At 42.8% G+C, this 144,179-nt stretch overlaps 2 protein-coding genes across 2 annotated transcripts; one reads left to right on the forward strand and one right to left on the reverse strand.

Annotated features, from left to right (window-relative positions):
* The first annotated feature begins 30,256 nt into the window (after nt 1–30,256).
* On the forward strand, nt 30,257–106,198 carry FBXO11 (F-box protein 11). The gene is made up of 23 exons (XM_084261877.1): nt 30,257–30,305; nt 68,312–68,439; nt 68,549–68,630; nt 74,971–75,115; nt 76,405–76,534; nt 77,457–77,540; nt 77,619–77,751; nt 82,455–82,561; nt 82,661–82,772; nt 87,689–87,795; nt 87,872–88,009; nt 97,632–97,849; nt 98,078–98,163; nt 98,255–98,349; nt 99,384–99,506; nt 99,604–99,689; nt 100,025–100,101; nt 100,219–100,362; nt 101,566–101,676; nt 102,826–102,933; nt 104,265–104,373; nt 104,635–104,733; nt 104,827–106,198. Exons 2-23 carry the CDS (start codon nt 68,332–68,334, stop codon nt 104,954–104,956), a joined length of 2,532 nt encoding a protein of 843 aa, XP_084118003.1. The 5' UTR covers nt 30,257–30,305; nt 68,312–68,331; the 3' UTR covers nt 104,957–106,198.
* MSH6 (mutS homolog 6) lies at nt 106,168–121,353 on the reverse strand (the record flags this gene model as incomplete). The annotated part of the gene is made up of 10 exons (XM_084261878.1): nt 106,168–106,332; nt 106,676–106,875; nt 107,042–107,196; nt 107,651–107,740; nt 110,855–110,972; nt 111,596–111,861; nt 113,202–115,743; nt 116,205–116,377; nt 119,091–119,293; nt 121,097–121,353. 10 exons carry the CDS (start codon nt 121,351–121,353, stop codon nt 106,251–106,253), a joined length of 4,086 nt encoding a protein of 1,361 aa, XP_084118004.1. The 3' UTR covers nt 106,168–106,250.
* Nucleotides 121,354–144,179: the final 22,826 nt, after the last annotated feature.

The raw sequence follows: 144,179 nt of genomic DNA on the forward strand, positions 1-144,179 counted from the left end.
TAGTGAAAAATCTCTCAAGAACTTTTATAAATCACTCAAACTCCTGGTTGAAAATGTTTCCTTTCACACACTTCTTAGTGCCAAATACAAGGCCCATCTGGAACCATTATTAATTCTGTTGAACTGTTTAATTCCAAGTGGGGCTTTTTGTGGTTTTTTTTGGTTGGGTTTTGGGGGTTTTTTTAAAGAAAGACTTGATTCAGTATTTTATAACCATAATTGGAATAGTGCATTAAGATTCAACAGCTCTTTTTTTTTATTATTCCAGGAAATAGCAAGCAACACATCTTGTACTCTATCAGTTCCATTAGTAGAGCAATGCTGGAAAATCTTGTACCATGTAGCTACCCCCAGGATTAATTATTTTTATACATTTATTTTCCATACACGATGAAATTAGAGGCTTAAAGAAAGCATCTTCAACACTTTGGAGGACTTTTCTATGCACGCTGCATAGAGTGCATCAGTCGCAGAATGAGAAGAACAGATGCACCACCACTGAAATCACAGAATTGTAGGGGTTGGAAGGGACCTCCAGAGATCATCGGGTCCAATCCCCCTGCCAAAGCAGGTTCCCTAGGACAGGTCACACAGGGAGGTGTCCAGACGGGTCTTGAATATCTCCAGAGAAGGAGACTCCATCACCTCCCTGGGCAGCCTGTCCCAGGGCTCTGTCACCCTCACTGGGAAAAAGTTCTTCCTCATATTGGTGTGGAACTTCCTGTACTCCAACTTGAGGCCGTTGGCCCTTGACCTGTCCCCACAGACCACTGAAAAGGGGCTGGTCATTTCCCCCTGTGTCCCACACTTAAGGTATTTATAAACATTGATCAGATCCCCCCTTAGTCTTCTTTTCTCTAGGCTGAACTGTCCCAGCTCACTCAGCCTTTTCTCACAGGGGAGATGCTCCAGGCCCTTAATCTGGACTCTCTCCAGGAGATCCCTGCCTTTTTTATAGCAGGGAGCCTAGAACTGGGCACAATACTCCAGATGGGGCCTGACCCAGGCAGAGTAGAGGGGGAGGATCACCTCCTTTGACCTGCTGGCCATGCTCCTTTTGATGCACCCCAGGATGCCACTGGCCTTCTCGGCCGCCAGGGCACGCTGCTGGCTCATGGCCAACCTGTCATCAACCAGGCCCCCCAGGTCTTTCTCCACAGAGCTCCTCTCCAGCAGGTCGTCCCCCAGCCTGTACTGATACAAGCGGTTGTTCCTTCCCAGGTGCAAGACTCTACACTTGCTTTTGTTGAACCTCATTTAGGTTTCTTACTGCCCAGCTCTCCAGCCTGTCCAGGTCTTGCTGAGTGCCCAAGCAAAGCACAAAGCTTACTTTCCCCCATGCAAGCTCACCTCAAAACAGCTATTTCTGGTTCACCATCATTTCTGGTTCACCATCAGGAATGAACTATTCGATTTGGTTTGCAAACAACAGCCCATTCTCATGTAAAAAATAATAAACCCCACAAAAACCAAGCAGTGGTTTTGTGGAAAACTGCTTACCTGGCTTATTTTTGCATTAAAAGCTGCCTCCAGGATTTGTATGGACATGTTTAAGGGAGGGGAGCTGTGAAATCATTGCTACCAATGGCACCATTCCCACTGACCCCAAGTCAGGTCAGCTAGGAACTTCTCTGTGTTCTTTTCCATATGCAGGTGATGCAGGAGACGCTCCGGTTGTATGTTTGGCTGTTTGACATCTTGGTTGAAGAACAGTCATGTGGGGTTGTGCAGCCTACTCTGTGTAGGCAGGCAGGCTGGAAACAGAGCCAGCACGTGTGGCTGGACAGCAAAGGGCAGAGGTTGCATCCACCACCATTTGTAGATTAAAGCACCAGAAGGTTTTCATCCCTAGAAGCAGGTGATTAATGCTTGGCTACAGAGATCTGTAGGTATGGAACCAGTTTTTAGAGTGATGCAATTATAAATTCATAGCCAGACTGTCATGACACAAATTAGTCTCAGCACTCATTTCTTTGGCAAAACTCCCATTCTTTGGATGCCTTTCTGGTGGAATTTACTGTGACATGAAAGATATCCAAAATACAGATAAAAGGAGTACTTTTCCAAGTGCAAAATTCACTACAAGTGTTCGCCATAAACTCATTGTAAAATAAGCTGGACGTGAGCTTTCATGTCGCTAGTCCATACCCCTGCTCAAAACAGGGTCAGCTTTGAAGCGAGGTGAGGTCACCCAGGGCCTTATCCAGGTAGGTTTTGGAATACATTCAAGAATAGAGTCTACAGCCTCTCTGTGCACTTATTCTAGTCGTTGATCATCTTCATTGTGAAGCTCTTCTTATATCTAATTGGGATTTATCTTGCTGCAGCTGGTATTCACTGCCCCTTGCCCTTTTGCTGTGCACAGCCAAGAAGAATCCAGCTCCATCTTCTCTTTAGCCACTTACTAGGTAGTTACAGAGAACAGTAAAATACCGTCTTAGCCATCTCTTCCCTAGGATGAACTTGAGCTTTCTCAACCTGTCCTTGTATATCACGTGCTCCAGCTCCCTGAGCATTCTGGTAGCTGTTGCTGAACTTGCTCCAGTATAGAGTCATGGAGTGGCTTGGGTTGGAAGGCACTCCAAAGCCCATCTAGTTCCAACCCCCTGCCATGGACAGGGACACCCTCCACTAGCCCAGGTTACCCAAAGTCCCATCCAGCTTGGTCTTGAATACTTCCAGGGAGGGGGCAGCCATGGCTTCTCTGGGAAACCTGTGAAAGTGCCTCATCACCCTCACAGTAAAAATGTCCCTGTCTCCCTTGTAGTAGAGAGCCCAAAGCTGGCCACAACCCTGCAGACACGGTCTTACCATGTTTGTGCTGAGTAGTGGGGAGTAATCTCTTCCCCTGAGCTGCTGGCTGCACTGTTGCTAACAAAGCCAGTATGCTGCCAGCCTTCTTGGCCACGAGGCCACAATGGTGACTCCTGTTCAACTTGTCTACCAGCACCAATGGGCTTCCCCTTCAAATCTGCCTTCTGACCAGCTGGAGCCCAGCCTGTGTTGTTGCAGGGCATTATTCCTTCGTAGGTGCAGGATTTTGCTGCTCCTTGTATGATTTGCCCTCCAGCTCCTTCACCAGCCTCACTGCCCTTCTCTGGACATGGAAGAGGACTTAGTGGAGGTCCACCTTATTCCACTGACCAAGTTTAGCAAATACATTAAGTACTATCAGACCCAGTAGTGACCCCTGGGGAACACCACTAGTAACCACTCACTCCTTCAGCTAGTTCAACTGCTGCTTGCTATTCCTTGAGCCCTATGGTTCTGCCAATTTTCCATTCATCTTGTCATTCTCCTACTTAGTCCTTGTGTCCCCAGCTCAGCACCCAAGAGACTGCTGGAAAGTACTAATAGCCTTGTTAAAATTCAGGCAAACAACTTCCACAGCTCCCCACTGCCTGCTGAGAGAGCCGTTGCCCACTGGCACTGCCCATTTCACAGAGATCACGTGAAAGGGTCCTAATGAAATTGGTTTCCTGATACAGCTCATACAGCTATGAGGACTTGACTGAACACCAGTGCCAAGAGATGATGTCAAAATAAATTCTGTCTGAAAATACTGCTGCAAAGTCATCATATCCATGGAAAAGGTTTTGATGTATTAGTAATCAACTTCCCTGGAATGCTCCTATAATTGTTATGGTTCTTTAGGCTTAAGGAAATAATTTTTTGGATTTGGATCACTATGTTAGTTAGTCTGACAAGCCCAAAATAAAGTAAATTTTCACACATCAATCATTAGCATATTTGCCTAAGAAACAGCGTGCAGAATTCATGCAAAATCAACAGCTTATTCAACTAAATACATATTCATAATTATTCTATGTGAAATATTGCTTTCTGGGTTTATTCAGTGAATACTAACTACATTCCTAACAAATATACCAAAATAACAGCTCCCCTGTTACTATGGAGAGGGAGAGGAGAAAGTACTGTGCTTGAGGACTAATTGCAAAATCTTTGGAGTAAGAACAAGACAGTGTGATTCCCTCATATACAGTAAAAATAATTTAGCAGCCCCAGGTTTTACAGTCAAGGGTTTGGAAAGAGAAATGGAAAGTTGCTGATGAGTTGGTTTAGAGACATACCAAAGGGTTCTTTTAGGGGAGGGACGTTTTCCATCATTCTGAGATAGAAAAGGAGTAATTCTTAGCTGAAGTGAAACATACTTGGCATTAGCAAACACACTACATCTCAGATTGATTCTAGCTCGCTGGACACAGCCATCAGTATCACAGTCAACTCCTTTCATGTCTCCTGCAGCCCACCTAGCAAATATATATATCCTTGAAGGAATCAGTGTGCACAGGCACACCTGCAGACACAGACACACTCCACTCCTCACCTCCACGATACAACCTTCTCCTAGCAAGCAGGATGCAGTCACTCCACTTCACTCCTCTGACGCAAGGAACTCGTGTTGCACGTTCTATTGCCACGGGTGTAGGAAAACCAGACTGCAAGTCACACTGATCAGAGCGCCAGTAAGGCGAAGAAGGCTCCCTGCAACATGGAGCCTGCAGAAGCACTGCCAAGCAGGGATCTCAGGGCTGCCAAGTGTCACTGCAGCAAGGCACAGAGAGGCTCAGTACTGTGTTAAATAAAGGACAGGGCATGCTGCATTTCATAATGGAGCTAAAATAATATTTTACACTTTTATCACCTTTTTGCCAGGAACTGCTAAGCACTTTGCACAAATTAATGATGTTCGGGTTCCAAGCACCCGTATGTGGTAGTTTTCCATATGGCAGAGAGGCTTTTTCATCCCTAACATACATTGCTCTCATTATTATGCAGTATTTTTGTTTCCATGCACCAGGCCTGGGTTCTTACAAGGAAGTGATTATACTTGCCTAAATGGAGATCCTGGTGACAAGATAATTTACAATGCTCTGTTGCATAATCATGGAGCCAAGGTCAGGGAAACCATTGATGTGGCATTGTCAGGGCAGTCGTAAATAAAACACACGTCACCAGCGAGTTCACTCTCAGTCAGAACAGCCAGACAAGAAAGAGCAGAGAAGAAAGACTCTCCAGCACTCCCGCCATGGTAAAATAGAATCATAGAATGGGCTGGGTTGGAAGGGACCCCAAGGATCAGAGAGTTCCAACCCCCCCCTGCAACAGGCAGGGCCACCAACAAAATCTTATTCCCCTCCCTTGTCTCCACAGATTCCGTGGCTGGCTAATTAGAGGAGGAGGTGTAACTATCAATCTGATCTCTCTTGTTCTCAAATTTACCATAATTTCGACCCTTGAGAGGCTGGTGAAATGAAACAGCTCGACTACAGTTTTCCATTCATCAGCAGGAAGCAGAACAACTCAGGGAATTGGGCTAAAAATAATTAAGAAGCAGGATCAGGTGCTGTGCACATCCATCTGTGCCTGTACATGGGCAGTCAGGCACACAAGCATTTACTGGAGGTGGCAGCAGTAGCACTGGGGCACCACCAGTAATTCTATCTCCATGTCTGAATGCTTGCAGATGGACTCACAGCACGCTTCTTAGACAGGCAAAACCACCCATGAAAATGGCAATCTGATTATGTTACCAACAAAAATCAGCATTTTTAACCAAATACAGCCACCAGAATGATACCACCAGCAGTGCTGCAGGAGATGCTTGGGAGCAACCGCAGCACACGGTGCTCAGCACGTGGTCCTTACCTCAGAGCACTGCAGGTGCAGAGCAGATATCATAGAATCACAGAATGGTCTGGGTTGGAAGGGACCCCAGGGATCAGTGAGTTCCAACCCCCCTGCCACAGGCAGGGACACCAACCTCCAGGCCTGGATCTACACAAGGTTGCCCAGGGCCCCATCCAACCTGGACATGAACACCTCCAGGGATGGGGCATCCACCACCTCTTTGGGCAGCCTGTTCCAGCGTCTCACCACTCTCTCTGTAAAGAACTTCCCCCTAATATCTCATCTAAACCTTCCCTCCTTGAGCTTCAATCCATTCCCTAATGTCACCTTTGAGCAGGAAGCTTGAAGTTTTCTGGAGGCACTGGCATTATTTCATGTGCAGTGCCACTGCTTTGCACTTGTGCAGTAATAACAGAGCTTTTCAGAGAATACCTGAGTGACAGAGCCCTGGGACAGGCTGCCCAGGGGGATGTGGAGTCTCCATCTCTGGAGATATTCAAGACCTCTCTGGATACCTATCTGTGCAATATGAGCTAGGGAACCTGCTTTGGCAGGGGGGTTGGACCCGATGATCTCTGGAGGTCCCTTCCAACCCCTACAATTCTGTGATTCTGTGACTTTCGTGCCTTTTCCACACAGGCACCAGATGGGACCAGGGTGCAGGGCTGCTGCTGGGAGCTCTGCTCACTGTATCATGGATGCAGCTGGTCCTGAACCTCCTTTAAAAGACAGGCTGGCCAGACACACAGATATGCTGGACCATTAGAGCTGTTCTTCAAAATCCACTCAGACAGGATAGCTGAGAACGAAGGGGGCAGACCTAGGATGGAAGGTTGAACAAAATAAGTAGCTCTTACCTGGGGAATCAGCAGAACAACTTCAGAGAAAGATTCCCCAGCATTACTGCTAGTCAGCCTAAACACAGGATTACTTGCCACGTTCCAGAAAAAGCCTTTATCTAGTTTGCAGCTCCTCCAAAACACATATAAAGAAGTGAAAATGGGCCAAATCCTCAAGCCAGTATAAATCAATGTTATTTGCTTGCCTCTGCTGGAACATCTACTCTTTATTTCAGTTAAAGAACTAACACACAGTACCTTAATATCCATTTTTGTTAACATTTGCATTTGACAGGTCCAGGGAGATTTTGTGCTGCCACATGTCAGGCTAAATGTCACTTCCAAAAGCTAAGAGACCTAACTGGGAACTGCCATTCACAGTGACTAGCTGACATGTGGAAGCTCTCTGGAAAAGCCTTGCCACCTTACACACTTCCTAGTGATTAATCTTTCAGATTAGACAATACCCGTTACTATTTTAAAATGCTGATTTTTTAAGGGCAGAATACATTAACAACCAGAGGAAAATGTGAATGAATGAGCCTCTTCAAGCACTGCAAGGAAAGAATCTGTAGATACAAGTAGCCAGGTCCCTTCAGAGACCACAGCTGTAGCCCCTCTCCACAACATTGCCTGCTGGCAGCAAGACTGGATCCAACCCCAGAATCTGGACTCTGTGCCAATCACTCCAGAGTGTTATTCAGACACACAGCACCACAGCAGAATTCAATGCAACATTTCTTTCCAACAGGTTGGAGTGGGGTAGGTAGCAAAGGTTGATGTGAAAAGCGAGCGAGCTGCCCCATAATGGTGAGGTTTTGTATCACAGGAGCTGAGAACACAGCGTGGAATAAAGAACCTGTGTGTTACTGCCTTTCACGTTGTGTCTGATCCTGCACTCCTCTACAACTTAAACTACAAGCACCTGGCAGAATTTGAGAGAATTGTGTGAAGGCTTGTCATCCTCCTGCACCAGATTGCTTTCTGTAAGACACAATGGAGGGGGTGTTGAAATACATTGTATTAGAATGAATATAAATGGCAATGATTATGCTCTTCCATAACACTTCCTCTCTAAGTAATCAGTTAATTAACCCTGAATTTGGCAGGCTCGCCAGTCAGGAATACAGCAGTTGAATTGATAACCGCTTCCTGACCCTACTTCTCAAGGACAAGATTTGGTAACCCTGATTTATGTTAAATATTAGCTTAGCCTGTGAGGAACCTCCAGAAATCAATAGAGATTGCACTCCAAGAGTAAGACTGGCAGAATCTGATACCAATTATAAACTGAGATTGGCCCTCAGCTGGGGATGTCTGTCTGCTTTTTTTCCTTTTTATTCTGCCTTTCCATATTCCTCCTCCCCCACGTCTGCACCCAAGATAATACAGAACCTTCTCTCTTACAGAAGGCATTTCTCAACGGTTGCTTTTCCTCTTTAACCCAAAAAATATGAATATTTCTTGTTAGAGGAAGGTAACATTTGACAAAACTTGGCAGATTTGAGTGTATTTCTAAACCTGGAAGGAGCCCAGCCTTTTTGACAAAATGGAAGCAACAATTTGTGGCTTTTAAATGTGGTTTATTTCTTCTTGAACAAAAAAGAAGCATGGCTGAAATCACTAGAGAAAGCCGTAAAAGCAGCAGTCTGGGCTTAAAAGAAAAAGAGACATAAGATCTGCATATTTCTTTCAACCAAATTGCACCAGGGAAGAGGTGGATAGAAACAAGGGGACATTTTCCATTTGCAGTTCCTTTCCCCAAATTTGACCAGAAGCAGGACAGTAGTTGGGTAGAGGAACTGAAAGCCTAGAGATACTGGTAAAGAGAAGACCCCTGTGATGTAAAAGGGAGGTGGGAAAAGAAATATACCTCAGCCTTTTATTTTGAGACAGCTCAAAATTAAATTCCATCTCCATGTGCTTGGAAACCCTGAGCAAGCTGCAGCTTGGGCTTCTGTGCTTCCTCTCCAGTCTGGCCTCCCCTGTCAGACACCTTCTCCTAAAATGCTGCTGCCATGTAGAGCAGGCTCCTCACCTCAGCCCAGCCAGGGGGGCACATTTTGCTGCTGGAACATTAGTTGGGATAGGGATGCTGGAGGGACATGGGGACAGCTCCCCACTGGCTTTACAGGGAAGTAACTGAGCTTTCAACCTCCCGGGTTAGCTCAGTGTGCTGAAGGACAGTAAACTTAGGGTAGGCAGCTCTAAAAGCAAGCCTTTCACCTCCCCCTCTCCCCCCAAAGAGTTTCCCATTGAAGGAGTTGTTAGCATGTTGGAGTTGTGCACATGGAAGCTAATTTTTAATCAAAACCATTGCTTTAATGGGAAGTTTAGAAGCAGGCCTGTTCCTACTGGAAAGGAATGGTCAAAAACCTCCCTGCATTAGGATCTCAGGAATGCAATCACACCAAAATCATCCACCCAATAGTGATGTGCCAGCACAATAGATACCAATGTTCTCTGCTACTGAGCAACTATTGTTTACTCTGCCTTTGTCAAAGCCAAGTGACATATTGTGCTGGCATTAGATGTGAGGGATTGCTACTTTGAAGCCATGCAACTGCAACTTTGCAACAGGGAGTAGTTTTAAGTCTCTATTTGTCCCCAGTTTAGTAGCTAATTTTCTGCATGAGTTGGATGCTTTGAGATTTTTTTGAACTTGTTTTTTTTTCCTCCCATCAGACACCGACTTCCTGAAAGTACTGGATAACCAGCAAGCTAAAAAAAGAAGAGAGCTGTGTCTGGTGCTGGTGGTGTTTTCTGCTTATGTCCTACAGCCATGTCAGGTTGAGATAAGCTACACAGCATCTCTCCCATCCTCCTTTTTGACAGTGTCCTGGTTTCCATGGAAAAGAAAACCTGGAGCTTACACTGAAAGGGAATTGCAGCATGGTTAAACAGGTCCCTGATAGAGATGAAGGGGGAAGCAGGTCTGCAGGCACCTGCCTGGCTGTAGAGACAGAGCTATAGCGAGTCAGGAGTGTCTATTCTTTCTGTAGATACAGACAGGAAGATTTATTGCTTGGTGCAGTATTGCCTCTGGGGCTGGAATTAGATTTCTCCCCAAACTGTTACTTTCTTTCATGCTCCTGTTCTGTGCAGAAAATTTGAGAAGGAAATGCCACTGGATTATCCATCTGCTGTCTGCCTGGGCTTTAAACATGCCACTTTGCATCAGTCTGTAGGCAGTGCTGAGAACAGGCTGGAGGTGACTGCAGCCTTCTGATGTTACGAGTGGCATCTTACTTGCAAATCTGAAACAACTGAAGGGAGGAGGTGCAGAGAACTGGAGACAGACAGATCTGAGCTCCTAAAAAATGAAAAGATTTAAAAAAAATTCCTTTTCTTCTGACAAAAGCATGTGTGAAACAGTACTCTTGAGGGATACCCTACAAGACGTCAGCATGAAGCTACAGTAATTGACAGAAGAAAAATGAAATTCCTGAAGTAAAAAGTGTCCCCATTTGTGTAACTGATCAGGCTGGGAATGAAAGTTATTGAGAACAAGTCTGTCATTACACACACTGAAAGCCTTTTAAAGATAAATGGAAATACTATCAGCGTGCTATGAGAAAGATGATTCCTATCCTTGTTTTGCAGGCACACTTTGGATAAGAACCCAACTGCAGAAACGCTGGTCAAAAGCAAAGCTCTAAAGCTCTGCAGTTACCTTTTGTGCTCATAGATAAGCAGGTGTATCATTATAAGAAGCATCACCACGTAGCATCACCACCAAATCTTCTAACGTTACCTTTACAGCACGCAAGCAGGTTTTCATCTTGGAGAGACCTGCTGTCCCGCTGTTCAGCCATCGGGTTATACAAGGACTTTGTACCTTGGCAGGCTCAGGAGAAGAGGAGGCAATGTGAACAGCCTGGAAATTGGCTGTCTGCCTTGACTCTCGTTAAATGGATTCTGGTGTGAAGAGCTGTCTCTGGGGAAGCAGACAGGGATGTGGGGCTGGGATTCCGACACGAAAGAACTGCCGCGTGTGTTGGCTGCGCATCCTCGTTTGGAGAGGGGTGTGTGTGTGTGTGTGTGTGTGTGAATAAAGCAAAGAAGGTATTCTAAATCTGAATTAACGCCCAAAGGGAAGGCATAAGCATCTGCTAGTGATGGGTAGTGCACACAGATGTTAGAAGCCAAGGCAACAGAACAGTCTACCATCTTTTGCCCTTTTTTGTATGAAGGGCTTTTAAAGAGTAGAGTACAGGAAAAACACCATATGCAGTTAGTGCTTCTTTAAAAGGTGGGCAGTAATAAATCCCTAAGATACATACCTTGCTGAACCAAGTTAGTAAAGCTTAAGAACTTTAGTTAACCACCATTCTGGAGGTGCCAACCCTTCCTAAATAGTAACTAACAGTATATCAAGACATTTCTGAGTGTTTGTATGAACCATTTCATGACCATGATACTCAGGAGTTAGTTCTTCACATCAAAATTATTAAATAACCCGACAGACTCAAGAGTTAGCACATAAAAACTTAAAGATAGATTTATAGAAACTAACTTGGACAGCTGCTGCTACAATTATCTTGTGGGATTCTTTAATGCCCTGTATGACATTCAAATAAGTTCTTGTTTCTTGTGTCAAGAAAGAGTGTACTTTAAAAAGATTACAGGATTTATAAATGAAGATGAAAGACTTAGAACTATCTTGTAGGGACTTTCTGCTCCCTCTGCCTCTTAAAGTAATATTATGACAATAATATAAATAATAAAAATATAATAAAAATAAGTATTATGACGAGGTATGGTGGCCTCTGATGTACTACACAGAAAGTAATGATAAAGTTCACAAGGAAAGCACCAAATTAAGGTATCTGAAAGAGAAGGATTAAGAGACAAATAAGAACATTGTATTGCTTGTGAGCATGACAGCATAGAACCCAACCTAATCTTTTCTTTCAGGTTTCACTAAGCAAACAAGTAGCTAGGGTTGCTTCTTTCAGAGACACATGCAGCCTATTACAAAGGCAGGACAAATTTACTACAGTATTCACATGCCAGTAGCATGCAAGGCCTAAGAATTAGTCCATGAACAACAGCAGTTCCTATGGATTTGTATTTTACATCTCTCCCCCTCATCCTGAGCACAACTTTTCCATTCTGTGAGTGGGAAACTGAACAGAGTCCCACCCCTGCTGCTGAGCAACCTCACAGCTGTTACCTGGGCACTGCTGCAGCCAAGGCACAGATGCTCTTTGTGCTGACTTTATTAAACACAAGGGTTTGTACCACATAACCTGCCTCTTCTTCCTCCCTGACTCTTCCCCCAGTCCTCCCATGATACCATGTAAGATCAGTTAGAAGTTTCCACTCTAGCTTTGAGGGAACTGAAAACACATGTGTGCTTTGCTCCTTGTTTATCATTCAGCAGCACTCAAACTTAAGGTGTACACATTACTGAGGCAAGATCAGAATCTAACTTGTGTTAAAGACATCATTAGTGATTTGGGTTAAACCTCTCAGACTCCAATTTGTTTCTGAGATTCTACCAGCCATACACAAGAGCATTTCTTTCCATACATGCTCAATGCTCAAATATGATGATGAATTTAGAATATATAAAATCTGAGTAGACTGAAATAAACACAGGCAAGAATATGTTGGAAGATGATCTTTTACTCGAAACTTTCACCTTAGTGCAGTAAGGATTGAGAGGTTTTTTTGCTCTTTTGGTACATTAGAAATCCTGTATATTTCCCTAGGCAAAAAAGATGTACTGAGAACAACACAAGTGGGTGAAGAATATAAGAACTGGCAGATTGAAGGGTCATGGAAGATGTTCTGCTTTTTATCAGCTTATTATGTGAATTTTCTATTTGGGTTTGTGCTGGTTATATGCCTGGGAAAGATACATTTCATAAATATAAAGATCAGAAAAAACCCAGCATATTGCAATATATCTTCACCCATTATATGCAGGCAAAGATCTTTTTGGAAAGGGGCTGTCACCTTCTGAGTGGCTTTTAAAAAGTTGATTTTGACCTTTAAAACCAATTTTAGTTGTATAGAAGTTTTGAAGCTACACACATTAAAGAATGAGAATGCAGTAAGTGGACTGACTGGTACACTACACAGCTATCAGAAACCAGCTGGATTTGTATTACCTGGAATCTTGCTTTAAAATTTAGCTGGAAATAAAGTTCAATCAAAAATGACTCTGATAAGGGTGAGCTCCAAATGGTTTGGAAGGTGGCTTTGTATCCAGATGCCTCCATTCCCTCAATCACTCCTTTCTGGAAGGAAGAGATTGTTTTAAGTTAATTAAAAACATTAGACAAGGTTCCTACTGACCTGATTTTCTTTCACAAGACTTGATCTGCACCTTACAACTTTTAACACATGCCCCTAAACAAGCAATATATCACATTCCTATTACCATGTTACATCTGTGGGGCTAAGTAGAACCTTTCAGCTATACACTTATGCTCAGCCCTTGCCACTTATTTCTAGTTGATTTACCAAAGGCTGGTTCTGTAAATACCTGCTCAACCTCTGTCTGATTTGGCTGACTGGGAAGAGAGTTTTCTGTCATACACGTTGGGGAAAAAAAATGAAAGGAAAGAGGAGAGGGGAAGGAAAATTGTCAGAGAAAAGGCAAAATAACTGTTATGTACTAGTTAATCTAAGAGAGCTTTCTTTATCTTGCATTTTGTAACTCTGTGTCTCAAATGCTGAGCTACTCCAAAATTATTTCTGCCTTGGTTATTTTTACAGGGGCTGTGCAGATTGATCTGGAGGACCTCTATTTTGGATGCCATTAAGTATTATCTGCTCATTCTGGCAACTGAGCTATGACAAGACACCAAGTATTATCATTCCTCCGTCCTTCTCTTAGATTCAAAGAGGAAGCATTTCACCTGGAATATTCCCATTGCAAATTCCAGGATTTTTCTTTACACCTGACATTACCTAGAGAATTCTGACCCTCTGAAGAAAACCCCAGAGTTGTTCTGAACATCTTTCATTCAGCCTACTCTTCAATAAAGGTGAAATGTTTATGTCTGGAACACATCTGTACACAGGAGAGTGCAGTTACAGAGGTGCTAGTGCAGAGAGGTTAAATGCCCACAGACATGCCTCATGTCATGAAGATAGATTTCATCTGGCTAAGGCCCTTGACACTTCCTTTCTTTGGGAACATCCTGATTTGCTATGTGATCTGAACTAATCCTCTCATAACATATCCTCTAATTTGGTTTTCCATACTTCCTATTTCCCCTGCTCAAAGAGTTTTCTTGACAATCACAGTAAGTCTTGTTTCTTTTCTGCTTATCAAGGCCACTGTTTCTCTTTTGGAATCAAAATACCATAGTGAAAGTCTCCAACTCATTCACTTTTAGATCCACATAGGCATTAATTTCTAAAGATAAAAACCCCTTTCCCTATTAAAGCATGCTTCCTAATCCCCTACAATGACACCACCAGCACAACCTCCCAGCTTCTCTCCAGCTCGCAGCTACATTTTGCATTTATAGGGGCTCTAGAGCAGCCACACTCCCACCTCCAGCTCTGTGCAACAAGTCCACCCCCATTCACTTCAGGGTCACATCCCTCCCAGGACATTTTGATACCTCAAGCTTGGTCTTTGTCTATTGGGGAAGACTTCAAAGCAGTGATGGGGTCAGAGTTCAGATCCTCCTCTGGAAAAACAAAAGAAGATTCTAACTGTAGCTTATGACAATTGATGCAAAAAAGAAAAGCAAGCAACTGCATTTTGTAAAGGAGAATTAACTACACAGGGGCAATCCATCAACAAATGATTTAAAGCAACTTGCAAGCCGAGGTGTTTTCATGCTCTTTTAGGAGGTACCCTGGAGGATTTAGGGGAGACCTTTACAGAGGAGTCGTACCTACCAGGAAACAAAGCTCTGACTGGCACACTAAAAGGCTGCCAAAGAAATCCAAGTAGTTCAATCTCAGAGAGTTTTCTTCCTTTTCTTGAAATGCAGAAATCTCAACACACACAGGCATTTCTAAAGGCAAAGATAGCAGGATAGCCTAAACCACTATTTCAGGACTTCCAGACCTATTCTACTCATGCAAAATAAAACAGCTGGAAAGAAAAATGTTACAGGCAAGTAAGAGGAAGGCATAAAACTAAACGCTAGCCACAGGCATTAGTCCATTTATGAGTTATGATAATTAACCCACAGCAACACTAGAGAGGGTTATTAATCTATAACCAGTCTTGAGAACGTGAGGAAGGCTGACCAAGTTCCCAGATAACAACTAGACCACACAACTGTCCCTTGTGTCCAGATGAAGTAGAGAAACAGGAATGTAAAATATCCTGAAGGGTGTTAAGATGTTTGAAAGATGTTTGCTAGTAGAATAGAAAGCACCATAGACAGGTCTGGTGATATAAGTAGTAACTGAGATGGCTGGGAAGAAAGGCTCTAATGGGTAAGTTTCTCTGATCTTTCTGATGTCATGAGCTTGCAAAAATAAGACAACTTGAATTCCTTGGACAGCATCCCTTGACTTCATGCCAATTTGCCCTGGTGACATTAAATCATGTTTTGAAATGAATTAACTTACACAGGGTATAGGCAGAAACTGGATCCCTATTCAGGGAGATGCTTACAGTTCTCCAGAGGATGACAGGTAATAACAGAAATGGAACTTTCACTCTTTAAACTCGACATTAATAATGCCAAGCTATTCCCTTTTCCACACTCAACTGCAACCAGTTGTTTTTGTTATTAATAGCAACAATTACTAGTAGCACAGTTGTGCCTAGAGATTTTGCAGTACTCTGCAAACACGTAGTAAGAGAGAGCTTGGAGCCTCTCCCTGCCCCGGAGCTCAACCCTAAAAAGACAAAGCAATCAAATGGTAGGAGGAGACCAGAGGGAAGAGAGATGGGAGGGGAATCAGCCAAAGGTCACATCCCAATGTCAAAAGAAAAAGGAAAAAATGAGGCGCAGGGCTGGATGGTTGGCAGCCCCAGCCTGTCCTAGCAGCAGCCTCTCAAACCCCAGCTGATTTGCACTGGTTCCTTGGTGGTACTTGTCCAGAGGCCTGACTCTGACCAGGCTGGCTCTTTCAAAACAAAACTAGCACAAAATCTTCAGGTTTCTTGTCCAGGCTTTCATTTTGTGATGCAGATGTTCAGTGGCCTCTAACAGAGACTGCAGGTTACCTAAATCCCATTGATCAATTTTTTTTATGCTGGTACCTGGTAAAACATTACTGAGTGATGAGGTCCTGGTATGGGTAAGCAGAACAGCCCTGGGGGTTTTTTGATACCTAGTTATTTGGTACAGGCAAGCAACTGTGGGTCTTCCCAGCTCCATCTAAAGTCAGCAAATGTCCAGTGAGAAACTCAAAAGTGTGTTTGATAAGAGGAACTGGAGTCTGAACATGAGCCTTTCATCTGAAAGGATCACAAAGCACTTCCCAAGACCAGTGATAAACTCCACCCAGCTGCAGGAGGCCAGGAGATGGCAGCCAGGCTGACAACCAGCACATCCTCACTGCACAAGCGTGGGGAGGATCAAGGATACGAGCGTAAATCCTTGTTGCCACCAAGAGTCAAAAATCTGTGACAGCAAATCAGGGGAGGGCAAACAGGCTTTGTGCTGGTTTTAATCCCTTGAAAGGGTTTCAGATGTTTCTTTCTTATCAAATGCACAGAAATAAACTTGAACATTCTGGAATGAGTCAGAAGAGCTATATTTCAGAGAATGTAGATGCTACAATATCATTAATCCCCCCCAAAAGTGCAAAGAGTCATGAAATTTTAAGAGTAGGACTTTTTTCTTTGGATTTTTTTTTTAAGCACACTACACTCATGTTTTCCAACTGTTCGACCACAGAGACCAGAACTTACTTTTTTTTTTTGCTTTTCCTAGAAAGCCATATTAAATTCAAGTGGGAAACTTAGTAAAAACACCAACACAACATTTAATAAAAACACTGAGACACCAAGGCAAATGCCAGTGCTGGTGATGCAAAAAGCAGCCCACTAAGTCAGATGAAATGACTAAACAGCCTAAGAAACAAAGGTCTTTCAAATCACTAACAAGTTCATTCACAACCTGTAGATCTCGCTACATTTTTGCTATATTTTTGTAATATACCACAAGAAACTTATCAGAAATGATTAGAGCTGGTGTTAATTTGTGCCTGGCTTGCACCACATAAAGCCCAAGTGCACTCCTGAGAGGGGAAATCCTTGTGCCTGTGGAAAATAACCACGAACTTTGCCCCGTGGTGAGTTTGCAAGAGGCTGCGACAGGAAAAAAAGGAGTGAGTGGAAGGGATCTGACTGGAAACACAATAGCAGACTTAAAAGGCTCTGATAAATGAAAAGTCATTCCGAGATTAGGGTCTCATTCAAAAAAAATAACAAAGACATTTTCTGGTATGTGGCTGAAAATAGATTCCATATGAAAATGCTTAGGAGAGCTTACCAATGTTTTTAATTCTCAGCATCTCTAAAAGCTCAAACTTTCTGAAGTTTAAACACAGAAGCTACACAATTAATGTTTTCATTTTTCAAACCAATATCACTGTTTTAAAAAAATTTTGATGCTGCAGTTCTTTCACACTTCTCTCCTTCCATCTGCCTGATCCTGTCCTCACTTCTCATAGAAATACTACAAGCAAGGAAAAAAGAAAACAACTTTCCTTCCCTGAAAACTGAGCAGGCTTTGAGGCAGTTAATTCAAATGTTCCAGAAGCTTTGTGGAAAATTTTAAGAAAGCACTGAGAAATGTTTACTATTTTCAGAATATCTAGTATTCAATCAATCTTTAAATTTCTACCATCAGGACAGATCTAAGATTCTGAGCTCCATAAAGGACAGTTGCAGACAGAATTGGTTTCCTTTTCTATATAAAAAAAAAGGATCCAACAAGTCACTAACAAATTGATAGACTGAATCTGGAATGCAATTTTTAAAAGATAAAGCAAATGAACTGAAGTTTTCTCAGGTTGCCTAATGTCTGCTCGTGGTACAAAGAACCGTAATAAATTCCATTGTTTAACAAAAAAGCACATGGGGTGGGGAAGCTATTATTGCCTTGATACAGTAGATATTAAAGCCTTGCAGTACAGAGTTAAGCTGTTTGTAAGTACAGGCTCAGCACTACCACGTTTCTTACAAAGCACATAAACCTGGGTGCAGACACAGTCAATAAACAGCACACAGGCAATCTCCCCATTTCAGGAATTTCAGACCAAAAAAAGTAATACCCAGACTCCCTCGAGCAATTTTACTCTAAAAAAATTCCCTCCAGTCCAAAGGGGCGAGAGATGCTGCTGTCTAGGTTTGTAACTCCCATAACTTCCCTTCCAAAATAAACACCAGCTGTAAACTTGGAGCCCAGGCCATGCACACCCTGGGACAGGAACGCAAAAGACCATGTGGGAGAGCACCACCTAGTGACTAATGCCACAGCAGTGTCACTGGTGAGACACAGGAGGAAGAAAACACACTCACAAAACTGCTAAGAACAGCATACCATGCCAGTTTAGTTTTATATTCTGCCCCCCCCCTCCCCTTTGTCCTTAGAGAGGTCTCATTTTGACCAAACACTGTCCCAAGTCAAGAGGAAATTTCCTTTAAATTCCAAACACAAAGCATACCTTCTATGTTTCAGAAGGGGCAGGTCTGCTATTAGAATCTGCACTTTAAACACCGTAAATAGTGCAGGAATCTGGGAACCCAAACCACCAAAAACTCAATTCTGCAACCATGACTCAAGTGAATAATCATGAGACATCTGTGGGACTACTTCCAGGAGTAAGAAAAGCAGCATATGTCTCCAAAAGTGCTTAGAGCATTACAATTCTGCCAATTTTATCATGAATCTCCTATCTGCTGGTTGAAGCTTGCAGCTTCTGGAGTCAAGTGCTTCCACATGAATCTGAATTTTAACCTAAGTACAAATTTCTAACTCTGAAGTTGAGAGAGAAGCTTGGGCAAGTGAGACACATGAACCCCCAAACCTAGAAATCACCATGAGTAATGAAGTAGCACGTTTTAAATTTGGACTCTGGAGATGACAATACTGAGCAAACTCTGAACCTCACTCTTGGGTGCAGCAGCTCCTGCATTCAGGAAAAAAAAAGGAAAACAGTGGACCCAGAACTCCCAAGGTTTGCTCTTCTGCTGTTTCTGAACACCCCTGCACAAGAGGTTGGAAAACAGGCCAGCGTTGCTTTGAGGAGGTGAGGGGATACTGACAAATCCTATTTGTTTTCACAGATAAATGCAGCAACTTACTGCTGTATTAACCCATACAACTTGAAACTACAATGCATCTTCTGCAGCAGGGCAGGAGCCTAAACACACATAGAGCTGACAGATCACTGTGTACTATATGCTCCTCTTTGTGCATCTATTAGAAATATAAACTACCAACAAATCTAATTGCACAGCTTGTTTCTCCCCATTTCCACAATGATCCCAGGCTTCCTGGGACAGGAGAACGAAGCAACCTGAAAAACTGTTTCCTCTCCATTGTCTGAAGTCCAGCACATTATATGACTGCAATATGCCATTGGAAGGTTGTTTTACTGCATTTCTGATTGTGTGTTCCAAGTTACATGATTTTATTTTGTTGCTGTTTGTGCCAGTTTGCACCCTTTAGCTGAAAGTCAGCATTGTATCTGGACTACACCTTCAAGCAAAGGACTTCTGCAAGCTGATGCTCACCATGGCTGCTCTTCCTGGTTGCTTCCGAAAGCATCTTTCTTCACTGCACTTTCCATCTGTGCTCTTTTGTTTACCACGAAGGCCAAGCCTGTGTGTTTTTCCCACTTTGCCTGTTACATTAGTGGCACTCCAGAAAGTGAGACTCTCCCTGGATAGGAAATGTTTTGTGAATTTTAAAATACCATTATTGATTCCACATTAATTTTCTTTATGAACCAGGAAAAGCTCTTATGCAAGGCTGCAAGAGCCAAGAAATATTTGACAAGTTGTTTAAAATCTACTGCCTGGAAGCAGCCTGATAGACTAATTTCCCTTATTTTTAAGGATTTTTATTAAGCATACCATATCTTCACTGATTAGTACTATCCATCCTGAAGTACACAGCACAAAAGTGAACGCATTAACCACAGCAGAGGTGACTAACTCTTGGACTTCTGTTACAACAGGTACAGATATTTTGCCCAAAGCTGTTTTCTTCCTTTCCTTCAATGGCACATGATTAGAACATAATTATTTTGCCTCTGCACCACCACACACCATTTTTGGTTGCCTTTTTTTTAGGGCAGACTGTAAAAGGACATATCCTTCCATATAAGCACACTTCTTGCATGCTACATCAGTTTATTTCACATCCTGCAAATCCCCTTCTGGATACAGATTGATTGCTCTTTAGCAAGTGACTATTTTGTCATTCTTTGGCCTCAGCAAATTACCTTTGCTATGTTTTTGCACTAGTATTTGTTATGAACAATTAAAGTTCTGAAAAGATCAGCACCTCAAAAACACACTATATAAAAGAAATGAGTAAATTTATGTTCACACAAACTTCCTGCTCTTTTAATTCTTCTAAAATGTCTTAAGTGGTAGTATAATAACTCATATGAATCTGATGACCTGAACAGAGTACTATCAAAACTGCCTTACTAAAACTAATTGAAAACAATCAATTTCAAGTTTCCTTTTCTCTAGCACTGTTTTTAGGTAAGGCATCTGGCAGCTTTAGAGTAATCAGAAGTACTTACCCTGAAACATCTCTTTGTGTTTAGAAGCTAAAAAATTTGTTTCAGAGGGAGCTACAGTCTACAGAGACACTCACGTGAAGTGAGAAGTTTTGTACCAGTTGTACCTACTTACTACATTCAAATGTTAAAACGCAGAACAATCTGAACTTAAGCATCTGATCACTTTTCCCCTTGACAGGTGGACTGATCTCAGATTGTGCCACTCCACTGAGTAAGGTTTAAGCTTTAAAAATGATACATATTTTGCATCACAGTCCAAAAGCACTTCCATCTGCAATGGAAATCTATGTCCCAGCACTACACTTAGATTATGAGCAGAGAAGTTCAATGGTTGGTTCTACCTCAGCAAGAACAAAGCCCCCCCCCCAAAAAAACCCCACCAGAAGAACCTTCAATTCTGAGCTCTCAAAGTCAGTCAGTTTCCTTCTCTGGTTTACAAGTTGCTCTTCCAGGCCACAATACAAGGGCCATCTCCTCACCTTTTTAAGGTGAGAGGCACAAGGCAGCCTGCATTCCTAAGAGAAAGGTTTATTGACTGGGCTTTATTAATTCTTTTGGCCAATGGAAGTTTAATACTGAGTTAATAGCAGTTTGAATTTCAGACAAAAGTCATTAGACTGCAGACCAATCAGGGTTAAATAAAGTGCCAGCTGCATATCTCACCCTACAATAATGGAAACATTATTGGAATAAGGTTTGTATTTCAATACAATTACATTTGGCAGGTCAATTAGAATTGCTAACTATAATACAAATATCTGCTCTCTGAGTGTGCTTTACTAATGAGTATTTTCCCTCTTTCACCTCATGATATGAGTGATGAACAGGATGATTCCAATTAAAACCAACACCAAACATTCCATTCCCCAATCTTCATCTTTTTATGTTCCTTCCCTAACTACTCTTCCACACCTCCAAAAAACTTGACTCATGACACTCCTACCTTCTTTGTACCACACCTCACAGGTTAAGTTGGGAAATATGAAGTAAACGTCCAACAGTGTCTTGCAACAGAACATAGCTGTCAAGACACTCAGGCTGTGGAAACTATGACTGTGATAGCTGGACCTCCCCCATCCACCCAAACACATTCACAGCAATGCCAAATCCCAGCACTGGGCTGCTACAGCTCAGCACTGCCCAATATTGAATACTACAATATCATGGAACAGAGTTTATATAAATAAAATTTAACATGATGCTATGCCTTGTTGCTTTCTGCATCACATATCACTAAAAAATGTACTAAAATGCTCAACTCCTTTTCAGTTGTGAGCAAATATTAGCCCATACTGAAAGTGGCTCACAGAAGCACCACTATCTACAGAGATGTAAAGCTAAAAAACATCCAATTTGGATCAAAATGTGCCTGGTTTTGCCAAGCAATGTTACAAGACAAAGCCATCCATTTAATCACACACAGCAATAAGATCAGCAGTTCAACAAAAAAAGACAAAAATCAGCTGTTAATAAATGATGTATACAAAAATAAACAATAAAGGTCAAATATTTATAAGCTTCCAGAGCACCAGCTAGTCTACTTGTCTCAAACACACACTTGTAGTGACTGTCAATAACCAGTATACACAAAACTTAAAAATACCATTTGCCTTTATCCCATTCCTAATAGGAAAATTCTAAAATACTAGTCTTGTCTTACACAAGTTTTCCTTCTTATTTTAGCTGAGACTTGAAAATACATGATCATCTTTATTTTCCATTTTCCTCTTCTGCCTAGCTGTGCAGAAAAACCATAAAAACAAGTGGAGGAACAAGAGCATGTAAGACTTTCAGTCCCTCAGTAAATCTGAGATTGTAGTACTAGACACATACAAGTGGAAGAGACCTGAACATATTTAAACCAGCTGTTTTAGAAGCTGTTCTTAGAGTGACTGTGCATTTACCCAGCCTACATAAATTTCTTCAAGGCACAGATCACCCTGATGTTCATCATCCATAGTCAGTGGAAAGGAGTTTAGTGCTATTGATCTCCTTTCCACACGCATTCTTCTGAATAGAGGATCTCTTCTCCACCTCTGCTTGTCAGCACAAAGACAACGAGATCCTGAAACAGTTGGAGGCAACAGAGAGGAGGGCATTTTGATGTACAGCAGAACTATTCTTTCAGTTAAATTTGGGTGAAGTCCTTGGTTTGCCCCCTTTGTATAATAAAATGGCCATATGTCTTTTGCTATTTGTGTCCACATACCAGGTGACCTATAGCCAACACTAGAAACACACACCTATAGGGCATATACCACACACTCTGCTAAGGACATCATGCAAGCACTTGGTTCCCTGCAAGTGCAAAATCCTTGAGTCTTCCAGGGATGCTCCCTCCACCACTCACTTTGGTGACCATCAACACCCATCATCTCCAGATTAGCTAGTAGTGGCAAAAACACTGTCACCCTTGAAAGGGAAACAAATCGATAGTCCACACATGACAACCTTTAACCCAAGCCCTGGAGTCTTCAGAAAGACGGAGACTGAAGGACCATACTTTGACCAGCAACATGATAGTGAAAGAAACTGAGATCATTAGGTTTGGAGAAGGTGAGAATTGACCTTCTAAGAACGAGGGGACAGAGTTCAGATCTCACTAGAGAAATGGGGTCACTGGGGAGACAAAGATCACAACCAAGCTCTTGATTCATGTGAGAAAGATGAGACGGGAAAACCTTCTAGATCTAAGATAATCGAGCATGACAGCTGAGCAAGAATTCAAAAGCAAATACCTGCAAATCTGAGAACCTGTTCTGTTTTGTCCAAGTTATCCTTAGCAAAACATTTTGTTATTGATTAGCTGACTCTGCTGAGGTGTCAGGGATGTTTACATGTAAAATGGAGAACAAATAGGAGCACAAATGCTCCCACCACATAGATAACTGGAAAAGCCATGCAGCACTGGAGAAAGTAATCATAGATACTGACCTGGAAGACATTCCTTGCCAACTTACCTGCCACTTACCCCTCATCAGTGGAAGTCCAAAGCTCCTTGAAAACAACAATCAACATCACCACCACGTGGCAACGAAGAGAAATGGTTTGCTTGAAGTCATTACACAGCTTAATGCCCTGCTTAAATGGATAGCTCCATCAAGAAACAAGTGGTGCTTCATCGGCAGCCCAAACAGATCCTACAGCAGAGCACCTGTGCCTGAAAGCATTCCAGTAAAGTACCTAATTACAGGCGACTTTTACCACCGGCCCAGGGAAGTGCTCAAGGCATCCTTCCAGGGCCAGAGTTAAGCCAATCTGTGTGCAAGCTTCCTTCCCCACACAGGGGCTGTCCTTCCCCAAGGCCTCTCTGTGCAAACACTTGCTCATATACCTGAAAAATAGCTGTGCTTTCAGCAGGATTAGTTTCCAGCCAAGATTACCTCCTTGATCTGCCTGGCTGTGCTGCTGCAAGAGGGCTAGTTGGCAGAACAGGGTAGATGCAGTAAAATGATGCCTGTGAAGAGCAGGAATGCTTCTTCATGGCAACCCCAGTTTAGACTCTAACTGCTAAATACTCTTCAGAACACTAAAAAAGTCCTTCCTGGGACTTTGTGAAATTATCTTTCACAAATCAGTCACAAGGCTAACTAGACTTTTCCCCTCCACTGACCAAATAAGCCATGACCAATTGATCCAACTGGGGTTGAGAGATTGAGAACACAGATTTAAGCTTCTCTTGTAGCTGCCCAATCCAGACAACAAGCAAAAGAGATCATGCTACATTTCCTGGTTGGTTCTTGAAATTCATGTGAATTAATTTCAGCCTGAATTCAGTTGGTGCATTAGAAGCACTTTCTGTAAGCCTCTCTTGTGCTCTGACTCAACTCAGTGCATAGAAAAAGTTGTTCAGGCTATAATCTATCCAAAGCCATTTAGACAGACATACCTGCTGTATTTGGGGGTGGGAATCCCTAGGCCTGAAGACAGAACATGCCACACAGACATGATGCTGATGCAGTAAGCAAAATAAAAGTAGACCAAGAAATAAAATTTGAGTCCAAGCCAAATCTGAAACTAGAAGCTAAAAGCAAGAGCTAAGGGAATTCCTTTCAATCTAAGGCACAACTTGGGAGAAACTGTGAGTATAAATATAGCACACGCTTTATCTCTTTACACACATTTGAGAAGTGGTTAAAAGCAAACCTTGAATGAAAGACCACCTCTGAGTCAAAGTATCTCAGCATTATGTTGTCTAGGCAAATCATGTGGGGGAAGCCATGATACTCTGACAGGTTACACAAAAAAAATTGTGATTTATACCCAATGTTTTAATTAAATTTTAGCAGAGGAGTTTCACATCTGTTCAGACTGAAGCATCTAAAATCAGTACATCCAGAATACCAAGTCTGGTGACTTCAGTCAGTGGAGGACAGTGGGGAGGGGTCATTCAGAAAACAAAGTTGAAGTTGTAGGTTGGATGTTCGAGAAAGTTCCACCTTCATATGCAACAGAAGTCACCCCCTCTACCTCAACATAAATTCCTGGCATTGTCGGCTGGTCTGCAGAGTCACATCTCTGCCCCAACACTACCTTCAACTTGTCATTCAGGCTTCATCTCTAATAAAAGTTGTTGCTCCTTTCACTCTGAGCTCCAGACCTCTTACACTCCTGATTTATAGCTGGGATCAAACGTTTTCTTCAAAGTTTCATTGACAAAGGTAGCTATTGAGCCCATTCCCCACATGCTCCCATATAAAGCACACCAAACTGCACCAGCAAGCACAGCAGCAAGCTCCACTGCAAGATTGCTTCTGTCAAGGGCCAACCGGTTAGTCCTTGGGCAAGAGCCCCACTGGGACCAGTGCCCTGAACTCTGTGGTAGCAGCCCACAGGACCAGCCCCCATGGTCCATGCCTCCCTCTTGGCTTGTGAGCCAACGACATAGAACTGGGTGCTTTCCCCATCAGCAGATTTCCCTCAGATGGAAAGAGCTTCATACCCCCTCTCCCTCCCCTGAGAAAAATCAGGTGATGTGTGCCTATCCATGTGGTTATAAAACTTCTGGTAGAACAGCTGATAATGCTTTAAAATTCAGACATCATCCCTCCAGGACTCTTTTCAGCATTTACCTTTATTAAAAAACAAAGCAATGAGAACTGAAGTACCATTCAAGCTTCCAGATAGCTTTTGTTAAGGCACAAAAAAAAAATCAAAATTAACATGTTAGATAAACATGTTGCAACAGTCATGTGAGCTTATAGGAAACAACACACATTTCCCTACCCCAAGAGTCTTGATCCTTAATACAGAAACCAGGTTGGTATGGCAACAGAAAACATCCCAGCCATAGGCATTCACCCAGAAGGCAACCTACTAAAGTCAGCTAACATCAAGTTACATTTCAGAAGAGATGAATTCCAGGTATATAGAAGGGAGATTTAAGAGTCTTCCTGTAATAGGGGGAAGATGTAGTATGTTAGAAGCTATGTAAAACCCAACCAGGAGGGACTGAGGACCACAGAAATCCCAATAAAGTAGCAGAACAAGCAGATTTGATCAGTTCTAGGTATCACTCTGAAGAAGGTTCACTTCTTCCAAGCCTGTAAGAAACAACTTTAATAAGTCAGTAGCCCACACTGGGCCAGTCAGTGCAGTATTTTTAGTCCAGGGTTTTATTAACAGCTTACAAGATGGTCAGAAATAATTGGCAAAAGTCTTCTGCTTCTGAAAGTAGTAACAGGACACTGAGAAAGCCTTAGATAAGGACTCATGTACTCTGGGTTCCATTCCTAGCCCTGTTAATAGCCCATAAATGCTCTTGGGCAAGACATTTCAGCCCTTTTTACCTCATGTATGCAAGGAGTGGGATAGACACGTGGCTCCTTTGCCAAACCATTTGAACTGATTAAAAAAAGCATAATAAAAATACCACTTGTTCAAATCCACAAGCTGTTGCTAGAGACTCTTCAGTGGGCTTTGTGCAGCAAACTACAGCAGTGTTCTCAAAGTATTTCTTGTTCTCTCACAAATACTAGGAAGCAAAAGCTAGTGAGAATTCTGTGCATTTTCCAATGAACTGCAAGCCAGCAATTCAGTGGTTTGGGTGTTCTCCCCAATTTACACTTTAACAATTTTTCAACAGAACTTTAGGCCATTAAGGTGAATTATCTTCTCTTTTGTGAACCCCTTAGAAGTAACCCACAGATCACCACTCACTGAAGTCTATTATCCTAGATTTGTTTTGATCAACTGTTAAAGCAATACTCCCATCCCCAGGTCAAGTAAGGATCATAACTTACATGGTCTGCCCCACATTCAAAACACTAAGTGTGAAGGAAAGCTGCTCAGGCTAGCAGGAACAGTGGTGATCCTTACAGATCTCCCTGGCCTGAGCTAGCCTTGCTGATGTAAATTTGCACTGCCCACACCCCTTTCCCAATCCTGCTGCTTGTTCTGTGGCCCCACCATCTCCAGTCTCTCATTTGTTGTCCAAGGTTCCAGAAAAGGAGTACTTAACTGCTCTGTTACCTTGATCAGATCTTCAAGTTGTTTTAACTGTCACCTTCAATTTAGAGCAAGTCAGCTGAACCAAAATCACTCTTCTGCCTCCTCACATGACCCTCACAAACAAATAGGAAGCCTTCTATCAGTGTTTCCTTCACTTGAACTTGCACTATTCCTATGGAGCTGCCTCATTAGCTAAAATTCCAACTACTTTATGTTTACACATGGTTAACAAGTTACTGTTATTATCACTAAGCAGTCTGTTGGGTCCCTCCATGCAGGAAGCTGATTTCTTCAAAGCAGCAGCAGCCAACTCTTCACATGCATACAGAGAAACAAGTATCAACACTGAAATGCATCTACATTTGAAATTGTGTGGCTTAAAAGATAGCCTCAGTCTCACACAATGAGCTAGCACTCAACCAGTCCGCCCAAGCTGCTTATAAATGCCCTGAGTAAACTCTTCACCCAGGTCCCATGCCTTTCTGTTCATAGTGTGAAGTGGTTCAGGGGTCACCCAAAGGTGATTTGTGGCCTACATAACTAGTCTAGCAAACATTTATATTGCAGACAATTATGCAAAAAAATGACTGTATAGTTTACAGTTCCACTTTCCAGTCCCTCTTTGCAATTTAAATAAAGAAAAAGCTGTCTTGACAGAGGCAATATTATCTTGCCAGTGTAAGTCACACCCACATTCAGGAATGGTTTATTGGCACACCATACAGGATGGTATAACATCTCCACAGCAGTCAATACAATGAAGTCTGAATATTACTCTGGACTTTGTGTCATTTCCATCTCAGAACCACACAGCAGCAACAGAAGCACAGGATCGCTGTGTATAACATTTTTAAGGCTCAATGAAGAACTAAAATCATGATGACCAGTCACTACAAGTCAGATGGGCTAGATTTAGCTTTGTTATGAGATGATACACAGAGTTCTAATCAAAACTGTTTGATGAGCATTCAGGCTTTCTAATGTCTGGCCTTCTAAAATGCAGCCAAGAATACTACACAAGAGCACTGTAACCATTTTTCTATTCCATGTCTTCTAAGCAACCAGTGAGCTCTTAGAGGTATCCCTTTTTGCATTAATTTATACATAGAATTGTACAGTGTACCCAGTCACAGTAAGTTTTGCCAGACTCCCAGCAGCACATTTCTAACATGAGTTACCACCTAAGATGAGAATTACAAGAAGTGTTTTCAGGCCAAGACATCATTTGGTTTCAAACTAAAAGCTGCCCCAATTCAGAAGCTTCAGATTCTTGTATGGTTTAGGTAGAAACTTACTTGCCATCCACTGCTGAACAGGCTTGGAGTGCTAAAAAAATAGTATACCAATATTGAACAGTTTCTGGTAACCTCATAACACTAAGTGTTCATTTGCTAGATCTTGGCAAAGACAGTGCAACTAGAACAGCTGAAGTAAAAAGCAGCTAAGCTATTAAAATATTTGAAGTGTTCTAGGTTTTTCATTATGTGAAAAACCTGATAAATGTCACAGTAAGTTCAGTGCAGTTCTTCAGTATGGTCATTCTTCCCATTTAAGAGTTAAAGCATTTTAAATTCTGATACCAGGGTTGAGAATTATTTTGATGATATGTAAATGTAAATGTACAGCTCCACAGAATGTTTAGCACACTAACCTGATAACTATTACTACAGAAACTCACCCCTGAATAAACGTTTACTCTCTTTCCCTAGGAGGTCCTTCCCACAAGAACTTAACTTTTTGTCCATGTCCTTTCCCCACCCCACCCCCCCAAAAGTCACAAGAATTACTTTTCTCAGGCATGGAAAACAATCCTCCACTGTTTCTCCAGTCATTCCTCAAAGCATAAAATTGCTAAGTCTAAGAAAGAAATGTTCCTTAACTACCGTAAGATTTCTCATATATTTATTGCTGGTCTGATAGGAACTTAAGAGTATAATTTCACTATCATTTACTTCAGAAACACAAGCGTAAATATTTTTACGACTTTTTTTCTTTAATGCTTTAATTTCCCAAAGTCATATTATACCATCATTTATCAGCTTTAATCAAGCTCCTGCCCAGTATGGTTTTAACCCTTTATTTACTCTTTACACCAGATAACACGATGCTTCTCAGGCACAGACACAGGCCCCAGTTCCACAGACTCCAAGCGCTTAAAGTAGAACTACATAAAAACCCACCTTTCAGCAGCAGATTCCTCACCAACCCTGCAAAGGAAAGATCTCTTCCTCACTGCTTGGATTCTGCCAGCTATTTTAAGTTATTTCTGAAAAGAGGCACAACCTCTACAGGCTTTTCCCCTGCTCTCAGGCCACAGGCACCACCATGACATAGATGTATAATAAAACAGAAGCTTCAGACGCTGTTCAGGCTGCCAGGTCAAGATAAACAGCTCACTGCACTAGCAAAAGGCTACACAGGCGTTAAGTGTGCCCACTGAGCAAGGAACAGACACGCTCCCCCAGTGAAGAGAAGAGAAAAAAAGCTGTTACCAACCAGCCCGGAAACGAGCAGCCAGTACGTGGAAACCGAAATAAGCCGGCACCCCCAGCCCAAGCCGCGCAACGGCTCAGCCCACACCCCAGGCAGGGCCAGCGAGGAACCCGCAAGGCACCTGCGGCAGCCCCCACCAGCCCCCTCCCTCCCCTGTGACACACGGCCCCAGCGCAGAGCTGCAGACGCCCGGGCCCTCCGCCTTCTCTCTGTCTCTGGCTGCCCCACAGCCCAGCTCCGCGGAGGCCCCGGCGGCACCTAGGCTGCCCCCCCCAAGAGCCCAGACCCGCCGCCGGCCGGGCGGGCCCGCCCCTTCCCTGGCCCTCCACCGGATCCGGTAGGATAGGGCTGCGCAGCCCCAGACCCCGCGCCCTCTCCTCGCTCACACGCCCGCCAGCACCGAGCCCGAGGCCCACCGCTGCCACACACACAACGCGCCGCCCAGCGCGGCGCAAGGTAGCCCAACGCCCATGCAACCGCCACCTTCCCCCCAGCCCCACGGCCCCGACCCTTATATCCTGCTCCGCCACCCCACCCCACCCCGCGCCGCTCTCCCGCCCGCCCTTCCCCACCCCGCGCCCCATAGAAGCGGAGCGGGGATTGGCTACGTCGCTCCCAGTCTGCTGTCTAGGAGGCGGTGATTGGAGGAGCGCGGCCGCCAGTGGCTGCCTCCCGCGAGTGTGTGTGTCTCTGGCAGTGTCAATGGCTCCTCCTGCCACGGAGCAGCGACGGGCTTGAGACGGGCAGGACCGCGGGGCTCCTTTAAGAGAGAGATTTTCGGGGGGGCCGGGGAGGGGGGCCGCGGCGCGAACGTCCCCTACAGCCAGCGCTCGGGAGAGCCAGCGGCCGGCGGCTCTTCTGCCTCTTGAGCGAACCGGCGAGGAGGCGGTAGCGGCGGCGGGACCCGTGCCTGGAGACACCCCCCTCCCCCTCTCCTTCCCTGGTGCCCGCTGCTGCGAGGCGGCCGCCCCGGGGCTCCCTCCTTCCCCCCCCTCCCCGACGAGGCACCGGTTGCCGGAGGATTCCCCCCCTCCCCTCCCGCCACCCACACGAGTCGGCAAATGAACTCGGTCCGAGCCGCCAACAGGAGACCCAGGCGAGTGTCCAGGCCGCGCCCGGTGCAGCAGCAGCAGGAGAGGAACAACGCCGCCGCCGCCGCCGGGGATCGGGGTAAGGCAGGCGCCGCCGCGCCGAGCGGGGGCCTGCGCGGGGTTCGCCGGCGGCGCTGGGCCGCGCCGCGCCCGGCCGGGCACCGGCAGGAAAAACCCAGGCTGCTTCACCCTTGGCTCCCGCTCAGGCCGCGCTTTGTTTGGCTTGGGCTCTGCCCCGACTCGGGGCCGCTGGGCCCTGCCGCCGAGCGGGAAGGAGGTGGGGGCTCGGCCCCTTCTCCGGCCGCGCTCCCACGCCCGACGGGGAGGGGGGAGCCGATCGCCGCCGGCCCCTCGGGACGGAGAGGGGCGAACGCCCGCTCGAACCCCCTCCCCCCCCCCGCCCGGTCCCCGGGGGCTGCGGGAAGGCGAGCCGCTTTCGTCCGGGAGAGCCGGTGCCTCCCGGCGGGGAGCGGCGGGCTGGGCCCCCGGGCCGGCGAAGGGGAGAGGTGACGCGGGAGGGAGGGGGGGTGGGGGGGGAAGGGCGGTGGGGAGCGGCGCCCGGGGGGGCTGCGGGGCAGAGCGGTGTGTGGTGGTGGGGGGGCTGTGCTGGTGCTGGGCAACTTGCGCCGACACCTTCCCTGCCGCCGTCGGCGAAATGGTGTCCGGGGGCGGCGGCCCGGGTCTCGCCGAGGCTCCGCGGCCCGCCGCGCCGCGCAATGTTTGCTGCGCAGTTCGGCGCCCGGGCTTTAGTTACAGCGCCCGGCGGGGGGGCGCGGGCCGCGGCCGATCAGCCATTTATTTACCTCAGCCACACCGCCCCCCTTCCCCACCCCCAACACCCCCCCTTCCTCCCCCCCCCGCCCGCCCCCACCGCGACACCCTGCGGCCTCGAGTCGGCCGGAACGGAACGGGGGGCTCCGGCCCCCCGCGCCTCAGCCCCTTGCCCAGCGGGTCCGCCCGCGCCGGTGGGGCCGGGGCCTAGCTTAAAAATGTTGACAATTTGGAGCTAATGGGGGAAAAGCACCATTGTCTGAGGGGCTGGGGAAGCGGCGAGGTGGGATTCCTCCCCTAATGGAGCCCGGAGCGAGGTCGCTAGTGCTGGGGTACGGGGGTGGGGGGGGTGGCGGGCCCTCACCTCTGGCACTGTCGCCCCAATGATGGCTCTTGGGGGTGCGAGTGTGCGTGTGCTCCCTGTGTGCAGGCTTGGGTTTTTTTTTGAAGGCGAGATGGGGGTGGGATTGAAGGAGACATTTTGCATGTCTTATCTGGTGGATTGGATTTTAATTTTTTATGCATTGGCTGTCACAACTCTGGCATGATAAAGGAGACTGATCTGTGGTGCAGTTTTAGATGTACAAATGCCTTTTTAAAATAAGAAAAAAACCCTTCATTGTCATCTGAATGTCTTTTGTTTGAGTATCCAGGATATCACGGCGAGAGCAAGGTATTTTAACTACGGAGGTGCATCGTGATAAATATTTTAGTGCGTTTTATGCAATCAAAACATTTTAAGCAAATGAAGTTAAGAAAATTTAATCTGAGGAAGTATTTTTAATTCTCCATTCCTCTCCCCTCCCTCCCCTTCCTTCCCCCGCCCCCCCCCTCCCCGCACACATTGGTCAGAGCAAAGAATGTTACCCAGACCAGATTGCTGTGTATATAACCAGAGGATGTGATGTCTTATGCCCAATTATGGGTCTTGTGTAAACCTTCCAAAATCTTCGGTAATTATATAATTAAAATGACTTCTCTGGTATACTGATATTAAGAGAAACAAACAAACAAAAAAAAGAACTTGCTCCTCTCAATGACGTACACTGAGATTTTCATCATTCGTGTTCCATATGCAGAATATAGAATTTTTTCAACCTCACGGTTTACTTTTTATTTTAAAGGCATCAAAATACAATTTATAAAGAGCATCCAGAAAGGTATACGTATGGATTGAAGGATTATTGAGTTTTGTATTGGACTGCCTGTCTCTGTTTATGTGTTATTAATTTGCTAAAGATACAGGCAGAAACTTTTCCTGTTAAAATATGAGGCTGCAATTTTTTGTATTGCTCTGATATCTTATGGAACTTTAAGCACACTTTTTTTTTGTTGTATTACATTGTTCATGCATGTTTACCACTCAGTAGTGATAGAATTGTAAGAATATGAAGTTCCACAGTTTTCTGAAATTACTGTTCCATATGGATCCCTGCTAGAGTTTTCCTTGCTTTTTTAAAGGTCAGTTGCTTTAAGTCTGACTTGCCAAAAATGTATGAAGAGCGTTGGGGGTCATCTGTTATTTGTGTTAGATCTACATTTGGGGTGTATTTAGTGAAGTTCCTGTTCCTGTCTTGAAACTTGCAAGGTCTGACCCACTATCTCTGGAAGGTAATGCTGTTTTTACTGATGATTTTACTGGATCACGAAGCCAGGGCTGTTACAGTAAAGGGTGAGAAATAATGCTGCTAAATTACAAGCCAAAATACTAGGGTTAGACTATACCACACAGGTCAGTGGTGACTTTTTTTCATCTTTATTCCCAGGCAATGTAGGTCATCTTTAAAAAGGCTGTACAAAAGCAGCAGTGTAAGTTATTAGGAAACAGCTGCTGTTAAACTCAGATTTAAATTTGTTTAAAAAAATTATTAGATAATGTGAGTGCAGCTGTGATTTTAAATGGAAATTATTTTTTTGTTACTATGATTTTTTTTCCTCCATATGACAGCACAGTACTTATGGGTACAAATATGGAATAGAGTTGATAACGTAGCATATAGTTAATCTTTGGAACTTCTTGTTGTTTCATGTCATTAAAGTAGATTGCTTAGTAAAATGTGTACTACGTCTTGAGCTTTATTTATTATTTAATGCTGCACAAGTAGACAGTGTTTTGCAACTGAGTAACAGCTGTTAAGTTTTTACCACTGGGTAAAAATGAAGTTATGACTTCTGTTACTAATAAATAGATCACTAGGAAAAAATACTTTTATAAAAAAAGAGAAAGAAAGGTTCCTGGTAAGGGCTTAAAAATCATGCAATGCTACAGTTTATACCATGAAGTGATTCTTATTTTAATGTTTTATATATGTAGTATGACTAGATCTACTGAATGTATAGTCATGCTGTATGTGTTATACACTGATGAACAATGATTGCGTGCCTGTATTCTGATTAATGGGGAAGCCAAAATGATTGCAGACAAAAAGATGTTCTCCCCCAAACTCCCTGTGTTGTACAGCCAAGATAAGATGTCATCAGAATATACTTCCCAACATGTTTTGCCTTATGTTCTGCTGTTCACACCTCCCTCCATCTAAATTAGCCACTCTGGCTACACTGTGCTACTTCTGTTTTACCTTCTCCCTCCTGATGTCTCCCCAGTTTCCAGTGGGGTTTCCAGTGGTTTATTCTGTGGTTTTGAAATTCTCCATGAAGGATGCAGAATAGATGTGTCCTTTAATTTTCTTTAGGACAATGGCTTACCCAAAAGGAAATCTGGGCAGGGGCTGTGTTCAGATATTCCTGGATTTGCTTACAGTGCTTTATTTTTAATTATTTTTTTCCTGGAGTGTATCGGTTTGGCTGCAGTTTTAGGAAGAAGACAAGGTTTGGGCAGTTAAAAAAAAAGAATAATCTTGTCCAGAATGCAGCTAAAACTGTCAACCTCAGAGCTATCAGGCTTTTTTCCTTCTTTCTCCTGGTTTCTGTTCTCAAAATAATAACTACATTCCTGCATATATGCTTCTTTATAACACCAGCACATTGCTGGGTATGGTATTAACGAGGTTCTGAGCTTTATGGCCAGTATTAAGCCCTTTTAGGACGGGATCCTGTGTGCTGTTAAGTACCAAATGTGTAGCACCATGGCAGCTGCGTCTGCCACAGTCTTGCGCGTTCCTTTTACGTGGTGGCGGTGTCCATGTGACAGGCAGTGAGCTGGCTCCAGAGCTGCCTGCACCAAAGGCTAACTGCTTTTTGTTGGGGTTTTTTCTTTCCCCTCCCCTGGTTGATTTTTGGCACAGGGGCTGGTACAAGGGAAGGGATGACACTGACTGCCTGTGGGTGTTGTCGGGCTGTGGCAGCTCCTGTTTAGATTGGGTTAAGATGGATCAATACATCTGGAGTTGGGGCATATTTAATACATACTGCTTCTAAATCCACATTGCAAGTTTCCTTCTTACTCCCCTGTTCCCCCCCCTCCCCAATCTATTTCCAAAGCAAACAAGACATATACACTCATGTAGTCTTGTCTGTCTGTCACTGCAACTTCTGAACTTGTTAGCTCATTTGACAAAGGGATGTGAAGTTCTTGAGTTTGTGGGAATTATTGGCTGGGCAGAGAAAAAAAAAAAAAAAACAATGAGGGAAAAATATTTGTGACTTACCCTCTCTACCCATGCCAAGAGGCAGCTGGCCTGTCGGACACAAGGTAATAGTGTTAGTCATTTGCCTGTGTAGGGGACACAAGGGCTTGAAGTCCTGGGAAAAGGAGTAGGTTAGGCTGTCTAAGTCACAAACATGTAGAAACTAAGCTCTGGTAGATTTCTTGCTCACAATGCTTGAATTTTGTAATGTTGAGATAAGTATCTTGGTAAAATTAAGGAGTCTTTATTTGGCCTTATTTCAAGTGCATGTGTGTAAGCATGTGTGTCATTGTATATACATATATATGTATGATACATGCACCAAAAGACTTGGATTGGCGTGTGCTGGGCTGTAACACTAACTGAAATAAATGACTCTTATTCTGAAGCAAATGCCCAGACTTACATCAAAATAACTAAATTTGTTTCAGTTTTTGTAGGATCATCCCTTATGGCAAGAAGTCAAGAAGTCAGGCATCAGTTGCTCCAGGTGCAAAGAAATCTAATTGAGGCTTTTCCATATTCTGTGAGAGTCCCAGGCTGGGAAAAGATATATTTACATAAGTAATCCTTATTCCTGCCATGTAATGTTTCCAAAGTCTACCTTAAAGATAAAAGTTTAAAAACTGAGTACTTCAAGTACAACTTATGTTCTGAAAGCCTGATTCTGCATCACACATACAAAGGAGTGTCTGGGTACCTGCCTTGTCCTATGTGAAGGACAAGTGCCTAAGCTTATGGTAAAGCCTGCTCTCTGATTTGGAGAGAATAAAATCTAGTGTGTATGCGCTCGATATACACAGTAACGTTACTGCCCATAGTTCTGGTATATGTTGGTCATTCTTAAGACTCTTAACATCTGTTACAGTTTCCCAGAAATACCAAATCTTTTTTTAATTTAGTTCCTGTGTTAGAAAAACTTAGAGCCTGATGGTTTAAGTGAAGAGGTAGTGAAGTCTCCTACATGGCTGTAGTTGGTATCTTTCTGCTTTGGGGAAAGGTTGTAGTCTGGTCCTCTTGTTCCTCTGGTGCTTCCCGGGAGAATCATAGTTATGGAGTAGACCAAGTGTGTCCAACATGTATCAGGCTTTTACTGCAGGTGTGCAGAGCATTAAGCTTAATAAACATTATGTGTGCTGGATATGAAGGATTTAAAGTATATGCATTGAATTGGAGCACTGTGAACGCTTTGCCAGCCCAGCAGCTGCCCGGGAACATCAGCCTGGTGGTTTGTTTTACACTGGGAGTTTCCTTACCAGCATGGTAGACCTGGTGCACCCAGCAAGCACTGGATGTGCAGTGGCTGTACAGAGTGATGGCTGCGCACGTGCGCGCGGGTTTATGCAGCGCATCAGGCACCCTGGAGCTGCACATGCACAGGGGTACCATTGGGGAGGCCAAGCGGCAGCTGGAGAGAGCTGCCACTGCAGCCCACCCTCTGGCCTGGGTCGCTTCTGTAAGGGGAGTGAGTGTGCCCCAGGTGTATTATAATATGGGACACCTGTGGCAGAGCTTAAATTTCCTCTTGCAGCCTGGGGCTGAGAGTTGTTTGGCCTGAGGAGAGGGTTGTGTGTTTCTCTAAGGTTTCCGAAGTGTGCTGATTAACTATATTTAGCCTTATATGTTATAGCAGTTGGTGTAGGAAAAGTAAATCAGACTGTGCAATGGGTGCACAGTAAAGACAAGAAAACATGGCTGAACTACAAGGAATTGAGAAAATGAAAGGTTTGTTCAGCTGACTTTGTCATTACCTAATCCTCTTGTGTTTTCTGGTTGTTAAGTACTTCTGTTTGTTTCTTGCTTATGTGGTGATTCTCTGTTCAGCACTTGAACAGGAGGGGAAGCATGCTTAGTGATTTTTATTATTGTTTGTGGTACTGAACTGTAGTATCTGGCTATAGCCTAGGATTTTAGTATGAGTCTTTCAGTTCTTGGTAAACCGAGTGGGGCTGAAGAGTGGGGGGTAGAAAGCAAGCTAAAACATACAGTGAGTTTACAGAACATCTATCAAAATTCTGCTTTTATAATATATTGCCCTTAAAAAAAAGACTTCTAATTCTTGTAAAAGAGGAGAGCAAGATCTAGATTCTAAAGTAAATATGGCATTCTAGAGGTCTCTCCTATCATTTAAATTTTACTTCCTATTAGAAAGTTTAGTGAACTTTTCTTGAGGTGATTAAGATCTCTGAATCTGGAATACTTCTTACAAGATAAACTGCATAGTGGTTATTGTGGTTCTTCTCAATAACTAAGTTTTGGTGGTTATGCCACTGCCTGTGTTTAAAATGCTTTTCACCCATAGGTAGAAGCTGGGAGGATGCAGCAACGAACACTTGTAAAATGCAGTTCTAGCAGGCTTTTAGGGGCTATTTTTATGTTCTCTTCTGAGATACTTGAGTTGTATTTTGACAGAGTAAGTCATTTTAGAGCCTGGATGCTAGACAAAGGGGTCATCCCATTATTTCTGCCTTGTGTTGGCACTTGTAATTCCCAGAACTAGCTCACCACAGAAACTAACCCTCCAAAACACCCTCAGCAGCTTTCTGTGGGTTTAGCTCTTTGAACTAACTGCCTGTGGAGTTCAGTGAGTGTGTAAGAGAAGTGGTCATCAGGTATGCAGTTGGGAGTGGGAGGAAGGAAGCCGGCCAGCCCCTCTTCCTCACAGCTAACTGTCAGATTGGTTTATCTGTCGTGTGAGACTGAAGCCTTGTGCCATGACTGGCCCTGTCCATTTGAAAGGAGCTGTGGAAATGCTGCTGTGGCTCTGTTCTATGGTATATTCTATGATACATACAATGAAACCTACTGTTTGTTGTAACAGAAACCTGTAGTTTCCCTTCCATTGCCAGGTTTGTCAGGTCCCTCCTGATGTCTTAAACGTGAGAGTTCAGTTGCTGCTTTGTTCTAGGAGCTCAAATGGCTGCATAGTTGTTTTTTGTCTAAAATGTTGCTGAGGCTTCTAGGCTTGTTTCTGATCAGTGGCTGTATTTTCTTCAGTCTGCTTAGTTTATTCAGCATAAGTATATAGCAATATAATTCCAATACATACCGGATATTACTGGTATTACAATATCGAAATAATCCTAGTGTTTATCTTCTTGTGCAACTGGTTCAGCGTGCCAGAATCCTGATTCAGCTATAGAAGTCTGCCATGTGAGTGCCAGTTCAGTGCTGATGGAGTATATAAAGCTTTTTTCCTCAGTTTTTGTCCTGCTTGAGTTTGTTGAGCTTGGTAGGTGTTTGGGTTAGGGTTGCTTGCTTGATGGGTTTTGCAGTTATTAGTGAAAACTGTTTTAAAAATGAACTAACCATCTTATCAGATGTTGCTCTTGGACTGGGAAAATACTGGGACTGAACTGTAAGAGTATGTGTGGGTTATTCTAGCTGTGGGGGAGGACAGTCCTCCTTACGTTCCAGAGAACTCTTCAGTTCCTACTTCCTGAACACAGCATGGAGAAACAAGCACTTCAGGGAATGAGGTTGGGAAGCAAAAGTTTGGGTTTTGTCCTACTGTGAATTGCTATTACAAAACGAAGCTAACAACTGTACTTGGAATTACTACACTTAAATAACCACTGTACAGATCAGCAGAAGAGCTGAATTTGCAGTCTCATGGTCATCATGCTGTGTGCATGCTTTTGTACCAAAGGACTGGTTAGCATGAATAGGTCATGTTACAGTAACTATTTCCTTTTGGTAATCCTAGTTTGTAGTGTTTGGAAACAGCCTTGTTTGCCTTAAGGGGTCCAATTTGTGGGTTCTTTTCAGCTGCTTGCTTTCAGTTTATACATCTAGAAGCAGAGGTTCGAGGGTTTAGCCTCTTGCTTTCTGAATAGGGGTGAGTTGTAGCTCTACAGCCAGTCTTAATTTCAAGCTATCTTTGTATTTGGACAGGTTATTGTAGGATGACAGGTTACCATATGTCAGCTGATCTGTGGTATCTGATTCACAGTAATTGTTTATGTGTATGCTCTTAGCCTGTGGCAAATGGAAGGTAATTTGAGTTAGCTTGACCCTCTTTCATTACACTCTTTCAAGGCACTTCCTTCTCCATGGGGATTGTTAGACCTGCTGGAGTACCTTGGCTAAAACAATAAGGCAGTTTCTGTCCCCCAGCTAGTTTGGGTGTCTCTGTACAACAGTGAGATAAGGACATTGCCACTGGTTCCTGTATTGCTTTTGCTTTGAGACCATACCTTGCTGAAGGAGTGAATGCTACCCTGAAAGCCAGGCAGATATTATAGTTGTTTGGCAAACCTGCTGAAAGCTTTATTAGTGCATTTTAAAACCCCACAATGAAGTCACTTATTTCATAGTATCTCGGTGTGCTTTCTTCTTGAAGAAGTAGGTTTTACTTAAATCTCTCAGAAGATGCCTGGTAATTGAAACAATTCTACCACTGCAGTAATGCCTTTGGATGTTTTGATTCAAAGCCCACTGAAATACTGTCTAGCTGAAAGATTCCAATTGACTGCAGTTGGCATAGGAATTTGATCAGAAATGACATGAAAGGTAAAACAATTGATTTTCTTTTTAGTGCTTAGTTTTTACTTGAAATTTGATTTTTACACCAGTAAATACATAACTATCCAGCCTGGTTCATCAATAATTATTAAAAATCTAAAATACAACTTCAGCATGTACAGAAAAATACTCTTCAGTTGCCAGATATTGCCACCCTGTCTTGCTGCATTAGTATTCTCAGGCTCCCAAAGAGAAGCTCAGAACTCTCTCTTGAATCTACCTCACTTCCCCTACTCCCACACATGGGTCTGGGAAGTTAAAATACTGTGCTACTGATCTATGTATATATATGACAAATAAATACAGCTTTCCCCCATTTTTCATTCTTATTTGGCCAATGAGAGTTTTCTAGAAGGTACTAGGTAAAATTTACAGTTCCCAAGTTGCTTGTACTTGGGGAAAGTGGAAAAGAAAGACCTTTTTTTTGTTTACTTGGAACTCAGCCTTCTTAAGACACAGGCTTTGGTCCAGACTTGCTGTAGTTCTCAGAGGAAATAGTTGTGAAAGTTTGTCAACATATCTTCAGAGAAAACTTCATGCTGCAGAAGCATAGGAGAACTTCTGGTTTTAAGCATTTTTTTTCTAAGAGCTGAAGACAAAATGGATGCTTTTTGGCTAAATAACCCTTTCTGGAACTATTGGGAAAGCAACAGACCAGAAAGATGACCCAAATGTGGTTGGGTCATCAGTTTAAATTGTGTGTAGTAGCTGTTCAAATTAATGATTGCTGTTTCCTTAAGTTGTTACTGTCTTGAAGGAGGAAGATGTGACACTTCACCTTTCTCTGAAAATGGTAAGATCTCTAACTATCTTTTTTTGGCATCACCTTCAACAGTCATTGGAGATGAGTTACTCAAAATAAACTGAGTTTACTCTGGAATTTCTTTTGCTCTGTTTTGACCTGTATTGACTGTGATTGCCCAAGTTAAAAGCATGGATAGGGACAGGAGATGGCTGAGCTCTGTCCTTTATGACCTTGGAAAGTGCAAGACTGAAGGTTGTCCTGATTTCAGCTGGGCTAGAGTTAACTGTCTTCCTTGCAGCTGGCATAGTGCTCTGTCTGGGATTTAAGATGAGAATCATGTTGGTAACACACTGATGTTTTAGCTGTTGCCAGGCAGTCAGGAGACTTCTCAGCTTGTCACACTGCCCTGCCAATGAGAAGGTGGAGGTGCCCAAGCAGCCTGCAGTGGGCACAGCCAGGACAGCTGATCCAGACTGCCAAAGGGATATTCCATACCATATGATGTCATGTTCACATTAGCTAGGAGGTGGTGTGGCTTTGGAACCATTTGAGCATTGATTTCTGGGTGGTGACCAGTTGTATCGTGCATCACTTAGGTTTTTTATATTATATTTCTTCTGGTCTATTGAATTGTCTTGTCAACTGTCTGTCAACCTACAAGTTTTGGCTTTGTCTCTTTGATTCTTGCCCCCATCCCACTGCAGGGGGAGGGAGTGAGTGGCTGTGTGGTTGTTTTAGCTGCCTGCCAGGTTAAACCACAACAGAGGTCTGGGGTGCTTGCAGTGTAGGAAAATGAGTAACGGGTTTTTCATCACAGAAGAACCATTTTATTCAGATCCATTTGGAGCTTCCTCTCTGGCTCCATTTTTAACTCTCTGCAAAGCTATATAGTAACTGAGCCTCTGAGGCATACCCTTCAGATGGTTGTTGAGAGAACCTCCTTCAATGCAAGTTGTGCAGTTGTTTGACTAGCTGAACATCAGTGGGGAGGCAGGACATAAGTGCTTTGGGCTACTGTTGCTGTCTGGATGATTAGAAAGAGAATGGGTGTGACAGTGATAATGGATTATACCAAAGGCCACCTGAAGTCATTCAGATAATGAGTTCAGACCCTTTGATATCTTGCCAGATTTCTTACCAGTGCTAGTTGATCAGCAGTTTGTGATCAATGATCTGCTGATAGCTTGACAGTATCAGTATGGATGGTCAAATTGTACCTTAGTTTAAAAGGCTCAGGTAACTGAAAAAGGTGTAGAGTAAGTACAGTGGGTGTCTGATGAGACTCTTCTAAAGATAGTCATCATAGTACTTGTTGATGTGATACTGTATTTCCAATTCTCTCTAAATACTGTTTGAACATAGGAGTTTGTTCATGTTAGAAGTGTTAACAGGAAGTAATATTTTGACAGCTCTGTGCCATCTAAACCTTTGTTTTTTTAAATGCCAGAGAAGAAGAGGAGGTGAAAATACTCAGATTTTCAGTTATTTTTGTTTATAACCTTAATATGAATTTTAAAGGGAAATACATTGGTGATGCTAATGTTGAAATAAACACTTCATCTTTTAGGGGCTTCTTGCTTTAGTATAGCTACTAGCTGTAGTTTCTGTAACTGGGCTGAAAATGAAAAGTGAATATAAAGGAACTAACTTCCTTGTAAAAATGTAGACAAAGTGGGGAAAAAGAAGAATGGATAAATTAATATTGACATGTGGTAGTCCACTTTAAGATCAGTTTTCACATTCACTTAATGAATGATTCAGCCTATGTTTTTTGTGGATAACTTTTCCAAGTAACTGAAGATTTGAGCTTGCACTGTGCTGTGGGTTGCTCTTACGTTAATTAATACAGTAGAAGTTAAAAAGGGGTAGTGTATGGAAAAAAAAATAGGATTTTTTTAAGCTCTCTATTTGAACGGTCTACCAAGCAATACCTGCCATCCACTGATGCTGGAAGAGTGAATTCATTAGCACTTTCTTGGGTAAATCTCAACAGCTTGACTGCATTTGTTTCATTTATTTCATCTTAATGACCAAGATTAGAGTGCTATGAGCTGCCAATATGATTTTCTTTGAATGTAAGGTTTAGAGGTGATCTACAGTTCTGTGAAATCAAGCACCATAGCTGAAACACCAAGTACGTGCTAAAATCCTTGTGAACTGGGCACAGTGATTTTCCAGATTAAACATACTTTGGGTACCACCCCAATGTTTCTTTTGTAGTGGCAAGGTTGGACCTCCAGCATTCCTCTGGACTACCACTACGAGCAACCAGATAGATAGTCTGGTGAAATAGTCCAGTAATGGCTGTGGAAGGCAGAAATTTTCAACTTTGTCATCTGAGTAGTGGAAATAATGATCACTTTCATAACGAAAACGTTAATGAGCAAGTTTTAAATAGTAAGGAAAAGTGGTCTGGTTTAGTATCTTTGTCATATTTTGATGCAGATGTAGTCACTAAAATTCTGTGTACATGCTGTGTGTTAAACCTTAATGCTTGTGTATAGGGGCCTGTTTGCAGAAATACTGTCTGCATTGTGGTGGTTGAGGGAACTGCTTGAGCATGGTTAAGTTTTCTTCTGTAATATTTCAGAGATCCGTATTTTGTCTCTTTCCCCCAAATTCTTTAGCACTGTGGAGGTGGTTGAATATATCACAGGAGAAGAATTTCAATTTTAATTCCTCTAGTTTGTGAAATCAGAATATGCTTTGAGGAAGGGGCGAAGAGGGATGGATCAGAATAGCAGGATTTGAGATTTGGGATCAACAGATCCTGCTTATGTTTGATTTTTGTAGATCAGTTTGGGGGGGTGTGGCGGTGGTGGCAGGAATCAACCTGCTCCTCCTTTTATTAATACAGGTAAGTGCTATGTTTCCTCTCAGACCTTCCTCCTGTCAGATATTTTTCACATACGTGGAAACAAAATTCTTAAGTATCCTGTTTTCTAAACCTAGCTGGCAAAGTCTCCCCAGCCTGATAAAAATTCTTTTAATGAGGGTCTCTGTGAGAGACTTGATGATCTTAGGGGTTTAAATTAAATAAATTATTTTTACAGTTTTTTTTCTTCTAAGAATAGGCTAGCTATGTATGTGAGCATATTAAGTAGCTGGCTTTTTTCCTTAAAATGTACAAAAATCCTTATTTTGGTATGTTGTAGGAGTTTACTTGGGGAACAACTAATCAGTGCACTTAACTTTAATCTGTCTCCTCTGCCTGAAGGTCTTGCATTGGGGTTGCAGTAAATGTGGGGAAATGTTTCTCATACAGCAGTTTCTTACTACTGTGCCAGTAATGGCCTGTGGTAATTCCAGGTACTAGTCAAGAATCCCCTTTGTTTTACTAATTTGGATATTTGTCTTGTATTAGACTTTCAGTTGTGTCCATAGCTGCCCTTGTTGTTGTGCACCTGGGATGTAGTAAAGCACCATTGTTCTGACTTAAACTGTGGGAAATGAAAGTGTAATGAGATGACATCTCTTGCCCAAAGTCACCAGAGCAATCTGTAGGCTGGGTTTCACCATTAGTTTAAGCAGTGTTCTTGCAGATGTCCACTGAAAGGGATTTTCTTGGTGATTAAACCAATTTCAGAGTGTAGTACTGACAGAAAGGAGAGTACAGACCTTTTTCTACCAGCCCCATTCCTCAGTGGCCAGTGATTGTACAGGTGCACTCCCATCGTGGAACCACAAGTGTAGCAAATCATGGAATTCAACACGATGCTCTTGGGTTCCCATGGTTGGTATTCCAGTTTTGAACTATGTGGTCTCAGTACAATACCTGTCTTCTTTCTGGTCTTACTTTAGTGCTCAGCTTGTCCCAGGGTAAAAACTGGATGGTTGAAGTGGGAGTTGTTTCTCTCTATTGTCATTTGTCCTGTGATCCCAGCTGATGCCTATTCAAGGCAGGGACCACTGAATGGCTGAAAATATGGTTGCTGTGATGCTTTAATCTTTCAGGACAGCATGTTAAGGTAAATGGGAATTGCAGTTGGCTGGCTTAATTGTGCTAGGCTGAAAACTGGAGCTGCTCTTGAATTGCCACGTGAGCTGTATGGCCATCTGTTATTGGGGCAACAACTTGTATTCTAAGGGGCAGCTGGCAGGGTTGAGGGTTGCTTCAGCTGGCAGATTTTTTTTTTTTAATTTGCCAGTGCATGTCTGTCAGAACCTTTATTTGTGGGTAAGGAAGAGAGTAGAGGTTGCCTTAATTGTTTGTGCAATTAACTTAAAAATCCCAGGAGGAACAGAGGGCATCTCTGTGAGAATAAATTATATCCATATAGCTTGTATTTTAGGTCTTCATGGACAATTTCTTGTGGTTTTGAGATTCAACAGTGAGGTTACAGTTGTGAAGCCATAGGTGTGTGTGGCTGCATGTGCACTGAACTGTACCTATGGCACAAGAAAATTACATATCCTTAGTAAAATGCAGTGTTATGTTGTGAAAGCACAAATACTGAAGGAAATAGGTTGAGAGGCAATCTACAGATAGGATCATGTGCGAGATTCAAACGCTAAAATTTTGTATTAGTCCTTAAGAAACTATCTTACAAACTCCCAAGTAAGTATGTGGGAGCTCTTAATGGTATTGATCATGTGGACATATTTCTGTAATCAGAGAGAAGGAAAAAAAAAACATTAATAACATTTTACATGAGGAAGGCTATGGGTTTCTGAAAGGTAATTGTTGGGTAAATAAGTAGTTGGAGAAAACACTGCAGTTGGCAGCCAAACAATATGTGGCTTTTAGTTTGAAATGCTTTGAATATTTTCATTGGAATCACACAGAATCACAAAACATTAGGAGTTGGAAGGGACCTCGAAAGATCTAGTCCAACCCCCTGCCAAAGCAGGATCACCTAGGCTAAATCCTAAAGGAATGCATCCAGGCAGGTCTTGAATGTCTCCAGAGGAGACTCCACAACCTCTCTGGGCAGCCTGTCCAGGGCTCTGTCACCCTCACTGTGAAAAAGTTCCTCCTCATATTCACATGGAACTTCCTATGCTCCAGCTTGCACCTGTTGCCCCTTGTCCTGTTGCTGGCCATCACTGAGAAAAGCCTGGCTCTGTCCTCCTGACTCTCACCCTTTACATGTTTATAAATGTAAAGGGCAGTACTGTTCCCTCCTTTTGGCTGGTTGGCTTTTTTGGTTTTGCTTTTTCAAGACAAGCAATGAATTGATAGCTTCCTAGGTTCAGGAAGTCTCAGGGAGCCCAGGATAGCATTTTACATTGGCTCTTGCATAATTCTTAACTGCTAGTAATTGCTCATCCCATACAGTCAGCTGATATGCTGGAGGTAGAAGGTAGGAAACCATGTAACTTCAGTAATTCTTAGTCCTTAGCTGTAACCTGGACTGCTGCAGGTGATACTCTGCCCAATTTAAGCCAGCTTCTGAATGCTTTAAAAGGACTTTTAGAATAAGAAGGTAGATGCATATGTTCCCTTTGTCAATTTTTCCCCACTCTTCTAGCATGCCGTAGTAGAGCAGAGACCACTAAACAGAGTATGTGCAACATGCATTTATTGACTTTGTGCTGATAAGAGATACTGCTTTGGTGTCAGAATCTGTCTCAGTGTTGATTCTGCCTTTCCAGTGTTTAGAAATAATTGGTAGGGCCTCCAAGACTGCTAAGGTCTTATGAACATGCAGTAGGACATGTCTGAAGTGCCTACTCATTGCTACATGTAGCTCACAAAACAGTCTGGAGTTAAAATTTTCTGTCAAGCTGTCCAACTAAACTATGTCACTTGCTAGGTGAAAGCAAATTTTTGATGGGGAAACTTTTTCCCTTTCAGATATGGTGGAAGCATCTGTCTTCAATTGCTTCAGATTTCCAGGAAATTATATCTAGTTACCTGTACTTTTCAATTGGAAAAAACCACTTGATTAAAAAAAATATGATGGGTTTGAATAAATAACTTACGATTTTAAGTACCGGAAAGGATGCTGACAAACTAATGTACTCACACTGGCAAAATGGAGTTTAGTGGGAAAATTCCTTCCAGTGTAATTATTTTTGATAAAGGATTTGCCTGATACTATGTTTGTTTTGAGACATTCAAATCCATGACTTGGTTGCCTTGATTTTGATCTTTACTTTGGTACCATCCTTCCTAATATATACATTAGATCCAGCTTTATTTTGGCAACTGTGATGTCTTGTCAGAGGCTGTCCCATTGTGGGGGTAAGAGAATGTGGAGTCCTGGTATTATATTTTTTATGGTTTTTTAACTTGTGTTTTAATACATCTTGGTTTGCTGTCTCCAGTCACCTGTGATGAGTGGAGAGAAGGTGATGATGTGACTTTCTTTCTCTTCTATTTATTTCTAGTCATCTTTTTGTTGGAATCCAAGACTTCTGCATTTACAGTGAGCAGCTAGTTCACAGTGAGGTTTGGCATTGTAAAACTTCCTTGTGACCTGCTCCTCACGCAAGTTGTCTGCAGCTCTGTATCTGTCCACTAAGGGCACTAAACCAGATCTTTTTTTGGCACATGCCATTGGCAGTTTTGTTGCTGTGTTGATTCTAGAAACTTTCCTTTCTATGATATTTTTTCTTCCATTCCCAACACTGTCATAGCTGAAAGTTTGCAGATACTCGGTCACAATCCATTGCCTCTCATTAAAGGAAAGTTTCTCTCTCTTCCCATTTGTTTCCGAAAGAACAGGAAAGATACTTTAAAAAGTCTTCTTTCTTTTGCCTGTAAGTCTAGGCTTAAGTAGCCAAACTGGACTTTGGCTTTGAAATGCATGTGACTTTATTTTACTTCTTAACTTGGAGGGCACTAGCACTTGAGTGAAAGTGTGACTCTCAAATTCTCAAAACCTCACAGCTCTTTTCTTTGTTTTCAGGAATGCTGAACGTTTTCTGACTAGTAGATGGCACCGTGTATAGTGTAAATGGTTCTCACCCATGGAACAGGGAAGGGTTTGCTGCAATGAAAGAAGGCTTTAGTCTTTAACTGCTGTTCTTAAAGTCTTGTTAGCATAATCCTGTGTTGTGTATGCTTAATTATATGTATTCAGCAGTTTACTGCCTGGCAGTAAATCTAGTCTGAGCTCTAAATATGACTTTTACTCTCCTAGTCTAGGTTGTTATAAATGTTTAATGTTTAATTTTTTTCATTCTGGTAACTGCATGTGATTAGTGCACTTGATCCACCAAATGATGCTATATGTTATTGCTCTATGCTTTACTTAGTGCCAGATTAGAGCACCAATATATGTGAATTGCTTCTCTATATGTTTAATTAAAAGTAACAGGTATATACTGCTTTAAGGAGCTGTCAGCCTCTTTCCTGTATGCAAGGCCTATAGTTACTTGTGGCCTGTTTCTCATACATGGTGCCTATGTATGTACTCCTTTGTTGAGTAGGATGGGCTGCTATAGTGCCCACATGTCAAGATATTAGTGTGACGTATAGTTGTTACCTAGCACCAGCAGAGCTCTTCCTTTTGGGGGTGGGAGGGTTGATGTTGAGAAGGTATGAATAGCAGTTTCTTCAGCTGAAAACACAGGAGACGTTACAAGAAAATGGGAGTTCATAAGTTAGTATTGAGTAACACATTTTCTGTCCCCCATTCAGAAGAATTGAACAAAAAAAGAATTGATTTTGGTTTTATTTCTTCCTTATGGAACTTTATTTTTAATTGCAGTAGGAGTTGTACATTACTATTGCAGTGTAGTTTTATTCTTTATTATTATAACCTAAACTCTGAATGGTTACTGCTTGGGTTTTTTCTTTTCCATTCCCAACTTGTTATGTTTGATGTTAGTTTTGCACAAGAATTTAGGCCCTGCTTGCTTCTCAGCAGGATGGGAAATGTCACAGCACCTGTACTGATGATAGATTCATCCCTTTGCTGATGGGTTGCTTACTTGCTTGGTGTCCCTCCTGTTTCATATTCCAACCCATGCTATTGTATTTGGTTTTGTAGTCTTTATTGTTACAGCTGTCTTATTTTCCTGTGCCATATGTGCATACTTGGGTAATAAAAAATAGGTGGATGAGGATATCTGGGAACTCAAAACTTTGAATATTCCATGCAAGTGAGGCAGATGATTTTTCTACTGAAAAAGAATTTCAGGTATCTATTCCCAGCTGTGTCTACAGAGATGAGTTGGCAGCTGCAAGGAGGGAGAGGTTTTTAGTTTTGCAGTTAAGGATGATAGCAGTAGAGGAGAATATAGTGCAGGTAAGTGTCCTGACAAAGTAAGTGTATTGGTCTTGCAGTCTTTTTTAGTCCTTAAAACTGAATGACCAAAATACAAGAACCTCAACCTCACTTGCAGAAGTCTGCTTTGTGGTCAAAAAGTGGAGGTAACTCAGTGGTTGGATGCCATCCTTGTAGGGGACAGAGACAAATGCAGTCTTGATGAAAAGGCAGAGAAGATCTTAGTGTTTTATATTGCTGTTACTGATGTATGGGTGAAGGATAAAGGTATCAAGCTTCGTTGAGAAGTAATTGAAGATAGAGAATCCAAGAAATAGATGCATGTATTCAGGAGTCTTAGTTGTCTAAATAACTATAAAATCAAGTCATGTCTAAAGAGGTTGCATGTACTGAAAAATTGTACTGTGAAGCCTTCATCCTCTTATTTGTGCTTTACGCCTTAAACATTTGAAATGCTTGGCAACCAGCCACTGCCACTGTGGTGGTCACTTTGTGATGAGTAAGTTTGGAATCCTCCTACGCTGGCTTCCATGACTCCTTCTGCAAGTGGAAACGTGCAGTACAAAACACTGAAACCTCAAATGTTAGAAAAGACTTGTGTTACCTAAACTTGTCGGTGGTAATAAATTTTGACCAGTAAGTTGTTAAAAAAAATTAACAGATTTCTAGAACACAGGACAGGTGGTTCCTCACAGCTTTCTGTTGGGTTATGTGAGGACAAAGTAAGCAAAAAATGAAAAAAGAGAGGTGAGATGTTGGTGGAATTTTTTCTTTAACTAAAAAATGAATAGCCTGCTGGAAAGGGCTTTATTTCCAGAACTCAATCTGACAGTTGTTTAGAATACATCTTCAGACAATTTTTGTGGTGATGTTGAGCGGGAATATAACAAAAATGGCTGAGGTTCCATGTGTTCCACCAAAGTGTGGGGGAAACATGGCAAAGCTCAGTGCACTTGTAAAATAGCCTATTTGAAAACTTAAAATATCCTGGGTTTGCTAGTGGAAAACCAAACAATGAACAGAGATGTAAGGAGGCTTTTCTGGATGGAGTATAATTAATAGTTGACAAGTATTCTATATTGTAGTTCAGTAGAGGAAAACATCACTGTGTTCGTGACCCATGTGGTGTACTTCTAAGTTGAATGCACAAAATACATCTTACTTGCTAAAAATACTTTGAATGCTTGTGATTTAAGAACAACTCATGAAGGATTCTTTTTCTTTTGAGTATTCAACAATCTGCTTGTAGCAATGCTTGCATTTCAAATATAACAGGCTTGATGAATGTAGTTGTGTAACAGGGCTTTTTATGCTTCCAAGTGGACAGTCCTGTACGTTCTGTGTAGGATTTTGAACTGTGTGATCCATTATACTGAGGTTGTATTCTGGGTGCAGTGGGTTGCTGAGAAGATGGATGTGGTATATGAAGTGGTTGTTTAAAAGATAGTTATGCTCAGTGTGTAGATGCTTTGCATGCAAGATTTCCTCTAGAGAGGCTCTTCTTGAAGTAAAGGTGCTAAATGGTCACTAAAAAACTAGTCTCTAGAAGTGATGGTTAGTAGTGGTTTGGGCTGAATTGTTGGCATTGACCAGTGTTCCCTGGAGCACTGTAGTTCTCCAGGATTGTTTCTTTTTTTTATCTGTATGTGTACACCATAACTCATATTTTGTGACAGAGGTCTTAATCTTTCCTCTAACAAAGACGTAACCTCCTGTAAGTTCTGTGAGAGCCTGAGAGAGGAAAAGTGGCCTTTGTTTTTTTTCTGGAAATTATTTTTATACTTTAAAAACATCTGAAGTGTATCTGTTTAATGGAAATAAATCTCTATGGTGATGCCTCAGTTTTGTTTACTTGTTCACTTCTGGTTATAACTGGACACTTTCAACTGCCATCCTATTTTCCCAGAATATCACTGCAGATAGTGCAGTGCATCTCCCTACTACTGGTGTCCATTGTGCCTATCAACTGGAAATAAGGTTTCACTCCATCGTAGTTCAGGCTCTTCTGCTGGTTTCAGAAATCCCCATAGTGCTGACATGAAATAATTCACTGAGGGTTAAATATTACACTTCAAAGATAGCAGCCTGATTTGATGTCAGGTTTCACAGGTTTTTTTCAATCATGGTTTGACTGATGCACCAAAATTTCTTTGTGCTTCTTACTTGTTAGTCATCAATGGTGGCATATGCTCTGACATCTGGGAGGGGAGGGGGATACTGTCAGCCAGCTACTGTACAATGACAGGGTTCAAGGTGTGATCTGTATTTCAAAGTAGCCTGCCTTCTAGCCTTGTTGGCTGGAAACTGTATGTTTCACAGGTTTTGACTAATGCCTGCTTTTCCAGCCCTTACTAGGGAGCATAGAGAAGCCAGGGGCTGTGTGTTTTCTTCATGAGTTTAACTGCTGGCTGAAGACTGGGGGTGGTATATTTCTTAAACACACAGATGCTTACGGAGAACTGTGGTGCTTTTGTTTTCTTTGAGGTGGAGGGAAGATATGTCCATACTATTTAAAAGTTTGTATTGCACAGTAAAGATAATACTGAACTTGGAAGCAATACAATCAGAGATGTGAGATAATGTGGTTAATGACATCAGGGACTTATGGTACCCAATTGATCTCCTAAGCATTAGCAAAAGGGAAAGATCAAAACCACTGTAGTTCACTGGACACTAATTTATTATTACCAGCAGCTTCAGTGGCTGAAAGGACTTCATAGATAACACTTACTGTATTCCTGCTGTAGAGCAGAGAGATGTTTGAAAGAAGCAGTAGTTGGAAAAATATAAGCAGCAGTGTCTTTTAAACCCCCCCTGTCTATTTTTTGGAAGACATTAATCGTTCATGTGCTCGTCAGTTGAGTAAAGCATCTTGGGATGGCAGTAGCCAGTTCTGGATCGGCTCCATCTATTTCAAGCAAGTCTTTGAGGACAGAGTTCTTACACTGTCGTACCAAATCATCAGCTGGGACAAGAGTTGGGCATAAGCAAGCCAGGAGGGACAGAGGTGCAAGTGTTCACATGACCCCAGAATTCTACCCAATGTCCAGGTATAAGCCTGTGTGAGGGAGGGTGTGTGTTTGAAAGCTGGAGAGGGACTGTGTTACAAGGGTGTGTAGTGGTAGGACGTGGGCTAATGGCTTTACATTAAAGGAGAGTAGATCTAGATTAGATGGTAGGAAGAAGTTCTTTACTGTGATGGTGGTGAGGCCCTGGTGCAAGTTGCAGAGAAGCTGTGGCTGCCCCCTCCCTGGCAGTGTTCAGGGCCAGGTTGGATGGGGCTTTGGGCAACCTGGGCTAGTGGAGGGTGCCCCTGCTCACAGAAGATGTTGGAATTAGATGGTCTTTGAGGTCTCTTCCAAACCAGTCTGATTCTAAAACTCAATGTGTTTATTTTTGTGCCATAGTTTTTCCTGTTCTAATCTTGCTTGCAACTATGTCCACAGGCTCTTCATGGTTAAGTTTTATTTCTCCCCCCCCCCCCCCCCTTCCCCCCAAGTGTTTGAAGTGACTAACTTGGCTGTGTCTGCAGTTGCTACTAGTGCAAATTAACAGTGGTGGAACAACTGAGTAGTTTATAGGTGTGTCAGATTGGTAAGTTAAGAACAGGTGAAACTGACAGGAGGACTTGATGAAGGAAACCAAAATGAAGAGGATGATTAGAAAGACTGACAGAAAATAGGGCCAAGAAAATAAATTCAATTTGCTGATGTTATATAACCATCTTAGTGCAGCCTGTAGATTCATTAGTTTGAGAACATACTTTGTAAGGGAGAGTGATTGCATGAGACTTCACTTTTAGCAAATTGACTGTAATTTAGAGTGAAGGTGTGGGAGGTTGAATATATTATTCCTTGGATTTTTAGCTGGCATGATCTTGTCTAGCAGGTGAGTTTTTTTCAGTGTGTTCAGCTAGCATGAGTTCTAGCACACTTCCAATTTACAGTTGTGAGGATCTTTGAAACCATGAATTGGCACAGTAGCACTTCTTGATTATTTTTGTTTTAAACACCAAGAGGCTAAACTGGTAATATGGGGAAAGAATGAATTATCTCTTTCTGTACCAGGGTATTTACAGATTTCTATAAGATGGTGTGCAGTAGTAGTGTAAGTATTTCATGCTAGGAGAAAGATACGGGTTGGGGGGGAAGCTATTACTTTGAAGATCACCCTTAAGTAGGGGGTACTTGTCAAGTATGTGTTCTGTCCTGGCACAAACAGAAATGACTGGAAGAGCATGAGATGGGGGTAGGAAGAGAGCGGACCCCGCTGCGGTTACCTCTGGCAGCCACCCATCCTTTCTGAGCTGCAGAAGGCTTGGCGTGCACAACCCAGGGGTTTGTGTCCAGCAGGACCACGAGCCTCTGCTCAGGCCTCTGCTGATCAGAGGTGGGAGGTGATCACCCTTCTATTTCCAACTGAGCGCTTAATTTTGAGATCTTTTCAGGAAGATCCGTTGGATGTCTTGGACTTTGTCTTGCTTGCTTCTAGTGGTAAGGGATAAGGCTTTTCCTGTACCTGTGTAATCAAAGCTTTTGTTGTTGTTCTGTGTGTGACTGGTGTAAATGAGATCATACAGTCGGGCAACAGTTTATTTCTGAATGGCTCTCTTCATGCCCACCTTCTGTGGTGAACACAAATCCTTCCTTTTGGAAAAGCCTTCAATATGGAAGGGTGAGGAGGGAAGTAGCTTTAGTCCTCCTGTTTAAAAAGTCTCCATATCACCTTTGAGACTGACTTGTATTTTTTTTTCTTAGATATAATTGAAGAAATTGAGAGCAATGTTTTCATCAGTTAATCATCAGCATTCAGTTTTGTAAAAAGGTTGCTACTACTGAGATGGCTTTTTGTTATGAATACCTCATCAGTTGCTAGCCCTCTAGCTGTTTGTTATTGTATAAACATACTGTGTTTGTAAAGGCTTGGTGATGTTTCACCTGCCTGGTCAAATGTGTGGAAGCATACCCTAGGATGTTTTACAGCCTCACTCCAGGTCAGAATGCTTAATAGTGGTATTTTTTTCCCCTAAAACTTCTGGATCAGGAAAATGATGAAATGACACTTGAGTCTAACAGTTGGGAAGAAATGAGGTAATGTATGCATTATGGAAATCTAGAGGAGAAAGAAGGGCATCTCTAACTGCAGAATGTTGTAACGAGTTATATTTTAGTACTTTTAATCAAATCTTTAAATTACTGTGCTGAGACCATTTTAATTTCATCTAAAATATTCTTCGTATTCCTTCATGACATGTTTCTCACTGACAAAATATATTTTGGTATAATCATTTGATTGTTAACATAGTAACATTTGCCAGTGTAGAAAACACACGTTTATGCAGCAGTATAAGATTGTGTTAAGCTGTATGGTTTTATATGTGTACAGTTGAAAATACTATGGTTTGTCATCCTATCCTAATGTCATGAAGCCTGGGATTCCTGGGTTAGAGTACAAATGGGCTGAGGTTTTAGACATGCAAGTGTATAAAAGTTGTATTTTATAACTGCATTCCTGGGGTAAAATCAGTGGGTCTGGAGCTTCAGTGCACCAGCAAGGCCATATAATAGGAAATCTAGAGGGTAAAGAAAGTAAAAAGTACATTCAGCAGGAGTGGGAGAGCTGTTACCTGACTGATGGGAATACTAGAATCAAGCAAGGATGAATTGTTCTCCAATAACAGTTTCTTCCTTCGCTGACTACATGGGGAACCTGTGCTCCTAATTTAGGTAATCCTTGGGAAATGGATGGAACAGGCTTTTGAGCTAATCTCTTGAGTTTTATCTTGTTTCCGTTCAAATAAGTCATAGTAGCAGAGGCATAGCTGCCTTGGAAAGGACAAACAGAGTTTGGTGACTCCACAAAATCTCCAGGCAACCTATGCAAGTGCTCAACAATACTCACAGTAGGAAAAAAATTTCTTCCATGTTCAGATTAAAATTTGGTTTTAATAATACCATTCCGTGCTTAAATGCTTTCTCCCCTTCTGTGTGTAGAGTTGTAAGCTAAGTGATGTTTTGCAGTGCTTTGGACCAAAGTCTTTGTACTTCTTTCAGGTTATACTTGAGCAGTTTGTTCTTTAGAAGAGGTAATTCTCTGTAAGATTATTTGCCATACAGAATTTATCTGAAGGCTTGTTAGCCATCTGTCTTGTTTGTAATATGATGTTCCTCCTTAATGCTAGTACTCCTTTATTTTTTCAGCCTTTTAAGGATATAGTCAAATGACCTAAAAACCACAATTAATACTATGAAGTGCCAGGCCTCAGCTGAGGTATCAGGGCTGACCTAGTCTGACACACTAAGTAAAATTAATTTGGTTAAATGAGAGGTGTTTCTCTTTTCTGGTGGATCAGTTCTAGGGCTGCATACCTGTGACTCTTCTCTTACACTGTGTTGTTGTATATGTATCAAATTTGTCTGCAAAAGAATGCCTGGATGGGTCTGTGTATACAAACAGCTGCATTTCTATTCTGTGTGTAGTTTAACTCTTCTTCAACACTAAGAAGTACTAAAAGGAACAGGATCAAATGGTGTAGGCTTGTCTGGAATATGGGGAGGGGAGAGCAGAGAGGGAGGGATGGTTGGCACTAGTCACTGGGAGGGGTGGGTGAATGGGAATCTCCCCATGGGGCAGCTGCCAGGGGGAATCTTGACATCTTTCAATACTCTTGGCTAAACTGGGGGGGGGGGATATGTGTTGTGTTTTTTTTTCCCAATTTCTTTCCTTTTCTCTCTCTTGGAAAAAAAGGAAATTATCAGGAAATATAGGTAAAATAATCAGAAAAGGAGTTTAATGTTTTGCGGTTTTTTCCTGCATGTTTTGTCTGCTTGCTCTCCAGAATATCTTGGTTTCTAAATGCCCTGCCTTGTGTATGTGTCTGAGAGAATATGATAGACAGGTGGATAGTGATGGAGCTACCTAAACATGAAAGAAGTTGCATATTAAGATGATCAGTTTTCTAGATAAACTTTAATTTTTTGGCATGGTGATAAAGAGCTCTTCTTCCTCTTAAAAAGCCTTTTTTGGTCCTTGTGGCCTTCTAGCATAAGGGTTATCTGTGATGCCTTTTTCCATCTGTATTTTAATGGCTTACAGCATGGGATTACCATGTACAACAAAGAGCTCTGAGTCTGGAAGCGGCTGTGTTACTGGACTCTTAGCCATACCATGTCCCCATTGCTTGTTGTTCCATATGTTCAAACAGCTTTTTCAGTGTATTTAAGTGATTTAAAAGTAGAAATTTGCCATGACAAATTACAGGGAGTTGGTAGGAAGTGTAGTGGGTCGTGACTCCAAAATAAGCATGGAATAACTGATGAAGAGCTATTCTATCTGGTCTTAAAATGAGTGAATATCCAGAAGTATAGGAACTAAACAAAATGGGAGGTTAGATGTGGGAGAAGGAGGACCTGATGCTGAGAAAAGTTAGATTTATTTAATTGTTTTGAACTGAAAGTGTGAGTAGTTGATAACAGTTCATCAGGACACAGGGCATCATCTGCAGTTTTAAACTTGAAGAGCATTCATTGCAAACATGTATCAATTTGGAAGCTCTTAAATTAAGCTGCCATTACGTTTTGCTTCAGAACTTTTCAGGAAAGTAAACCCCAACTTGTATCTGAAATTAGTATAATTAGTTGCCAAAAGATAATTAACAGCCAAATACGCTAATTTTTTTTCTTCCCCCTATATGCTCACACCTTAGCAGTTGCAGCTGCTGGTGTTTTGGTCTCTGAAGTTTTACTGAAAACTGAATTCTTGTGCCAAAATTAGTTGTATTATGCATTTTAAAAAGGGTAGTTTTTCTGAAGTTTGAATGTACTTAAATATCTGTATAAACCCATGTGTAAGAGCTGCTCATGAGACGGGAGTGTTAATTGAAAACACTAGTGGATGTTTTGTAGCTATTTAGGAAAAGCTTCTGGAAGTTTATGGACAGGGCTCTTCATGCATGGTGCTGCATTTTATGATAAAAATACACGGTCAGCCTGCATCTGACTGTATGTTTCATTGCAGCTGAAAATGGGAATGCTGAGACTAGGTGAGCACTGCAGAGTGGTTGGCTATGAAGTGCTGAGAAATGGGCTGGGTGCCTAATACATACAGAATTTACACAGCATGTTTAGGTGTTGTATTTTTATTTAAAGTATGGGTCTTTTTTTTTTTTTTTAAAGTGCTATTCGGAAGGAGACAAAACAAACATCATAATTAGAAACTTGGATTAATATATCAAATGCCATTTGGTCTTCTAATAAAACACCGAGGTATAATTCCCCCCCCGAGATGTCCCAAGAGCAGTAACTGCTGGATTGGGGTGTTTAGGAGATCCTTACTCTACAGGACAAGGAAAATCAGCATCCTCCCTGTCCTGCAATTTCTTTTAATGCATACTAAGAAACCTTGTTTCCAGGTTTCCTAATGTTTTGTAACAGGTGGTAGCAATGGAAAACAGACAGTAATGTCCTTCCAAGTTATATAATATTGCAAACCCTGATGAAAAACACTTTTACTCTTATCTCTTGGAGCAGGAGTTTTGAATGTGGGGCAGTTGTTCTTTATGCAGGCTTCTTTTTGTATTCAAAGCAGCTTGGGTTTAGGTGGGCTGTTGTTGGCCCTTAATTCTAAATATGGTGTTCAGTGTTGATAGGTTATTGATTTTTTTTTTTTTTTTTTTGTCTAGCTCTTAAATTTAGACCTGCATCAGAAGCTGTCTACTACACCAATGTCTTAGTTTGACCATTTTCTTAACTCATCTTAATAACATATATGCTGGCAAATAAGTAATAAAGCATTTTCCTCCTGGGCCCTGGCAATGTTTGGTTTTGCTATAGTTGCACAGGCTGTTTTCTCATAATCATTTCTCTGAAGTTAAACAGAGCTATCCTGTTTTGAATTACAAACTCTACACGCTTTGGAGTTTGTAATTCAATAATAGAATAATAGGGACAATCATTCTGAAGAGTTTTCAGAGAAAATAATGATCAGATCAGTCTGACTTGGGGCATGCAAACCTTGCCACAGTTAGTCTTGGAAAACTCAGCCTTGTTACCAAGTACATCAGGTAAAACCATCCTTTGCTGATCCAAGGACAATAAGTGTTCACTTGCTTCTTTTGTGGATGCGTACTTCTGGCATAATTATCATTGCATAGCCTTGCTGAAAGTCAGGTTAAAAATAACTATATACTGTTATAGGGGGCCTGCATTCTTGGTGAATAAAAGAACAATAATGTGGAGGTATTTAATGATTTTTATTCTGCCCCCTTCCCCCCACTCCCACCCCCCCAGTCTTTACTGTATTTAGGTTTGCAATATACTGTTGGGTTCATACGGTAGCATTTCATGGAGGCTTGGGCATTTTGGAGGGGTGTGTGGTTTCTATTTCCATCTCAGTCGTAACATCTGAAATACTTGTGTAGATCTTTCTCCTGCTTGGGCGGGAGGAGAAAGTAGGATATATGTTTAGTATCATTATAACAGTAGGTTAGGGGAAATAACCAAAAGAGAATTCATATTTTACCTTTTGCATTTCACACAGTTAATCTCTTGACTGGCTGTTGGATATCCAAACTAGTGAGTAATAATAGCTCAAGGTGCTTTTTCCTACTAGCTGTCTGTCAAAGTTACATGGTCCAGCTTTTGCCTTTGGACCATTTGGTGTCCCTCTGCTTCTTCTTAGATCTTTGTTTGGTGTAAATTGCCACCGTAGCTGAACATGACTTGGGAACCTCTGCTTGGGATAGTATCTAGCTGCCCATATATACCAGTAGAATTTTCTCCAGAAAACTAGAATTGGTAGTCTGTTGGCGCATTATGTTTCTGAAGGTTGTGTCAAAGTGTTACCTGGGATCTATTAAAAAACAGTCAAGATTCAAATTGAGGTTTTCTTACTGACTCTGTTTTTCTACAGTTATATTAGATAACGTAAAGTGCTTAAGTTGATGGTTTCTGGTTCTTTATTATTCCTCCTCTGATGTAACATAATAGTAGGATACAGAGGGAAGAATGACAGCCATGCTTGGAAAGCTTTAAAGAACTATTAATGTACTTTTTCCTGCTGTTGCTTAGGAAGAAATAATGCCGACCATACCCACCCCCCACACCTCCAATGCCAAGCCTACAGAAAGAAATGTTTGGCCTTTCACTCTGGTTGCCTCTTTTCTTTACTTGTTTTTGTCACTGCAGGACAGATCTGTGACTGCCTTTCCTTGTCACGATAGGCATTTTAGAAACTCTTTTAATTCTGAAGAACTGTAGGAAATTCCTAGCTTAGTTTATCAAAACTGCTCCTTGATACAGCTGGGTTCTAGCTGGGCTAATGTATTGATAGATGCCAGTCACTTCTGATGTAGAGTCCATATAAGGCAGATGGCTTTCCATGGCAAGTGCTTCCAAATCTGTTACTACTACTAGTGGCAGGAGACAGATAATTTTCCACCTGTGTAACACAAAGTACTCTGCAGATGTGGCTTATGGCAGGGAAATTTGTGGGAGGCTTTCATTTCCTGAAAATTTGGTGAAATGATTGTGCCATGAGATTGTTTTATGAGAGTTATGCTTGAATAGTTGTAATAGTGCTTAGTCATAATGAGACTTACAGCTATGTGGATGGTTTTATTACACATACTTTCCTGTCCTTTCAAGGGCAGCCATGTTTCTCTGAGCAAGGTCTCTTCTAGCTTCCCATGCATCACAGAGAATCTCTGCGAATGGATTGAGTATGGGCCATAGAAAACGAAGTGTAAGATGAAGGTGTGTCAAGTTGAATCTCTATTCTCACTGAATTTACTCACTCCTATTCTGCATCTCCCTCACCCCCCATTTTTTTTTTGAAGGTACCAGAAAGTCAAAGAGAAAAAAAGAGCATTATGCTCCTCCTTCAGTTCCAGTAGTTACTCATGCAGGATGAGAATGAATTAGAATAAAAAAAGAATGAATTAGAAGTTTTAAGAGTTCACTGTTACCAAGAATATTCAGACTCACTGAATGTTACAGGAGGTGGCTACAGGGGTGGCTTCTGCAAGAAGCAGCCAGAAGTCTTCTGTAGGCCTCAGAGAGAAAACACCAGCTGGCTCAAGGCTGGAGTCACTGTTGACCAGGGCCAAGGCCATCGGTGATGGTCACAGTGCCTCTGGGAATCACATTTAGAAGGAAGAAACCTGCTAGCAACTGCCTTTTGCCTCCAGAGGAGGGAGTGAGAAGATGTAAGAAACCTGTGTGGACATAAAGATAAGTTAGGTGAGGATGGGGGGAGGAGGAGGAGGTGTCCCAGGTGCTGGAGAGAGCGATTCCCCTGTAGCCTGTGGAGAAACTCATGGTGGAGTGAGTGTAGCCCCATAACCTATGGAAAAGGGTGACACCCCACCTGCAGCCCATGGAGAGGCCCCGTGCTGGAGCAGGTGGAGACACACAGGAGATGCTGTGACCCTCATTGGAGCAAGCCCCTGCCAGCACTTGCAGCCTGTGGAGAGAGAGACAGATGAGAAAGAGATCTGGGCTGGTGCAGGTTTGCTATGGGGAGTGGGGCTTGTGACTCTGGAGTACCAGGCTGGAGCAGTCTGGACCTGAAAGACTGAGAGACATTCTGTGCCTCTATGATTGCACACCATGGGAGGGGATCCACGCTGGGGCAGCTGGGCAAGAGCTGAAGCCCCGTGGGAAAGGACTCACGTTGAAGTTTGTGGAGGACTGTCTACCCTGGGTGGGACCCCACGGTGCAGCAGGAGAAGGGTGTGAGGAATGCCCCCACAAGCTGGGAAGGAGAAGAACTCATGAGGAACTGACTGAAACCCCCTTTCCCTGCCCCTCCCTGTGCCACAGTGGGAGGGAAGAAGGGAGCAAAATCTTGACTAAAGTGAAATCTGCTAAGAAGGGAGAGGTGGGGGGAGCTGCTTTAAGATCTGGTCATGCTTCTCATTACCCGACTGTGGTGTCACTGGGGGTGCAGGGCAGTGTCATAAATTAGTTTTCTTTCCTTTATTCTGTTTTGAGTCTGTTGTGCCCATGATGTTGATTACAGGATGATCTCTCCCTGACCCTATCTTGACTCCTAAGCCTTTCAATGTATATATTCTCCCTTGTCCAACTGAAAAGGGGAGCGATAGACCAACTTTGGTGGGTGTCTGGACCTCCAGCAAGGGTCAAACCACCACACTAACAAATGTAAGCTTTCTGCTTGATAGCTCAGCTACTCTCTGCTTATTAGAAATAGTCTATCCTCACAAATACCTCATTCATTTTACATATGATAGCTATCTCCTTTTTCTCCAGAATATGCTAACTAGCTTGAGCCAGACCATCAGCCAAGATGGGCATACTGGTTTGCCTTAATGGCCATTCCATGAATCTAATTTACCTAACTGGCCTTACTCACCTCAGCTGATGTCTGCTCTCTCTCCCTGATACAGAGGTTTTGGAGGCTAGTTTTCATCCTATCAATGTCCATCTGTTTTACTAAGTTTCATATAGTTCAGGGAAGAGAGTCTTCATTTTTGTTTGTTTCGGGGTTTTTTTTAAAGTGCTGCTGACTGGTTGGTTCGGCAGTTACTCTGTGCCACCAGAGCACGTGTATTCTGGTCACTTTGGTGTTGCTGTTGGAGAACCTATTGCTTCTTCCCACAGGACAGACCATCTCCTTGTAAAGTGGAATTTTATTAGGGAGGAAAGGGGTTTGAGGCTTGGTTTTGGTTGTCTTGCTTTCCACCACACTACCTCCAAGGCTGTGGTCACAAGGCTGCATTCTCATCTGCATTCAGACATCTGGGAGTGTACTGCCTGAAATTAAAGAATAGGGGGTTATCAGAACTCTTTTGACAAGCTGATGCAGAATAAAATGGGAATACTTGAACCTTTTTCAGTGTGTTTTTGTTGATGCTGGCTATGCTTTTGTAATGAGATGGAAGTTGTGTATTTCATCTGAAGAAGGTAGTGAACTTTGAAGCTAGTTACTTGACTGTTCTAACAAATGAAGTGATATAAGAATATAGAAATTGTAATTAAATTCATACTAGTTGGACACTTGAATCAGTAGTCAAAATAAAAATAAAAAAAATGGCTTGTAGTAATCAAGTCTATTTTCTTTTAAATGGCAGGAGGAATGGCTCTTAAGGACTGAGGAGGAATGCCCCTTAAACACTGTGTATTACTGAACCTTTAAAATCTACTTCGTCAGCTTTTTTGCAGTAGCATCGAGGAGCCATGTAGCCAGGCCACAGCTTTGAAAGTATTTCTCTTATTAATGATGAACGCACCCAAAGACATCCTTGTCCCTTCTCTGAAAGCTAGTCAGAGCAAAGTAAAGCTGCCTATTGAGTAGGAAGGGAGATTCTCTTAATAAATATACTTGCAAAGCAGCCACCTGATTTGTGTATTAGCTTGCTAAATGTTTTAGATGATGCTGTAATACAGTTATCAGCTTGAGAAAACAGTAGGTTTCTTTTTCTTTAGTGTTTTTTAAAATTAGATCTCCTTATTCTGGTTTGTCACCTGTTGTTTGAAGCCTCCTAGTGTTGACTATTACAGCTGCTTCTTGTAAGAAAGTTTTCCTTCACACTCTAAAATGAGTTATCTAACAAGTAGCTTGGGTATATAGCTAATTGCACAGTTCCTCTGTATGTCTAATAAATATGTGCATGTTGTTGTCTTTTTTAAATTCAGTCTTTAACCTGGTATTAAATATCTCTTGGAGATTGGATCTGGACATAAACTCAAATTTTTCATCAAACAGTACCTACCATTTTCTGTGCCTGGTTTCTGAAAAGGGAAATATTCTTCATAGTACTTGGAGGGCTTTGTCCACATGCAGTTTTTGTGCTAGATGGTTTTAGACTAGGACCTCCCTTGTGAACGAGGTTGAAATGTGAATAGCTGGTTTTGATGGTAGGCAATTTTTACAGAAATATAGCTGGGTACAAGTTTTGGGCTTGCAGCCAGTTCATCTTTCCCAGTTGTCTCCTTTCACTTTGCCTGCCTTGTGCCAGCTCTCACTGTTATTACTGCCTTGTGTGTGTATAGGCTGTGTTTTAGTATGCAGCATTTTGAGGGTGCTAGTTGACCTAACAGACCTTTAAGGGAAAGTTTTTCTCTCCCATCTGATTTGAGTGACCAATGTAAGAGGGCTTCAGAGTAAGCTGAGGAGGAAGAAAGACCTGAAGTCTTTCCTCCTCTTAAGTAAAAGTTTATTTCCATTAGATTCTAAGAATAACACACAAAAAAAAGAGCCTGAAGAAAATCTCTGTGTAGATATAAGTAATTACCTTTCTCCCTGTAGAAAACACACTTAGATGTGTTGTAAAACTAACACAAGCTTTTGAGCAAATACTGCTACAGTTGAGCATCTGATCTATTCTTACTCTTTTTAGGCCATCATGACTGCACGACCTATTTCCATAGAGTAATAAGCTGTCTCATTTCAGTATTCATGTTTAAAAAGCTTGAAACATAAATTCCAAAAAGGTGGTGTTCAGTTTTTGGATGGGGGGGTGGTGTGGTGTGTGGTTTTTTTTTTTTACTTTGCTCTATACAAGTACAGCGACTTTTAGCTTAATTTCTTTCTTTCTCTCAATTTAAGAAATAATTTCCATACAGGAAAAACTCTGAAGTTTTTCTGTATCAAATAAAACCATTACAAATTTCTGTAAGCTTGCATATTGTTACATATCTTTGCTTTATTATCACAGTAAGAAATGGTATGTATATTTAAAATATTCTAGCAATCAGTAATGGTTATTGTGTCTAGTTGTTGCTTCCCAGAAGGCAGAATCTCTTTATTCCATATGGTGTTCAGTAAGTCTGATCTTTCAGCACATCTTTAAGAAAGCATACATTTTTAATGTTAGGTCTGTCCCCTTTCCAAACTGAAAGCCTGCTGCTTTGAATGGAGAGCCTGACCCTAGTTTTGTATTTATTTATGTATTTTTTTTTCTTTTTTCTTTCCCTGGGTCTACTCCAGTTTCAGACAACTTTGACTCCTGTCAGATGAATATTTCTTGTTGACCTGTGCCATCAGAACCTTAGAAAAATAACTCCTCTTAGATTTTTATCTCTGAGCCAAGCTACTCTGGATATTGCTTGGGAAATGCTGCAGGTTTTATTTCCATGATGATATATATTATAGTATTTATTAGAGTATTTTTCTGTTAGCAGTAAATGAGTTTGCAGCTACTTTTTTTTTTTTTAATATGTGCCTCCTGTTTCTTAGGATGGGGTTTTTTGATTGGTTTTGACTTCAAGTCCTCTTTGGAGAAGTGGAACTTGATAGTGGAAGATCACCACAATGCTCCTGCCTTTTCAGTCTGGGCTTGCTGAATTTCACATGTGTTCTTTCTCAGTTTCTGAGTCGCTTTGGTTGTGGGGTTTTTGTTATTTTAAGTTTTTTTTTGGTGTGGTTGGTTGTCTTTTTTGGATGTGGTGTTTTTTGTAGTAGCATTCCTAGCTAGGGGTTCTATTGGGAGAGATACTCAGGTAGGCCTCAAAAGCAAACCGTCTCCATTTCGAAAGCAATCCGCCATCCGTAATTTAAATGAACCCTTAAATGCTGCCCTGCATCAGTGGGAATGTTTCTAGTGGTGAGAAACTTTTTTGCATTGAGGTTGTGGAGTAGAATGTACCATTTCTACACGTGCTGTCTGTCAGGGTTTGGTAGTGACTCCTTTTCAGACTCAGCCACTTACCGGGAGCATTTGCAAGGACAAAGGACGAGTGTTGGTCACACTGGTGATGCATACATTTATTAAGAGCTCAGTCCTGGAGATTTTTTCCCACAAGGAGAATGGTGGGTGTGTTCTTGGTTTTGGGCTCATGATTTGTTACTGATGCTCATGTTTTTGCAGTTATTGTATCTGCAAATACAGATCTCCTGCCTTGTATTTCAGTTCTGGAAGTTATTTTGCCTTTATTGCTGTCTCTTTTGTCTGCACGTTCTCTTTCTTCTCCCTTAAATTTATGCTGTCTTTTCTGTTTTAAACTAATCCAGCAGTGAGGTAGTTGGAGCTGTCATCTCACAGGATGGCAGTCTCCATGTTTTGCCAAATATATGGCAAGATTCACTCTGCTCAAAGTAACTGAGCTGTATCAGTTCACATTTTAGTTGCATTTTGTAGCTTTTTCTTCTGATTGTGAAGAAAGATGGTGTTGGGAATTTTTGTCTTAATAGTTTATTCTGTCATTTTGTAATTGCACGAGTTCTATGTAAGACTCCGTGTGGTGAACTCTTGGTACTGTTGAAATTCGGCTGATAGGCGAGGTGCATTATCACCTCATTCACATAGCTTCAGTATGGGTTAATAGGGTGTTCTTCTAGGACCTACACCCAGTTTGGTATCGATTTCCCTATTTGAAATGTGTTGATTTTTGTGTCTTGTAGTGTTATGGCTTGTGTCATGAGTGATGTTGAACTAGAGGATAAGAGGTTTTTTCAACTTAAAGTTTTGATCTGTCAGTATTGCTTAGCTTTTAAATTTTCAGTGAACATTATTTTGTTTGAAACTTTTATTTAATATGTAACTGATGTAAAATGCTAAGGTAAATGTTTGAGACCAGACTTGGCTGAATATACTTGCAGTTTTTAAGAGATTAGGTTGACTTGGTTAAAACTGTGACAGCATCTGACCATCATTACAGCAGGTATTTGTATGAGGGCATTGATATTACACACACTCCCCCAGATTTGTTTAATGACTTCTATACTTCTACCATCAACAAATGTGATTATAATGCTGCTTATTTATGTTATTAGATGCAGTGGCTAATACTGCTGTGCTTTTAAAATAGGGTTTTAAAAATATTTTTGAGGCACTGCGGTTCTGTATTTTAAAATTTATTTTTCTGTTTAGAAGCAGGTGTATTGTCTGCTCTGTGATTGTGCTTTTAGAGGGGGATTTTGGAAACAGCTCTTAATTCTCCATCTGCATTACTAGCAGTGTCACGTTGCTCAGGGAAAAGTAATGTGCGGTTATTGGGAAATAGTATTTTCTGAGAATTACATATCTGAAAGTTAGCACGGTGGCTGGTGGCTGTTTGGACCATACAGTGCAACTTTTGGAAGGCTAAAAACAAGCACCAAGCTTACTTCTGTAACAGCTGATTTGAAATTTTGAGGCTTCCTCATAGCATTTCACTTGATGGTAACTAAACAGGCCACACTTGGAAAAACGCTATCAGTTGTTATTGTTCCTGAAATCCACCCAGAAGCTGGCCAGGCCCTCAGAAGCGTGGCAAAAACTGCTAGTAAGAAAAGTCATCTAACTTGCTTGATTGTCCTTCTATAGCCATCAAATTAACGGCATACAATTAGCAGGTTTGTGGCAGGGCCATTGCTCTTGGGTTTTTGAGATGCTCTTCTCCCTATGAGCTCACCTCTCAATAGGTGAGCTGCTGTCGTAATGCATTCTGTGTTTGTGCTGCTGCCATGGACCAGCACCGGCATTGCTGACAGTGACAGCTGCCATGGTGTGTGTGTGTGTGTGTGTGTGTGTGTGTGTGTGCCCTAGGCACCCATTGCTTCCCACGCTCTGGGTGATACGTGCTTTCCCTGGTGCCCTTCTCTCATCTTACTTGTGGCTTGAGTAGAAAAAAGGAAGATGTTAATTCTTCAGCTACCTGCTGTGAAGCTGAGTGAATGAGTAGGTATCCCTTAATGTCATCTGTGCTAGAGAAGTGATTTAGCAGGACTCCTGCCATCCTCCTAAATCCACTGCAAGAAAAAGAATACATTTCTGCTTAGCCAGTCCTTCAGTGTTTCAGCTAAACCAATCTTTGCTTCCATTTTCCCCCACAGGCTCCCACCTTCTTTTTCCAGAAGCAGTATGGTTTGTCCCTAGTAACCTCCAAGGCTTTACTTCTGAGGACCTCATTGGAACATGTCTCTGCCTTTTTCATTGCCTATTGAGCTAAAAATTCTGTATTCTGGTATTTTTTCCCATTTCCCCCCCTGTGTATTGGGTTCTTTTGGGGTTTTTGCTTTGTTATATGTGGCAATTTTGAACTGGTCTATTGACCATCCAGAACGGGGGGGGGAACCCAAAACCCTGCTACTGACAGTCATTTTGTGTCTTCAGTGCAAAATAGGGGAATAGGCTTGAGATGATCCCTGAGTAAAATGCTTCTGGGGGATATTAGCAACAGAAATCATAATTACTGTATTGGATCCTAAACAGAAATAAGTGGTGCAAAGCAGTTAGGTACTGCAGTGCTGGAATATGTTTGGGTGATTGGCTGTGAAGGCCTTGCTGTGGGCAGTGGCCACCTCAGTCCTTCCTGTCCGGGCCTACTTCAGACCCACTACTCCTCTCCTGCTCTGCTGTATGAGAGAAGACTGGGAACTCTCCCATAGCAGCTTCTCTTTTCCTTCTGCTGATACCTTGTTGACTCGGCAGGGTGTTTTCTGTCAGAGATTAAAAGAAACCAGTAGAATTAGGTGACTGAATTTGTGAGCAGGCAGTGAGTCTGCTATGGGGTCAGTAACCTCCCACAGGTGTGCAGTGCCAACACTGGGCCAGGTGCTCCTTCACAGGAAAATGCACTGCAGTTCATCTATCAATGTCCTTTAGGCTTTTTGCATAATGCATAAATATTTGTCTTTCATAGGGAGAGAAGTGCTCAGATGCTAGTGAGGTACATAAGGAGCAGGCAGGGAGAGCGAGCTATCTTCTAGCTGAAGTTACAGAGGTTGCTCTGTTCTAAAACATGGTGGTTTGATAGTAGGAGTTTCACGGTTCTGTGCTGTCCATAGAAACAGCACTGCAGCTGTAGAAGGGGTGGTGCTTCTTTCCAGTTTTGTCCCCTCTTTGTGTCTGTGCTGGCTGATCATGGACGTCCTTCTGCAGGGTTAGTTTTCAGGTGAATTAGTGAGCTGATTGACATTCTCTGAGACTGTCCTGAGCTGCCACTGTGAAGTTGCCCACATACACCAGATAACTTCACCTCTTTACCAGGTTCTGTCTTCTATTTAGATGTCCTAGTAGTCTTGTGATCTGTTTGTATGTGGCAAGGTTTGCAGTTTATAAACACCTGCCTAAGGTAGGGGAAAAATTAGCACCAGAAAAGAGCAGGAGTACACTGAAGATTCTTTAGAATTTTATTGGTTTAGCTGTCAGCGATGTACCAGTTTGGGCTATGCAGGCATGCATAATTCTATATAAAAGTAATGTTTTGTACCATGTAAAAACAAACACAAACCCCTTAGGACAATAATGAGATTAAGATCTTGAAATGTAAAGGAGTCTTTGGAACTCTTAGAACTGTTTTTCTTTGTTCTAAAGAGACTGGTTTAATATTTGAAGGGGGAAGGTATATTCAGGTGGTTGTTTTTTGTGAGTGTGAGCTTTTTGGGTATTTTTTGTTCCTGACATCAATCTCTGTTCACCCTAATATATTTAGGAAAAGTGTTCATGGTATTGCATTCCTGGCTATCACTTCTACATCATGTTTTACGTAGTTTAAAAATTTTAAAAAGCAGTTAGGAAGAAACGTCTGCAGAAAGTATGTCTTTTAGTTATGTGGAGTTGGGCTTTATTTTTTAGATGGCTTTTGTGTTGACCTTTAAATTCTTGTCATTTTGATGCTAGTTGTAGGGTGTGCGGGGATAAATAATTACTCTTTGCTTGTTTCAAGTGTGCTTTATAAATATATGAACAGGGAAAACTAATGAATCCAACTTTTTAAAGTTACACTCATGATATTTTCTCTGCTTTTTTTTTTTAAGGGTAGGGAGAGTGTATACTCTTACCTTTCAAAGTGTAGTTTAGTTAAACAGATTGTATGTTTATTTTAAAGCTACCTCCATTTTACAGAAGTATTTGCATGCTGCCTGGGCTGTTCCTGAAATGTTTGTGAAAAATTTTGCCTTGAGTTTTGTACTAAATACCATGTTTTCTAAAGGATGTCTTTGATAACATCTAGTTAACAATCAAAACTCCAGTGTTCATCGTTATGCTGCTAGTGAAAAATTCGTGAGGTAATGAGGTGATGGAATTAGCACAGTGAATTATGTACTTGCAGAGAAACAAAAAGCCACGGTTTTGTGGGGTTTTCGGTGGGGGGGGGGGCGGGGGGAGGTAAATGGCTTTTGGTATAGCTGCTCTGTCCACATGGAGGACATAAGTTAATACATGTCTGCTTTCTCATGTAATTTTATGTATGCTGTGTATATCCTGATTTTTCACTTAAAGTTCTCTCAGCACAAGCACACATTTCCCCCTCTCCTGACTGAAAACCTTTGTAGCCTTTTGTGGTATAAACCAAAACTATAATTCTAATGAGCAAATTTTGGTTTTGTTTGACAGATGATGAGGCACCTGCAGATATGGTTGCAGAAGAATCAGGTCCTGGTGCACAAAATAGTCCATACCAACTTCGCAGAAAAACTCTTTTACCTAAAAGAACAGCTTGCCCTACAAAGAGCAGTATGGAGGTAATTTTTTTTGTTTAGTTTTAATTCTTAACAGTTTCAAGAATAAGCAGCTAATGAATACTTCTCATAACTTACCTGACTGAACTAATTCTTATTTATTTCACTAAAGGGTGCCTCCACTTCAGCTACTGAAAACTTTGGTCACCGTGCTAAACGTGCCAGAGTATCTGGAAAATCCCAGGATTTATCAGGTAATAAACTTTTTGTACAAAAAAAGAGGGTAGTGGAGAAGGGGTGGAAACACTTTTACTTCACACATGCACACCCCACATACCCCTTCCCCTGAACTTTCTCCTGTCTGTTCTCCAGCTAAGAAACAGTAGTGACAAAACAACCACAAACTCGTTCTGAACTTTGAATTAGGAAGCACGATGCTAATCTGATTTTAGAATCTGGTCCTTGAGTCTGCCCGTTTCACTGCAGGCGTGTTGGTTTGGGTGCTGTTGGTTTTGTTTTGGTTTGTTTTCATTCTCCTCAAAGGGCTGTGTAGTTGTATCCAAGCTACTGTTAGAAGCAGTAATTCCACAGTGGTGTGGCAGTCTGACTAGGCTTGTTTATCATTCTCATACTATTGTTCCCGTATGTTGTTTAGAGGTTGCTTTGGTATGTTGTTATAGCACTTAATTCTGGAGAGGGGGAGAGTTTGTGTCTGTTTATAAATTAAAATTACCCATGTACCTACATACATGTACCTACATATGCACAGTGTATGTATGTTGTATAATAAACAGTTACACACATGCATTTGATATGTGCACATACATAGGCATGCATATCCTACTTGTTCTTCTCTTCTACAATATATTTCAGTCTGTGTGTTTCTATCCCTTTTTGTATCGTGACACGCTCCTTAATTTCAGGAGATCAGTCTCTTTCCTCTGGAAAATCAACACCAATGCTTGTCAACTCCCATTCATATGATTTCCTCCTGCTTTTTCTTGGGTTGTTATTTTAGTCCATGTTTCCCTTAATGCTGTGAATTAAAACCAAGCAGCTGGCACTAGGCTTTGGTCCATTTTCATTACTTCTGTTGAAGTCTGCTCTTTCTGGCTTCTTACCTTCTCTGCAATGTGGATTTTATCTTTCAATCCATTTCTCTCCTCCCCCTCTGGCTTGCTTTACCCACCCCTTGATTAACTCTTAATTTCAGCAGCTGTTAATTGTTTAACCTCAGATTTAAATCCTTGAAGTAGCCAGAATGAAGCACTCAAGTTGATGTTTGGTTGTATTTCAGTTTCACTTCCTGATTTGCTATCTGAAGCCTTGTGCAAAGTTGTCTCTGTTTGGTCTTGCTAGTTCTTAGTGTTTCTGCAAGAAGAAACACACTTTAGATGTGTTCTTCATCGCGCTTTTATCTTCCTCCTTGCTTTGGTGAAGGTATGTAACTTAGCAAGTCCTGTGGTATGAATTACAGCATGCATGACACTGACTTCTAAAGGAATTCTCCAAACTTTCGCCCTGTGCTCCTTTTGTTATGTTTGTTACATTCTTGAGCTCATGTGGGGAAAGTACAGGGATTGTGGAGGATTTTTCCAGTGTGGATTTACCAGAGGAATTGCAAACAATTTTATAACTGTATTCAAACTAGTTGCACTCTAACAAGGGAGTGTCCTCAACCCATTTCATATTAATCTCTTCTCAGCATGGATGATGTGTTGGGTTTTGGTTTGGTGGGTTTTTGTTGTTCCCACTGAGTTTTTGATATATTCCTTTCAATTTGTACAAGTATCGATTGTTCTTGTTAGCGTAGGTAGTAGCTGTTGTGACTGGGTTGTAAGCATGAGGCTTGCTGGTTTGCTATCAGTGCAGAGATTGTGTGATGTAATCTTCAACATACAGCTGTTTACTTCAGAATTGTAGATGAAATGAAGACATGGGACTTAAAATATAGGTATGATGATGTCTTGGTGGAGGAGAACCATTCCTTCTTGTGTGGACTCTGAGTTGAGCAAAACCTGGCGGAGATGGAAGGAGAAATGCCAGTCAATTAGACTTTCCAACTGGAGTGGAGCCAGTAGTTGGAAAAGGAGAAGAGTGTTCCTTATTTTAATACTGATTTCAGAATCAGTGCTGATGGGAGCAAGTTGCTATTTCAAATTGTAAGGGTTATGATGAGGGGGAATCAGTCTCAGGCACTTCAGAACACATTAGAATTTTGAAATGCTAACTCTTTTAAGAATTATTATTTACAACCCTGTCCTCCACTGACTGGTCTCTGCAGTCGACAGTGTCTTCAGTTCTGAGATGGAATGATTAATGAATATACAGGAATCTTGATGAAAAAGCGACATGTTATAGAAAATACGTAAATTTTTCACGTAAACTCTTACATAAAATACAAAAAAAAGAAGAAAAAAAATAAAAGTATGAAGGAGTTGTGGTTCTTACATAGCAAATGGCTTGTGAACCTACAAATCCAGCATTTTTTTGACATCTATGCAGAAAGCATTTACAGCTTTTTAGATCTTATTGATACAAATATTATATGTATTTCTTGATTTTTGGGGAAGATTTAAGTTTAGTATATTGTGACCTTTTCTTTACATTACCTCAACTGAAAATGTATACTTCCATTTACTAGGATATTTCAGTCTCCAGCACCATGTGTCTCCTCATGCCACGTTAATCCAGGGATTTAATCATTTGACATATTCTTCCTTCTTGTTCATTACTGCATAGACTTTGTCCTCTCTTGCTTTAAGAGCACTGCATGTGCACACCTGTTTTATACTGGACAGTTCTTGCTGATTTCTAACCACCTTTGGGAGACATCAGTTCAGAGACAAGTAACTCTCTTCACTGAACTACGGAGTTGCAGTTGATACTGAGACGCCAGGTTACTGGATCACTCATTGATTGTTCCACATACTAGGTACATGCCCAGCTCATAGTTCACAGGAATTTTTATTTTTTACTTTTCCCTAAGAACACTGAATGCTGTTTTCTGACAAATTTCTGCTTCTTAACAAGGAAACACTTTTACTAAATGTCTCCTTACTGAGCAAAAGCTACTTGTCTCCATCTTCTCTGATAAAATGGATGGTGAGGGTATCTATGTAAGACCTATTTGCAGTTCACAGGATGGCATTCTTGCTCTTTGTATGAAGAAGGTAATTCACTTTCATGCAGCTTTCCCTGCCCTGTTTTACTATATCAGTTTCTATCTACTAAACAATCAAAACTGAAACTGAAACAGCTTCACACATCCTGTGGAAACAGAATGACATAACCAGTTGTTTCTAATTTTCATTTGTCTAGTATATTAACAATTTAGTAAAATCATAAATAGTTCAACTGTCAACTTATGTTAGGGCAAAAAGATAAAGATTGGTGATGACCTCTTGGATTTTGTTTTCATTTTATTCTTGTCTATTTTTAACACTTACCTGGAAAACTGTCAGGTTTTGTTTTTATATACACATTTCGGACTTAAACCTTCATTTTTGTCAATAGGAATAAAACTGTCAGGAGTAGAAGCACATGAATGTTCCTGACTTCTGTGGCCAGAAAACCCTTTAAAACTGTTTCAGCTTATTTTTTGTAAACTGGGAGGAACATATTGAATGCGTGTTTGCTTTGACAGGTTACTAAAAGAACCCTAATGTGAAGTGTGAATTTATAAAGCAAAAGCATGGAGTTCTCCCTTGGACCCAAAGGATATTTAAGTCTTCACATGAAGAAGCAAATTAGCTTTTTCAAGTTATACTGGAGAATTCCGTGTAGTAATTAATCACTCAATTAGTGATTTGAATGGAGAAATCTTAAAACAACCCTGTTGTCTTAATTCAGCAGAAGGGCAATTTAACTTTCTCACTTCTACAAGATTTTTGGGTAAAGGTGGCTGAGGAGACCTGTAAAATCATCCTCTTCATTTTGCAAGCACTGCCTAAATTTTCAAGTAAATACAACTTGAAAAATTTAAAGAGGTGGAGGGTTTATTGTGAGTTTATTTTTATCACAGTGAGATTTTTTTTTTAACACTTTTTAAAAGATGGTCTGTGTCCCTAGCATTTGGATTTCAATTTTTATTTCTGAGATATAGCCTAGAGAGGAAAATGGCAATATGAAGCAATGGGAGGCACTACGCTACTGAACGTCCCTCTTTAATTAAACAAAACCAAAACAACGAGGTCCTAACATATTTAAACTTAAAGGAAGAAAAAATTCTGCAAGCTGTTTAGGGAAGGAACTGATTGTCTTGAAGATCTAATTGTACCCCTCAGGGATTTGTGTGTGGAGGGCTTGTGAGTATTTACTGTCTTGCATTTACAACATAGCACTTCAGATTGTAAGACAGTGGAAGACTGTAGCTCCATATCTAACTGGAAAGCTACCAGAAAAAGGTGAATTCAGAAGTGATGTCCAATTATCCTGTGATAGATTTCAAGGATAATTAGGACTGTATAATGAATTGCTCCTGCCTGTTTGACAGAGGAAAGAACCTTCTAAAATAACAGTATTGATTGTGCATCTGATACTTCTTGGTGATCCCTAGCCATGCTCACCTTATGGACTGCTGGTATATGCTCCCTAGACTTTGGACTCTTCAAGTGCCTCTCAAGCATAAAGCTCTTCCAGACTGATTTGCTTTTATTATTTTTGATAGCTTACTGGCTTCAGCCTGGCTTCTAAGTGAGGGACTTTTTCTTTGTTTTTTTTGTTGTGAGTTTGTTTTGATATTAAAAAAATATTTTTAATAAAAATTAATAATACAGCTGCTGAAGGGAACTGTCTTGGGCAGCTTCTGGACATTCCTTCCTGTCTCCTTCCTTGTGTCCATGCTGGCACTTCTGTAGCTTGCAATGAACTACAAGGAGCTGCCCCATTAAAAAAACGTAGTTTGGAGGAGGGTGGGTGAGGATGAGGAAAATAAATTCTGGTTTATTCTGTGTGATCAGTTCTACCATCCTAAAGGATACTTTGGGAGCAAATAGCTGTGGGTACATGGAATGGTGAGACTCATCCCTCTTATACATCATATGTTTTTGTTGGTTTAAAGTGGCATGTATGTACAGCTTATGACACTAATCTGTGCTGCTGTTGAGAGCAGCTATCGGTCAGTTGGGCAGATGCCCTCCTGGCATTTTAGAGGACATCAGTATTTGTGAATCACTAAAGTGACATTCATATAATGGGGCAACAAGAAACAGGTTCAGAGAAAGTCACTGCAAAATCAGTAATACTTCAGAATTTCTACTGACTGGACTGACACAGGTGTAAGAGTGATACCCTGGAAGAACAGCTTCAATCAGTTCTCTAATAGTACACAGGTGCTGGTGCTGTGGTCTGTGGACCTCTGTAAAAGCTACAGTCCTGGTCCTTGCAGTCCATGTCTTCTCTCTTCTAGCTGGAGATAATGTGGCTATTTCTGCTGCTTTGGGTTTTTTTTTTTGTGTGTGTGTGTAATCTTGCATGGAAATTATTTTTCAGAATTTTATTCTCTAAAATTTTGTAGGTCATCTTTCTGAGGGTCACTTTAGTTGTCTTGTAACAGCCAGAATCACGATCCTATTGCTTCCCAGGTTCAGATGTTCTAGGAAGAAAATGAATAATGCAAGCAGCATTACACAGATGTAATTGTGTTATGAATGTAGCAGGAGCTTTTAATACCTTGCATACAAATCCTCTAAGCTTTGGAAGCTTTTATGCTTCTGCATGAGAGAGGATCCTGAAGACAACCAAGCAAGTGACCTGTGCAAGCGGAGCTCCCCTGCTGTGAAGATGCCTGCCACATAAGGGGCTCGTGAGGACACCAACTGCAGATGGATTTCCTATATAGACTGTTACATGTTGAGTACACAGGTGCCCAAGAGCAAGGGCTTAAAGTGTACTGGTGTCTTCACAATGATATGGCAATGCCACTGTCTCAGCCCTCTCAAGAAATACAGCATTTGGCAAGGTTAATGCTGCTTCTGGCTTCAGTCCTTTGTTTAAAAGAGCCTAAGTAGGGAGTAAGTGGAAGGAGACTTTAGAATTACTGATGACTGCCAGCTTCTGCATCCAAGATGTCTTTTTTCCAAAGGTGTTAATTTTGGGGGAAAAAGGAAGCTTTAGTATCGCTTTTCCTGACTGTGACTAAGTAAATTCTTTTGTGTTTTGAAAACATTTGCAGAGGTTTTGCCTTTGGGACTGGAGGGAGGGGTGGTGATGATTTTTATATTGATAATGGGGGTTAACTGAAACATAGTGAAGGTAATGGCACTGAGGAGCCAGTATATATGGAACATGTACAGTAGCCTACTTAATGTCTGTGGCATTATGCAGATTGGTTCCTTGAACAGAAAAGGTCAACTACAAAGTTTTGAAAGAAGACTTGAGGTCTAACTTCTGATTGATTCCAGAGTCAGCCATTGGTCTATCCTTTTTCCTCTGGATTTAGATGAAATGTACTTTAGGGAAAAGAAAAACCTGCTTTGAGATCATTGGTGTGTTAAATAATAATCTTTTGAATGGCAGGTTGGTGATGTGTTTTGGTCAGAATTTGGGTTGATAAAATATACCAATAATCTGATATAGATTACTGTTTAATAGCAGCACCTGCAGAACAGTATCTTCAGGAGAAGTTGCCAGATGAAGTGGTTCTAAAAATTTTCTCCTACCTGCTGGAGCAGGATCTCTGTCGAGCAGCTTGTGTGTGTAAACGCTTCAGTGAGCTGGCTAATGATCCAATTTTGTGGTAAGTGAAAAGCTATTCCTCATTATCTTGAGAAATATTAGATGTGCTGCACAAGATGCCAGGACAATAGAAAAATTGAAATGTTGGTTGCAATTAGTTGAATTAAAACCAATTGTATCTTAATGTGTCTAGCGTACTTAGACATAATTTGTTACTCATGAATATCTGATTGTGTTAAACAGTCAAACTTTAGATTCTGTAGTAGTGTAGATACTAGTTAACAGCTGGTTTAAAAATCACTGAGGTATTCCTTCAGTAGCTGCTCTTTTCCTCCTTCCCCTCTTCAACCTTTTTCATGTTTCTTTGGGGATTGTATTCTTTGATGTGAAAGAAACAACACATTCCTTGATGCTAAATGCAGATTTTGTCTAGTGTTACTTTAGAATTTTTTTTGTTGCTTTGTTTTTTTGTTTGTGAGAGAACAGCCTGAGTATCCATCTGCCCTACCCCGTCCTTACTAAGTGATTGGATAAGTGCAATCTCAATTTGCATTATTTTAGAAGGGTAAAAATACATGTTTCTTACTTAATCTTTACACTCAAATTTTATTCTTTTTTTTAACAACATCACAAAAGCACTTGCTCTTTTTTTTTTTTTTTTTCCTCCCTTTCGTTCTTCCCCCCATCCTAAACACACTTTTTGGGATATCTTGCCAGGTGAATTAAAGATGCCACTGAATCTCAGAATTTCTTCTGGGCTTCATATCAGCAGGCTCAGACACTGCAGTTATCTGTATTCTGGCACTAATTGAAAGAATCCAGTTGTGTGCTTCATGTGCTGTTTTCTTCTGCTTAAGCCACTGTAATCTGTTTACAGATGAACCTTTTTGCAAATACAGTGCATCCATCATTTGTTCTTCATGAAGGCATTTATTTATTTTTTTTTAGCTGCTTTGTTTTTTGGCAAGGTGAGGAAGAGGTGGTGGCACATTTTGTCTTAAGTTTTGTTTATCTTACGCCACTTGCTTTCCCAAGTGTAGAGTGTCATGCTGTATTTAATATACAATTAGATTCTGATTCCACAAACTTAAATTTCTTCATGGAAATTGCATGTTGAGAACTGTCAGTTGGATCATGAAACAGATTTTTTCCTTGGGAAAACATGTAAATCAATCCAATAGAAAAATTGCTTTGGAAGTGTTTTAAAGTGGTTGGTGCTAATCATGGTCAAATTCATTGTCACAGACTGGCAAATGCTGTTGGAAAACCCTCAGTTTTAAACATTTGGTGTGTTTACATTAAAATGGAAGAGTAATCAGAAATAATTTTCTGCTTGATGCTTCTGCTCAGGAAAAGATTGTATATGGAAGTATTTGAGTACACTCGTCCCATGATGCATCCTGAACCTGGTAAATTTTATCAGATTAATCCAGAAGAATATGAACATCCAAATCCCTGGAAGGAAAGCTTTCAGCAACTGGTAACAGTAGTATTTGCTTATATTTCTTTTTCAAGATAGTTTGTAGAAGTAAAGCTCCAGCTTCTGAAATGTGGATGACATTAGTGATTATTTTGGTTTTAAGCATTAAAATGATGGGACTGAGGAGGTGGGGAGAGGTCCTTGTCCAGTGTTAGGTGCAGTGAGGTAGCATCTAAGTTATTTCTTGGTTTGAGGCACACTTGAGTGAGACACTTCAAGTTAAAGCACGAGAGCATCTTGGTTTTTTTGGCTGCCAGATTTGTGTATGTCTTCTTCCAGTAAACCAAATAGTACATTGGTAATATCACTTGGGCTTAAATAGTGATTTACAGCTGACTGGCTGGATCAGAGGTTGTCACAAGCCTTAGCTTGTTTAGCTCCACAGTGGCAAAAGTATTCTAAGAATGGCTGAGCAATGATACTTGACAAACATAAGGGAAATGAATATTAAAAGGTGAGTGTACTATGCAGTGCTGCATAGAATTGGTTCATGAAATTCTGAAGCCTGTTGAGAACAAATACTTGACTTGGCTTCTCTGCTCCTTACTTAGTCAAATGTGAAGGTATGGGATTCTCTTCTCACTATATAAATGCAGTTTGTTTTGTGGCAAGCTGCTAGAAAAATCAAAAGATGGAAATAAGAACATCTGCTGTGGCGTGCATAAAGGTACCCAGAGCTTTTCAGTCACTGTGGCGGCCTCTGGCTGTGTAAGTAGGTTAGCCTCTTGGTTTAGTTGCTCACTCTTCCGCCCAGACAGGTGGTTTTGGTGTTGCTATTTCAATTGAGTGCTTAAAATGGGAGGTCAGAATATGATCCTTAGTGCCTGGAACAAACTGATACTGGAAAACGGCTTGCTGGGGAATCAGTAGATTCAGATTTACCTGTCTGCAAGCTTACCATAAATTGTTTTTCTTGTTTCAGTACAAAGGAGCTCATGTAAAGCCAGGTTTTGCTGAACATTTCTACAGTAATCCTGCAAGATACAAAGGAAGAGAAAATATGTTGGTATGTTTCTAAAGCACCTCTTAATATTTATACATCTTTGTGTGGACACAAACTCTAAACTTGTCCTTTTTCTTGTAGTATTATGATACCATTGAGGATGCTCTTGGTGGAGTTCAAGAAGCTCATTTTGATGGACTTATCTTTGTTCACTCTGGTATATATACTGATGAATGGATCTATATAGAATCTCCAATCACCATGATCGGTGCAGGTATTTAAACTTTGTCTCAAAGTATGACTTATGTTAATTACTACCTTAATTACCAATATATTCTGGTGTAATAAAATTCAGTATAAATGCCCATCTTTCTTCATTAGTCTAGGAAATAAGGCTTTTCTATGCAAGTGTCACTAAAGAGTAACTGATGCTTCAGAATGAAGTACCATTCTCTGATTGTTAGTTCTTGGAATGACTTATCTCTTTATTTTATTAGGAGGGAAAAAAATCAAATTTGTCAGGAAGTATATTCAGTTACATGACTGCAGTTGAAGTTTTCAGCTGGTTCTTATGAAATTTGTTTATATATAACCTATCTCCAGAGTAGAATCTAGCAGTGGGAGCAAGTCCAAATTAGTATCTGTCCCACTTTCTTTGGCATTGTAATTCCATCTCAGGGAAGGAAATGAGAGCATCCAGCAGCAGGAATGTGAAACTGGAGGTTCTTTCTCTGTACATCTCCCAACTGTTCCTCTGAAGGAAATCAGACTTTCAGAATAAGAAAGGTCTAGGAAGTTAGTAGAGTTAGAAAGTTAATCCACCTGACTACAAGTTGTGGTTCTTGTGGAGCTGTTTGCTTTTCCTGTCCCTGCTGTAAACTGCTAATCCCCAGCTGCACAGTAGAGTGGTAAGAATTTGAACTGTCTTAATGCCTGGTAGAGATCTTGGTTAAGAAGTCTCAGACCTTTTGTTCCTGTGGTGACACAAAGGTGGATTGTCTTCTGCCTTCTTTTTCTGACACACTCTCTGCCTAGCTTGGTTTTTTGCTTGGTTGGTTTTGAGGTGTCTTGGTGTGTGTTTGTGGTGTGTTTTGGTTTTTTTAAGTGCCTCTTTCCTATTTGTTCTCCCAACCAATTGCTTTGCTCATGAGTGAACTTATTCTGGCACTTCTTGCTTGGGTTTTGCATCCTTGGCAGTGACAGGGGTTTTGGCCAGTGCAGTCAGATCATTCCAGTGTCAGTCTTAAAACTTGTTCCTGCAGATCCACAAGGTTCAGCTGCAGTAGTACATTAGTTTGTCAGTTCATGACTACATTTCTGCAGCTAACATCCCACTTACAGTGCATTGGTTTGTGTTGTGGAGAGGTTTTGGAGCACAAGCTGGATTCCTTTTGGATGAGACTAATCTGAGATGTGTTCCTGGAATACTCTTGCAGCACTCTAATAGTCTGCTTGCATTCAGGGGGACCAGGCTAGGACTAGTCCAAAGTCACAGCCTTTTCTGCCCTCCTTGTTCTGCAGCACATGTGGTGTGCATGTCTGATCCTGAGCACTGTTTCCCTCTGCAGTGCTTGCTAGTGCAGAGGTGGTGTTAGACCCCAGCTTCCGTCTCAGGGGCTGGCAGGAATAGATGCCAGTACGAATAGGGCAAGTCCTATTTGTGAAGTGTTTAATATCCAGAAGAAACTGGATGAGCACTGTTTTGAGGTACAACATTTTTCCATCAGACTTGAAATTGCATCTTGGATATCTAGTTAAGCTTCTGCATCTTCTCTTACTCCTGTTAAGTTTTGAAAAACCCTCCAATATCTCTTCTCCTGAAACCTTTTCTGAATAACTTGGGTTATCTTCCTTAGCTTTTAAAGAACTGTAGTTATTCCCATTGTGTATTTTTGTTGTGGAATTGATGTCTTGGAGAACAAAACCTCCAAGAGGAATCTAGAAATGCTAGATGTGTTCATATTTCAGCTTCTGGCACTGCTGGCTCTTCGCTTCCTTAGACTTTCTCCACTGAGTGGTCAGTAACATTGTAGACGGAGTCAATTTTCATTTGCCTGGAAAAGAAAACAAATTAAAGTGAACCACTAAGCCTTGGAGAACTGCCTCTTCTCTGTACAGTCTGGCATGCTTTTCAGAATGGTAGGATTAAGGCAGCACCAAATCTCTGCAATGCTACTCAAATTTCTTCAGAAGTTTCTTCTGCCTACTTCTTCAGAGTACAGTGGTGTTAGACAGGGGGCTTTACATACCTCAGGTTTTCAGCTGTCTCATAAGTAAAATGCTCTTACAGAACAATGTCCAGTATTCTAGGTTTGTCGTTTAATTTTGGGTTCGTTCTTTCTTTCCTTGAATCCAGGAGGAGGAGTCAGGTTCAGAAGGAAGCCTTTGGAGTACTAGTATGGTGGCTTATCTGAACTGTCAAGTAAGACAAAACCTCCTCTCTTGCTTGATGCATCTGGTCAAGCAGACAGAAATACCTATGAATTCCTTAAAAGAATTCTCTTTTCCAGGGTTGAGCGTCTCAGCTTACTGCAGGAATACAAACCTTGCATCTAGTGCTCATCTCACTCAAGGCAAAGCCCTCTTGTCTTAATAGCTGAGTTTCAGCAATTGCACAGATACGTGTCCTGATCTGAGAATCTTCACTAAACGTGTGTGGGGTTTGTCTTAGGAGATGGAGATATAACTTTCTTCGCCTCTTTATCTGCCATTTGGCTTGCATAATGTGCAAGTAAGTGAAAAAGGGACTATGAAAGAATTTTCAGTCAGGAAAAAAAAAAATTAGTAAAAACAAGAAGAATTATCATTTTAAGGGTAGAAAAAAATCTAAAATGGGAAAGAATGTCATCATTAGGTGTGTTCTTGGTATTTTTTTTACTTTGGAATGCAAGAGAGCAATCACATCCCTGAACACTTCTTTAAATATCTGCTCTGCATCTTTGAACTGAAAATGGCATTTTAGCCTGTTTCAGATCTGTGTTCTTTGCTGCAGACTGCAGGATCTAAAAAGACCTCTGCATTTTTTGACTGACATGACTGAACAGGGTCACAATTATTTCCTGTAGAATCTGGTTATTTTTCCAATAATGCACTCATCAGTGAAATTGTGTTATTTCTCAAAAGAAATAGAAGAATTCTGAAGCAAGATCCAGTGAATTTCTAATTCTTCAGGCAGTCTGTTTATCAGAGGCTTTCTGTTAAATTATTTCTAAGTGGTCTCATCTTGGTCCTTAAACTGAGCGTGAATAGACTCCTTGGGAGCTATGTTTTTCTATATTATGAGATTAGTGGTCCTTTTCTTCATTTCATTCTCCTTTTTTATACTGTTTTCTCTCTTCTAAAGTGGTATAAGCCAAAAGCTGAAATACAGATACTTCTCTGGATAATTCTTTTCTAAATATTCAATAGGATGTTTTGGAGAGTTTATTTGATATGTTTAGAATTAAACCAATACTTGAGCAAGTCCCCTTCCCTCTTCAGCCTTTTTCTGGGGCAGGGGGACAGACAGACATGGGATGGAGTGGAAATCTTAAATGCAGTGTTCTTACTGACTGACGTTTTCCATAATGGGTGTTCTGAGACCTCCCAAACTGAGACCTGTAACTCATGCAGAGAGACAGGGGGTGTCTGTACAGAGTGTCATCCATACTGTGGTGTCATCCATACTTCCTCAGACACTAAAGTGTACTGGTATGTATATGCCAGTGCATTTGCAGCGTGGTGTCAGTTAATTGTGTATAAATGTTACCAGGCCACAGAAAAATTGTGTGTACAATGATGCAAAGCTTCAGTGAAGCCTCTTTTAGTTGTTATCTAGCACTAAGTGAACAGTGGTATGAAGAAGAGCTAGACTACCTTAAAATGCTTGCAGCTCTGCAGTAATGAAAGCAGAGATCTGGCTCATAGATAGTGAGAACAAGCTGGATAATGATGTAAATGTTGCTTCATTCTGACTCGCACCTTTCTGCCTGAGTGATAAAGAACAGGACATACCACTCAGCTTCACTAGTGTCAACAGACAGCAGAAAAAGATCTGTTGGGGAGAAATCCTGTGCGTGGGCTCTTCACTAAAAGACAGAATTTAGGGCAAATATCTGGTGACATTTAAGTGCCTCCAGTTGGGAACGGTTTAAAATTGCTACCAGATAAGTTACCTGCTGTGATATGTGAAGCTTCAGGAATTACATGTTGTGTGTTGCGTAAGGCTGCTTCTGGCTTGCATATTTACTGTGCAGCTCTGAATTGGATGAGCTCTCTTGCTTGTGATGAATGAACATCATCGAGTTTGTACCACTCTAAGGCCGCTGTTAACTCGTGCTCCCTCTGCTGGCTGTTGCCTTGCCCATGTAAACACTTCCTTCCCTGGGATTAAGGATGAAGAATAGAGCACAGTTTTGCAGTTGACACAGGAAATCCTATCAGTCTGCAATTTGAACTTGCAAACAAACCATTTTGGAATCTTCTGTACATAAGTGTAGTTCACTCTAACTTTACAAGACTTTATTCTAAAGAATAAGAGGAATATAAATTCAAAATTCTGAAACTAACATTTGAGAAGTGTGGAGAGGTCATGAGCAGATTAGTAGTTTGGATTGGTTCAAATTAATGATGGAGTGCATGTATTCAGCTTTGAGAGTTTAGAATAACAAATTAAGTTGTACTTAACAGAATTATAGTGCCTCTAGACTGGAATCCATGTTTAAACTGTTAATTCAGATTGTAATGTACTAGTCAAAAACTAGCTCTTTACAAGAGAAGACTTTGCTCATGGTTCTAGAGATTAGACTGGTGCAAGGTTGTCTTACAGACTGTTTCTTCATTGTCTTTGAAACTTTCTGTTTTAAGATTCTTCTGTCATGAAGCCTGTCTGCTAAGAATAGCATTCATTTTCCTTTGACACTTGGAACAGAATTCTCAGTCTTTTGAGGACTTTTTATTTCAGTAGCATAAACTAAGTCTTAAATGTCTCCTTTACAGCACCTGGAAAAGTAGCAGATAAAGTTATAATAGAAAACACTAGAGATTCCACCTTCGTTTTTATGGAGGGTTCTGAAGATGCCTATGTTGGATATATGACAATCAGGGTAAGAAACTCCAAACTTGAGTAGAGCTTTTAGTAATTTCTTTTTAATGCCTGAGCAGTTAAATAAATATTACATTACTGTTCTGTCTTTCTCTTTCAGTTCAACCCTGATGACAAATCTGCTCAGCACCACAATGCACACCACTGCTTAGAGATTACCGTGAACTGCAGCCCAATTATAGATCATTGTATTATTCGAAGTACTTGTACGGGTTAGTGGGCTTTTTATTGTTTGAAACTAACACCCTGTTTAAAGGTACTAAACAGCAGCGCACGTAGGAGCAGCGTGCAAATCTATAATGGTTACTATTAGGGTACTAAGGGTTTTGATGCAAGTGTTAAAAATACAGGTCTGTTAGTCTTGGTTGTCTTGAAATGGAATTGTTACAGTGACGACTTTGTGTCCAAGAGCTTGGTGATACTTTGTCCTTGGTCTTATGTTTGAATCTGTTTAGGATCTCTGGGCGGGTAGTTTAAAACCTGAAAAGTGACAGTTTACCTTCTTTTGGTATATATAGTTGCAGCTAGCAGGAGAGAGCATTTGAAGGGGGCACGTGTGGGACTTACATGAGGTTCATTGCAATATGCAGCACTGGGATCTATGGTATTAAAACAGTCATGAGCTGTAACTGCTGAGTTACATTGACTTTCCTGTCAAGAGTGAAATGATTTGACATACCCAGAGTGTGAGTTCCTAGAAGAAATGAATACTGTGGAAAGTTAAAACTCATTTTGCCATCAGAGTTAGAGGAATTTTTACCACCTGATTTGGGAAACACTGGTAGTCTAGCTTCAGGAAAGAAAAGGTCAGCACTAGTGGAAGTGTGTGGCTGTGTGGCAATCCACAGTTGTTGGCAGGAAGACATGACAGTGTGCAATCACTAGGCACAAGACATGTTGAGTTTAACATGTTTGAACACAGGCAGATAAAATGGAATATCAAAAGGAAGAGATACAGGAGAATTAAGATACAAAACCTTTGCATAGAAATAGTGATTAGGACTTTGTGTTCCTAAGGCCAGTTAGTGAAATGGAATGCATCTACCGAATCAGGCTGTGCATAAAGGTTGCTCAGTTCAATGTAAAGACAAGGAAACAAAGGAGATGCCCAACTAGATAAACTACACTTTTTCGTTCTGGTACAAGCTACAGAGGAGGAAATTCTGCAGGCAACTGTAGTAAGAATGGTGGAAGGACTCCTTGTGTGTACCTTGTAGAAGACAGGCTCTCTCTTGGAGGTTTCACGTTAAAAAACACAACTTTGCTTTTATTGGTGACATATTAGCTAATCTGGGAAAGTGTTAAAAGTGAAAAAAAGAGGAACAAAGGACAACCAGCTGCTCTCAGTATCCTTGTTTCTTTGTTTAATGCTAAACAGTGAGGAAATTGAACTGTAGGAAAAGAAGTTCCCATATACCAATGTTGAGGACCCTGATACTACATGAGAAGAGTTAAATTTGATTTTTGGACCACACTTGGCTTGGTTAAAAGTAGTTTGAAGTGCTGTCTAGCTTCACAAAACATGCTTGTAGATAAGCTAGTAGGACTTGATGTATTGGTGAAAATTGCTTATTGAAATTAAGCTTTGGTAAGCTGTTACTCTGTGACTGCTTTTCATTATGGGAGGCTGTTTCTGAGAACGTTGTACTGTTGCCCTTTTGATACTCTGGACTTGTGAATTCTCACTGTATTGTATTCTTCTCCAAAGTTAAAATTTCTGGAGGCTGTGTGTAGGCTGTGCTATCATTGCCTATTGATTATTCATTTTCTTTGACTTTTAATCCTACAAAGCCTTGCTGTAACATAGGAAGTACCAAGAGTGTGTGTGTGTAAAAGGGAGGAAGAGTGGCAGTCTGCCAGAAAAGGCATTTACTGCTTCCAAGTCAATGACATCTGAAATACTGATCCATTAGCTTTCAAAGTCTCTTCCCTGGCACACTCCTGTAGATCTCCTAATTGCATTAAAGCATATTTCCACATTATGTCATATGTAAAGTTCTTGAAGTATGTAATATGTAAAGATGGGAGCTATGTAAGTATGAGTGATTTAAGATGGAGGTCTCTTGCTGCCAGTCCAAAGCATCTTTGAGATATTTTAAAATAAAGTTTAAATGGCAAGATCTGGAGTCTAGAGATTCTATTACATCTGTTGTAGAGGAAATATCTTCTATTACCCTTGATAGATAAAACAAGTAGATGGCAATGTGGCTTTTCTGAAGTCTTGCCTAAGTGTATGCAGGCATATTCTGAGTAAACAAAAGAAAGCCTAAACCAGTACTACATGTTTGGACCTCTTAGAGTACCAATTTCACACGATCAATGCTGAAATCCAGTGAAGTGAGTCAGAATAAAGAGTGCTTTCACTTAAATAAAAAGCATACCTCTATCACATTTCAGAACACTACGCTGTGTTCCCCAAATTCCACAGTACCTCAATGTCACCAAAAGAGGTAGAAGAAAGGGGAGTGAAAGTAATTATGAAATGTAAGAAAAGAGAAGTAATTAGTAGTTAATATAAATAGGAAACTAGGAATTGTTGGAAGTGGGACACTTCACTTACCCCACCCAAAAAAATAAACACTCCAAAAAAAATACACCCCCCCCCACCCTCCCCCACTCAAAGAACTTGAAAAACAAGAGAAAGATAAAACATCTGCTAGAAGAGACACTGTGATTGTGTCTTAATTTGGAGAACAAAGGGAGTTTTAGCAGTGATGCTGATCCATCATAGACATGGAAGAATTTGAATGGCAAAGTGTTGTGTAATTTTTGTTCCATATTTAATGAGAATAGGCAGGAGTGATAAATGTGCTCATACCCTAGAGGGATAATGAAATACATTCCACTCTTGACAGTAACTGTGGATGAGGTTAAACAGCTGTAAAAATAGACATTCTAAAATCATGCAGGAGTTTAAAAAGAACTGGCCAAGAAATCTTCTGGGCTCCTATTTTGTATCAACAGTAACTTGAAGCCTGGGTGAGGTGGTGTATGTCCCTGGAGAGGGCGGCAGGGGGAGGCTAAACAGGATGAAGCACAGTGAATATTGCTGCTTATTGATCCGGGGTAGAATAATGTGAGCAAGAATGTAAAATTTAGGATTGAAGCAAATCAATGTGTTTACAGAAATGTGTAATGGTTGCATCACACACCTGTTAGCATTTTTGATGGCTTTGCTGGACTCCAAGGAGGTACCAGTCCCATTATAACTACATAAATCCATGAAAAATATTTGACTTCAACCTACAGTACCTTAAAACATTAGACTTTGACAGAACTATCAGAACACACATTAAATAAATGAAAAAATAAGTTGCAAAGTTATAAATAGCATCTTTGTGGCTATTTAAAAAAAAAAAAGACTTCTTCACTTTACCCACTTACTGATAACTTTGAAGAGAAGAAATAAAATGCATATAGATTAAATTTGTACATGATGAGGCCTTAGATTTCATTATAGGTAACCAGGAGGTTGGGTTGCTATCACCTTTCTGGAAGGTGGGCTCTCAAATTCTGTTCACAGTGGTGTGGACAAGTGTGAAGTTACACACACAGCTCACTCTTGTTCCTCGTTCAGAGTGATAAATCTCCCTCACTAGGCTGGATTCCTGGGAAAAGCTTCAAGTGTTGTTGGAGGTAAACAGCTAAATATGAGACTTCATGTTGAGTGGCCAAAAACTAATGTGATCTGTAGTTACACCTGTGGGGATATTGAGCAAAATGGGGGAGGCTCTGCCTAGTCCTGCTTCAGAGTAAAGCTGTCTTTCCTGGTGGCCATAGCAACATGGTGAAAAATTAGAAACGGTTCAATGGAAAAGACCTAAAAGATAAAGCAGAAAAATTCAGTTGTCATGAAAAACATACTGACTGTAATTTGTAATTTTATCAAGGAAGGGGCTGGGAAGAGTAAATTCCCTGTGCTAAATACCTGCATGGCATATATTGGTATAAAGAGAACCAGTGACTGGAGGAATTTGGATGAGCAATTAAAGTATAAACTAAAAGGATAACAACTGTACCCAGCTAACAAGCTTTAAGGCTATTTCTCATTGTTGGAAATGCTCAAATCAAAATTAAGCATGTTTCTGAAAGATATGTGCTGAAGTTCCTGCTGCTAGAATGGAAGCAGGAATTAATTCAAGGATTTTTTTTAGCCTGTATTATTCATAAGGTCAGACTAGACAATCAAAATAATTTCTTTAGGATTTAAAAAAAAAAAACCCACTCTGTAAATGAGTCTTTGAATTATTAAAGTATAGTCTTTGTGGTACTATGCTAGAAGGCAATGTGAAAGCTTACTAGTAGAGCATGTACTGGCTTGCTTATTGAGTGATGTTTAATTGTGGGGAAGGTATGTGATACCCTGAGATGAGGCCTTACCTTTCCGAAATCACTTGTGAATCTGCTGTTGGGTTTTTTGTGGCTGTGGAATTTCATGGTTTCATGCTTCTTGGAGTTCAGGGGGTTGAGCTGATCCGGTGAAGTCCTGAGCTGCCTTAGTTGCCTGAAAAGTGTTTGTTTTCTGGGTATGGTAGTTGAAATCATCTAAGGGGCTGCAGCAGGGAGCTTTGCGATTCAGCTGGGAAGAGACCTGTTTGTTTCTGGTGTGTAGCTCTGTACTTGAGACTGTGCTGCTTGTCTCTTGCTCGCCTTCAGTTAGACAGTGTGTCTTTGTACAAAATTACTTGTTTGGGCTCACTGAAGTATTGGGTTATGAAAATTTAAAGGGAAGGAAAACAAGGCAGTAATTAACAGAAATATTAAAAAAATTATGCTGTCCTTTGTTGTGAATGGTCATTCTACAGTGGGCCTGGCACAGGGAAATAAACGAGTGAGGACTCTGAGAAGCTTGAATTATTATATAAACTATTGTCTATTCTGGCAGTTGTATGCAACTGCATAACCTTGGCAGAGTGGTTTTCAAAACAACTCCTACCTTGGTGTTTTTGCATCTGCAAAATGATGACATGAGTGTTTTTCTGCCTGTGGCTCGCAGTGCTTTGGCATTGTGCATGTCGAATCTCTTTTAAATATCAGTTCATGCTAACTTTCCTTGTAAGAGCACTGCCAGACTATTTATAAATACACTGTGCTTTGAAGCTATGGTAACTGTACTGTTTTCTTCCAGTTGGCTCTGCAGTATGTGTTAGTGGCCAGGGAGCATGTCCTACTATTAAACACTGTAACATCAGCGACTGTGAAAACGTTGGACTTTATATTACGGACCATGCACAGGTATTTTTCAGTGTCAATTACTTAAAGATGTTTACTGCCTTTGGTTCCTGTCTTAATTTAAGCTTTTATCTCCTAGGGAATCTATGAGGACAATGAGATCTCCAATAATGCATTAGCAGGCATTTGGGTGAAAAACCATGGAAATCCCATTATCAGACGGAATCACATTCACCATGGACGTGATGTTGGTGTTTTCACTTTTGATCATGGCATGGTAATCCATTATGTTTTCTTTTTAGAATAAAAAAATACAGATGTTGCATAGCTACGGTCTTCAAATGTTCCCATCATTGAAGAAATGTTCTAAAAATTTTTTTTTCCATGTGAACAATGTATTTTAAATATGCCTACTGTTTCTCTCTTGCCCTTCGGTGGGCAACTTCATTTTAAAGACAGTTTTAGCTGAAAGAGGTTTAAGCAAGCTTTTTGCATTTGATTGGCAGCCTGTTACATTGAATTATGTTGCAGTGACAAAATGCCTCTTGAAATAGGATGTAAATGGTAGGCTTCCACTGACACTATTGCTTCATTCTGCCTTTGAAACAGAATGAAAAATAAGGTGCTGGATAAAAAATAAATAATGTGCTCTGTGGAGGCTTCATCAGTCATCGTAATATTAAATTTCTGAAAACAGGCTATATCCAAGCTCTCTGGGAAGAGACGGGGATGTCCTGGAAAGAGTCCAGTGGAGGGCTACGAAGATGATTAAGGGCCTGAAGCATCTTCCTCTATGAGGAAAAGCTGAGTGAGCTGGGACTGTTCAGCCTAGAGAGAAGAAGAATGAGAGGGGATCTGATTAATGTTTATAAATATCTCAAGTGTGGGACACGGGGAAATGGCCAGCCCCTTTTCAGTGGTCTGTGGGGACAGGACAAGGGGCAATGGCCTCAAGTTGGAGCACAGGAAGTTCCACACCAATATGTGGAAGAACTTTTTCCCAGTGAGGGTGACAGAGCCCTGGGACAGGCTGCGCATGGGGGTGTGGAGTCTCCTCCTCTGGAGATATTCAAGACCTGTCTGGATGCCTCTCTCTGCAATATGAGCTAGGACGCCTGCTTTGGCAGGGGGGTTTGACTTTCCTAGAGTGGAGTTAGTTGTGGAACTTTAATGCAGTTTTGCTTAAGAATTCAGGCCTTCTTTCATAAAAGCCTCTGTTTCTTTGGGATGAAGGTAATAACTTCCATGCTTACGTTGTGAGCAGTGAGTCTGCATAGCCCTTGAAAGAATGAATTTTTGCCACTGAAGTAAAAAGATGATAATTTGCTGTTTTGTTTCAGCAAAATACTCTGTGTCTTCCAAACAGTGCCAAATAATTGTTTTTCCTCTTGAATGACAAAGCCCCAATTCCCACCACCCAGCTGGCAAAATGAGCAGTTTTCTTCTAGTCGCTCTTAAAATTACACAGAGTGGTACAAAATGTGATCAGAGTACAGTGAACTAAATGTCAGACTAAATAAGGGATGCTGAAGTTAATACTGCTCGCTGTCAGATCAAGTGCAGTGTTGAAAATCAGCGTGATTTCAGATTCCCTCTTGCCTCACCAAGGTTCCACAGGATTTGATTATCTTGCTGTAGGTGGGTGTTGGATACTGCAGGACATGGATTGCCTGTAGCTTCGGTGGTAGGGAATAAATTGAGACTAGACAGTCACTTGCTCTGGCAGTTGCATTTTTGCGGGTGCTGTAGATAAATAAGAGCCTTTTCTCTGGTGCTGTGCTGCTGCTGTAATGAAAACCTCACTGTAAGGCAGATGGTTTCAGAATGCTGCTGAAGAATGAGGTCAGCCAAACCAGGTCATGTTTCACGTACTCTGGGATGCTGGTGCATATTCCAGTCCCTCCACACGTTGGTTCCTGGCCTTCGCTGCCTCACATGCTTCTTGCCTGGCTGTGGCTAAATATATGCTGGGCCTGTGCTTTGGCAAGAGGACTGTAATTAGACCTGCTATGTTAGATCCACGGATGTTCTTTGTAAGGAAATGGCTTTTATCATCTAAGTAGTAGTTTTGCTGGTAGATCTTGTTTAGTCCCTGAGAAAGATAAATAATACTTGTAAAAATGCAATCATTAAGCACTCACGGCCTTGGCTAGCTGAGAAAGAATTGCCAAGCCATGCTTTTGCAGACATAGCTTGGGTGTAGACTAGACCTCTGGTTTTTTATGTCAGTTTTCTCATCTTCTGACTTGGATCCACTATTTCTTCTGCATCCCTCATGTAATTCATCTTGCTGTCAACCCCCATCTCCTTATTTTGTGTGTTCACAGATCTTGCTACAGTAGGAATTCATTTTAAACTTGAACTCATTTGATCCTTGCTCCCAAGGAATCTCTAGTCCACCATGCTAAAGTAATCTTATTCCTAAATAAAATGTTTATTAATTCAGATACTAAATTGCTTTAGGTTTCCTTCTGAACTTCTACACGAGGATTTTCTACACTGTGTGTTACGTGTTGGGGGACTGTTGGGTAGGACTCAGGTGTCTACTGAATAAAATACTAATTTCTTGTAATAAGTTAGTTCTTTAGGGAAACTAATTTACATAATTTTGGTGAATAATTAATGCAATTATAGCTAATATATAATGTAGCAAGCTTTTGGGAAAAAAAAGAAACAACAACAAAACAACCAACATGGAGTTTAATCATGGGCTAGAGAACAGAGAGAAGCAGGTGGGGTTTTTTAAGATCTCTTCCACCCCAGTTGCTGGGGAGGCAGCAGGGTTAAAGGAGCAGTGAAGTACTAGGTGTAGCTGTTTAACTTGTGGCTTCCTGGTCTCAGTGGAAGGTAAACAGGCCACGCAGCACTGTTATTTTTGCTGCTGGCATAAACTCTTCTTGACAGTGGAAGGTAAAATGTAGTGGGATTCTGCTGTGTTAGGTGCCTCTTTTCTACTCCCTGTTACAACCTAAAAAGCATTTTTGTTCTGTGTTGGGCAAGATTATACCACTCCAGAAGAATGCTCTTCTAGCAGTCTTGTGGCAGTTTTCTGTACATCATTTTATGTCCTCCAGAGACTTAGTTGTTTGTTGTTTTGCAAAGAGTGGTGGCAAACCTAAGACCTTATATCTTTGTCCAAACAGCAAGACAACATAAATGAGTGCCACAACCCCATTTAAGCGGCATTATCATATTGTCTAAGCAGCCCTAATCCACCTGAGTGGATATGTATATCCATACCTCTCTACACAACTTAAACAGGCTCAAAACATGTAATGAAGTGATTTTGGCTATAGCAAAGCTGATGAAGGAGACTGCTTCAGTAAGTCCTGGGGGTAGAAATATGTAGGCTTGAGGGTTAATTGGAAAGTCTGTCTAGGAGCTGCTGCTTGTTTAAGTATTGAAGTATAAATATTAAATATATGAGTATTGAAATATCTACCAAAAAATTAAAAAGCCTGACTGAATTAACTTGATTCATTTTAAATGTGTATTTGATCTGTTTTCTTTGCTGGTGGAATGCCTGTTCCAGTGCTGTTATCAGTGTAATATCACAAGCATGGAATAGAAATAAATTATTCCCTTTTTTATTTGAAGGAAGCATTAGTACCTTAAAGAGAACATGTGAATAATATTTATTTCAGCTGCATATGTTATTGAAATCTTCCTTAGTCATGAACTCCTGTGAAAGATTTCCCCCCCCTCTTCCATCTCACTCTGGTTTTGGCAGCATATCCTCTGTTCTGTATCACATGAGTGATGGAGTTGCTGAATGACGTCATTAGCAACATTTATGTACTCTTTAAGTGACACAGTGTCTTTCAGATACAAATCTTAACATACCTAAACAAATGAATGGATTTTCTATGTTAACTTTTGCTTCCCTTCAGTTATTTTTGGGTGTGTGGTTTGTTGGTTGGGTTTTTTTTTTTGCATTGCCTGTGACTCTGAAGTGGGGATAAGTACATTCCAGTGCTGAATTCCTGCCCTACATGTTCTTTTCCCGTGGGTTTCTGTGCTGGAGTGCTGGCTCTGAAAGGTTTAAGAGTGCTTTGTTTTTCAGTTTCATGCTTTTTCAGGCTGGTCTTTGTGTTTTGATACTTGTAGAAACTTAACCTCTTCCTTCTAAACTGGCAGCATTCTGATGTTTGCCTTGGTGCTTATGGTAGGTGCTTAACAAGCAGGCATTAAAAATGCAGCATGGCATTGGTGGCCCTTGGTGCCTTACGATGACCTCTTGCCAGTTGTCTGAGACAAGTTACCAGGCATTTGTCAGGAATTATATTTAGTGGTTGCATGCAGACATCATGGAAGTTAGATATACTGTAAGAATAAGCATCATTTTATATTCTAAAGCTTGAGATGTAGGTGTTACAGTCTTCATTTTCATTTGCTTCCTGAGAAACATAGCACTATTGCTTATTTTTTTCCTTTTTGATGAAAGTGTAGTAGCATGGGCCTTAAGTTGAGTGATTGTGACTAGTTGACAGCTCAGTATTTTAAATACTACAAATCAGATAACTTTTAAGTGTGTACATGAAGTCCAAAAAATATAAATGAAGCTTATGCCAGTTTCTGTACAGGCTACACGAAGACTCAGTTGGCCTTTTGCTGCAGTAGCAAATTTTTCCTATTTGCCCAAAATATAAAGGGTTTGTCTTGCAGTTTGAGTGTGGTTTTCTTTACACTGCATTTGGATTTTTATAAAATGCACCATCTTTCAAATAAAAACCATTCCAACTTTGAAAGGCAATATTTTAATGCTCTCAGTCACACTTATATATAATTAAGTTGATACAGAGTCAGATATTCTTTAGCAGTTCAATTTTATCTTGGCCTCTTTTTTTTTTTTCTTCTTGCCCCTTTGGGAGTGCAATTGTCAATAAATATTTAAGAAGCGTTGAAGTTTGTATAATTACTTTGTTTCTCTCTTTTAAAATACTTATATTGTTCAAACAATAACAAATACCTCTGTCTTTCTGTAATGTGATCTTTGAGACAGAGAAAGCCTGTTTAGATATACATGGGGGAAAAATCCTTTGAGAAGAAAAGCAATGAACAAACTCCAGTCATTTATGAGTTTTAACCCTAATGCATTTCAAAGCAGTAATTGTGAGACTAGATAAGATGTAGAAAGAAAAAAAATCAAAATATCTGAGTTTAATTACTGAGTCTTGATGTAAAAACCCTTCTGAGCTTGTCTAGTGTCACAGGAACCCTTTTTTGTCATGGCATCAACTTTTTCTGTACACTAAGTAGTGTGTGGAAACATCAACATTACCATTACTGTGGTGTTTGTCTGCTTGTGATTACTTTCTCTGCTCAGATCTTAACAGGCTGTTCTTGCCCACACTTTCTGTCACTGGAGCTGTCATCTTGTGCCCACAGCTAATGCTTTGCCTGGTATATTAAATACATTTTGTGTACAACAAGGGTACTTGTTAATTTTTAGGGCTTTTCAAGCAGAAAACTACCAGTAAGGTACTTGGAGTCTCCTTACAGTTGTTAGTTTTGTGTAAGGCTGTGATGTGAGAAAGAAGTGATGCCTGTGGAAAAAGCTAGTCACAGACACCTCTTTCTCTTGCTAAACAACCCTGTCACTGCTGCATCCTCTGGGTGCTTCTACTGCTGCTGGTGAATTAACCAGAAACCTTCATAAAATGCAAGTAAAAAATACCCAGCACTCTTGAAAGTCATTCTTAGAAGGAGGTAGAGGCAATATAACACCGGTGAGCCCTGGGTGCAGGGGAGTATTTGACCTTCCTGACCTTAAAAACTGCCTGGCAGAGTCTCAGTGAAGGATCTGGGGTTAAGCCCTGTCCAGCTGTCGGGGAGCTCAAGAGCTGCAGGTTGGGCAGCTTGTGTGTGCTGTTAGAAGTGTGAGAAAGGAACAGGCTGTTTCTAATGGTATTGCTGGTTATACCTGGAACTGGCAGTAAGCTTTGGGTTTGCAAACAGTATGAGTGGACCCTATAGATAATAGATAACTCCATACCCAGAAACAGTATTTCTTTGTTGTTTTCTTGTTATCAAAATATTCCTGAAAATGTCTGAATGCATATGTGATTTCTTGGGATTGAAAAGTTCATTGCTTTTTTTTTCTTTTTTTAAAAAAAAGGAAGATGCCTTTGAGAGGATATAGTTCAAAGGCACAACAGTAACTATTGAAGAAGAGCATCTGTGGTGGCTGGAAAAGACACCTGGGATTGCTTGGGAGCATCTTAAAGAGTGAAGACAAGCTTAGCCCTTCTCCCTAAGGAATGAATTTGGGTCAAAGAAGTTGTTGGCTTCAATTGAGGAAGGCATAGGAAGTAGGAAGTCTGGGAATGAGGTGGCTGCTTAGGTCTGTGGAAGAGCACATGTTCCTAACTTCTGCTGGTGTAACTAAATTCAGTTGGTAACAATCACACACACCGGTGGTGTTCAGAGACAGCCTCAAGTGCAGAAATACACTGTGATAAATCACATCAGTGCAAAGTCAGTTGTTCAGCTTAAGCTGACTCAGCTTGAGGCAGACTGAACTACTTAATGCAGTTTCTCTTTATGCATGTTGAATGTTACAGGGTCTTACCTAGTAGAAAGCCTTGGATTTCTGACCCAGCCATCAGCCTTATAAAGGAATCTGGGATACAGATTTTTTTTTTCCTTTTCTCCCCCTTTTGAGGAGCATTTCCTTTGCAGAGGCAAATTCTGTTTCTTCTGAGTCATCAGTCCTACCTCTTTCAAGAAGGTAGAAGAGCAATCATTTTGAAGGCTCCATTTTCTGTTTTTGAAAGACATGACGCTTGTACTCTGCTATCAAGTGGTGCTACAGTGTTCAAGGACATACTAGGTAGAGCAGAGTTAATCTACAGGTACCTCCTCTGTTGCTCTCCGAAGCTGCATGTTATATAGGTACTCTGGGACACAAGAAGTAGCGAAGGAACCTTCTCTTTCACTCCATTTCCAAGCAGGAGTACAAGTTACATGGTGTATGCTGCTGTTTTCAAGAATTCAAAGTATTTGTATCAGAGTTGCCTTACTGTTAAATAATGGTGCTTGCTGAAAGTCAGAGAGGTATTGCTGCTCACATGATAAAGTTTGTTTGTTTGCAGCTTCTACGTGGCATCTGAGCTGGCTCTTTTCCTTTGCTGTGTTAGTTAGGTTGGCAATAACTTCAGTAATGTCCCTGCAGTTGTCACAGTTCTTTGTAGCTGGGTGCTGTGAGAGAAGGGGGGGCTGCAGAGCTGGTTGCTGCACGAAGCAGCTAGAAGCTCTCTGCAGGCCCCGAAGAGTGAACATCAGCTGGTTGAAGGCCAGAGCTGGTGCTGACCAAGGCTGAGCCCATCAGTGATCGTCACAGCGCCTCTGGGAATTACATCTAGGAGAAGAAAAAACGCAGGCAGCTGCTTTTTTGCCACCAGAGAAGGGAGTGAGAAGATGTAACGAGCTGTGCAGACACCAAGGTGGGTGACGGGGGAGGAGGCACCCCACGTGCTGGGGAGAAAGATGTCCCTGCAGCCCATGGAGAAACCCATGGTGGAACGGGTGTCCCCCTGCAGCCCATGGAAAAGGCCCAGACCCCACCTGCAGCCCATGGAGAGGCCCCACTCTGGAGCAGGTGAAGACACACAGGAGATGCTGTGACCCACCTTGGAGCAAGCCCCTGCCAGCACTTGCAGCCTGTGGAGAGAGACACAGAGATGAGCAAGAGAGACATTTGCTCTGGAACAGGTTTGCTGGGGGAGGCTGGTGACCCTGAGGAGAACTGGGACTGAGAGACATTGTGATTTATGACTGCCCACCATAGCAGTGACCCACACCAGGGCAGCTGAAGCCCCATGGGAAAGGACTCACGTTGGAGAAGGTTGTGAAGGGCTGTCTGCTGTTGGTGGGACTCCACAGTGCAGCAGGGAGAGGGTGTGGAATGAATGCCCCCCCTGCCCCGCCCCCGGCCAAGAAGGAAGCCAACTTGCAAGGAACTGACTGAAGCCCCCGTTTCCCAGTCCCTGTTCTCTCTTCCCCCACCCCCCCCTCAACCCAGTGCCACAATGGGGGAAAGAAGGGAGGTGGGGGGAGGTGCTTTAAGATCTGGTCATGCTTGTTTAAGATGTGGTCCCACTTCTCATTACCCAACTGGTGTCACTGGGGGTGCAGGGCAGTGTCACCAATTAGAGAGTTTTCTTTCCTTTATTCTGTGTTGAGTCTGTTGTGCCCATGGCACTAATTGTGGCATCGTCTTTCCCTGTCCCTATCTCACTCCTGAGCCTCACAGTATATATGTTTTCTCCCCTGTCCAACTGGAAAGGGGAGTGATAGGCCGACTTTGGTGGGCGTCTGGCCTCCAGCCAGGTCTAACCCACCACAGCAGTAGTTAGTAGAAACTCCAGGACTGAGGTGCTTGTGGTAATAGGTCATGTGAGTGCAAACACTGGGGTACAGTTATACTGACCAGTAGGAGGAATTGTGCCCTTTTTTTGGTAGCTGGTCAGTAAAACAAGTGTCACAGTTATCAAGACTGACTGGTTAAGAAGTGCCTATAGGAAAAGCTGTATTTGGACGAGGTGCCTGTGAGGGTGACCAAGACCAGTGAAAGCCTGGCCTTTTTCCTTTTCACCTATACATGTGCTATCAGTTCATTAAGCAGGCAGTCTTTTTCACAGTGAGGACTGCTGCTGAAGCTGTAGCTGGAATCGTACAGGTTTCTTCACATGCTGTGGATTGCTTTGCAGAGCATAGAGACACATCTAGGAGGAAAGAAAGAACTAAAGATTTGTTCACATTCTCTTTCAACTCTGGATGTAAGGGACGGTGCAGTTTTGGTTGTTAGGGGTAATCATCTCAATGTCATCTCTTCTCTTTTTAGTCTTGCCCTCTGCAGCTGCCTGTTGGAGATGGTCTGGGTCAGAGCTTTCAAGACCTCACACCCAAACCATCCACAAATTAAAACATATCACTTGGTGATTGTCTGCCCTCTCCAATAAGAGATGCTTCCTCTCTTTCAGTGAATTAGTTTCTGTTCTCTTAGTTGGGCAAAATGTGCATATAATAAATAGATTGAGTTTCAGTACCAAAATTTTCTACAACTGTGTCAGGAAAATGGTCTCATGTGGCTGCTTTGCACAGCCCTGGAATGAACTAGAATTGGTGAAATTGCTGGGCAGAAACCAACCATTCTGCCAGGTGACTTTTCAGATGGTTCTTTGTGCTGCTAAACAACTGTGTGATGACATAGCTGGTGGAGCATGCCTGGAGTGGCTTGTGGAGTGGCTTTTCTTGGTTTGGTCTGAAATTTTTTTCCCAATAGCTATGCTGTTTCTAAGGCAGTTGTTTAAATGCAGCTTTGTTGTAGGCCTGCTACTACAATTGCAGTGTCTAGATGCTCACAGGGGCGGCAACTCAGCTGCTCAGACCCACCAGCCCTGGAAAAATTGCTCATCTCCCACATCCATGTGTGTTTCTTCTGACCAGATACTTCAAATACGTATAGGGTACTTCTTACTAAATAAATTCTTAGCAAATATCTGTGGTTCTGAGTCTGAAAATAAGTAGGTAGCCTTCTCCACAGCACTGTTCTTATGCTGGACCAGTGGGGCTTTAGGGCCTTGGTAGGGAGTGTGATCCTTAGGGCTGCTAAGGAAACCTGGTGCTTAGTCCTCTTTGAGGTGCTATATTCAGAGTTGTAGCTTTTTCTTGGTAGCCCATGGGCAGTAATAAATGGCAACACAGACACTATGTCTTTGAAACAGTGGTTTATTTGAGGGAGAGATTATATAGTTGCAGTAGCTGTTTTAATTAGCTGTATAAGTATTGATATATTAAGCATTTTGGTACTGTTTCCTTTGGATCCTATTTAGAGGGGAGGGAATAGCCTTTCTATTAAAGACTCTTAAAGGAAAATGCATGTTTTGTGTTTTAAGGGTTATTTTGAAAGCTGCAACATACACAGGAACAGGATAGCAGGTTTTGAAGTGAAAGCATACGCCAATCCCACGGTAGTGCGGTGTGAAATCCATCATGGCCAGACCGGAGGAATCTATGTTCATGAAAAAGGAAGAGGACAATTCATAGAGAACAAAATCTATGCAAACAATTTTGCAGGTGTTTGGATTACCTCAAACAGCGACCCAACAATAAGGTACTGTTTTCCCCATTGATATTTTACTGCTTAGAAGAGGTGATCTGCTGGGGTTGGGAAAAGTGCTATTTTGTTTTACTTATTTATAATGAACTGTAAATAACTCCTGTATATATAAAAATACTTACATTCTCCATTTTCAATCTGAATATTGTATAGTCCTAGATACTACAGACATTATACAGTGGATTAGAATGATTTCACCCCAGGGGTAATTTTCTCTCTTAGGGGCAATGCAATTTTTAATGGGAATCAAGGTGGTGTTTATATCTTCGGTGATGGAAGAGGCCTTATTGAAGGAAATGACATTTATGGTAAGCTAATTTCCTTCTTTTACATCTTGAATTCTGAGAGGAAAAATTAGAAAATTCAGTTTTATATGAACTACCACCTGTGTGTCACCAGGTAACGCGTTAGCAGGGATACAGATCCGAACAAACAGCTGTCCCATTGTGCGACACAACAAGATCCATGATGGGCAACATGGTGGAATTTACGTGGTAAGTGTTCCCTACAAACAGGGGTAGGAACTTGCTGTGTAAGGGTTGGAGAAGGGTGCTCTGTTCAAGATGTTTGGTGATAGAGTGACTGAGAATGTTACAGACATGGTTACTTGTAATAGAGCGACGCTGGTGCAGATACATGAAAGGTGAAGGGTCTTGCCAATGTCACTGAATTACTTCTATTACAGAGAAAAAATTTAGAAATGGGCTAGGTGACAGTTTCACCATTTTTTTGGTTAAAGGCTTTTTATAAGGCTTACTTTTTGTAGTAGCTTGTCATTGTTTAAAAAGAAAATTGGAAATCTCTTCAGCTTTTTTGGAGTGTGATGTGTCTCTACCACTAACCTCAGAAAACACTTTTCCCTGCTTTCAGGAGGATGCACACGGCAACAGCTGTACAGTTGTGTATTGTCAATGTGAGGAATAAAACACTGTTTCCTGTGTGGGCAAGGGCTCTGCTAATTGACCTGAAGGAGCTGTCAGGTTTCCTTAAGCACAGTACAAATACTGTGAGAGATATTTGGGTATCTTTCTGTCCAAAGCTATCTGAGGTCCAGCTAATGCTGCAAGTGTGCAGCTTTACCTATTCCATACCAGAAATAGAACAGCTTACCCTAACCAAAAATACAGCTGTTTACTTTTAAGCACCAACAAGTGGTAGTTACCTTAGGAAACAAGCCAGCTTCTGTCAGTCTGGTGGACAGGGCTGGGTGTAGGTTTAAGTGGCCAGTCCCACAGCTTCCACCTTGTGCACGGCACCAGGGAGGCAGCTCTTCTACCAACAGCTAGCTGAGGTTTGCAAATACTACTGCAGAGCCTCGGAATATAATTAATGTGGGGAATGTCCTCTGTTTCATGGCAAACACTCAGAATTAGGATTTATTTTTGGGGGGGAAGGGAGAAAATAGGTACTCTGATAGGAAAGAACTATTTTGCTACAGTAAAGAAGCTGTGTCGGGGTGGGAAAACAGCCAGGAACATGGTATTGCTGTTAGCAGATTTTCTCAACTCTGAAATTGTCTTGTATTTAGCATGAAAAAGGACAAGGTGTGATTGAGGAAAATGAAGTTTACAGCAATACTTTGGCTGGAGTCTGGGTGACAACAGGCAGCACTCCAGTCTTGAGGAGGAACAGAATACACAGTGGAAAACAGGTGGGTTTTGCTCTGTGATTACAAGGGGGCCCTGGGGAAGAAAGTTCTTTTATACTTCATTATGTTGAAACTAATAATGTCATTCTTGATGTGTTAGGTTGGAGTTTATTTTTATGACAATGGACATGGTGTGTTGGAAGACAATGACATCTATAACCACATGTATTCAGGGGTTCAGATAAGGTAAACAGTGCTCTGATTTTTATGTCAAAACAGACATAGCTTGTGTTTATGAGGTTTTTGTGTCTTAAATGTTCTTGTCACTTGGCTTCTAAAACCAACTACTCAAAGAAAATCCAATATCCTCTGCTTCAACTTTCTAGAAAGGTGTTACTAATACAGCCTGGGTATTGATTAGAATGTGTGGCCCACAGAGTCTGTAAAACTAAGACCTGTTTGCATGTTTGGAAACAACCAGGTTTTACTAAGACTTTTAAGCAGAGAGGTATATGGAATGTGTCTGTAGAGGCATATTAAAGGTTTGGCCTTTGACTTCTTTGCTTTACCTTTCCCTCTAGAACTGGAAGTAACCCCAAAATTAGACGCAACAAGATCTGGGGTGGTCAGAACGGTGGTATTCTTGTCTATAATTCGGGTAGGTTTGTTTTTCCTGTTTACCCATCATTGTTTATGTTCTGCAATATTATCTTTTCCCATTTATTATCCTCCTTGATTCTTATTTGGTGTTTTTCCACCTTTCCTTCAATTTTAGGACTTGGATTTATAGAAGACAATGAAATTTTTGATAATGCAATGGCTGGTGTGTGGATTAAAACAGACAGTAATCCTACACTAAGAAGAAATAAAATCCATGATGGAAGAGATGGAGGCATCTGTATATTTAATGGGGGAAGAGGTATTTTTTTTCCTCTTACTGGCATATACTGGATATTCTGGAGAAGAGTTTAATTTCATATTAAGCAGTGTCCTTTTCAGAGTGCTTTTTAGAAGCCCAGCTCTTGTCTTCTGAAGTAATAAAACAGTTATAACTAACATACACTGATGCTTTTTAGCTGTAATTACTTCAGTAATACTGAAGTCTGTGGGAGGCAGAGAGGTAGTTAATCTCTCATCCAAGACGACTGTTAGATTGCTGCTTAGGGCAGTCCTTTTATCCCATCTGCTTCTGTTGGCTTTGCTGTTTGACTGAAAGACCGTGGTGAATTCAAGCCATGCAGACAAAATTGTCTGAGCAGATCAGGTTCTGCCAGTGCCAAAGGTTTGGGGTGGGGGTGGGAGGGGGAATGGTGGTGGGGACAACAGATCTTTAAGAAATGTCTTTAAATTTAGATGCTGTCCTGATCTGAAATCCACTGACTGTTGTGTATCCCAGTATCAGCTCCTGGCTCTTTGTAGATTAACCCTTGCTGTGAATAAGCTTTAATTTTAAGTTCAGTATTTTAATGTAAACCCATCCTCCCATACCAAAACTGCAGGTTAAGCTTCGCTCTGTTAGGCTGCTTGTTTTAGAAGACAGGAAGTTGCAAAGTGAAAAGATTCAGTGTTTCCTCAGAAACAAAACTGACTTATCTGCACTGGTGTGTACAGTCCCAAATTCTGTTCTGTTCTACCAAAAACTTCCAGCCAGCCTCTTCTCAGTAGTCTGTGGGGACAGGACAAGGGGCAGTGGCCTCAAGTTGGAGCACAGGAAGTTCCACACCAATATGCAGAAGAGCTTTTACCCAGTGAGGGTGACAGAGCCCTGGGACAGGCTGCCCAGGGGGGTGTGAAGTCTCCTTGTCTGGAGATATTCAAGACCCATCTGGACACCTCCCTGTGTGACCTGTCCTAGGGAACCTGGTTTGGCAGGGGGCTTGGATCTGATGATCTCTGGAGGTCCCTTCCAACCCCTATGATTCTGTGAACTTGTGTACATGATTGTGCACCAAGAGTGACTGTAAACTCCTGTCACCAGCTTCAGTGCTGTTTGTGGACATTCCCCAAATGCAGGGAGCCATCAGGATGACGATACGTGAGATCTTCAGAAAGCACCTCACAGGCTGGTTATGGGAAGGAAACGTGACCAAGCTCAAATGTCCTGTTTGATGGTCTGTTGTAGGTCTCCTGGAAGAGAACGATATCTTCAGGAATGCCCAAGCTGGTGTTCTTATCAGCACCAATAGCCACCCTGTGCTAAGGAAAAACCGAATATTCGACGGATTCGCTGCAGGTTTGTGCTGTTCACATCAAATCTTGAAGTGCTAGAGCTTAGAGTAAGCTCTTCATGAAGCTAACTCAGAGGTTCTTTACCCTGTGGTGTTTAGACATCTTAACAGAGATTGGGATACCCTTCAGTGACTTTGGGAAACCATTGGAGAATTCAGAACTGCAGCCAGAATTCTCTTCACAGCAGTCTCTGGAATTACCAGCACGTAGAGAAGCAACGTGCATTCTGCCTTCCCAGCTTTTGTGAGATACTTGTAAAATACCATAGTGACAAAAGTAACTGACAAAGGTGTCTAGGACACATTTCTAGTTGATCTGCTGGATGCTGGTTCAAGTATTTTATAGCTGCTTTAGACCCTAGGAAACAGAGCAGATACTTCAAAGAGATTTGAATTGCATCTCAATTTCAACTTCCTCACTTCACAGACTCAAGCAGTTACTAAAAGGAGCATTTCTTACCCCAAAAGAGATGAAGAATGTTTAGCAGTGTTTTTTGTGCAATTTAACTGTTGCCTACATCTTGCCTTCCATTCCATTCCAACTGAAACTGCATTCTTGAGTTTTCTCCCATCTTTCTTTCAGAAGAAGCGAGTGTTCTGAGAAGAGCCTCTAAAGGTGTTGTGTCAGTGTGGTGGGGGGGAAGGATAGGCTGCTGGAGAGAGCAGTCCTGGACAGATGGCTTGGGCGACTCAGGTTACTGGTAGAAGCTGAGAGTTACAGGAGTGCACTTTAGGTGCCCATCTCAAGAACTTTTTTTAAAGAGATGTTTTAAAAAGGGTAAGGGATGTGCTCAGGAGCTTGGAAATGAACATGAAGATGACAGCTGAAAGCACCCAAAAATCGTATCCCCCTTGAAAATACACGCTCATAGTACTGTCTTACCACCAGATAAACTCCTGATGTGGTGTTGCTACCAGAAACTGTGTGTGCCAGCTGTAGCTCTTTGAAAAGATTCAACAGGAGGGTTTGAACCTCAGTTTTACAGCAGAATTACAGTGCAGCTTCTAGCTACGTAATTTCCCTTTGCTCCCTCCAGTTTGTGATAGCTTAAGGAAAACAAACTGTAGATCCTGAGAGGGGTACAAACGCACAGTCACTAAGGATTTAACTCCCCCCTTTCTTTTCTCTGCCTTGTTCCCCTGCCCTGATAAAGGTATTGAAATCACAAACCACGCGACAGCGACACTAGAAGGCAATCAGATCTTCAACAACCGCTTCGGGGGCTTGTTTCTAGCGTCTGGTGTCAACGTGACAATGAAAGGTGAGCCCCAGCCCTGCTTTGCTGCGTGTGGTCACTCTGCATGGTCTCATTTGCTGATGGAGGGTGGGTTTGTTGTACTGCTTTTTCCATTTTTGGCTCAGTTTTGGTATGACCTTAAGCAGAGCCGTAACTTAAGAGTTTCAGGTGCAGGTAATAAGCCAGGCTCTGCTGTCTTAGATTTTTAAGACAGCCAGACACTTTCAAAAGTAACTGAAAGTTCTCCTGTCATGTTAAAGCTCTTCTATCGGCTCTTCTGTCCCAAAATTGTTTCCAAACCAGTTACTGGTCTTCCACCCATCTCAAATTCCGTTACACCAACTTAGGATTGGAACGTGTTTTGTCACATACCCCACAGCAAGTGCCCAATAAAGACACACACCTCACTCGGCTTTTAGGATCTAAAAGCATGAATATGCACGATCCTAAACCACACTTTTCAGTAAATAGGAATGGTTTACCTAGATAAAATCCCCATGTGTGTATTCTGTGATTCTGCATGTAGTGCATCAGGTAAGATCATCTTGAAGAGTGGCCTGGTGGCTTGAATGACAGGCAGCTCCAGGGGGTTATTCTAGAAGAAAAAAAGGCTCAGTTTGCAAGAATCCTCACCTGTATGCTGTACTTGTTCTGCCTTTCCCTGGATAGTCTTCACACCACAAGCTCTGGCTCCCTGCATCACAGCTCCTGGGCTTTTTGGCTGTGTTGGGCTGTGCTGTGGCACTACTGGGTGCGGACAGAACTAGTTTGAGCTGCATTTTGGGGCTCAACAAAAGGCCCAGTAGCTGGGTAGCACTGAGGATTATCAAAATTGCTGTGCCTTGCACACTATGAAATTCTGATGTGATCAGACTGATTCCCAGTTCAGTTGGATTGTTGGGAGTTGCCTTATGCTCGTGTTTCCCTGGGGGGAGAGCTGAGCTTTCCTGATTTCTGAGGGATCTGTCAAGTCCTTAAGGAAACCTACCTGGCTTTCAGGCTGCTCAGCACAAAACTAAAGCCATATGGGGGGCTGTTTCTCACACTTGGCCACAGAGAGCACTGGTGTGAAGACGTTATCAGGCGTTCCATGCAGTGAGTGCAGAGTGGAGTGGACTTTCTGGTCTGAGGAGTGTGCTGCACTGTCTGGGCACCTACTGTGTCATCTGGCAGTGAGTGCTTGATGGGCTTAAGTGCCAAAATGGAAATGTGGACATAGCACTGCCTGTTCCTGAGAGGTTTAGATCTTAAAAGGGGGGAGAAGGGGAGGCCTCTGTCATTAACACCTGAAGGAAAAAAGTCATTGATCCAGGTGTGATTTAGTTCTTGCCTTTTTTTCCTCCCCCTCTCAACAGATAACAAAATCATGAACAATCAAGATGCCATAGAAAAAGCTGTCAGTAGAGGCCAGTGTTTATACAAGATCTCCAGTTACACCAGCTACCCGATGCATGACTTCTACAGGTAACAGTTGCCTTGCTGTCACCTACAGTAAAAGCTTTCAGATAAACACCTGTTCTCTCCCAGCAAGACCCCCAAAGCGGTTGCTGTTTGTCCAGGCACACGGCTGTGTGTTTGGGAAGAAGGTGTTGTTACTGTGACCCTGAGCTGAAGGGGTCACGCAGCAGAACCGCTTTGGGAACGTGCCCCCTGTGTAAACCCCCTTCGCTGGGTGGGCTCCTCCCCCTCGCCCCCCTGCCTAACGTGTGATGCCTTTCGCTCCAGGTGTCACACCTGTAACACCACAGACCGTAACGCCATCTGTGTGAACTGCATTAAGAAGTGCCATCAAGGACATGACGTAGAATTCATTAGGCACGATAGGTACGTGTGAGCCGAGCGCACTGGACAATCCCCACAGGGCACGTGAAGCGGGAACTAAAGAGCTCTTTGTCTCTCTCTCTCTCTCCCTGCCAGGTTTTTCTGTGACTGTGGTGCTGGAACACTGTCTAATCCCTGTACGCTTGCTGGAGAGCCTACACACGATACAGATACACTATATGACTCTGCTCCACCTATAGAATCCAATACATTGCAGCACAACTGAATTCCTTTCAGAAAAAGTCCTGCCATTCTGATATCATACCTGTTAAACCTTTTTTTTTGGAGGAAGTTAATACTTGCCCATTTCTGCAGAAAGAGACTGTGTTAAAGCGGATGTGTGAGGTGTTGACACTATGGAGCTCAACCTACCAAAAAAGAAAGTGGCAATATGTTGACTCAGGATAACAGAACTGGGCGTTTTAGCATTACTGTGTAAACAAAGACTTTGAAGGGACAGAAGTGAAGAAAAACAAACAAAAATAAGCTGCAATTTTGTACAGATACCAACTTCTGAAAGCTGGTGTTTTTACAAGTAGCATTGAAACGCAGTCCGATTTGCAGTAGTACTATTCTGTAGACAAGCAGCATTCTTTGTTGCTGCCTTTATGGACATGGGTACCAATTGCTTTTGTAACATGGTTAAAAGGAGAAAAAAAAATGTGAGCTAGCACTTCTGCATTTCTTTTTGATTTTTTAACATTTATTCAGATTGAGAAATATGATTTTAATGCTTTAATCTCATGTAGTTTGTTTCTAATTTCAAGCAAAAAAAAAAACCAACCTTATTGTACTTGAATGTGTCCTGTTTTGTTAGCACACCTAGACTTGCTGTAACTGTACTCATGTCCCAGTATGTACGTTCTTTCTATGAAAGAGAAAACACTAATCTTAAATTATATCCAGCAATTTTTCTGGTGTTCTCTGAAGTTAGAATAATCTCCTTCCCTGCCCCAGCAATAGTCTGTACTCAAACCACCCTAACAAAGAAGAAGATAAAGGAAAAGCAAGTGTTTTAATGAGACTTCCTAGACTATAATGCACTATAAAACAAAGTACCCATGTAACTAAGTTTTGTGAATGAATTTTACTATGTTTTAAAGTACACAGTAGAAAGTCTCCTCAAAACAGTCTTGTACTTTACTCTGTTCATAGTTTTTTTTGAACAGTCTGGACATTACTTACATAACCTGCTGGAAATCACAGCAATTTCCTGCTCTAATGAAGCTGAGACAAGTATATATACAGCCCTATACAGTTTCATAGCTTTTTTCCATTTATGTGTATTGGTGACAGTGGGTAATCAACAGCCTGAAAGTGTATGCATGTACCATAACATCTAGACTTAATATATTGTGGAGTACTCAATAACCATTATGTAGAGGGTAGGTAAGAATTAAAGGGTTTAATTTCCTAGGAAAGACAATGGAAAAATGGTCATTTTTAAAAAATAAAGTTTATTAGATCATGACGTTGTCCGATGCTGCCTTCTTGCCACACCGGCAGTACACAGACGCTCCCTAAAGCTGCTGGAGCATCGCAGTCAGCTTCCCGACAGCGCGGGGGTCGCTCGTTGCACCGTCCACCACCTGGCACAGATACCTAAGGGAAAGAACAAAGTCAGCAGAGCCCCATCCTGTGGGGCTGGCAGGAGGGTCCCTGGCACCCCACAGCCATGGGCACCAGGCTTCTCCACACCCATGTTCCTTCCCTCTGAGCTCAGCCACAGCCAGCAGATTAAGCTTTTAGCTCCAAAGACCAGTGCAGTGACCCAAGGCTTAAAGTACAGCATTGCTCACTGCAGGTGCTGCTTTAGTGCTCCCCTCCAGCACTGCTGCTGAGGTAGTTTGACAGTCATAGAAAGAGCTTTAGATCCCCCCTCTGCTGCAAACCCCACTGCCCAAGTTTCAATGTGTGCAGCTCGAATGGGAACCCCAGGCCGTACCTAAATACTCGCAGCGAAAGGGTTGCTTTTTCAAACTCTTTGGCTTTTCTGTGCCCTTTCTGGATCACCTCCTCTGGAATATCAGCCAGTCTTGCTGCATTGAAGCCGTAGCTCTTTGGACACGCTCCTTCAATGAACTTATACAGGAAGGTAATTGTTTCCTGGCTTGGGTCTTCGCTCTCATTCTCAACCATACATGCCTGGGAAGAGTAAGTGACAAGTCAGCATGTGCAGTAGTGAACTACAGACTGGTAAGTCCATGAAACATCACCCCCCTCTTGGGACAGCCCTGTGACCCTGGGGGTGGAAGGCCTGAGACATGCCCACACTCCAGCGCTGCAGCTGATACCTTACCCTCACACCTACCATGTGCCCCAGCCGCACAGCCACGTTGTGCGCGTAGTCCTCCACCAGCGAGTGGTAGTGTGTGGAGAACAGGGTCCGACAGCGGAGCCTCTCCGCAAGCTCTTTCACCACTGCACTGGCTATAGCCGTTCCATCGAAAGTAGCTGTGCCCCTGCCTGCAGGAGAAATGGAGGAGCTGAGACAGGGGCAGCAGGGGGTTGGTACTGCTTGGGCTCCCTCCCTCCCAGCCACCCAGCAGCCAGAGTGCCCAGCAGCAGCGCAAAGCCACCTGAGCGTTTGGGCTGTAACGCGCTCGCTCTCCCCTGCGCTGCAAAGAGACATTTTGTCTCTCCTGAGACTTGCTCAAGCACCAACACAAAGGACAGGGGAAACTCAGCTAGGGAGAGGCTGGTAAGAATTATGGGGGTGGGAAGGTGCTGTGTTAGTTCCCAGAGACCTAAAAATCATAGATGTTTATACAGTTACACAGGCACTGACCAGTTAAACCATCTGCAATGTTACGATCAAGTTACCCCCACACAACGTGTACCTGGTTGCTGTTTAGACAGCCCAAGAGCCAGGCTTTTACCTTCCATTTCATTTCCATCTAGTACAAAGTGGACTAATTACCCAGTTCATCCACAAGCACGAGGGAGTGCTCCGTTGCGTGCTGGAGAATGCTGGAAGTCTCGCTCAGTTCAACAAAGAAGGTGCTTTCACCTTTAGAAGAAACAAGAACCACGACGTGTTAGTCAGAAGATCTGAAAAGCACAACTCAAGCCCCATTTCATCTCTGCCTGAGGCTCAGACAAGCTGAAATGAAGCCTGACAGCAACAAGAACATAAGAACCATGCAAGGGGTGGGGTTTTGGGTCCTACCTGGGCCCAAGTAAATCAGTTTCAGGCCACATTCTACTGTTACCCTGCTCTTGAATTAACAAGGGGTGCATTAGGCCCAAGGGGGTGGTTTTACAGCAAGCAGAAGGTTTTAAAATCTAAGAGCCTGGACTTAACTCAGTTGCTGACATCAAAAGCTAGTAAGTTACACAGATAATTAAGGCTGTACACATACTCAAGTATGACAAGAGAAATACACTGCTGCTCAGGACTGAGTATCTTACAGGAGTTCCAGCAACACCGAGGCCTGACATTTAGACCTGAGTTTGACTTTTAGCAGATTGCAAGGAGAAATACGCATGCTAAATCCATGCATTACCAACTCCAGACTTACTAGTTCTCTGTAGGGTTCATTCCAAATAATCCCATGCAGCAGCAATTAATGTGACTGCAGAGCTGATGAGTATTTACTCCCTGTATTCACACTGCACGAGCACTGCTGTGCGCTGAGAAGTTTTTCCATGTGAATTACCAAGCTGTGTCCAGCAATCCCTATTTCCTGTGTTTATCTAAAGGCATTTCCAGGATTTAATATGGTTTTAACAATGTTTAGGAATAAATATTAATTCACTTTAGAAAACAAACACCTAAAGTTACAGAGGCAATTCTGAAGATACTGCTTCAGCTTTACTTCACTGAGAGCCCTGCTGCTGTCCCTTAGGAAACCACTGCCATGGACCAACTCGTGCTGTGCTTTTGTTACTACAGTGTGGGAATTAATGGGTCAAGAGCAGTTTTCACAGGTAGTGCTGCCACACCGCCTCTGGCTTCATGATGGGAAGTGTTTGTGCACACTTGGAAGAGAGAGAGGAGCTTGCAGCTGGTAGCAAAACAGGTTGAGAATGCCACATCTTTCCAGAGCAGCTCTCTCACAGAAAGGGCTGCTTGTATTTTTACCACCCATGCTTAAGTACTCTTCCATTCTTAAGAGCGCTTTTTGTACTGAAATGAAGCAAAAATACCTGGGCAAAGAAAGCCTTGCTAGAGCTCTCTAGCTACAGAAACACACACCCACCCCAAAGCCCCTTTGATTTGGACAAGTGTAAATATTTAGGAACCCAAAATGACCCATTTCCAAATTCCTTTTGTGCAGCAACTTCAGGAGGCTTCACTCCTTCCACATTCAGTGAGCTGTGGTTTTCACAGAAGGATCCCAGGAACTCCTTCAGTGAGGTGTGGTACCACTCTGGTTACCACAGGAAACACTTGGTTCTTCCAGCCCTGGGACACTCTGCATCCCGCCCCAGGCAGACTTCCCCATTCCCAGTCCTTGTGTCACACGCCTGCCCTTCTGTCCTCTCCTCTCCCAAGGACTGGTGCCCAGCCAAGCCTGCCTCCCTCTCCATCCTGAGAAGGAACCAGGTTTCACACCTAAGGCATTCGGACCCACACCAGGCCCTCGGGTCCTCTCCAGAAGGGACAAAAGCTCCTCTGCAGCAGCTGCCTGCACATCGCACTCTGACTCCGTTAGAGGGGAAACACCTGTGTGAGTATGGACACAGTGACCAAGAAATGGTGGTTCCAAATCCTCAGGGGAGCCAGGAGGGTGTGCAGCACACTGGCTGCCCTGGGTTTCAGGGGAGCAGACTTTTGCTGGGTAGAGGACAACGGGACAAAGCCCTGGAGGGAAGAGGGGCCCAAGGCAGCTGGGCAGTATCCAAGGGTCATGTCCTTCAAACCCAAGGGTGATGCATCCCAGCAAAGGGGAAATCAGGCAAAGACACCCAGAGGCCTGCATGGATGAACAGGGACCTCCTGGGCAAACTCAAACATAAAAAGAAAGCCTCCAAGGCTGGAAGGAAGGGCAGGTGGCCTGGGAAGAACACAGGGACACTGGCTGAGCAGCCACGGATCAGGTTTGCATGAAGTTCAACAAGGCCCAGTGCAAGGTCGTGCATGCAGGTTGGTGCAATCCCAAGCACAACTACAGGCTGGGAGGAGGATGGATTGAGAGCAGCCCTGAGGTCTTAGGGGTGCTGACTGATGACAAGCTCAACATGAGCCTGCAGGGTGCACTAACAGCTCAGAAGGCCAACCATGCCCTGGGCTGCATTAAGAACAGTGTGGCCAGCAGATCAAGGGGGCACTGGTTCTGCCCCTCTACTCTGCTGTCATGAGACCCCACCTGGAGTACTGTGTCCAGCTCTGGGGTCCTCAGTACAGGAAAGGCATGGAGCTGTTGGAGTGAATCCAGAGGAGGCCACAAAGATGATCAGGGGCCTGAAGCCCCTCTCCTATGAAGACAGGCTGAGAGAGTTGGGCTTGTTCAGTCTGGAGAAGAGAAGGCTACAGGGAGACCTAATTACAGCCTACCAACACTTAAAGGGGTCCTACAGGAAAATGGGAGAGGGACTGTTCATCAGGGACTGCAGTGGCAGGACAAGGGGCAATGGCTTCAAGCTGAAAGAGGGCAGGTTTAGGTTAGACAATAGGAAGAAATTCTTTACTGTGAGGGTAATGAGGTACTGGCACAGGCTGCCCATAGAGGTGGTGGCTGCCCCCTCCCTGGCAGTGTTCAAGGCCAGGTTGGATGGGGCCTTGGGCAACCTGGTCTAAGGGAGGGCGTCCCTGCCCATGGCAGGGGGCTGGAACTACATGATCTTTGGAGGTCCCCTCCAATCCAAAGCGCTCTATGATTCTGTAAGTAGAACACATCCAACTGTGCAATGCCCAAAAGAGGCATTCCCCAGACCTGCACCCAGCTGGAAGGCAGCCTTTTAACATGAAACTTCATTAAAAAGTGATCCTATGTGTCTGTCAAAAATAACTGACTACACACACATCGAACTAATCAAGCGTAACCACAGTCCTGTTTCTACTCTGAATGAGACAACGAATTCATTACACAGCTAATCAACAGGCCATCCCTCTTCCTCCCACCCACCCGGTGGCAAAAGCACTCTGAGCACTCTGGCCAGCTGGATTTCAGCAACTCACCAGACATGATCCTGTCTGAGGCGCCCAGCCTGGTGAACACCCTGTCAATCGGCGTGAGCCTGCAGACTTCAGCAGGTACGTAGCACCCCAGCTGAGCCATTACAACCAAGAGACCAGCCTGCAAAACAAACATTAAAACCTGTAAACTATTTTATGTTGTGCTTAGAGCTTCAGTTCCACACAGAGAAAAAGGGAATGAAACCATTTCCTCTAAAACAAAGACAAGAGAACATACTTCCCACTGTTCTAACAGCTTCAGGCTGCAGCATCATAATCTCAAGTAGGACTAAACTACCCCCAAAGCCTTCAAAGCACAAGCTGGCACAGCCAGCAGTGGTTAGACAGCAAACTCCCTGTTGCTTTCCCAATGTCACCCGTCTCTATTGTTATCTTGTTCAACCTGCAGAAGCATCTTCTGCAAGATGACACAAAGTCCTGAATAAGGCCACTTGGAAGATGATAAAAGACACTCCTGTACTTTTTTCCCAATCCTAAGAAAAATAAAGACCTAGTCCTCACTAAAGTCAGAGTATGTAGAGAATCCACTACCTGAACACGGGCATGTTCTACCTGATGGTTTTTGGTCTTTACAGCATAATTGCTGTACTGTGCTGCACACCTTGAATACCACTCACTCCAGGGACCTCCTTTGATGTTTAGATACAGTTAAGTCATCTAATTCCCTCATGCAAAACACAGAGGTACTCTGGAACTTTCCATATGAGGTACACAGTCAATCACCTGTCTCATGAGCGTAGATTTGCCACCCATATTCGGGCCAGTTACCAACACACAGGAAGCTTCACTACCACCCTCGTTATCTTTGCTGCCTATCACGATGTCGTTAGGAATAAAATCATCCCCAAAGAAAGTTTTTGTGATGCATGGATGGCGGGAGTTTCTCAGTTCCAGGAAGGGAGGCACGCCATCCGCAGGCAGCAGAATGACAGGTCGGCACAGAGGCCCGTCACCACCTTGACTGTAGTTTGCAAGGGACATCAAGACATCTGGAAGATTAAAAGAAATTCCAGTAAGTCACATGAAAACCTTTTTTTTTTTTACTGGAGTGATTTATTCTTTGAATAGCATTTTTGGAAAGACAATTTTGCATTTTCATTCCCTTTTCCTCTTAAGGAAAACACTCAAGCAGCACTCCAGGAGAACAAGCAAAGGGTGGGGATATTCAGTCTTTCCTCATTCCTTCCAGATTTCTAATGTCAGATGAAAAATTTAGGGTTTAGTTTAGAAGTCTTTAAAAACACTACTTCACTTTGCAAGCTGTTTTTTTAAATGTACGTGTATAAATAAAACATTACTTGCCCTGCATTGGGTTCTGATTGGGAGATGGTAAGTAAGGAGAAAAACAGTTTCCAGGACAGTGAATTACTTGAAGAATCACAATAGTGCTTGAAAGTTGCCAGAATAAGTTTATCCAAGCATCAAAATTCCGTTGGCCTGGCAGAAAGCAGCAGCACCCCCCTCAATTTGCTTAGCTCCAGTGTTCTAAAAGCTGATTATTGACAAAATGAGATGACGTCAGGTCACTTCAGAGACTTCACTACAGCTGAGCCTCAAAGCTCAGTCTCCCTTGATTTTCAGTACTTGCCCTGGCACTGTGGCACAGCCAGTGAGGCTGCTTCCCAGCTCTCCCTGTCCACTGAGACAACCCATTCTAAGGCAATGCTCACTGCCTACCAGGACTCCCTTTTCTGCCCCAGTAGCATTTTTGTTCCTCCTTGGAGAAAAGACATCCCAGAATGCCTTCTGCCAGCAGAAAATTCACAGTACAAAAGTACACCGGTCCTGATAAAGGAATATAGGAGACTGTTCTATCCCAGAAACATAAGGAGGACTTGGGGGCCATCTTCTTCCTAGACTACCTCCTTCCAAGCTGTGACAGTGACTGTGTTTGTATTTGTAAAAGCTGCTGAGAAAGCAGCCTGCTTAGTGGGAAGGACAATTAGACTAGCAGGTTAGATTATTATAACTCCATCTGCATCAACGCCTTTATTTATTAAGCTACTAATACAAGAATCCTAGATGCAGGGAGGGATCTACCAGGCTGTGCTGCGCTCTGAGAAATACTCAGCCACACACCTATACATGAAGGAGGGAATGAAGAAAGAGCTTGGAAACATCAAACCCCAGCAACTGCTCTGCCACTTGCTGTCCGGAAGGAAACAAGTGATGGCAGTTTAATTCTCAATGAGCGCTGTGATCCCAATCAGAGTATTCCAACTCCGGATTAAACGCTGGCAACAAGCCCTGTTGCTTACTGTGGTCAGGTTTCGTTATTTGCTAGAAGAGATTATTTTTACTACACGCCAGAAAGCAGCAAGCCCCTTACCTAACACAGCAATGCATTCCACAGCTGTCTGCCAGTCCCTGCTGTTCTTGTCGAAGTTGTAGAACAGGCGCCTCATGCAGTCTTTCAGGGCAGCGTCGCGGCGCTCTTCCGCGTTGACCATCGCCGCCAGCATCTTCTCGATCTCCTTGGTCCAGTAGCGCTTGTACCCCTTCCTGCTGGACTTCAGCTCATACTCCTCAGGCAGGTTACGTGACACTACGCTCTCAGGTATTTCCATTTGGTAGCGGTTTTTGCCTGCCCCCCAGTACAGCACGGACTTGAATCCGAGGAGTTTGCGTTGCTTATCCAGGTACTTGTGAAGATCTTCCTCAACGGCTTTGATATCCTGTAGTGCTTTATCATAATCGGGGTCGAAGCCCTCCTTTGGAGTGATCACTCCTGTCTTTCGGGCCTGGTTATGATCGAAGGCAGTATCCCACCTTTTAAGCTCTGCACTCAAGTCTGGGAAGCGACCGTCCGGGTGTTGAGCTTTGCGGGTGACTAGCTGCCTAAGGACTTTGGATTTGAAGTCACTGGCAATTTCTTCCATGACATCAACGATCTGGTTCATGACTTTAAACCCCTCCAGCGCAGATAAGAAGTCAGCAATTTTTTTCTTGCTGTATTTGATTTCTTCGTAAAAGATGGCCCTGCTGTCAGGGTGGTTCTGACTTTTCAGCGGTGACCCAATACTGTGAATTTTGCTGAGCAGCCTTTCGAGGTCAGGAAGCTTCTTCAGGTGCTCACTGACTTCAGACATTTTATGTGGCACAGCCAGGAGGTCTTCAACAGCATCCAGACGGTCGCTGATGGATCTGGGATTACAAAGCGGAGCGCAGACCCACTGTTTCAGGAGTCGCTTCCCAAACGGAGTGCAACAAGAATCAATCCTTTCCAGCAAAGTACCTTCCAAGGTCCCGTTGGTTCCGTTCTGCAGGACTTCCAAGTTCATCAGGGTGACTCCATCCAGCACCATCCGCCGGTCAGTTTTGGCAAAGGAATTACTTGAACTGGTAATTTTTGCAGTATGGATGTCCACAGGGACGTACTCCTCGAAGTTTGCCAGTGATAACAGCTCCTGGTCAATCAGGCATTTTTTGAGATAGAAGACACATCCCCCAAGAGCTGACAGAGCTAACTCACTGCTTTCACCAGGAGTTAATCCCAGTGAGTCACACTCTGAAGTCAGAGACTTGAGTACAGCGGGCAGAGAACACCCGTTTTCAGAGTTCTGTTTCTCCTTGAAATATCCTTCTTCCAGAAGGACTTTTAGTGTTTTAGATGCATTCCAGAACTGGGAGCCTGAGATCAGCCCTTCCTGAATGCAAGAAACAAGCGAGCCTTTCAGTATCTTCTGCGTTTCCACAGACAGGTTCCCCTTCTCGTAAAGAACCTGCACAGGAGTGTAATGTGCTACTAGCGTCCTAAACCTCGAGCAGTGCCTGTCATCTGAGAACTGGCCTACATAGAACTTCCCCACCGACGTGTCGACAAAGCAGACCCCGTAGACGCGCTGCCCAGAGGAGTCTTCCTTCTCCTTAACGCAGAGAAGGTACTTGTTATGGTTCTCAGAGGGATCGCAGTCCAGCACGCTGTAAGTCTGAGTGCCTTTGGTGATGATCCTGCATATCTCTCGGCGTACGACCTTGTCAAACCTTGTTGGGTGGGCCATTGACTTGTAGCGCGCCTCCATCATCTCAGGGGTCTCCGTTTGCTCCACGCGGGCCACCTTGTAGCCCTTCTGCACCAGAACATCGGAGAACCTGCCGAACGCCGTCTCTGGAAAACCAGAGTGGGCCCAAGTACCCTTCATAAAGATCAGGCCCAGCTCATTCACTCCAGTGACTGCGTCCATGTGGTACAGCTCGTAGAACTTCCCAACCTTGTAGAAAATCACAGCGTCGAAGTTCTGGCTCTTCAGCTGCCACCACCTGCGCATCCCCGGCGTGCACTTGTTGAGATAGTCCTCGGGGACGTGCAGCGTGCACGGGTCGTAGTCGGGGTCACCCTGCCGCCTCCTGTGCGCGTCCTTCCTCTTCCCCTCCTGCAGCCAATCCAGCTTCTCGTGCTCCCAGGCCGCGAAGCCGCCAGCGCCTCCGCTGCACGCGTTTGCTTGGGACTCAAAGCTTTCAGGTGCAGCAAACGACGTCAGCTTAGACTTGGCTTCTACAGAGACTGTCACCCCTCTTTTGGGCACGTCAGAGTGCTCATTTTCTAAGCTACTCCTTTTAGCAGGCTTGCTTCTCTCTCTCCTCTTTCGTTTAGAAGGGACTTTTATGGGACTTTCTGCAACACTCTCTGAGTCTGTCTCTATGTCAGTGGATTCATTTTCCTCCACCCCACTACTAGCTTCCTCACTGCTTGCCGCTTCTTTCACATCAGGCTTGAACTCTACATCAGAGCCATCATGATCACTGTCAGAATCCAACACTCTTCTCCTTTTCATCTTTGCGGTGCTCTCCCTGCTCACTACTCGCTTGTTACTCTTCACATCCTCCTCACTATTGCCATCGTCACTGTTGCCTGATGCACTTTCACTTATCTGCTGGAAAAAATAAAACTTGTTACCTATAGAAGATTCTGGGTGCAAAGCAAAGCATGGCTGCTGCAGGATGCACTGAAGTGCTCCAATAAGGCAATAGCTATGGCACTCCAAAGCAAGAGACAGCAGAGCCACAGCCAATTCCATGCACCTCCACAGAATTTATTCAGAGTTACAGAAGTAACTTCTGAGGTCAGTCCTTACAATAATGAACATCAAAGGGATATCAGACATGTCTTTTCAACTAGACAAGGTGAGATACCAACATATGACCTGACAACACAAAGCAGTAAAAGAAAGAAAAAGAAGAGACACATGGATACACACACATGATTAATGAGCAGATAAGCTGTGATTACTGTACCAAAGAACTGCAGGATATTCCATGCTTACTTCCAAGAGAGAGCTGCAAAAGTTCTAGCACTACTTCTGAAAATGACAGCAAGTAAGGAAACTTTTACCTCCATTTCCTCCTCTTCCTCCTCTGTGTCTGAAGGTTCACTGCATACTGCCAGTTCAAGTCGCTTAGTTTTATCTTTAGTCATGGCGTTGTCTGCCATCTCCATCGCTCTCTTAATTTCAGGCTTCGTGCTATAAAACATACCTCCCTTCAGTGCCTCCCCATCTGATGAACCTGTAAAGCCACAAATAATTTGTCAGAAACTAAAGTTAGTCTAGCATTTAGGCAGTCCTTTAGTCAGTGTTCACACTTCACTTTAAAATGTATTCAGACCACTAGTGTAACTAATGTTCCATGTCGCTACCAGTCCTTCCCATCATGTTGTATATACAGCAGCCCATCCCTCATTCAGCCTGATAAACTGGCTGAAAGAATAAAAACTCCCAAATTAAATGTCTTCCTAGTGCATGAACACTTGAAAGATTGCTTCTATTTCTGTAACTCATCTGAATACTTCTAAGCTAAGCTCTGAACACCCTCACACTAACCAGTTACTATTGAAAAGCAACATTTTACCCTAGCAGTGCAGCAAACCTGACTGAGACCACAGTTGTTTTAGCAAGGATAGGCAAGTTCAACCATAAAACTGTCTTCAAGGCATGTGCATCGGTCACCTGTGACACAGACCTCTTGGCTAAAGCTCTGCTGGCCACTCAAACTGCTCCTCTAAGTGCAGCAAGGCCTCCAGACTCAAAACCAACCTAGTAGCCAGATAAGCTGATCCTCAGTCAGGCTGATGATTCACCCTGACACTGCAGGGTATAAGGCAAAGCCTACTGCTAATAACCTCACAATTCCTTCATCCTCTTTCACATCCCCTGAGCACCACTTCCTCCTTCCATTACCTGTACACAAAGACAAAACCACAAAACCAACCAAGCTACAGACTAATCTCCAGTGAGATTCATCTTAATACTGCTTGTTTCCTGAGCATGGCACATATAACATATTACATATACAACCTGTGGAAAGGAAGGAGGACAACATAGGAACAACACTATTGGTGGGGAAGGGCGATTCCTTTCTCTGCTGAGTTTACCTGGTTGCACAGGACAGTAAGATCTGCTCAAGTATGTCCTTACACTGGCTCCTGTGAGTTCCTTCCTACACTATTAAGTGACGTCTTGGGTCTAATTCAATGGCAGACAAAAGGCAGCTGACCCAGAGGCCAACTGTCTCAGAAACCCGCCAAACAGAACACCCTCACACTCGGCTCTTTGAGCTTGCAGTAGCAAGTCGTGGAGTTACAAGTAGCAGCTTCTACAGCACAAATGCAACATGTTAACAAACCAGATCTGGTTTAGTTCTGCAAGTGCAGCGAAATGATCTAAAACGTTTTGCATTTAATATATGACAATTTAACAATGGGAGAAGAAAAACCTCATCATACAAATTAACTGCCTATTAGCATGTGCAACGCCTGTGAATTCACTTTACCACCTTGTATGGAACTCCACTTCTTGTGTGCCCCAACACCAGAATTCTAGCCCTGTGCTGTCTATTTAGAGACTTAAAAACAATAACTCCATGTAAGAAACGTCTCAATTTCCTTACATACAGGCTCCAACACTTTTACTCTGCATACACAAAGATGCCTTTTGACTGAATTTAAAAGCAAAGCATGCTTTTTAAATATTTTTTACTCTTTCAGCAGACCAGTGTTTCTCACAAACATTTTGAATGCTTCTTACTTTTCAGCAATTTTACTTTGGTAAACAGATCAATCCTCCTTATCTGCATTTGCTCCTAAATGCAACTACAAGCTGTTAAAACACATTAGATTCTTTTAAAATACCTTCAGGGAAAATGCATACAAACCATGAGTCAAACTCCCTTGTGTTAAATATGCTAACACAATGTAACATGTAACATAATAACATTGCCATTTTAAATTCAAAACAACTATGTCCTGAGTACATTCCAGGATAAACAAGTCAGAAAAAGATGACTACACCATCAGGAGATGGAACTCTAAAAAGGAAGAAACTGTTTAAATTCAGTTGTTTCACTGATATCAGAAGCAAATCCTACAGTCTATCAAAAATACTGTGTTACACCCGAAGTTCTTGTTTGACTAATAAGGCAGTTTACATCAGTGTGATTTATACCTGACAGTTTACAGCCAATGATTTACTGCTTTCAGCAACAGTGAAGTTATAAAACATAGGAACAGATCATGATTATCAATAAAGTAAGAGTAATGTGAAATGTTGGTTTAATTCTTGATTATATCTGATTTTCACTAGCTGCTATTTTGCTAGCTAAGTTATTTCTTCAAGATGACAGCTACCAACTCTGCTCTGTATCTACAAGCATGACCCTAAAGAACACACTGAATTCTCGAGCTGCATATTTTATTAACAAATCTGAACTGCCTTGCTTAAAAGTAGTAACACCACAGCAGAATTACTTTTAGTTACCTATCAGCCTGTGCCTAGCCTTTGACAAACTGCACAAACTGCAAACAACTGGACAGACTGCAGTTCCCAAATAGCTGCATAAAGATTGGGATGGGTTTTACGCTCTGAGTATCTTTGAGATTTCAGGGCTAAAAATTTAAAGAGCAGATTTAACTTTTAGATCTTTCTTTGTTATATTGATGGGAGAAATAAAGGGGGAAAAAGGTCAAAACATAAGCAAGCTTCGTGTTCTAATCTCATAAACAATAAGGTTTAGTGTTTTATGCTTTAAAAACTGTATAACCATAAAGGCACCTGTAACCCTCAAAACCTTGTTTTTCCTAACTTACCAAGTAAAAATAGGCTTTCCTACTCAATACTAATCTTGGCTTAGCTGCACTTTCTCTATAGAGAATACCATACCCTACAGTGGTTTTCCAAAGTAAGTGGTAATTTCCACTTTATAAAGGTTTATTTATGTCTCTTACCTTTATATGGCCGCAGATATTTAATACTGACCCAGCCCCTTGTAGGGCTGTCATCAAAAAACTGTACATGGACACGAGTAGATTTCCCTTTTCCTCTGACTATTGTTCTCTCAGTTGGATGGTTGTATATGAGACATGGCCACCAAGGATAACCTTCCATCTTGGCCCAGACCAAGTCACCAGGTGAATACTCACAGGAGATGCTGCAAAGGAAACAGATGTGTGATTTAAGGAAAATAAACAAACGTTGAAAACAGCTCTCTCTGTAAACATAACTCCACACTGCTTCTGAATCACAGAACTGTAGGGGTTGGAAGGGACCTCCAGAGATCATCAGGTCCAACTCCCCTGCCAAAGCAGGTTCCCTAGGACAGGTCACACAGGGAGGCATCCAGACAGGTCTTGAATATCTCCAGAGAAGGAGACTCCACACCCCCCTGGGCAGCCTGTCCCAAGGCTCTGTCACCTTCACTCTGAAAAAGTTCTTCGGCATGTTGGCGTGGAACTTCCTGTGCTCCAACTTGAAACTATTGCCCCTTGTCCAGTCTCCACAGACCATTGAAAAGGGGCTGGACATTTCCCCATTTATCCCATACTTAAGATATGTATAAACATTAACAAGATCCCCTCTTAGCCGCCTTTTCTCAAAGCTGAACAGCCTCAGTTCTTTCAGCCTACCTCCACAGGGGAGATGCTCCACTCCTTTAATCATCTTCATAGCCCTTCCGTGGACTCTCTCAACGAGATCCCTGTCCCTTTTATACCAGGGAGCCCAGAACTGGATACAATATTCCAGGTGGGGCCTGACCAGGGCAGAGTAGAGGGGGAGGATCACAATGCCGTGCCCTGACAGTAAACCATCCCTTGGCAGCCACTCAAAACAGCTTTGCCCACTTAAAAAGTTTATAGGTGCTGCAACCTAGATTACACAGTCTTTCTACATTAATACTTCTCTAAAAATGACTTCCCCAATTTGCTCCTCATGGTTCTAACAGATCCCCAGGCTGACAGAACTTCACAGTCACAGGAGACTGGTTGATGTTGGAGGGAACCTCTGGATGGCACCTTGTCCAACCACCCTGCTCAAGCAGGGCCACCTACAGCCAGGGGGTTTCTTATGGGAAGAGAGAACAACTGGGTCCAGCAAGACCAAGGCAAGCTTTCTGCAGAGACTAATCCTCAACAGGAAACCTAAAATAAATTAGTAAGATTTACCACGCTACCAAAACAACCCCACCAAGACCCGTCTCCACTGCAAAGCACCTGACACACAGCTCTCACCCTCCCGCCCCGAGATGCCAACCCGGCCGCTCTGCCGCCGATGGCTGCGGGTGTGGCTGCAGCCGAACAAGGAGCGGCAGACGGCCAGCTGAGGACCGGGACTCTCACCCTCGTGGTGCGGGGCGGAAAGAGAACGCAGGTAACTAGCGGAAAAACGCACTCCAAGCCAGGGAGAGCTACAAAGACGATGTGCTCCCTGCAGCCGCCGGCCTCGCCACCCCGCCTCCCTAACCCCTGCCTGGGGGAGGCGGCCGCTGCCCTCATCACACCCCCTCCCGCACACCGCCTTCGGGAGCGCCTCCTCCGTGCCCGGGCGCCGCACGCCCGGCCTACAGCTAGAGTCACCCACGCATCCCCCCCCCCCCCCTTGCCCCGCCCCCCCCCACGGCACTTCCCTGCCCCGGGCGGCACAGCCACCGCCAGCGACCGCGGTGTGAGGCGGCCGAAAGCGCGGGACCCGCTGCAAAGCGGCCCCGGAGAGCCCCGGCAGCGGCGAGCGGGCGGCTGCCGCTCCCCTGACGGGAGGCCGGGGCCGGGTCACGCCGGTGCCGCCGCTGCCTGAAGGGTCCCGCTCCAGCCTCCGCTCGCCCCGCCCCCTCCAACACCATCCCGCGCGCGCTGCCTGCCCCCCCCCCCCGCCCTCTCTGGTGCGGCGCGCGCTGCCGCTCCCGCCTTCCCCTCACGCAGGCCGCGCTCCTGCGGCCTCCTCTCCCCTGGCCGGTTACCTGGGGACCTTGGCGGCCGCGCCGCCCTCTCTGCCCTTCTCCCCGGCCTCCTTGGGCCGGGCCGCAGCTCTGCCTGGCGCGCCATCGCTCACCGCGCCGGCGGGTCCGGTGGCGGCCTCGCGGCCGTTCTGTTCCCCCGACGAGCGGCGGCGGGTCTCCGTGCCGGCCTGCGGGGCGGCCGGGGTGGGCGCAGCCGCCCGAGGCGGTGTCGGGGCGGCCTTGGGGAAGAAGCGCAGCAAGGTGCTCTGGCGCGACATGGCCACGGCGGGAAAGGCGGCCGGCCCCCAGCGCGCGCCAAACCCGCCAAGGGGCCGCCTCCCCTCCGGGCGCGGCGGGCCCCGCCCCCAGCGCGCGCCAGTGCGCTCCACCGGCTGCGGCGGGCGGGAGCGTGTTTGGGGGCGGGGGAAAGCGGCGCCTTCGCGGTGCTGGAGCGGCGTCGCCCGGCCGCGGCCACCCGAACCTCGGCTCTCCCCGCGTCCCCCGGGACGTCCCCTCCGTGTTTGCCCCGCCTTCCCTGTTCCCCGCGCTGGCTGAGGGCCTGTGGGGAGCCTCAGGCCTAACGCTGAGTGGCCTGCTGGGCCGGGCCGGCCCTGTCAGGTGTGCCTTGAGGCCGGTAACTCACAGCGAGGTTTGTTCTGCGCCGAGTTACCTTACGACTGAGTTACCTTACGACTGAGTTACCTCTCGAGCGCTGCTCCTTGCCTGCACGGAGACCGCAGTGGTTGTTACGATTCATGAGGAGATGAGGCCTTCCCACTGAAACACCCTTAGGGAAGGAGAAGCCGTGGCACGTGCGTGTCAGGAGAGCTTCCTTCCCGCCTCTGTGGTAGAGGGGCAGGAGCCTCTGGTAACGTGGTTGTGCCAGGCTGCACAGTAGTGACTCTCACCTGGCCTTCGCAGCAGGTGCACGGTAGAGATAAGAAATGGCAGCTATTAAAAATAAATGATAGGTTCTCTTCTTCTGCTCTTCCTATGTGATTTTTTTCGTGTTCATGGGTGAGGCTGTGCCTTTCAGAAGCCATGTTCTGATGCATTAGAATGCAATCCATTTGTGGTTTCTCCCTCTATTCTGCCCTGGTCAGGCCCCGCCTGGTCCAGTTCTGGCCTCCCTGGCATAACAAAAACAGGGATCTCCTGGAGAGTCCAGTGGAGGGCTACGAAGATCATTAAAGGCCTGGAGCATCTCTACGAGGAAAGGCTGAGTGAACTGGGGCTGTTCAGCCTTGAGAAAAGAAGACTGAGAGGGGATCTGATCAATGTTTATAAGTATCTGAAGTGTGGGACACAGAGGGAAATGGACAGCCCCTTCTCAGTGGTCTGTGGGGACAGGACAAGGGGCAATGGCCTCAAGTTGGAGCACAGGAAGTTCCGCACCAACGTGTGGAAGAACTTTTTCAGAGTGAGGGTGACAGAGCCCTGGGACAGGCTGCCCAGGTGGGGTGTGGAGTCTTCTTCTCTAGAGATACTCAAGACCCTTCTGGATGCCTCCCTGTGTGACCTGTCCTAGGGAACCTGACTTGGCAGGGGGGTATGGACCCGATGATCTCTGGAGGTCCCTTCTAACCCATACAACTCTGTGATTCTGTGATTACTGTTGTGTTTAAGCTACAGTATTTCAGGACAAAAATAACCAATTATCATCATAAATTCAGAGAAAAATTATTTGCCATTGCTAGATGTTTGTTAGCATCTCTTTCTTTCGCTAAAATTGCCGTTTACTATTGCAAGCCAAACCCTGTCCTACTGTTCAGCACGCCTGTAGCCGAAAATATTCTAGGAGCGCTTTTCACCGAGTAAAAAAGTGGAACTGCAAGGTAGGACTGTGACCACAAGAGGTCACACAAACCCAAACGACACAGAAGGGTTTGGAAAGCCTGTTGCTTCCAAAACTAGTATATATTTCTCTTTCATTTCAAAGCATAATTTCCCTTTCACTTGTCACATATCGCTTTCATAAACGATAGGATGTGTCCTCAGTTACACCTAAAACCGAAGTAAAGGAAACAACTGCAATTCGTTTACTGAGGGTAGTCTGGGGATCCCAAAGCCCAGAGACTGTGAAGCACTTAGAAGTGGAACACGCTGTGGAGTAACCCCCTCGGCAGGTATTGCTGTTCCTATCGAAAACACTCATCAGGACTAGTACCTGCCCAAGTGTTTGGGTAGCATGTTTTTGTCAGTGGTTTGCAGGAAACGGGCAACTGTATTTCAGTTTGTAACTGTCCAGAAAATTGCTCAGATCATCCATCTGGCAGGTAGAAGCAGGGAGATGGGCTGAGGCAGGAAGGGAAGAGACTTGGGAGGATGCTGAAAACAGTCCCAGTCTTTAAAGATGATAGTCTGTTTTGAGCAGAGCACTCAGAGATACTGGTACGTTCACCCGGGAGATGATTTGTCAGTTCATGTGAGGAACAGAGGTGACAGAAAAACCTGAAAGGTCATCTGAATTTGTTGGCCTCCAGTGCCAACGTGGTATGAGCGCCACAGAAGTCACTTTGGTGTTTAGGTTGGGTTTGGTTCTCATTACCCAACTCTGGTGTCACTGGGGGTGCAGGGCACTGTCATAGATTAGAGAGTTTCCTTTATTCTGTGTTGAATCTGTTTTGCCCATGATGCTGATTGCAGAATGATCTCTCCCTGTCCTTATCTTGACTCCTGAGCCTCTCAGTGTATATTTTCTTCCCTGTCCAACTGAAAAGGGGAGTGATAGAGTGACTTTGGTGGCCATCTGGGCTCCAGCCAGGGTCAACCCTGCTGGAAGAGGGGCACATTACTGATTTGGTGCAACTGTGGGGGTCTTGAGAAGAAACTGTTGTCCTTGTTATTTATGAACCATGTGGTCCAGAAGCTTGTGGGAGGGGCCTGGAGTATGCAGCTGTGAAAAGATTAGTGCAGCTTCTTGGCAGTGTTTTTAATTTGTCCCATGCAGTGATACCAGTTCTCTAGGTCTGTGGTGTCCCCGTGCCTGGGGCATGTATCGATGTGCCAGGAGCTTTGAGGTGGTGTGGAAAATGCTGGGAAATGTTGCTTTTGCAAATTGAAAAGGATTCTTGTATTGATGACTTGAAAGGTGAAGGACTCAGGCTGCCCCATCATAAATCCTTTGTAGAGGAATTTAGGAAGATAAGGAAGTTTTTCTGTTAATTGTGTTAAAAGAATTATGGCACAACCGATCTCCCAATTAGAATACACAGCCCTGTTAACGGATGCAGATGAAATTTATACCCATACATCAAACAATTATATAAGTGGTTGAATTGTGACTCAGGTAATGAGGTGGAATGTAAGAGTTATCTTGCTCCACAAACAGGTTATGGGGGTGGGGGGTTGTGATTTGACTCAATTGTGAATTACTTTGGGGCCCCGTTCCAGTGGAGATAACTCACGGGAAAGGTACTGCTGCATAATTAAAACTGAAGCCTCGATGGGGGCTCTGGATTCCTTCAACAAACTTTAGGTCCTAATTAAGACCCACTATTCAGACAACAAACATTTGTCCTGGACAAAAGGAATATTCGTAACTTGGTGCCCTGACAGACATGAAAGCTCCTAAGTTGAAAAACTTAATCCATAGGGAAAGAGGGGAGGGAAACTTTTACTTCATGTGTTCTTGTGATACATATGGTGTTTAATTAATGTTCATTAAATGTTAACAGTTATTATTGATTATTGGAAATGTCAATTGTTTGAATGTTTTGATTGTAGCTATTGGACTGTTGTGCACACACTTTTCTTTTCCTTCCCCCTTGCTTTACCCCTATCCTCTAGCCATCACGGAGTACCATCTGTAAGATGCCAATTTTGAGCCATGGGGTGGTGTGGAGAACTGTGTCCCTCAACGGATGCCTGTACCAGTGGACGTGTGTCTCAACATTGCTGAAATATTGCACCTCTTGCTATTACTATTTGTGATAAAGGGGGGTTGCTAATAAGATGCTTTTAAAGGGTTAAGGAGGACTTGCTAACAGGATGGTTTGAAGTGCCATAGTGGTTATGTCAGGGGTGACCTCACATAAACAACGTCTCACTTGAACAACTCTAGTGTTTCTAGTGTGGTTAGTCCTGAGTGATTGGTGTTCTGGGAGTAATTTAATGCGGACCAAGGACTGATAAGAAGGAAACGTCCCAGTTACAGTTGCCCACCTGGAACAATCACAACTACGCATGTGCCAGGGGAAGGAGGTGAGAAGTTCAACCTGCTGAAGACTTCGAGCCTTCACCGCTGAGACCCCCGATGACCACTACCATGGGACAACGTGCAGATGCAGTTGGGAGGAGTTTATGGAAATCACCTCTTGGAAGTCATTTTAATACGAAGCAGGACAGGTGATGAATATGTATAGGTGTATGAGGTAACCTAATGATTTCAGACAGGGATGTGGTATAAAAATGCTACAAAATCTGCCCAAAAGTGTGCCTACTTTGTTAGGTCACCCGCTCTTGCAAGAACGTATAATAAATTCCTGCTTCACTAACGTGTCTACCTCGAGTCCTTTCTTAGGACCATGGGCATTTCTAACAGTGGTTGTTCAGGAAGTCCCTCCAGATGATTTGTTTCATCATATGTATATGTGTGCCTGTGTATTTTATGTACTTGAATGGATAGATTGATTGATCATCTTGTAATTTTACATACAGCAGCTGCCTTGGGTGTAGCCTAGGTTGTACAGCCCGTAGTTGATGCTACTGGATTTGGACAGATTGAGGAGAGTCTCAGAGCTTATTGGTTTTGGTGGATTCAGCAGCACTGCTAGACTCTGGAGCTCATCAGTTCTTGGCAGGCTTTTGCAAGCTACCACTTGGCACGCACTCTCCCTCTCTTCAGACTGCTGTGTTCTGGTACCTTTTTCTCCATCTACACACAACTCTTGTCATTCAGACAGACTCACACAGAGGGGGCTTTAATCACACAGTCTTCAGTTTCTCTCTAGTAAAATATAATCCTCCCAGTCTCAGGAGGGTAGGCTATGGAGAAATTAAGACATGACAGTCTTTGAAGTCGCTTGATAGGAGCCTATGAAAAGGTGACATTACTGAGAATATTATGAACAACTCTGACCTTCCCTGTTGTTTTTTTTTAATGTCCTCTTCCAAAGAGAAAGCCACAGGGAATTGTTAAGTTGCTGTAGTGCCGACTTTACAACAAGTTCAGCTGAACACTGAGAAGTGCTGTATTTATCTTCATTCCTTTCCTCCCCCTCCCCCTGCCAATGCATACGCAAATACTCCCACACAGCCTTCAACTGTGCTTTTTAGCTCCCTAAGTGATTCTGAACAATTTCCATTCTAGGAACATTGGAAATGGCAAGGATTTGGCTTTTTTAAAGATAATATCTTGAAATGTTTTTGAAACTGAAATCACTTTGGGTATACTTTGCTTTACTAGATTATGCAGTACCTTCTCAACAGCTGATCTAGAAGAGGATGATGGACTGTTGTTAATGGTGGAGCAGGACCTGAGCAGTAGCTTGCAATGCAGTGGCTCTCAACTATACCTAGGCTTTGCCAGGGCGGTTGGACTCAGTGATCTCTTGAGGTCCCTTCCAACCCCTACAGTTCTGTGATTCTGTGATTTCCTCTAGAGTTTGGATTTAATCATTTCTATTTTGTTAGATACTGGAAGAAGGAAAATGCTAAGCAGGTAATTTTAAGGTCTTTTTGGGAAAAAAAAAATAATATCATGGAAATTGAAAAGGATACCTAGAACAATAACCAGCACAGAAGAGCAAAGTACACTTGAGGCCAGGTGCCTGGCCTTATTGTTTGTCTTCTGTAGTGTTTGCTCTCTCAGGTATTCTTTGGAAGAAACATTTTACAGGAAGGAAGAGGCTTTCCTCAGCTGAGGGATCTTGTTCTTGAAGTTGCCAGGTACAGCCAACAGCAAACTGGTGAGTCTTAGGGAGCATCAGATGGAGGGGTGATACTGGCACATCTGAATCATAGAATTCTAGTATCGTAGAATGGTTTGGGTTGGAAAGGACCTTAAAGATCATCTAGTTCCAACCTCCCTGCCCTGGGCTGAAACATCTGTTACTAGATCAGGTGGCTCAAAGCCCCATCTAACTTTGCACACTTCCAGTGATGGAGCATCCGCAGATTCTCTGGGCAACCTGTTCCGGCACCTCACCACCATCACAGTAAAGAATTTCTTCCTTTTGTGCAATCTAAATGTACCCTCTTCCAGTTTAAAGCTGTTTCCCCTTGTTCTGTTCCCTACACACTACAGTAAAAAGTCTCTCTCCGTATTTTAAGCCCTCTTTAGGTACTGGAAGGCTGCAATAAGGTCTCCCTGGAGCCTTCTCCAGACTGAACAAGCCCAACTCTCTCAACTTGTCTTCACAGGAGAGGTCCTCCAGCCCTCTGAATATTTTTGTGCCCTCCCCTGCCCCAGACCCATTCGAACAGGTCCATATCTTTCTTATTATGAGGACTCCAGAGCTGGACACAGTACTCCAGATGGGGTCTCAAAAGAGCACATTAGAGGAGGCGAATTACTTTGACCTGCTGGCCACTCTTTTCCTGCAGCCCAGGATACTATTGGCTTTCTGTGCTGCAAACACATGTTGCTGGCTCATGTCCTCTATTTTTTGTCCACTGGTACCCCCATGTCCTTCTCCTCAGAGTTGCTCTGAATCCCTTCATCCCCCTGTATTGATCCTGGAGGTTGCCCTGACCCAGGTGCAAGACCTTTTACTTGACCTTGCTGGACTTTATGAGGTTTGTGTGGGCCTGCTCCCCAAGCTTGTCAAGGCCCCTCTGGATGGCATCCCTTCCCTCCAGCCTTGTGTGCTCTGCAAATTTGCTGAGGGGCTACTCAGTGCCACTGCCTGTGTCACTGATGAAGATATTAAATACTATAGGTCTTAGTCCAGACCCCTGAGGGACACCACTTGTTACTGGTTTCCACTTGGACAGAGCAGGGTACTGATAACCAAAACAGCTCCAGACAACATGAGGGGGTGGATCAGGTCTGGGAGGCAGGGCTGCAGGCAGGCACACCTGCAGCAAGCATTGCTCAGGCAAAGGATGGGTGCTCAGGGCAAACAAATCATTGGTAAAAACAACTCTTGAAAGCTTTTCAGGCAAAATTTACTAAACCATTAGCAAAAGTGCTATTTCTGTGATAGCTCATGTCAAGAGCAGCCTAGGAAATATCACTTTGCTGGGTGTTTCAAATACAAGACACATGTGCTATTCCTCTTTTCGGTGTCTGCTGAGCAAAGTAACAGAAAAGCAGAAAGCTCTTAAAGCAAGGGAAAAAAAATCAAAAACTGGCTGGTATAGGTAGAATTTTTCCATTTTGAACAAAACAGTAACATTTTCTCATTCTGATATTCTGTGGTTGTCCCACTGGGACAAATGTAACAATTTTCACTTTCCCCCTTTAGTATAAATAAATTTTCTGAAGGTTTTAAAATATCTTTTATTTTCATTTTCTGACACAAGATGGGACTGTGGAGGAAGACCATTGAACCTTCACTGTTTTTTTATGGGGCCGCTGCAAATACCCAGTAACTCTGTCAAAACCAAATGAAATAACTCTGGCATGCAAATGGGGAGTGGAAAAAAGAGCCCACAACTTCCAAGGAGTCAATATCCTTTCCTTGAGATTGACTTGAGCTGCTTTTATACCCGTAGAGGTGAGATGGTGAGGAGTAACCTTAAAGCAGTGCTAGATGCTATGTGGTCCTTACCTTGGTGACAAAGGGTGCCAGACCAAGCTTAGACTGAGAGGTGAAACAATTTACATGGCATCATGCTGACACAGACAGGACTGAAGATGATGTTGACCTTTCTCAGAAATTCCTCCTCAAGAAAATTTACGCACGAGATGTTCCCTGTAAATAAGGTAAGCAGTGAAAGGTTAAGAAAGTTTTAAGAAAAATATGACTGTGACGAAATGTTGCTGAGTACTGAGGTCATTCTGACCTAAATGTAATGGATCTGGTATGCTGGTAAGAATCAGATATCCTAATATTCTAATTTTGGGCAGTCTTGGAAAGCTGAATATATCAGGGTGTTGTGTAAAAGTGTTTAAAGGGCATTTTTTTCCCCTAGTGCTTAAGTTTACTACTCTTCAATTTCTTCTTCAGCACCCAGCATACTTAAAGGGCTAAGCATGAGTGTGAAGGTAAGTTAGAGACTGTTCATTCAGTAGCTCATTGTTCTGTAATTGGGTTGAGAAACCACCTTTATTTTAGAAACAGAAGATAACTAGTTTCCTCTTTGCTTGCTTTTTGCATGTCTGCAGACATGCAGCTTCCTTGTACCAGTTTTAGAGGAGCTTATAGAGCAGCAAGAAATGAAGCAAGAAATGCATGTTTATTTAGGATCCCTTTAATTAGAGTCTCTGACTAAACCCTTTTTGCTGTTTTTCTTTCATGAAACACAGCAAAAAGAAGAGGTGAAACTGTAAGATTTCTGAATGAATGGCATTTTGGAATATTTTGTTTACACTGTGCCTTCTTTTAAATGCAGGTCTGAAGTGAGATGAGAGGTGCTGGAATGGCATGCGGCAGAACTATCAGAAACAGTTCAAAAATCAAGAAAATTCTAAATATAACCTGTGAAAGTAATTCACAACCAAAACCACAGACAGGATGCATCTCTAATTCCTATGTTTCTCACGTGATATGGTATAGATCTGTTTGTAATAATAGAATGTCCTAAAAAAATGGAAAGGAAAAAAAAAAGGCAGGAAACAAAAGAAAAATGGGCCAGGGCTGAAGATGATCAAACTCTTCTCCACAGTTTCATCCTGCTCCCACAGAGCAAGAGCACTCATCTGCTGTTTTTGCTGGGTTCAGGATGCTTTTTTTGAAGGTGTAGTAGCCACCCACAGTTATCTTGCTTCCTGCTTTCTGGTTTACTGTGCTTCTATTAATAGTATGAATGCTTGTGGATTTTCAGTGATGGAGTTTGCAAAGAATAAATCATAAATCCAGAAAAAAAATTCCCCTACTGTAATCAAAGAGTTTCACCTGCATAACATAGGGCATTAAATTTCCCCGATCAATCCCTGTTTAAATCAGATAATCTCTTGTGGAGAACAAACATCTTTGATTTATAGGTTTACAAAGACAGATCATGACAACGGTCCATTATTTAAGTACCATGAGATATTTGCAGCTGCCCAGGCAGGGAACATAAATTGCAGCTGGGTGGATAGGGTTAAGCAAGTGCCAGGTTGGTTTTTTTTTTTCCCAGCACTGACTTAATAATCAGCATTGCAAAAGGAAAGTGTTTGTATTTTGCCTGACTGATGTTCTCTTACTTCAGAGATATTGCCTGTCAAAATTAATGATGGGTGAGAGAGGCGAAGGGAAAAGCAGCCTGGTGATGAAGAGTAATACGGTCACTGGTTGGAGAATTAAATGTTTCAGTTCTGCATCCCTGCCAAATTCTGCTCAGGAAGCCAAAGAAAGATTGGTTCTTACTAATTAAAATGGGGGTGGGGGAGGGGTGGGGGGGTGGAAAGAGGAGGCTTCTTGATTTCCTTCTTAAATCTGGAACTTTGTTCCTTATGGGTAGCTAATCCCCTGCCAAGTAACATTGGCAGTCAATCAGGGAAACGTCTTCCAAATTTTGTTTTTCTGATGAGGGTGCAGATCGGGACGAGGATGAGGTGACATGGGGTGAGGTGGTCTGTTCTGCTGTGACACTTGGAGTTTCATGCTGGAGGAGTGAAAGGCCGCACCTCGAGTGCTGTGTCCAGTTCTGGGCTCCTCACCATAAGAAGGACATTGAGGTCCTCGAGCGAGAACAGAGAAGGGCAATCAGGCTGGGGAAGGGGCTGGAGGGCAAATCCTGTGAGGATCAGCTGAGGGAGCTGGGGGTGTTTAGCCTGGAGAAGAGGAGGCTGAGGGGAGACCTTATCACTGCCTACAACTACCTGACAGGAGGTTGTAGAGAGGTGGGACATGATCTCTTCAGCCAGGTGGCAGGAGATAGGACAAGGGGAAATGGCACTAAGCTGTGCCAGGGCAGGGTCAGATTAGATGTTGGAAAAAAATTCTTCACTGAAAGAGTTGTCAGGGCCTGGAACAGGCTGCCCAGGGAGGGGGTTGAGTCACCATCCCTGGGTGCGTTTAACAGACGGGTAGATGAGGTACTTAGGGATATGGTTTAGCATAGGATGGGAACGGTTGGACTTGATGATCTTAAAGGTCTTTTCCAACCTTGTGATTCTGTGAGTGTTGCACCCACTGAGCCCTGTATCCCCCAACTCAAACCTCAGTTGACCACTGGTTTTCATAGGGGTTGGACCCGATGATCCCTCAAGGTCCCTTCCAATCCCTACAATTCTGTGATGATTCTGTGACAGAGTGAGAGATGCAGTGTAAATATAAACCTTTACTGAATGAATATGCTTTTACTGGGAAATAATGCTGGGAATTGATAGCTTATTAGAAGCACTACTTTGAGCACTTTTTTACAGGCTTCTCTTTAGTACAGATGCTCTGAGTGGTCTCGTTTCCTGAAGTTTTTGTTTTGTTAGCAGCTTTATGTGGATTTCTTTTTAAAGTGTACATACACTCAGTTCATCGATTGAAGTGAGCCTAGAAGTTAATTTTCCCTGCAACTGCCAGGTTAGTGCTTGTAAAGGAGCAGAAAGGGGAAAAGGCCCAAGGGGCTTAGAACGTGAATTCAGATGTTTAACAAGAGTTCATTTTCCTGCAGATCACTGCCTGTATGCTTGGGGCTGCAGCAGAAAGCCAGTTCAATACACTCTTCTCTAACTTAGTAATTCACACTGGTTTTAGAACTTTGTTTTTTCAACATACCTTGATTTTCACTGTCAATTTTTATTTCAGCAGCCGCATAACATGAAGCTTCTGAGGAAACAGGACTTGAGATCTCTGAGATGGCAGTAATGACCTCTCCTTAAACTTGGAGAAACAGCTTGTGCGTGTCCCAAGATAAAGCAGGGATCACTCTTGGGTATGTGTGGTGGAATATAAGCCCGGGAAAGCACACAGGTTGAGAGCTCTCAATGGGGTTACTAGGGCTCTTGTCCTGCTCCTCCCTTGGATGGCAAGGACTCTCTCTGCCATGCTCTTCCCCTTCCTGTACACGGCAGTGGGTCTGTGTGTCACCTCACTTGCTCTTCACTATTCCTTTTTTCCCATCCCTCACAAGCTAAGGACTCTATCTGTGGTCATCTTTATTTTGTGCATCATATCTCTCTTCACATGCTGGGGACACATGGCTTCCCATGCTTTTAATTTTCCTGTAAGATTTTCTTTTCTCTACAGGCATCTCCAATCCCTGTCAAGAGCTCTACTTGGTGCTATTTTTCTTTTCTTTCTCTTTGAGAAGGAAGCCATGCAGGGTGCTAATATTATATGCTCCACCAAGCTGCTGTTCCAAATTGACATACGTAAGGGCAATGTTATGCTGCAAGGTGTTGATCTGGAGGCGGTTATCAATCTGTCCTCATTCCCCTCCTAAGTTTTTTACAAAGTTTTGACCACCGTAACTGAACAGAAACAGTAGGAAACCCTGCAGACAAATGCACCTGGATATAAAGTCCAGTTCATTATTTTTTGGATACTGCATTTGAGTTAGAATCATAGAATGGTCTGGGTTGGAAGGGACTCCAAGGATCAGAGAGTTCCAACCCCCCTGCCACAGGCAGGGACACCAACCTCCAGGCCTGGATCTACACAAGGTTGCCCAGGGCCCCATCCAACCTGGCCTTGAACACCTCCAGGGATGGGGCATCCACCACCTCTCTGGGCAGCCCGTTCCAGGGTCTCACCACTCTCTGTAAAGAACTTCCCCCTAATATCTAATCTAAACCTTCCCTCCTTTAGCTTCAATCCATTCCCTCTTGTCCTGCCATTGTCTGCCCTTCGAAGAAGTTGATTCCCCTCCTGTTTCTCTGCTCCCTTCAGGGACTGGAAGGCTGCAATGAGGTCCCCCCACAGCCTTCTCTTCTCTAGACTGAACAAGCCCAGTTCCCTCAGTCTCTCTTCGTAGGGGAGGTGCTCCCACCCTCTAATCATCTTTGTGGCTTCCTCTGGACCCTCTCCAACAATTCCACATCTTCCTTGTACTGGGGGCCCCAGATCTGGACACAGTACTCCAGATGGGGCCTCATGAGGGACAAAATATTGTCAAAACATCAAATAATATAACTGGTACTGGTCTTCTAGTGGGTACCTAATAGTTGTTGCTGAAATCAGTTGCTAGGATAGTTGTTGGGGTGCACAGTTCATTTGCCACTAAATTATACTGTAATCTGTAATCAGTAATTTCTTATTGTAGTTGTTCAAAGAAAATAAAAATGTAGGAACCATATCTGGATGGCATGCTATTTCATGATTCAGTGTAGCAGTTAAGCAGGTTGGGAAGCAGTCAGGCAAGGAGTGAGAGAGGGGCAGTTTGCCTCCAGTACAGAATCATTAGATGTATCTGTGCAGCTGGCATCCACACCTTGGAGAAGCAGGGGACTTAAAACTAAATGCATTTCAGGTAAGGACAAAGGTGGTGTATTTGTAGAAGCAGTCCAAATGAACTAATCATTTCCATAGATCGAGTTCTAAAAATTATTTCCTTTCTCAAGCAAGTTTCTATTTTAATTTAAAAACCCCACAAGATTTATTGATATCTAAAATGGGCTACTACATAAAGATGCCCTTCTGCACCCCTTCCTTCAAGTGCCTGCTAAGGACAGCGTTTCAGTCATGGTCTGATGACAGTTGTATTGCTGTGGAACCCTGCAGTCCTGCACTGCAGACCGCAGTAGGTCTTGGTGCAACCCCAGCGGTCTGCACTGCACAAGAACGTTATTTGAAGCTTCATTTACAAGATCACTGCAGTATCCTCTCTGTTTTCCTGTGGAGAATTTGGAAGAGATGTGCATAAAGCTTTTTTGCCAGGGTAGAGCAAGTTGCATGGAGTTATGGAAAGGACGTGCAGACAGCCATTCTTTGCTCATCACAAGACTGACATTTGGTTATCACCCACGCGGTGTGACCCAGAGCACTTGCAAGCTGGCAGTAGCTGGTCCCCCCTCCTCAAATACTGGATGACCCTGGTGGTACTCTTCCCTAGAAAAGGGCTTCCTACATTGCTCTGCAGAACCAAGTCCAACTAACCCTTATGTCGGAACACTGATGAACCTTAAAAAATGCTGGATGATTTTATGTACATAGGTGTCAGAAGAGTGTGAAGTAAATTGCTTGGATTTTAAAGGAACACTAAAGAAGTGCACAGTTTTAGAGGTTTTGGCCAAATGGACAATTATCCATCTCTGAACAGAGCTGCTGTAGCCACATATTACAAGTACCTTGCCTGTGTGACTCTATAACCTACGATTTTCATCAGAAATGTGAGTTCATGTGCCTGTGCCAGACAGAAGGTGCCTATATTGCTCATCTGTAGGCACTGGCATTTTCACAAACTTGATATTGAGCAGTTGAGAGGTTAGACTAGCTGCACCCCAAGCCTGCTGTCAGTGCTGACTGAACTTCAGAAGTCAAAGCTTCTAGCTGTGACATTCATTCATGCATAATTTAAAGTATAATCTTTATCACTGCATTTGACTTCTCCACAGGGTTACCAGGAGACAGGTCTCATTTTTACATGCTACCTTTCCATTGCTGTTGTTTTGTTTCACATTTAATGGTCTTCTGTTTGACACATTCTCTTCTCTTCATAGTTTCAGGAAGATAACTTCAGCAGGAAAACTCCTACATCATTGCTCGACCTGTCTGTTACCGTGTGTCTTGAATATCCTGCATTCACAGTAATAATACAGTGCAGCTTTTGTACTAATAGAAGCACACCTAAATAATTTTCACTTGTCTTAGAGCATCTGCTATCTCCTCCCACATTCTTCCTTAAATCTTAACACAGGGGATTGTAAAGAAAAGCCTGCTTTGTAGTTAAACCATCTCATCCAATTGGTGCACTTTTAAAACATATTTATGTTTCTGTGAATGAAAAATGACAGAATTGCAGAATCATAGGGGTTGGAAGGGACCTCCAGAGATCATCAGGTCCAACCCCCCTTGCTAAGCAGGCTCCCTAGCTCATATTGCACAGGTAGGTGCCCAGACAGGTCTTGAGTATCTCCAGAGAAGGAGACTCCACACCCCCCTGGGCAGCCTGTCCCAGGGCTCTGTCACCCTCACTCTGAAAAAGTTCTTCCGCATGTTGGTGCGGAACTTCCTGTGCTCCAACTTGCAGCCATTGCCCCTTGTCCTGTCCCCACAGACCACTGAAATGGGGCTGGCCATTTTCCCCTGTGTCCCATACTTAGGATATTTATAAACATTAAGATCCCCTCTCAGTCTTCTTTTCTCAAGGCTGAACAGTCCCAGCTCACTCAGCCTTTCCTCGTAGGGGAGATGCATCTCCAATCATCCTCGCAGCCCTCCACTAGACTCTCTCCAGGACATCCCTGTCTTTTTTATACCAGGGAGCCCAGAACTGGACACAATACTCCAGGTGGGGCCTGACCAGGGCAGAGTAGAGGGGGAGGGTCACCTCCTTTGACCTGCTGGCCACACTCTTGTTGATGTACCCCAGGATCCCATTAGGTCTCTTATGCACTTAATTAGTTTGAATGCACTTCATTAGTTTGAAACACTTTTGTATTGGAAAAGACTAAAGAGCTGAAGTATGGACTTGTTAATTTGCTGGGTAAAGTTTCTGTTTGCTGTTGTTTTCTCTCCCCTCAGGCAGTGGCTTACTTACCTCTCAGCCAATTACAGCTGGGCAGTTCTTGCAACGGGGATTCATAATTTTAGAAGACACTCTTGGAAACAGATGGCCCCATATATTTTTGGTGAGGACTGCTGAACTCCTTTACTATCTAATTTAAGTAAAATCTGTGAGCTGACAGCAGGATAGGACTTATGCTTTATTGCCAGCTTCAGGCATTAAAAAATAACAAGTTTTTGGAATGTAATGAACTTTTAAGTTTGACTTGTGATTTTTCAAGCTCTAAGTGGTCTAATTTTCCAGTGTTTCTCCGGAAGGATGAAAGCTAAGAACCTGCCTTCCTTTCAAATAAAGAACTTAAATTCCCACGTAATCCTGGGGATTTGGAAACTGGTCCTTCACAACAGGGATCACATGTTGTGAATGTCACAGGGGAGAAAAAGACCCCTGGGACTTGATACTGTGCAGTACACAACAGGGCAGTTCTTCACCTTCACTAGAGTGCATCTAGTGTGTGTGCCCACAGGTGTGCATGTGCACATAGGTACAGGGTGCTAAATTCAGAAAGCTGTCTTTCCTGAAGACATCATCTTTCCAGTAGTGTATGAAGGCTACTCTATTTTCATGAACTGTCCACTGAGAAGGAGAAAGTACCTGTCAGCAGGCAGGGAGAGTCAAAGAGGGTAGCTGTACATCTTTTTTATGGGTGTAGTGTGGTTGAAAACGTCACACGAGCTGGGTACTCACAGACATCTGCCAGATGGACGTTATCTCCTGCATCTGCTTCAGGTGGAAGCATCCATGCAAGAACTTCAGTGCCAGTTACTGCCACTGAAGAGTTAGACATGAGATCACATCATGGATGTTCACTGATAACTGCAGATACAAAGGAATAACCCATAGCAGCGTTACTCTGCCATTTAAAGACCAGGTGGTGGCCTCCTGCACAGGCACCCCAGTCATCCCAGGGGTGGGCAAAGTAGATGTAAATTCCCGTTGTGATTTCAGAGAAGCGTGCTGAGAACAAGTGTGAATTGCCGTTCAACCATTTCCCTCATCAGTTCTAAACATAGTCCCCTGTCCTCAATAATTTGTTTCTGCGTGATGAACGGAGAGGAAAGTGGCTTGGTGTAGCACAGGGATGGCAGGCTGTTGTCATGCCACGCTGAGACGGGGCACGTTGTCTGCCTGTGGTCCCCAGCATACTTCCTGTTGTGGTTGTGTGGGTGGCTGAGGGTGGTTAAGGCTTAGTTATTACTGTGCTGGTGCACGGCAATAACTGCAGCATCAGGATGCTGAACCGGTTTCTTTTTCAGCTGCCCGTGCCTTTTTCTCCACTTTAAGGATTTTGTGACAATGGTTGATGCTGCTGTCAGGAAAAAACCCCAAAAAAACCCTTTCACAGAATCACAGAATCGTAGGGGCTGGAAGGGGCCTCAAGAGATCATCGAGTCCAACCCCCCTGCCAAAGCAGGTTCCCTAAGACAGAAAGAGGTTCTTTAGGGCAGAAAGAGAGAGAACTCCTTTCTCTTGGCGAGACATGGAAGATCTAAAATAGAAATATAAGCTCAAAACACGGGAGAAAAGAACAAAAGGAGATAAGGATCAGGGCATAAGAGAGAAAAAGACAAAGGAGAAGAGTAATCAATAGAAGTAGGGGGAGACATTAAGAAGCATGAGGCTGTATCTGGAGCCCTTCTGTAGGAACACCCCACCTCCTTAAGGCAGCATCTTCTGCCTTAGAAGGAGGTACAAGGCTCCAACTGCACCCAGGTCTCTTCTGATGGAGTATTTTGTCTTTCTGCCAGCTCTACTGTCTGAAATGAGGGATATCTTTGCAATTTACTCTAGACAATCATAAAGCCATTTCTTAGTGAGCCACATTTATTAGTGTAATCTTTGGAGTTGGCTGCTTTGTTTTTCTTTAACCAGACTGTTTTGCAACACCATCTAGGATACTGCAGTAGGGGGAGCCACATCATCACCATCCATAATCAGTAACATGAGTGCATTGCACTTACCTTGCTCCTCTGCAAACACCTGGCAGCCAAGGGAACTTTCACTGCCTTGTGAAGGTAGAAAACCATCTATAGAAAGAATCACGTACTGAATGATCACTCCATCACTACAAAGAACCAATTTAACCAACACAAAATCAGAGCTGTCCCAGTAGGAAATATAATGAATTGAAGAGGAAAGTTGGTACCCAGAACCCCACCCAAAAGGGTTTGCTCTGTTAGATGTTTGTGGGTCACTTTGCCTCAGCTAACAGGGTAGAGTAATTTTCCAACTACTTCCCAGCGATGTTTTGTTTTGGTAAATATGCATGTCTGCTGCAGTGACCTACACTCTGAAGTAAAAGGAGTAATTGCAAGAGGACACAACATGCTTTGCATTGGTTTCATGATAGGGATTTTTCTGTTAATGTCCTCTCTTCCCGGATATGATACTCTGTGTGTTAGGGCACTGGACACCTCCATGTTGCTTCATGCAGTAAGATGAATTGAAAGAAAGAACCTACTTAGAAAAAGCAGTTCCTAACTCCAGGAGCTAAGGTTTAGCATCACCACCAGGCATTATTATCTTTTAATGCAACTGTGGCAGGGTAACACAGTTTTAAACATGGCTTTGTTACAGCAGAGCAAAAGAAGTTACCTGCTGAATCTTGGCCTGATTGGATTTTCAGGAGAAAAGGTTTGGGTTTCATTTATTTGTTTTTAATATTCAAGAGCCATGCTTCTAAAGGTATTTAAAGGTCAAAGAATACAAACAGGAGGGTCAAAAGGTACTCTCCTAGCTCTATGTATCTGTTTCCTAAAGGGCTTCTGTTAAGGTTGCCCACTCACTACTGGAAGTAGAGTTTGGCTTACATGTCACTCACATGGTTTTAAATTGTACTTGAAGTGGTTTTACAGGAATATGGTTGTTATTGCCTGGAAGTAATCATATTTTAACAACAGTTTGCAGAATGTTATTGCTTCAGGACTTTCTGAGAAGGGTTTTTTGTTTATTTTTATAATATTTTCTGTCATTGCTGTAAATTTGGACTTTTGCTTAATGCATTTGATTTGTTTCAATATCAAAGAGATGGAGGAAGTATATTTTTCTCATATTAAAATTATAGTTGAGTTCAGATTACTTCAGCTTTCTGGGTTTTATGCTCATTATTTCACTTCTTGCAGAGCTTTTGTTATATTAAAACCCCCCAAAAATCCAGCAATGCTGCAGATATTGTAACTTTTGGGGTCACTTCTAAAATGAAACAAACCTCTAAAGCAAGATCATGTTTTAGGAAAATTCCAAATTCACATAGGATTGCAAAGAAATAAGCAGGCTGAGGCAGGGAGGGGTTGCCCCTGTTGCAATTGGTAGTATTTCCAGATCCTGCAAGTAAGTACAGCCAATAGCTGGTTCTTATAAATATTTTTCATGTTTGCCATCTGAAATAGTCTTTTTTCCCTGCTTACACATTCTGACACCCTTAACTTCTTACCCCTAATTTCCCTAGCCTTATTGCTCTCAGTGAAACATTAGTATTTGTGCCCATTAGTATTTGTACTGTTGAGCTGATCTCCAGAATTCCGTGTGATGAACAAGAGCTCCCCTATCAACACTAAAGATCTAGTTTTTTAGTGTAATTTTATGAAGTAAAAGTTAAGACAATTATTCATTTTGAATTGAAGAGCAAGGTAACAGGGGAAAAAAAAACCCTGGAACTAGGAGACACTCTGCCTGACTGATAAATGATATTCCCTAGGTTTGCTGTGTAGCACATTAAGGATGTATACAGATTATTAAATCCTGAAGAGTACAGCACTGGCATGTAAATTTTACTGAGATCATTAAGTACCTGCATTTGTCTTTCGAAAGAGTGATTCATACACACTGGATCATGATTTCATACCAGATTTACACCCTATGCAAATCCCCCTTCCGACTGACTTTTCGGTCTGAGTGTTGGCAATAACCTTCTGTACCTGAGACACCCATGAGGTTCTGAGTAGAAATTATAGAGACATGGATGTGATGTGAGTAGTAGATGTCAGGTAGACAATGGCAGGACAAGGTGGAGTGGATTGAAGCTAAAGGAAGGAAGGTTTAAATTGGATATTAGGGGGACGTTCTTTACAGAGAGAGTGATGAGGTGCTGGAACAGGCTGCCCAGAGGGGTGTTGGATGCCCCGTCCCTGGAGGTGTTTAAGGCCAGGTTGGATGGGGCCCTGGGCAACGCTGTGTAGATCCAGGCCTGGAGGTTGGTGTCCCTGCCTGTGGCAGGGAGGTTGGAGCTCTCTGATCCTTGGGGTCCCTTCCAACCCAGACCAGTCTGTGATTCTAGGATTTTATGTGAGGCATGTTCAGAGGTGACACTTGAGGCCTTTTCAGATGCACAGGCAAGAAAAAAGGTACAGCATGAAATAATTCTGCTTTTGTGATGATTGATATCTAAAAGAGATTTAACAAAAATTACCAAGTGAGATTCAAGTTCAACTTAATAGCATGGAAACTACAGGAGAAATATGTCTCCAAGTATGTGAGGTGAGCGGTTTGAAAGCCTGGCATTATGCAGTCATTTGCTGATAACGCAGTTTTGGATCAAGTGGAACTTCTGGCAGATTCACACCAAATTTGGCCAGTAAGCTTCAGCCAACAAATACAGAAAAAACCCTAAAATGTGAAACAGGTTTTTATAGTATTTTGTAATGAGATATGCCACTTTTTAATATTTTTAATTTCAAAATGGATGGCGTGAAAGTATATTAAAATCCAATGAAGTATTAACATTGAATTTCAAAACTATTTAGTTTGACCTACGAACCATTGTTACTTTCCATTTTGATCAGGATGAAACCACAGACTCCTCTTTTCAGTAGACCTTAACCAATTATCTTTTACTTGATTATTCACTCAAGTATTTGTTCTGCTTCTTTATTCAAATGAAGAATACATTTCTTTCTTCAGATTTAATTTGAGAAATTGCTTTGAGCTACCGATATACAAAATACAGCTTGAATTTAGCTCTATCAATTACCTTCTGCTGGCAGATCCATCGTGATGGAAACTCTTGACTATTCTTTGCACAATTGTGATTGAAGAATAAAGGTGTATGGCTTACAGGTGCTTCTGATTCTGAAGCTCAGTGTGCTTAGTTCTTGTGTGGTAGCTCTATATGTTGATGATGTACAAGGACAGGGAGGATTTTGTGAGTCATAGGAAAGATGGATAGTGGACTAGCTAGTGGACTAGCAATCTTTCCTATATAAAATAATATGCTTGGATTTTCAAAAAAACTTTGACAAGACTTCTCTTGAAAAAAATATTAAATTAAATTTCCATGGGATTGAAGGAAAGGACCTTTCATGGTCTGATATCTGATTACATGATAAGGAGCAAAAGGAAAGGTAAAACTGCAGCACTTCAGCGCCAAAAGTGTCAACAGTAGTGTCTGCCAGGAACTAGATGTGAGGCTGGTTTCATGCGACATCTTCATCAGTGACCTGGAGAGGGCATCAGACAGCAAAATCCCCGGGTTTATGGAGATCAGCTGTCAAACGATACACTGTTGATGGGGAACTGAGTGAGGGGTCAAAAATGTGGCAGGTATGCTTCAGCGCAGATAAAACTAGAATTAGTATATCACAATATAATATAATATAATATAATATAATATAATATAATATAATATAATATAATATAATATAATATAATAGTATAGTATAGTATAGTATAGTATAGTATAGTATAGTATAGTATAGTATAGTATAGTATAGTATAGTATAATTAGTATATAGTCACACTTACATGATATCGAGCTCAAAACAGGCAGTTAGAGCACTTGGGAAGGGATTCCTGCAGCCATCACTGGCAGGTCAGTGGAATCACTGTCTCAGTGCAAAGCAGCAGCTGGAAAATCAACAAAAGACCATGAGGATACCATCAGAAAGGGTCTGGCAGCAAAACTGATGGCATCTTGGGGCCACCACAAAGGACTGCACCAAACCCACAGCCCATGCCCTGTGTGCAGGCACATCTAGTCCTGTGCACTTCAACACAGAGAGGTCTTAGACATGGCAATGAAATTTTCAAGGGATGGAGCCATTGCCTTGCATGGAAAGACCAAAAAACTTGGACTGTTTGGTGTGGAGAGAAGGCAGAGCAGAATGTAACTGAGGTTTACAAAGTCACTGTTAGCTGAATGGGGAACTGTTCACCAAGCCTTGCAATGTGGGAGCTGAAACTCAACGAAACTAGTAGGAGATGAGTTTAAAAGAGATGAAAGATGTACTGCTCTGCATAGTAAGGTCTGAACTCATGGAATGTGCTGACCTAGGGCATTGTAGTTTTGATGCTCTCAGGGAGTTCAAAAATACACAGGCAAATTGCCAGGTGTTTACAGCTCCACCAGCAGTCACTCACTACAGGGACATACCCTCTAACATCCCCAATCCAACAGTTATGGATACTGAGGAAACACACTGCAGAAAGTGGCCAGGCACAGGTGTTCTTACATGGCCTCTCCTGTTGCCAGTGCTGGAGACAGAGCATTTGGTCTACATGGTCCCAGCAGCTGAACCCAGCAGGGATGGTTTTCTATTCTTGTATGTCTAATTTTCAGTAAACTATGGGCTGGTCTGTTCCTGTGGTACTTAAAGTAGCTTAACAGAGCTGTCACACCAGCACAGCGTTGGCTCAGTGTCAGACTAAGGTGTTTTACCAGTAGGAAAGAGGATAGAGTTGGCAATTTCTTGCCTTCACAGGGTTCCCACATGGGAGCTGGGCATAAACTAAAGTTTTCTCGTGTTGCTGTTATTTTATAGGGATGAGAACAAGCTTTTTATTGAGATTATGTGTGAAAGTCATGGAATTGGGCCACAAAGATGATCAGGGGCCTGGGGCACCTCTTCTATGAAAGCAGGCTGAGAGAATTGGGCTTGTTCAGCCTGGAGAAGAGAAGGCACCAGGGAGACCTTTAAGTGCCTAAAGGGGCCTGAAAAGAAAGCTGGAGAGGGCCATGCAGTGATAGGAAAAGGGAAACAGGTTTAAACTAAGGAGGGTAGATTTAGATTAAAGGAAAAAATCCTTCCCTGTGAGGGTAGTGAGGCCCTGGCACAGGCTGCCCAGAGAAGCTGTGGCTGCCCCCTCCCTGGCAGTGTTTAAGGCCAGGCTGGAAGGGGCTTTGGGCAATCTGCACATGGGATGGGATTGGAACTAGGTGGTCTTTGAGGTCCCTACCAACCCAAACCTTTCTGTGATTCTATGAATGACAGTTCATTTTCACTATAAAGTGTGAACCTTTCTGTCATTTGTCACAAAACCCTTCTCAAGAGACTGTGACAATCCCTTCTGTGCTGCTTTCTGAAGTACAGAATGTTGTGGTTTAGCCCACCCAGCAGCTGAGCACCATGTGGCCACCCACTCACTCTGTCCCCCCACCAGTGGCACAGGGAGGAGTATTGGAAAGAAAAGGTAAAACACGTTGGTTGGATAAGGATGGATAAGGATGGATAATGATGGATAAGGTTGTCCAGTTTACTGGGACAGCAAAGTATTTAGAATATACAAAGCAGGTGGCACAATGCAATTTGCTCAATTCCCAGAGCACGATGTCCATCCCATCCCAGAGCTGTGATCACCAGCTTCCCAGACAGCCTCACCCCCAGCACACCGAGCATGCCAACATCTGGTATGGAATACCCCTTTGGCTAGTTTGGGTCAGCTGGCCTGGCTGTGTCCCCTCCCAGCTTCTCATGAAAATTAAGCCTATCTCAGCCAAAACCCAGGACACAGAATAAACTGAATTAGTAAAGACATGCTCCTGCCTGAGTCACTGGTCCTGTCCAAATGATAGCTTGAAGCTGTATTGTGCTGGAAAGGCTCATAACTGTGGAAGCCAGTTTCAAAAGCACCAATTCCTTAATAAATAATGCTGACTAACTCCAGTGAAAAGGGATTGGGCTGGCACAACACACCTCCCTTCTTGGTCTAAAAGCTGTCCCACAATGTCAGGTGCTTCGACTGCTTATGGGCTGCCGACACTGCCTGGAGGAGGCAAAAGCCAATATGTATTGAGGGCACAATAATATGGGAAACTAAGCTGCAGAGTTTTTCGTGTGAGACATCCAAAACTAATCTACAAGCCTGTAGACAAATATTACTAGGGTTTATGGTGAGAAATACCTGTCAAAGGCTTTAGAGACCTAATATGCCTTGCTTTTCCCCATTTAAGGCTTTTTGTGAAATTTCTGGAACATGAAGCCAGACACTGCTGGCAAATCTGCAGCCACAAGGGGCTCCTAAATTACATATATAAAAAAAGCTCTTCATTCCTTTAACTTCTTTAGATTTGTAGGATTACTGTGCTGAGCGCTGGCTGGATGCTAAGCACCCTCCCACAATTCAACTGGCTGTTGAG

The sequence above is a fragment of the Gallinula chloropus genome (assembly GCF_964237585.1).
Source record: "Gallinula chloropus genome assembly, chromosome: 3".
Taxonomy (NCBI): Eukaryota; Metazoa; Chordata; class Aves; order Gruiformes; family Rallidae; genus Gallinula; species Gallinula chloropus.

Coding starts and splice junctions, on each gene's coding strand:
- FBXO11 (XM_084261877.1), top strand. CDS start 68,332: ATGGTTGCAGAAGAATCAGGTCCTGGTGCACAAAATAGTCCATACCAA. Junction 87,796..87,871: donor ATATTACGGACCATGCACAG/GTATTTTTCAGT, acceptor TTTATCTCCTAG/GGAATCTATGAGGACAATGA. Junction 98,164..98,254: donor TGAAGGAAATGACATTTATG/GTAAGCTAATTT, acceptor GTGTGTCACCAG/GTAACGCGTTAGCAGGGATA.